Raw genomic sequence first — 144,179 nt, 5'->3', positions numbered from 1 at the left:
CAGGTAGGATAATGTTGATCTCAATTGGAAAGATGGAGAATTCAAAAATTGTGGAGCAAGGACGGAGAACGTCGTGCCTCCCGTTCTGCTCTTCTTGAACCTGGGCACCACCAGGAGGGATTGAGAGGAAGACCTCAGTTGTCTGCTGGGAGTATAGGGTCTGATTTTGGAGGTGATGAAAGATGGGGCTGTTCCCGCAAGGGCCTGGAATGTAATGCAACCCATATTAATGAGGGCCCTTTCTCTGATGGGGAGCCAATGGAGGGATCTAAGAAGGGGAGAGCAGTGGTGAGATTTGGGTAGACCATAGACCAGGCGGGCAACTAGGTTCTGCACCAATTGGAGCCGCCGAATTGTGTATGCTGGGGCCCCAGTGTACAGGACATTCCCGTAATCTAGCCTGGAGAGGACCATGGCCATCAGGATCAGTTTAAGGGGTGAGAAAGAAAAAAAACGTGAAATTTTTTGAATGGTGCGTAAGGTGAAGAAACAAGAGGAAACCACCGTGCTGATTTGGGAGTGTAGGGTGAGTTGTTGATTAAGGGTGATCCCCAATATCTTAACAGAGGAAAAGGGAGAGGGAGGGGAGCCAAATGAGGGGGGCCAGAAACTGGGGGACCAAGGGTTAAGTTTACTGCCAGTGAGGAGGAGCTCCGTCTTGTCAGGGTTGAGTTTAAGATGGTTGAAGCTAATCCAATCCCTGACAAAGACCATCACCGACTGGAAGTTGTTAATAGAGTCAGGGGAGTCGGAGAGGTTGAAAATGAGCTGGAGGTCATCGGCGTAGTTAAACACCGTGACCTCCATCCTTTGTAGGGCAAAGATAAGAGGAAAAATATATAAATTAAAAAGAAGGAGGGAATGAGAAGATCCCTGAGGGACGCCGCATCGCACTTTGTGGGCCTCGGAGAAGTTCGCCAGAATGACTGCCTGTGACCGATCGCTCAAAAATGAGCTGATCCAGGCAAGGCAGGACCTCCAATGCCAGCCGCCTCGACACGGGAAAGAAGGATGGTGTGGTCCACCGTGTCGAAGGCGGCCGATAGGTCAAGAAGAACCAGTGCCTGTGGGCGGTTGAGATCTTGTCCCTCTCTGAGTGTGTCTAAGACAGAGACCACCACTTTCTCGGTGGAGTGGAGGGGTGAAACCCTGCTTGGCGTGGAGAGAGGTAGCTGCTGTCCTCGATGAAAGAACTTAGGATTTTGGTAACATGTCATTCGAGGAGTTTGGCGAGGTAGGGGAGGAGAGAAATCGGCCGATAATTTACCAGCGCTGTTGGATCTGTGCCTGGTTTTTTCAAGATTGGAATGATAGTGGCTCATTTGTGGCTGAGAGGAACAGTACCTGACTTGAGGGTCTCGTTAAGAAAAGTGAGGGGGGATAGGGGGCAGGTGAGGAAGATGTCTCGTAAGATGTAGGCCGGACAGATGTCGGAAGGGGATACAGATTTGACGCATGGGAGTAAGGAAAGGAAGATGTCTTTAGACAGCGCGGTTATAAGGTCAAGGTGGGAGGTGTTTGAAGGAGGATCAGGGTTTTGGAAGGCTGGGGAGGGAGGAGGAATGTTGGCCTTGATGTCTATGATTTTGTTAATGAAAAAGTTATTCAGAGAGTCGCACAGAGGTTGGGAGGGTACTGGCTTGGGTGTGGTTTGGTCTGAGGAGGACAGATCAAAAACTGTGGCAAAGATTTCTCTGGGTTAGTTCTCTGCCCGGAGGATTTTGTTTGAGAAATAACAGGTTTTGGCATCAAGAATGGCTTTCTTGTACTCAGCCTGGATAGAAGAGTACAGTGATTTGGTAGCAGTGCAGTACGTGCGTCTCAGTGCCCGTTCTGCGTGTCGGGTGGCCAGTTTTTTCTCCTTGAGTTCTGGGGTGAACCATTTGTTGACGTCGTGAGCGCGTCTTACTCTAATTAGGGGTGCCACCTGATCACAGGCGTTAGATAGACATTTATAAAGGGTTTCTGCCTGAAGCAGTATGGCCTGGTTCTCTATGGATGGGCTAGAGGCTAATAGGGAGGAGCAGAGTAGTGGGATATCGACTTTGCCCCAGTTGCGGGCCCAGGTGTTCTTGGGCAGGGGGGGTTTGATGGTCAGACTAGAGTTTAAAAAAAAGGTGATTAAGTGATGGTCAGACCACAGGCAAGGGGTAACAGTGGGGGTATGAATGGGGGTGTTGAGGGACCAAATTGGTCTAATATATGGTCCTGGGTGTGGGTAGGGGTGTGGATATGGGATATAAAATTCAAACTTAGAAGTGATTCTGTGAAGTCTTTGGAAGGGGCGTCTTCTGCCGGATCAGATGGCCAGAAATTAAAATCGCCAAGTACCAGGACTGCCGAGTTATTGACGGCTAATGTGGCTAGTAGGTCCAGGAAGGCTGAGAGGAAGTGCGGCATGTTTTTGGGAGGTCATCAGGACACATGTGATAGGTGTCTGGAAGGAGTTAGAGCAAGCGACTAAATAGTCCACTTCTGGGATAGGGGAATGGGGTAGTAATTGGAACTGTAGGTCTGAGCGAATGATCAACGCAACTCCCCCTCCTGCTTTACAGTGGGGTCGATCGGCCCGGAGGGCATAGAAAGAAGAGGGCAGGGCAGCGAGCAGGTTGGGCAGGGAGTCCTGGCAGAACCAGGTTTCCGTGAGGAACAGTAGGTCAGGTTTCTGCGTGTCCAGGAGAGTGAACAGGTTGAGGTAGTGTTTTACTGCCGACCGGGTGTTAATTGGTTGCATCAATGTAGTAATTAAATTACTGAAACTATTAGAAACTGATACAGGTCTTAGTCTGTTTACTAGTTGAAAGAGCAGGTTATTAAGAACAGGTCAGGTTCTTTTTGTTACATAATGATATATATAGTACAGCAGCAAGTTATACCCAGCAACTAGGGGGGTATTAGCTTGGTTAGACAGATTAAACAAAACTGGGGTCAATAAAAATAAAACAAAGGTAGACCCTTTTCAAGGTATGCCTACTAGCCTAGTTCTCATTGAAGCAATAATTTCATAGTAGTCAAGTCAAGTCAAGTCAAAGAATTTGTATAGCGCACTACATACCCGGAGGGTCTCAAGGCGCTTAGACAGGGGAGGAGGGTTACTTGTCAAATATCCACGTTTTAAGTTGCTTTCTGAATGCTAGGTGGTTCTGGGTAAGGCGAAGGTAAGCGGGGAGTGAGTTCCATGTTTTAGCAGCCAGGTATGAGAAGGATCTGCCTCCCATGGTGGTCTTGTTGATGCGAGGTACAGTGGCGAGGGCTTGGCTGGAAGAACGTAGTTGGCGGGAGGGGGTGTAGAAGGACAGGCGTGAGTTGAGGCATTCTGGTCCGATGTCGTAGAGTGATTTGTGTGCGTGGGTTAGTAGTCGGAAAGTGATCCTCTTATTGACGGGTAGCCAGTGGAGGTCTTTAAGGTGACCAGAGATGTGTTCGTTGCGTGGGATGTCTAATATGATCCTGGCTGAGGCGTTTTGGATTCGTTGTAGTTTCTTCTGGAGTTTGGCGGTAGTGCCTGCGTAGAGGGTGTTTCCGTAGTCCAGTCGGCTCGTGACCAGAGCATGGGTGACTGTTTTCCTTGTTTCGGTGGGGATCCAGTGAAATGTTTTTCTGAGCATGCGAAGAATGTTGAAACAGGAAGAGGATACAGCGCTGACTTGTCTGTTCATTGAGAGTGAGGAATCCAGGATGAAGCCTAGGTTCCGTGCGTGGTCTGTCGGGATGGGTGCTTTTCCTAGGGCTTCCGGCCACCAGGAGTCGTCCCATGCAGAGGGGGATGTCCCTAAGATGAGGACTTCTGTTTTGTCTGAGTTCAGTTTCAGACGGCTTTGTTTCATCCATTCGGCAACTTCTTTCATTCCTTCGTGTAGGTTAGCCTTGGCGGTGCTGGGGTCATTGGTGAGAGAAAGGATCAGCTGAGTGTCATCCGCGTAAGAGATGATGTTGAGGTTGTGTTGGCGGGCGATGGCCGCGAGGGGGCTCATGTATACGTTGAAGAGGGTGGGGCTGAGTGAGGATCCTTGTGGTACGCCACAGATGACTTCAGTGGCCTCGGACTTGAATGGTGGTAGGCGGACTCGCTGGGTTCTTCCGGTGAGGAACGAGGTGATCCATTCAAGTGCTTTTCCTTGGATTCCGATGTTATTGAGGTGTTGTAAAAGGGTGCTGTGGCAGACTGTGTCGAATGCTGCAGAGAGGTCGAGGAGGATGAGGGCGACTGTGTCTCCATTGTCCAGTAGAGTTCGAATGTTGTCTGTTGCTGCGATGAGGGCGGTCTCAGTGCTGTGTTTTGCTCGGAAGCCAGATTGTGAGGAGTCGAGGGATTTGTTGGCTTCGAGGAAGACAGCGAGCTGGTTGTTGACAGCTTTCTCGATGACTTTGGCCGGGAATGGAAGGAGCGAGATGGGGCGGTAATTTTTGAGTTCGGTGGGGTCCGCTGTGGGTTTTTTCAGAAGGGCGGTGAGTTCAGCGTGTTTCCAGTCTTCCGGGAAGGTGGCGGAGTTGAAGGAGCAGTTGATGACGTCTCGGAGGTGCGGTGCTATGATGGAGTCTGCTTTGTTGAAGATGTGGTGAGGACATGGGTCTGTGGGGGATCCTGAGTGGATGGAATTCATCAGGCGGAGTGTGTCCTCAGTGGAGATTGGGTTCCAGTTGTCAAGGGTGTTCACGGGGGGAGAATGTTCAGCAAATGGTCGGGTGGGTTGGACTCCGGGTTGGTTATCGAAGCTGTTGTGGATGTCTGCAATCTTGTTGTGGAAGAATGAGGCTAGAGAGTCGCAGAGGGCTTGAGAGGGGGTGATGTCGTTGGAGTTGGCTGAGGGATTGGTAAATTCCTTGACGATGTTGAAGAGTTCCTTGCTGTTGTGGGCGTTGTTGTCAAGTCGATCCTTGAATGCTGTTTTCTTGGCCTTTCGGATTAGTTGGTGGCGAGTGCGGGTGGCGTTTTTGAAGGCGTCCTTGGTGCTAGTGGTTGGGTCTTTTTTCCAGGCTTTTTCAAGGGAGCGGCAGAGTTTCTTGGACTTCTTAAGATCATCGTTGAACCATGAGGCCTTTTTGCTGCCAGGTTTGCTTTGACGTTTTTTCAGTGGTGCTAAAGTGTCGGCGGTGTTGGATAGCCATAGGGTGAGGTTGGCGGCGGCTTCGTTTGCGTTAGCAGAGTGGGCTGGGGTGTTTAGAAGGAGCGATGCGGAGATCTGGTCCGTGGTGATTTTGTTCCAGTTTCTTTGCAGAGTTGGTTGGAGGTGGCTGATGGGTTTCGGCTTGTTGTAGGTGAAGTGAACGCAGCTGTGGTCAGTCCAGAGGAGATCCGTAGTGTGGCTGAAGGAGACATGATTGCTGGAGGTGAAGATGGGGTCGAGATTTATAGTATAAAACAGCTTTCTGAAAGATATGGCTTTATGAGAGGCTACAAGCCATGCAACTCTTTTAACAAACACAATTTGATCAAAATGCATGACATTAAAATTACACTGCCTCAACAACCAGTGCACCACTTTATTTTGAAGATGATTAGTATCTTGATGCAACTGGGGGTTTAAAACCGGGACTTTGACAAGAACCCCTACTTAGAGACAGGCTGCATCTGGCAGGCTAAAAGCCACATGCAAACCAAGCGCAGTCTCAAGGGGTGCCCAAGAATTAATTAACAGAGTGGAATGGAGTCTGTGTGGAACTTTGGTTCAATTCGCAGATGGCGGACCACCTGAGTGGGTGTTATCAGAGTTCATCCTGGGGCCAGTCAGGTAAAAAAAAATCCCATCAGAAGGTAAATTCAATGTTGGTTTTGTTCTGTGATCTGGAAAGCAATGTATTAACCTAAGTAGGTGAGGAAGACAGCTGTTGAGGCTAATATTCTTGGGCAATGCAGACTGGGGCAAAGTAAAATTCAGTGCTTTCTCCAAGCATAATTCTGTTAGCTCGACCAGCTCAAAAAGGGGCTGCAACAATTGTTCTATAACAGCACCAAATTCGACACACAACTCATTGGGAATATTCTGTAGTGAGATGATTTCAGGAGTCATTTCCATGGAAGTATTAACCCATTTGTTTTTTTCATAGTATATGCAACTTTCCTTTTGTGTTCAGCCGCTGGTTCACTTTGGGCAACTGGGCTGATATTCATAGAAATATTTAGCAGAGCAGAGACTTGGTCTTAACTAGCATCTCGCAGAATGGCCGGGGCAGCCAATCAATACTGTCTGTATAGGCGCCTGCATTGATAGAGAGACAGCATTAAACAAGCTTGATCTCCTTTGACAGAGCATCCACAAAACACACTACATAACAATCAATGGTAGAGCTCTTAGACTTAAAATAAAACACGTGTTGCAATGTTACCAGTTTTTTTGCATTTACCCAACCTGATAGAAAGCTTTATAGAGGAGTGTCTCAGTATAGCCTTATCCGGCCTTTGACTAGCACAGACTGTCCCTGGCCTCTGACTGGCACAGAATGTGCCGGTCTTGTCCCAGGCACTGCCTGGGCATTACCCTCCAGTCCCTCCAGTCTTTGTTCCATTCCTTACTCATTGGAGATGACTATCTCCACGGCAGAAAAAAAGAACAGGGGAAAGCTGGGACACTTAACCCCACCCATTCCCGCTTGGAGTACATAAGCAGTGTTGTGTGTCGATTTAGATTCTGTATGCATTTCCTGATTTATGCCCATATATAGGTACAATTCACATTGCCCTTATTTAGGCATAGAAATTCAGCCCTTATTTAGGCATTGCTCATGCTAACCAAATACAGGCATGGCCACCTACATCCGTTCATCTACGTCACAACCAGTTCTTGGAAAACCAGACTCTTAAGCCTTTAGGATTTCCCTTGCTTGGATATTGATTTCTCCAAGAACGAATTTCTTATGCATGAACATCTATTCCTTAGGGGTTCATTCATGTCCTTCTTATGCCCGACTTTTACGTCAATACTGGCATTCCTAAACACCTCCAAGGTCTAAATATGCCTTCACTTGCCATGGCAACACGGTTTGGTCCACGGTTCGACTGTCTACTTGCATGACGCGGCTCGCCATGGCAAAGTTCGGAAGGAAGTCAAGTCCTCAACTGACACACTGACAAGACGCTGCCATCCTCCTTGCTGAGTATCCAGCTCCAGTGTTTCTGACTCCCCTTGCAGGGTGTTAGAGATCAAGACCCAGGAAAGAGATTCCAACCTCTCTCATTCTAAGGTACGGAGCAGACTAGAACCTAGAGGGACTCTTGGCAACTATAGTTAAACTAAACTATAGCTAAACTAAACTGTAGCTAAACTAAACAATAGCTGAACAGCACCTACTTCTTCCCTTGTGCTACACTTAGGTTAGGTACACTGGGGTAGGATTATTTTAGAAACACCAAATGAGTATTTTAGCCTGTGTTATTTATGTATGTATTTTTATGAATATATGTCATAGCTATAGATCATGCTATTGCAGTATTATTTAATCCTACTGCTAACACTGTACGTATTATACTTCGCATTCTGTCTTATGATTGTAGCAGTTCATATCTCTTGCTTGAGAAACAAGACTGTTTAATAAACCCTTTTTATTGAAACACCCGTCTATCTATTTTTGTGCAACTCTGTAGAAATGAAGCATGGTTGATTGAGTGAAACGGTTATCTATTGTTGCCTTGATTCTGAGATTGTTCCGACTCTAAGGGAAACAAAGTTGTCATGTTTATGCGGTTGTCAGACACGAATCCCTTCTTGTTCATTCGAGACGTTTCTAGTGACCTCTGAGTTAGCTGGCACTCACAAGTAATTAAGTTTAATGTACTCGATAGAGATATACTGACCTCAGGCCTACGTCAAAACTATAGTGTATATTATTCCAGTGCGCAGAGCCTATCGGGGATATAGGAACTACACTACATGGTGCCCAACAGTTTGGTAAGGCACTAATTTAACGTGAGATACTGAAGTAACTCAGTCATGATTTTCTCAGAGACCCTACTCATAAAACTCCATAAGACGTATGGAGTGGGTAGGGATAATATCCGCCATAGCAGAGTAGGACAAAAATCCCATGTATCAGCCTTTTGGTTTGTTCAACATTGAAGGATACAGTGTTCCAAAGTATTGTGCACCTTATCTTTGTTCCCTTGAGACTTGCTCTGCAACTTTCATTAACAATGGCCGGCGAAGCCGTTAACAACGAAGCTGTACCCGACGATGTTGGGGTAGCTTTTGAATATACAGGTTTTAATGAAACAGATGAGAATGATATAATCATTCCTCCAAATGTAAGGAGAGCATTCACTTTAAAACTTATAAAAGTTGGCCTAACACCAAGAGGTGGTAGAGCAGTTTTTATGATAGAGGCACATGAACTCACCAAACCAAATATACTCATGGATAGTATTCCCTGAATCAAATCCAGTAACTAAAATGTTTCACTTCTACAAAGAAGATGAAGCACCAGAGGAAAATATTCCTTTCAAGGATATTGAAATTCCACTCACATACCAGGAGCATCAGCTCTGGTTTAAAGTCGCCCTTAAACATTTAAATCACAATACCAGGTTCGGTCCACTAGGTAGACCAGGAGCAACATGGGCGGTTTTAGTCTGCTATACACCTAACCCTGACATTAAAGCAATGTCAGACGATGAATTGCTTAGTAATATCCAAAGATTAATAGAATGATACAGTTAAACCGCAACTGTCAGAAAGTCCTGAAAAGGCCTTTACTAAAAACGCTCCTACCTCTTCTAGAAAGAAGTAGGAAAATAACAAACATACAAAAGAGAAAGACTCTCAACCCCGAGGTAGGTCTCCTCAAAAGGAGCCCTCTGAAACCTCAAAAATAGGGATAATTTGAGAAAGCCTGACAGGTATCAAGATACTGATACACGTTCCTCTCATACCTTTCAGATATTATCACAAACATCCGAAAGAAGAGGACTGTCGGATCAAAAAGAAAAACGAGTGAAGTCCAAAGACAATCAACATGTTCAGAAAAACAAAACAAAATCTCAATTCTCCAAGAAGAAAGTAGCAGGTCTAAAGATCAGACATGCCGAGGATTCTGAGAACACAGCTCAAGAACAGAGAATGGGCTCAGACAATAATGGACAGCGCAGAAGTATCAATAGCTTGCCAGAACCTGAAGGAGACAGTGGACCTAAATGAAGACATTCAAGTTGAGACTACAGACACCAGGGTTAGTTTTACACAAAGGTTCTATGAAATAACACTCCGGATGGAGTGAGACATACCAAGAAAAGTGAAACCACTCTTTTGGGAGCGACTTTCAAAGGGTTTTGATATACTTCTAACAAGCAGAACGGTACTGGCCACCAGAATTTGTCAGGGAGTGCCCACATGGCGGAGACATCATTATGCCAGTCTTCTACAACCATGTTCCAGTACATTTAAAATACACTTATGTCAGGAAATGGGCAGTTGCCCCAGCATTATACAAGCATCGTGTAGATGGGATGAGGACTCTCCTCGCCACACAATCCACTTAAACAATCAACCAACTGCATAAAGGCAGTATACAATTAAGCAAGAAGCTAAATAACAGGTCAGGGAGATCTTAGATCAATTTGAAAACCAAGGGGTGATTGAAACATGCGCCTCATCAATGAGCAATCCTTTGTTTCCTGTTTCCAAACCAGACAATACATATGACCTAGTTTTGGATTACAGACACCTAAACTCTTGTTGTGAAACATTTGCAGTGCAAAATGCACACAGTACAGCATTAATTAATAACATTGTGCGTAAAAAATATAAAACCACATTAGAATATTTCAAATAGTTTCTTTTGTCAAACTATTGCTCCTGAAAGTAGGTATTTGACCGCTTTCTCAATAACGGGGACCCAGAGTCAAATGAGTTGTCTCCCTCATGGATTCAAGAATAGTCCTGGGTTATTCTCGGCGAGAGTAAAAGAGACACTGCAAACATATGATGACGAGGCATTATCATATGTCGATGATATCTATCTCACAGACGATGACCTGAACAGGCACTTGAACAGGGTGAACACCATTATACTGGGCTTGACCTCTGAGGGTTTTAAATTCACTTTAAAATAGTGAAGAATTGCCCATCTCAACGTCCTTTTTCTAGGATATGAACTATCAAGTGAAGGCAAAAGCCTGGCAGCCACTTTTTAGAAAAGTGTGTGCTGCTCCAACCTCCAAAAATGTGAAAAAACTTACAGTCGATTCTAGGTTTCCTAAATTTTGGGAGAACTTACATCCTAAATTACGCAGAAAGGGTTAAACCTCTCTATGAATTAATCAAACCTGATTTTAAAATCCCACATTAGACAAAAGAACACACAGAAATTTTGCGTTCGCTACAAACAGACATGTTAGCAACAAAACATTTACAAACACGCGTAAACATAAGCAACTTAGTGATCCGAATCATTCCGGGTCAGTGCGGATTTACTTACTTAACTTTTAATGAAGGTGAGAAAGTACCAATTGCATACAAATCACATTTGTATACACAAGTAGAAATTAAATTTACATCGACAGAAAAAATTCTGACAGCAGTTCAAACCGCTGTAGCAAAAGAAAGAGCTCTAGCACAGGGGAAACGCATTATGGTCATAACTTGTACCAGCCTTAGAGGTAGTTACAAAAGCTAGCATTCAGAATGCAAAAACTTTACATCCAAGATGGATACAATAGGTTAATTCTCTTGCTGCAAAGATGTTGAATATGTTTTTGATCGTTATTTGAAAACACAAGCATTCCCGGAATATGTACACGAATGTCCTCTGCCTACTGAATTTCTACCTTTAGACCAGTATGAATGTATAATTTATACTGACGCATCAGCACAACCCGCTACGGGGGGTAAACAAGCTTATAGTGCTGTATGCGCGATCGGTAAAGGTTGTATGTGCGATGGCAAATTTAGACCTATGGTACCAAAAACGCAATCTCTAGGAAATTGTACATCTCAGCGAGCTGAACTAAAAGCATTCAAAATGGCACTTGAAAATATGGATCGCGAATTACCCACACTCATAGTGTGCGATTCTTTTTACTGTGTTCAATCTTACAATGAATATTTGCAGAATTGGCTTCAAAATGGTTTCAAAGATACAAAAGGTGTCTCAATCAAGCACAAAACGCTTTGGGAACAAGTAGTTCAGTTGCCAAACAGATTACAAAACCCTCATGTGATACACACGCTGAGTCATCAACGTGATGGCGTTCACATTGTAGGGAATTCATTGCCTGATGAAGCTGCGAAGGGGGCTGTGCAAAGGGCTTCCGTAGCTGCAATCACTTGTTTAAAAAAGACAGTGAAATAATACTGGCTGTCAATGCTTCAAGCAAAGGCAGCGCTGCAGCATTACCTAAAAAAGTTTACACTCAAATACTCATAAATAATTGATGCGAACAGCGTGCCGTTTGCTTGAATCCCTGGAGTGGAGGATAAGGTAATTCCAAACATGGAATGTAGGACAGCTTTGGTTTATGAAGCGCACCTGGGAGAGGGTCTGATACATCAGGGATCTCTAAAATATTATTAGCATTAAAAGAAATGTACTGGTGCCCAGGGAACGATGCACATATTCACATCTTCATCATTAACTGCAATAGAGATCGCAGTACGGAACGCCACCAGATACCTGACTACAGCCTAGCCAGTCTACTACAGACATCATTATTAGACAGCATCAGACTATCTACATGTAGGCGTCCTTATGGACGAATGCAGTCCCACAAACACTAAATCAAGGTTCATTTTGATGTGGCCTCAGCGCTCTGCTTACGCTCAAACTGTTAAAAAAGATTTGCAAGTATTTATCGGCACATACGCAATAGGCACACTACATTCTGACCAGGGCCCTGCGTTTAGCTCTCTATCTTACAAAGAAGCCATGGCCAGTTTGGGTGTTGAATTGCGGTACTCTTTCTCCATTCCACCCTGAAGAAAATTCTGTTGTGGAAAGAAAAAAACGGGACATAAAGTAGTCTATAACAGCTAGGGTATTAGGTTCGGGGGATGGGTGGGTCAAACGTAGTCTAAACAATTTGCAGAGAGTTTCACTAGGGGGTGTCACTCCATATGAGGTCCTATTTTGGACAAGAATGTTGGTTCTGGATTTTGATTGTCATGGAACAATGGTGGAAAATAAGAAATTTGATACCAAAGATCGTTTGGCTGTTTTACAGGACTTAAATAAACAAAGCAACGTGTTTCTGAAGCCAACCACCACTGGGGAAAAACCAACCGTCCCAGCAATGCCTGTCTGGATCCCAAAGCTTGGTGATATAGTCAGAGAAAAGATTGCGGACAAGAAGGAATTTGGCCTTCTTACAGACAACCAGTACCTGTCCTAGCAATCCACGGATCAAGAACAGTTTTACTGCCGCCCCTTGCTGGTAAAAAGGAGAGAAGATTTGGTCCATCGACCTGATCAAACCATACTGTGTGACCCATACTAAGCACTAGGCCAAGTGAGCTGCTACACTGTAGCAGAAGCACTCCGCTAGCTACAATCCAAGGGGTTCAAACTGAGAGACTCATCACCTTTGAAGATTCTACAGTGAGAAAAGAAGGACTATGCAATAAAGCTATGGAACTCATTCCTATTGAAACCCAAATAACAGTTTGCCGTGATACACCTGCCTACAACATAGTAGCAAGTGATCAAGTGGTTCCAGCGATTTCAACGAATCCTGATGCAATTCCAACCATTGACAGAACTGCCTCTGGCTATTTCATTAACTTTGATACATTTTCTAAGGATCCCAGCGAATCTGAAATTACCCCAGTACATACAACTTTCAAAGTACAAGCAACAGACTTTTTTCATCACCTGAAAAAGATTTATCTGGTTTCACCATGGATTGAACTATGGATTGTTTGGGGAATATTCTTCTTTCTACTTTGGTTAGTTCTGGTAATAACTCTGGGTATGCTGATAAATGGAAGATATATTCAAATGGACACAGCAAGTATAAAAGTGAACTTACTTTTCCAGCTGCACAGATCATCCTATTGTGAACAAAGAGACTTGTCTGCAGTGAACATCACAGCTGTTCCTATACTGGATGATATAGTTTGTGACAGAACTGAATATGAAATTTTTGGCCTATTAGAGCTTTTGAAGATTCTACACTTATTAACCCCTTAGCTGCGGCGGCTATTCCGCCGCAGTGCTAAGGGGGAGGGGGGCCGTGCGGCGCTCCCGTGCTCGTGACAACGCTCCATCATGAGCCTCGGGTGGGCTGTGCTTGTGACAGAACGGTTCCGTCACAGCCCCGCCCGCCTAATAGAACGCTCAGCACAGGCGCGGAATTCACGCCGCGCAGGCGTGGCGAGCGGGCCGTGACGGAACCGTTCCGTCACCAGCACAGCCCACCCGAGGCTCGTGACGGAACGGTTCCATCACGAGCACGCAAGGGGTTAAAGATTTAATTAAGTGATGTTATTACCTCTAGTACCTTTTCTGATGATTGTGACTTCAAGACTGTTAATAGCATGATTTCTGATCTATAAATGTCTGCAGTTTTCACAAATCATGAATATTTAGAGGGTTCATCAGACTATGAACAAATGTATTGTTATAACCGTTATGGTCATCATTTCTTGCACAAATCTGCAATGCCTAGAAATGTATATATATATATATATATGTATATATATATATATATATAACCAATGGGTAAATTGTCCTACACCTCCAAAGGGTAGCTCAAAAACTTTTGCAATGAAATGTCCATGTTTTTCAGGGTTCAATTTATCCAATGCTGAATCATTTTATTTTCAAAATGTGAACAAGACTGGAACAAAAAATATGTTCACAAATACAAAACAGTTTTATTCTGCAGCCTTTATTGCCCAACTGTCTACACAGTGTTTCGACTTTTGGAAAGACAACATTGAGACAAAAACTGTCTGGGGTACAAAATATTGGTAAGTGCAGGGGGTAGAAGCTCTGTTTAGAGCTTGTAACAACCCTGAGCAAATTATGTTTTTGAATGACACTGTCCAACAAACGTCTTGACTTGGGTTAGCCAAGATCAAAGACATGAACACACCGACCATACCTATACCTATAAATAATAGCACTACACGGGGGGGAGGTCGACGTACATAATATTTTGCATCACAACAGATCAGATCCAGAATGTAAAAAATGGTTGCTCTGGCCCACAGACACAAACAATTGTCAAGATCGATTTCTGAGTAAAGCACAGGGTTTCACTATCAATAGGCCAGACCCAAGATATGTTTAAAGACAGTATCCTGGGGTAGTAACAACATACAGTGTATGGAAACTATGCCTTGATTGGCTACAGAAATCTACACTTGAGGATTTAAAACAACACTTATCTTTACTTAAAGATGGCGCAGACCGTAGGGAATTTTTGCTAGGACAAAGAAAACTGCGTCAAAAACATTTCATATATGCTGGTATCTATACTGCTTATTATGAAATATGGGAGATTACCCAAGCAGGGACTGCAGAATGAATACAAGAAATGTATCTATTAATTCTGAGAAAACTCTCACCAGTAGGCAGTGGGTTAACGACTCTGTCATCTAGAATATATATATATTGGACAGCATTGTATCTTCAGCCATAGACATCATGGAGCAAGACTTGGTCATGCTGCAACACGGTCAGTCTTAATTATGTTTTATCATGCTATTAGGCTGGACGCTACAAAACTTGTGTGCAGGTTATGTGCCTTGGCGTTTAATCAACAATATGTCACTGTTTTCAGAATTCAATCTCACTGATAAACAGATCAAACTGGCACAAAGTGGAGCTGACTACATGGTGCCGAGCATTGAAAAACTGGAAAAATTACCATTCACAGTGGCAGAAAAACCAGCTACTGAGCGGATGATACATGATAAAATGACTCTGCCTGTTACATCAAGACATCCTGGGCTTTACCATACACACACAGATGTTGGAATGGGGGGCGTGAAGTGTTTCTTAGTGGCTCTACCTGTGAAAACACACTAAGCAGTTCTCTCCTTTGTCAGGGTATTAATTTACATGGGCCTGCCATGGTTACACTATAAACGTATCCTGACACTTGCCAGGCTCCCGAGCTGCAGTGATAAATCCAATTTTTTGACTACTTTCTAATGAAAGTTACCTCATGTTGAATGATCACAGCTGCTGTGGCATGTTGCCCGGTATCCCATATCTAGTGACTGTTTCATCCAGGGTCACTTGCTGTATGCAAGTATTGTTTCTACAAACCAAGACAGACAGGGAGTCGCCTTTACGGCCTTCACTGAACATCTCTTCTATATGAATTGATACTCTAGACAGAAGGAAAGGCATTATTTTAAAGCAAACTGAGCTACTGACCTCGGCCAAAGAAACATATGATCTACAAGTCGCAAGGACGTCTGCCGAGATACATGCCCTATTGAATACAAATTGCCCTTTACATTTCACAGAAATGTTGGAACGTATCTTAAACATGGCTCATACGAGCGGTGTTGTACATGTATTTAGCATCGTGTGTTCAGGACTGTTAGCACCTTTTCAAGCACTCCTCTGAACATTTCCCAACTTCGTGCACTCTGTGTTTGGCGGACTGCCACTACTTTTTGGACTCGTTTCAGGGATCCTATTTTTGCTCCTACTGCTACGCGTTGGCAAGCCAAATCACCAGCGCCACTCCAAGCACCATAGAGAGAGCTCTATTGGAGATGAAGTGTTTTGAGCGCTTCGTCCGAATTTTAGGTTTACCTCGTCTACGAGAATTAAATACCACATGGTTTCTGTCATTCAGACCAATCTGGCAAGATTGCATCCTACTTGTTCTATGCTGCCTGCTTTGCTGTGAAGAATGCGTGCATCAGTCATGCCTACGGATATCGATACTCAGCTGGACCCAGTAACGGCCCATGCTCTGTGTAGTCCCCAGCGGCTACCAATTCTTATGACAGCATTCATTGAGATCTCTCAGACGCAAATTGCTACTGCTGAGGTACGAGAGGAAACAACAGACACGCAGGTAACATCGGATACGAACATTGCTGATGCGACCAATGCTGAAGGCGATGCTTTTCATCTATGTGTGGTTAGTCTTCTAAACGAGTTAATCCAACTTTCACCTACAATGGTAGACTACTTTTTGTCTACAGTCATAGAAGATTTGATGTTTTCTCCAAGCTCTAACACTGACTTTTGATTTTGGCACACAGTGTTCTGAGAGACTTTGAATTTGACCTTAATTTTTTATAAACAAGGGACTAACTTTGGAACTTTTCCTATGAATAATTTTTTTTCTCCAAATATGTATTTTGTCATATTTTTGCACAAGTAATCCGCTTATAGAAGAACTATTCAGAGAGAACAAGAATTCTTTGAATACTTCCAGAGACAATATATGATCTTGTCCACAACTAAATGATTATGTAATCTGAAATAAAATGGTATCGGCCCTTTTTCTTCTGTATTTACGAGCCATTTTATAAATGTATATATATGTATATTCATTCACTTAGCATTCATTGCCAACTTATGCTTAGAATGAAACATTGCTTTAATATGAACAGCACCATTGCATTTTATGCATCACAACAGTTTTAAGTGCCTGGTTGCCCGGTATGGCTGTCTCATGTTGCCCAGCATTTGACTTGTGGAGGGCGTCTGGGCTGGCTGGTGGGGTAAGGTGGTGTGTGATGGTGTCTGCCTGCCCCGAGGGTGAGTATTTCATAGCCATTATGGTTCTCTAGCTGGCCTTTTAAGACCCTGGCCTCCCTGCTGCTTGGTGTGTGTTTGGGTCTCAGTTGTCTCTCTCTTTTAGACGGTGTTTCTGAATGTCTACTGCCTGGCGCGGAGTTGGTTTTCGGTTCCTGGGCTGGCTGATGGGCGCCGACAGTGTGTTATGGTGTCTGCCTGCCCCGGTGGTGAGCACAGTATAGCAGTTTTTCTCCTTTTCTGGTTCTCTGGCTTTAGTCTTTAGAATTCCCAGCCTCCCTGATCCTTAGTATATGTTTACTGTCTCCCTGCTCATGGTGGCTCACTCTTTTGGGGGGTTTCCTGATCATGTCTGTTGCCTGGCGCTGCATTGGTGGACTGTGCCTGGACTGGCTGGTAGGGATTGATGGTGTTGTGTAGGGGTGAGTCACAGGGGTCGTTTTTGTTAATCTTTTCCTTGCTCTGCTATGTGTCTGTCATATTTCTTGTGACCTGCATCAGGCCCTTAGGGTCCCCGGCCTCCCTGCTTCTTGGGTTCCCTTCTCGCCTGGGGCGGCTACATGCTGTGCCCTCTCTCTGGCCTGGCATGGCCCTTGGTTCTGGGGTTCGCTTGTTCACTGGTGCGCTGTGCCTCTGCTGTCCCTCACTGGTCTCCCGCGGCTGTCCTTAGGTGGCTGATGGCTCATGGGCTGTGCTGGTGGTGCCCCTGGTAGGCCTGGTTGCAGAGTTGGTGTTTGCCTTTTGCCCGGCGCTGGGTTGTGGGGTGTGCTTGGGATGGCTGGTTGGGTGTGTGTGCTATTTTGCAGTTTCTTCTCTCTTCTTTCGTTCTTTTCCTGGTGCCTTGGCTGTTTTTTGGAGGGTCCTGTGCCTCCTTGATGCTGGGTAATTTGCCGTTGGTGGGGGCTGGCTTTTGTGGGTCGTCTTTTGCATCTGCCGGTGTGCCAGCCATTGTCTTCTGGTGTCTGCCTGCCCTAGGGGTCTGTGCAGCTTTTCTGAGTCTCGCTCCTGCTTGACAGCCCTGTTGTTCCCCTTCTCCAGGCTGTGCTTTTCTCTAGCCTGGCTTTGCCATGGCCCTGGAATGGTGTCATCATGAGGGCTGTGCTCGGGATATCCCTGGTGTGCCTGGTTGCTGTTATCCCAATTTGTGTGCTACCTGCAGAGTTGGCTAAGCCCAGTCGCTTTCCACTTGGGGCTTGCCATTTGGGCTTGGTCCTTTAGTGTTGACTCGCACCTTCCTGCTATTTCTTTCTGGCTGGTACGCTCTAGTTGGGTGGCTGGTTTTGTGCCTGTGGGGTCTTTGGTCCCTGGTCTGTCTGGGTCTTTTGGTGAGTCTTCTGTTGCTGGATCTGCTGGGGTCTGGGTTCGGCCCTGTCCCTCTTCCCGTCCCTGCCCACTCGATGAGTTTTGCGCCTTTGGGTTCTCTGGGCTCGTTCCTCCTTGGATTGTGGTGTTGCCATGTGTCTTCCTTTCAGGTGGTGAGGCCTTGGCTTTGCCTCTGTCTGGCTTGGCCTCACTGTCCCTTTGTTTAGCCCCTTGTTTGCCTGTGCAGGAGGATCACCTTTCTGCCCTTGTCTCCTGGTTGTGTCTTACTTTGATATTGGGGCATTGGTGCCCGGGGTTCGCTTTGGGTGTCTGCCTGTGCCTCCTGTCTGGCTTCCCATTCTCTGGCCACTTTGCACCTTGTTTGGGTGTGACCCTTGGTGGTCAGCGGTCCTGTGCCTTGTGTAGCTGTGGCACAGCTGTTGGCCCTGTTCCACTCCTTCTGGGCCAGTGGTGATGTCCTGTTGGTGACCTTGTGTCTTGCTGGTGTGTCTGTTCAGTCTGCTGGCTTCTCAGGTGTCTGTGGGGATATCTGTGGGGTTGGGCTGTGGGCCGCCCTGTTGGTCTTTCCTGTTTTGCACTTTTGCGACTGGTCTTGAGACTCGCTTGGGGTGGTTCCTTGGTCTTGTCCTTTGTCTTCCAGGCTGGTAGGGTGGCTGTTGGTTTGGATGAGGGTTTACTCCCTTCTGGGTTCTTCTTCAGTGGCCAGTGGCTTGGTCTTCCCCTGTCCTGTGTTTCTTGCCTGTGGTCAGCCCCCGAGTTTGTGGTTGTGGGTGTCACCCTTGGCATGGGTAGTTTGGGGCAGCATCTTCCCTGTTGGCTCTGTTTGGTCTTTGGGTTCCCCTGGTCCCAGTGGCCTTGGGGATTTTGCCTCTCCCTGCTCTTGGTGCTGTGCCCTGGTGTGGTTTGGGGTCTGCTTTGGTCCACCCCTTGCTTTTCCTTGGGCAGGGTTCTGTTGCTGACCCCCTTTAGTGTAGGGTGGTTGTGCCTCTGGCCTCTCCCTTGCTTTTGTTGGGCTGAGTGACAGGTTTGTGTCCCGGTTTGTGTCCCGGTGTCCTCTGAGTACGGGGTGGTTGCCTCGGTCTGGTACTGTTGGCCTGTCCCTGTGCTCCGAATCCTTCTCTGGGTTTAGGTGGTTTGGGCTGTTGTACAGTATCTATGCTGGTGGTTGGTGCTGGACGTTCCTGCCCTGGTGCCTGGTTCTCCTCTGGGGGTTTCCGTGTTGGTATTCTCTGGGCTCTCTGGTAGACAGGTCTGTCTGGTTGGGGGGCTCGCTCTTGGTTGCTGCTACCTCCCTACCTGGTTTGCTCAGTGTGGGCCTGCCCTTGGTTGGTCCTCTGGGTCGGTGCCTTGGCTCTTTCGGCGGACCCTATCCTCTTTTGTCTGGGGTGGTCTGCTGTGGGCCTTCCCTGGTGTGTTGGTGTTAGTTCTGTGCTTTGTCTCCTGCTTTGGGTGGGGCCTGTGTCATGGTCTGGGTCTGTGAGCTCACTTGGGGGCCCGACAGGCTAAGTGGATGCGAGGAGTGCTTGATCTGCTTCCTTGAAGTCGTTACGGAGCTCCAGGTCATCGCACTACCGGAGGTTGGCAGTCCACTTTTCTCCTGCCAGAAGTAATCCAGGAAGCCAGCGTGGGTTGACCTTCTGGGTGAAATCACAATAAAACCTGTGGTGTCCAGCCCAGCATTGCTTTGGATTAAGGAATTCACACCACAATTTTCCTCACCCGTTCCCAGCAGAGCGTTCACTCTGAACCTTGTGAATTTCCGCGGACCAGCGCTAAGCTGCAACGTCCCAGAAACTTGCGCCTAACCAAGTGGTGTGTCCTCAAACCAAAAGTGTTAGCGGAGGTGCCCTTACACCATTTAAGAGCAACAATGCACGCAGGAGCATGTTGTTGTGCTAAACATACTTCGGGTGTGTGCGCAGGAGCGCTTACACCATTTAAGAGCAGTAACACGCGGAGGAGCGCAATGTTGTGCTACACATATTTCGGGTGTGGGCGCAGGAGCGCTTACACCATTCTAGGCAGCAACACGTGCAGGAGCGCATTGTTGCCCCAAGCACCTCTTTGGTGTTGGCGCAGGAACGCTTACACCATTTCAGAGTAACAACACGTGGAGGAGTGTGTTGTTGTGCTAAACATAGCTCGGGTGTGGGCGCAGGAGTGCTTACACCATTACGGACAGCAGCACGTTGTTGCACCAAACACGCTTTCGGTGTTGGCGCAGGAGCGCTTACACCATTTCAGAGCAGCAACATGAGCAGGAGCATGCTGTTGTGCTAAACATACCTCTGTCGTGGGTGCAGGAGCCCTTACACTATTCCAGGCAGCAACACGCACTGGAGTGCGTTGTTGCACCAAGCACACCTTTGTGTTGGCGCAGGAGCGATCAACACATTACTGGTGTCATTCCACACGCAGGAGCGTATATTTCTTTTGCAGCTAATAACCAACACCCTAACACTACTTGCGCAGGTGCGCTTACCTTTTCTTTGGTAGCAACATGAATAGCAGGGTGTGACGGCTCACCTTTATACACGCAGGAGCGTTTTCAGCTTTATTTTCTCTTTCCCATCTGAGAACGAATATCCTGAGTACCGGCTTGAACCACGGATACGAATACGGATATTCATCCGGTGTTTATTTTCACTCTGTATTTAAGGTGTGAGTAGGACCTAGGAGTAAAAAGACAGACCAATGCTATGGTTTGTCCCTAACAGGTGACTGTTTCTGGGAGGGTTCCCTCACCGGTAAAGATCATTCACCAACGGGTCTACACAAAAAGGAACACACCCTACAGAATTTACGATTCCTTCTCCCGGCCCCCAACTTCACCCTGGTCAGTATAATTTCTATCACTAGGGAGTGGTGGGAGATGGTGGAGTTTGTTCATGTCATCCCTGCGGGACAACTCCACAAGCAGAAAGTAAGGATTGTGGCGTTAGGGTCTTTCCTTGCTTCCCCTTGGCTTTCTGGTGGGGTTGTTGTGGGTTTTGGGCATTTTTCTCTTGTCTGCTGGGGGTCACTCTCTGTCATTTCTGCTGCTGGGTCTGCGGCTCTGCGTGGTGTTACTGGACTAGGTGGCTTTCTCGCTGCCTGGGTGCCCTTCTGGGTTTTTTGTGCCTTGTGCATGCTTCTGCTTCTTCTGGACCACTTTGTGCTGGTTGTTCCAAGGGGGTTTGTTTGCTTCGGTCTCTTTGGGGGTTTACTTTGGGCTTGTTTTCGGCCTTTGCTGGCTTCCTGGTGTGTCTGGTTGCCTTCGGTCTTCTTCTTTGTGTGGCTTTGCATCTGTTCTTCTGGTGGGGACGGTCTCTGGTACGTTCTTGTCTGGTTCTCTTCCTCTGTGGTTTGTTCTGGTGTGTTGCCGGTTTGGGTTGCCTGCTCTTTGGGTGGCAGCTCCGTGGTTTGTCTTCTTGTTTTGTCCTTCTTGGTCATCTCCTGCATGTTTTTGGGGGTTCAGCTCTGTTGTTTGGTTGGGGGGTTGGAGGTTGTGTGCTCTTGCTTGTGTTGTTTTTTTCCTGTGGTTCTCCTGTTTGCTTTGCTTGGGATGCTGCTTGTTGGCGTGGTGTCCTTGGTGTCCTTAGGGTTTGGAAGGTCTATTTTCTGGCTTTAGTATCTTTCAATCCTCCAATTAGTAAGGAATGGGTTGAGGACTGGAGGAACTGGGGGATAATGCCCTATTACATACTGGCAATCTTCATTACTCCTGATCCTTCAGTCCTCGTCCCAAGCCTTACGCCTCTACCTCCCAGACGGCCGACCTTCCTGTTGGTTGCTTGGTAGTTCAGGTGGAATGCTGGGTGGGTACTGCTTATGTAATTCTAGTTGGAGGGGGTGGGGTTAGGTGCCCAGCATTCCCTTTTTCTTTTTTTCTGTCGTGAAGATGGTCATCATCAATTAGTAAGGAATGGGAGGAGGACAACGGGACCAGGAGTAATGAAGATTGCCCATTAGTAAATGGGCATATTTCACTCTGTGGATCTGCTTTGCATACTATAGGCGCTTAAGAACCTCCTCCTCAAGCTAAGGGGCAAAGTGAATTACGGACTCTGTAGCTCTGGCCCCAGCAACAGTCTCTCTCATGTACTATTTATTCAATCGGCTCTATTCCAAAGTACACAGTCCACAAAAACTTGATTAAAAAAACAATCTTTTATTTTCACTTTCTCATTAAAGTCACAGTAAATATCCAGTAAGCACATTTTGTTTTCAACATAGAGAGATCATTCAGGACTATAATTAGTCATACATAAAACAACACCTTATGTGGCTTCTTCCTGGGGAGTCTTTCGGAAGACACCAACATAGCAAGCTGTGCTGCAGCACCTAAAAAAAAACAACTAAAGCTGTCCACTTTGTGAATGCATTATACAACAAACAAGCATTTGCAATGCAATCGTTCTCGCCTTTGGGACCTTATTTGTATTTAGCTATGCAGCACATTAGCCTGGGTGCTGAAACATCTTATATTCTTTAACATGGAGGGAAAGTAAGCACCAAACTGCGTGACACGCCAGGTATGGGAACACATTGAGAGAAATATTGCCTTTCAGTGCGAAATGGTATAGTCCAAAGCTCTGTTTTTAATATAAAATCAGGGCCTTTTGTGTTCATATCACTGAAAATCCAAGATTTGAAAAAAATATTATTGTCTACGGGTGCTCGTGGAAGACAATTTCTATGGACTGGAATCTAGAGAATGCTAAAGTGATTCTGGTATTTTACTGACCTCTGCCTGTCATTTTCTATCAAGAAAGTTAAATAGAGGCAGTTGCCAGAAAAATAAAAAAAGGAAAGTTTCTCAGCAGAAAGCAATTCTGGTATTTTACTGACCTCTGCTAGTCGTTTTCTATGAAGACAGTTAAATAGAGGCAGTTGAACAGAAAAAAGTCCCTAACAGGAAGCAGACAAGTCCTAGGGCTGATCTCCAGAGCCCACAAAGTACATACCCATATAAGTATATAATAAGTACATAATAAAGTATATACAAGAGGTCTTGAATGCTCGACCGAAAAAGGTATGGCAATGCCTCAAATGCAATGGGTATTTTCTAAACACTACCCCATATCATATTTTTGATAAGCTCCTAAAATCACATTTTAGTGTACAACAGGATATTTAATAAATATACATGAGTGCTAAATTTATGTATATCATAAATCCTTGCCTCTTTCAAAGTGGGCATAGTAATTCCTGCAACTCTATCAACCTTAAAGGTACCCCATAATGCATCCTATTATCTCTAGATTCAACAGAAATCAATTCATAATTCATGCTGGAATGCAGGTAGGTGGAGTCTAATTCTAATCATTATATAAACACAATAGAGTTTTTGAGTTGAACATAATCTTCATTAGTTTGTCATTGTATTTAATAAACAGCATAACACATTTTTAAATACCTATATAGTCTTGCTTACATCAGTAACAAAATCACCAAATACACTCAAAAAGGGAGCCTCTGCTCCAGATTGGCTAATTGTCTCAAAATCCCATCATACAAGAAAAAGGTGGCACATCCTTTTCTGTTCAAGCAGCCAAATTATGGAATTAATTTCCCCCAATTATAAGATCCACAGATAACCTTCCTACCTCCAGCAGACTACTCAAGAGTTGGCTCTTACCTACATAACCAATATACTTAAACACAAATGTACAGCATATTCCTTTGTTTATAAGCTTTTAATTTGATTATGTGCATGTAACTAAATGTGTGTTTTTCTTTGTATAAATTTGTTTAATAGCTAAGTTTAAAAATATAGATTTTCTTTAGGTCTGCTTAATATTTGTACACATTACTTATGGTTATATTATTCTATGCTGAACATGTATATTGTACTAATTTCTGCAGAACAAGGAAACAACAACTCACCAGCAAGGACCTCTATTTCAGTCTGATTTTAATTTTCAACGCTTTTTATTAGTTTCTTTTTATATTCAATTAATTTTTGTATTTTTGCATTTATTTTTTGACAGAAAATCACTGTTTGACAATTACTCTAAGACAGACAGCACCCTAAAACTTTTTCAAGGGTGGGGGAGGAAGACTATTAATTCTGGAACTATATAGTGATATGTACGGAGGTGTGATGAAAGGAGTAAATATAACAAAAATTTAAAGAAAAACCAAGCGTACTTCTGGTATCAATCTCAGTGATCAGTGTAATACTGTGATACATTCAAATCATCCAGAGTTCATACATAATGAGGGAAAGAAGAGGGAGTGATTGAATTCATAAAAGACTGTGTATAAGTGTACTTACACTTTTTTTGTACTAATTTGGCGGAGGCACTTATTACAATAAAACCTTTCGAATATTCAAATTATTAGGCTATCTAACCGTTTTTGAAATTATGACAATTTACAAAGTGATTAGCCTAAGAAAGAAAAAGGGTTGACGCGTTTCAAATCCCGAGTTCTGGCGGGATTTTCATCAGGACCACACGTGGACTAAATCTGCAAAAGACAAAAATGAGCGAGCCTTACTATCAGTGTCTATACTCAGCAAACCTCAACTTAACATTCAGACAAAGCCGCACTCATTCAATACCTGTCTAACTTGAGTTGTCTTGTATCCAAGAGAAATCTGTGGGGGCAAATGGGGAAGACTATAAGTCCTGTTCAGGGAAAACACAATATATAACATCCGAATTGGATAGTACAAGCCCAGTACTCAAGTTTTTGATCCATGGTTTGAAGTTTTGTTTCGGAGTACGATGACTCTTTATAAGATACAATTGGTAGTTACGTATTCCATGGCAGATCAATATGGTAGTTTGCTACCACGTTGTTTTAAATTCTTCTTTTGAATCTGTAAATGTCACAAAACGAAGGTTTCAGCCTTCGAAGAAACGTTTATGCGTAAAATAGGGGTGCAGGCGGTAATCAAATGATTATAGGTCATTGACCTACTCTTCTATATTCTAAACTTGTTATGTATTCCATGAAGTCAACTTTGCATTGCTTGAAACAAATGATATAGGATGTTTAGTTCGATGTCTCGATCGTATCAATGTGCGGTTTAATGCCACTCAATGGAATTTCTCTCTGTTTTACTAAGCCTGTATGTGTAGCAGAGAGGGTGATTTTAGCAGCGGGTCTAATATGGGTGTTTCAAAAGTACTCCTGTCGTCTAATGGCGGGCGGCCATTTGCGTGTTCTTTGAGGCCGGTTATGAGCATGGTACAAATAAAGTTAGTTGAAATCATCTAACAGCGAAATTGGGCTCTTTGATAGAACGTACCTTTCAGTTAGATTCACGGAGTCTCCTCGGGGCCGGGTATCGATCAACTGGCCGTTTGGTTGCTTCCGGGTCAAAGCGGCTACTTGAGCCATTCTCTGCTTCCGGTTTCTATGGATCTCTGGGTGATGTAGTTTCATAGGCGAGCGCGTTTGTATGGAACAGAAGCTTTGTTTGTATATGAAATGCTTTCAGTGTGTATGCATATGATTCTTGGATCGTTGTCCTAATTAAATTTGTGACAAAAATCTGTATGGACATCGAAGAATTGGACAAATAGATTTCTTTTGAATATAAATGTATCTCTTCCGAGTCCAGGTAACTGATTAAACGATTGCCTACTTCCGGTTTTTGATAGATCTCCGGCTGATGTAGTTTTTAAACAAAAGCATAGATTTGAATCAAAATTCATGTTAATATCTGTGAGATTAAAGTTGTTATTTGTAGTATTGATCTTACTGGATTTGTAACAATATCTTTATGCACATCGGTGAATGGAATATATGGTTATCCTTGTGATGTTGGTTGAATATGAAAGTATCTCTCATCTAGATTTTACAGGTTGTATAGCTCCGACATTTCATTCAATCCATTTGTTGCAGAATTACATTTTAAAATCAACAGTGCCTCTCTATTTCGAAGTTTTGCTTCTAGGTCGCCACCTCGTGGGTCAGGTTCGACTTTGGAAATCACTGTCCATTTTAAATCATTTTCTTTGTGGTCTTTTTCAATCCAATGTTGGACTAGAGGTGCTGTGAGGATTTTTCTATTGATCCTTGACTTATGCTGGGAAATCCTTTGTCTGGCTTCTTGATTAGTCTTGCCGATGTACAATTTGTTGCAAGGGCAAAGAAAGCCATAAATCAGATTCCGTGTTTTGCAATTTGTGAAGGAATTGTGTTTCCAGGATATTCCTTCATGTTAGGATAAAGAGCCTTCAATTGTAGATGCACAACATAGACATGTACCCCATTTATGATGGCCTGTGATTGGAGGTAGATTGACACAATCTCTCAATGTAGGATTTTTGTTTTTTGGTAGTGTGGCACGCACAATATGGTTTGCAATGCTTTTGTCTTTCTTAAAAGCAAACAATGGTACTTCTGTGAGCTGTGTGTCAAGCCCTTTAAGTAAATGCCAGTTTTGATGAATTATTTTCTTCAACCAATTAGATGATGGACAGTATGTTGATACACATACTATGCGGGTTTCGGTTTTGTGTTCTTTTCTTATCAGAAGTTCTTCTCGCGGTGTCCACCATGCTCTTTTTATGGCTTGTTTGAGAAGTTTTGAAGGGTAACCCCTGATTAGTAACTTGTCTCTTAACAGATTGGCATGTTCCATATACTCATCTTTGAAAGAGCAGTTCCTTCTGATGCGAAGAAACTGTCCTATCGGTAGGTTTTGTTTGAGGCTCCTGGGATGATAACTGGAATAATGTAGTGCTTTATTCCTATCTGATTTTTTGGTAAAAAGTGTTGTTACCAGTTCCCCGTTTGAACAATAAACGTCTACATCCAAAAATGCCATTCTGACTTTGGAAAATTGTATGCTAAATTTGATGTCTTGTGTCCGGTTGTTTAGCCATCCATGAAAGGCATTTAGTTCTTCCTCATTACCTGTCCAGGTTAGGAAGACGTCGTCAATAAAACGGATCCAACCGCCTATCCATTGCTTAAATGGATTGTTTTTATAAATGAATGTCTCTTCATATTGGCTCATGTATAGGACTGCTAATTCTGGGGCAAAAAGACAGCCAATAGCGACTCTTTTGATCTGAAAAAAGTAGTTGTCTTTGAATTTAAATTAGTTCTTTTTGAGGGCCATTTTCGCTAGCTTTAGAATAAAATCCGTTGGTACTTTCATTGATCGATCTCTCATATTGAGGAAGATTTCTAAAACTTCTAAGGCTTCATCCTGTGGTATTTGTGTATATAAGGATACTACGTTCATACTGATGAGGAAATCCTGATTTTCTGTGAATGGTAATGTTTGAAGTTTATTGATGAAGTCCGTCGTGTCCTGAAGTTAAGATTTAGTTTTCGTCATGAAAGGTTTGAGGAAAAAGTCCACAAATCTTGATATGGGTTCAAAAAATGACTCGCACCCTGAAATTATAGGTGTTCCAGGAGGTGTTTTTTCATCTTTATGTACTTTAGGAAGTACATAAAACAATGGGGTTCTTGGGTGTTTGTTTTGTAGATATTCAAATTCTTTTTTCCCCAGAAAACCCTGTTCAAATCCTTTATTTAAAATGGCAAACAGTTAATTCTGAAGTTCCAGGGTAGGATCTTTTACAATTTTCTGGGAACATTCTCTATACATTAGCTGTCTATTGGCTTCTGTGATATATTCTGTTGTTCCCCAGACGACAATGGATCCACCTTTGTCGGCTTGTTTTATAATGACGTTCTCGTCATTTTTGAGGGAGCATAGAGCCTCTTTTTGTATTTTGGTTAAATTTGATTTGGCAAAGCCTGATTTTTTCTTTTCTTGAGGAGAAATAGCACACAGTATAGTTTTTTCAAAAGTGGTAACTTCTTTTGGGACTTTATTTGCAGGCGAGCAGAAATTTGATTTTTTATTTAGCCCCGTTGTTTCCGTATGGACTGTCATTTGTTTGTCTGCGAAAAAAGGTTGTTAAACGGATTTTTCTGCAGAATTCAATAAATTCTGATTGTAATCGAACGAAATCTGTCGGTTTTGTAGGCACAAACGTAAGGCCCTTTTCTAACACGCTTATTTGTGTTTCCATTAGTACTTTGTTTGAAAGATTGTAAATTGGAGATTTTTCTAGCTTTTGTAATTCTGTCTCCTTGTTGACATTTCCCATGGCTGTTGGTACCGCGTTTTTGCTTGGGTTTTTGCTTGGCCTCGTGCTAAAAAAGGATGTTGTTGTTGTTGAGGATTGCTTTGTTGGTAATTTTGTTGAAAGATTTGTGGGTAATTTGTTTGATATCCTCCTCTTCTGCCTAGATTAGGTCGATAATTGCTGTTATCTGTATCACTTCTACCAGACGATGAGGTGTCAGAGAATGTTATAAAGTTGTTCCGTGATCTTCCCTGGTTGTCTGGCAGAAACCTCCTTGCTTCTGGTCTTGAATAAAAGTCCTGTTGGAGGTATGGGTAAGCTTTTTCTAATGATAAATTACGTTTATCTCTCTCAAAATTATTTTCTTTTTGATTGACAGTGTAATCTTTGAATTCTGTAATTTCTTTTTCTACTTTGTCAAGTAAAGCTTTAGAATCTATAATGTGCTGATTTGATCTTATCTCTGCTTCTAGAGCCTCTATTTCTTCCAATTGTGCTTTGGACAGCCTTTGAGCTGTTTCTATAGTCAGGACCATAAGGTCTCGGCTACATTTAGTTTCTATGAAACTGTAGCCTTTTTTGTAGATAGCGTCTTCTGTGAAGATTACCGGTACATTTTTGACAATCAAACCTGTCGGCATAGTGCCTGCTCTCAGATGTTGAATGAGGTAGTGACCATGCAGATCGGTACGAATTTGCTTTTTCTTTAACCTGATTAGTTTGTCGGATTCATTACTAGTACGTGCAGTATGGCTAAGTGTTTCTGAGCCGAACAAAGGAGGATCGCTCAATAATTTCTTAATATGATCTTCGCTCTATGCAAAAGTTTGATCCTCTGACATACTCGCTCAATATTATTTGTTTCAATTTATTGGTACAATTGTCACCTGCATCCAACCCCAATGCAAATAGATCACAAACTAAGATTTGAAAAGTGACAGAGAATCAATTTAGATGAAAGAAGGTTAAACCGTGAAAGTGAATATCAAATGAAAAACAGAGTAGTCAATCCTGAATACAGGGACGCAACAGCGTCAGAGAAAACCTAGCGAGCTGGTGCCCGCTATCATTAACTAACAAACAAGAAGGGTTTGGCTAGAGCGCAGTAAGGCTGCGCCAATATAATGATAAACAAAACAATGTGCCAGTACTGCTCAATATTTTTACTAATTTCTGCAGAACAAGGAAACAACAACTCACCTGCAAGGACCACTATTTCAGTCCGATTTTAATTTTCAACTCTTTTTATTAGTTTCTTTTTATATTCAATTATTTTTGTATTTTCGCATTTATTTTTTGACAGAATATCACTGTTTGACAATTACTTTAAGACAGACAGCACCCTAAAACTTTTTCAAGGGTGGGGAAGTAAGACTATTAATTCTGGAACTACATAGTGATATGTACAAAGGTGTGATGAAAGGAGTAAAAATAACAAAAATTGAAAGAAAAACCAAGCGTACTTCTGGTATCAATCTCAGTGATCAGTTTCATACTGTGATACATTCAAACCATCCAGAGTTCATACATAAAGAGGGAAAGAAGAGGGAGTGATTGAATTCATAAAAGACTGTGTATAAGTGTACCTACATTTTTTTTGTACTAATTTGGCGGTGGCACTTATCACAATAAAACCTTTTCGAATATTCAAATTATTAGGCTATCTAACCGTTTTTGAAATTATGACAATTTACAAAGTAATTAGCCTAAGAAAGAAAAAGAGTCGACGCGTTTCAAATCCCGAGTTCTAGCGGGATTTTCATCAGGACCACACGTGGACTAAATCTGCAAAAGACAAAAATGAGCGAGCCTTACTATCAGTGTCTATACTCAGAAAACCTCAACTTAACATTCAGACAAAGCAGCACTCATTCAATACCTGTCGTACTTGAGTTGTCTTGTATCCAAGAGAATTCTGTGGGGGCAAATGGGGAAGACTATAAGTCCTGTTCAGGGAAGACACAATATATAACAGCCGAATTGGATAGTACAAGCCCAGTACTCACTTTTTGATCCATGGTTTGAAGTTTTATTTCGGAGTACGATTACTCTTTATAAGATACAATTGGTATTTAGGTATCCCATGGCAGATCAATATGGTAGTTTGCTACCACGTTGTTTTAAATTCTTCTTTTGAATCTGTAAATGTCACAAAACGAAGGTTTCAGCCTTCGAAGAAACGTTTATGCGTAAAATAGGGGTGCAGGCGGTAATCAAATGATTATAGGTCGTTGACCTACTCTTCTTTATTCTAAACTTGTTATGTATTCCATGAAGTCAACTTTGCATTGCTTGAAACAAATGATATAGGATGTTTAGTTCGATGTCTCGATCGTATCAATGTGCGGTTTAATGCCACTCAATGGAATTTCTCTCTGTTTTACTAAGCCTGTATGTGTAGCAGAGAGGGTGATTTTAGCAGCGGGTCTAATATGGGTGTTTCAAAAGTACTCCTGTCGTCTAATGGCGGGCGGCCATTTGCGTGTTCTTTGAGGCCGGTTATGAGCATGGTACAAATAAAGTTAGTTGAAATCATCTAACAGCGAAATTGGGCTCTTTGATAGAACGTACCTTTCAGTTAGATTCACGGAGTCTCCTCGGGGCCGGGTATCGATCAACTGGCCGTTTGGTTGCTTCCGGGTCAAAGCGGCTACTTGAGCCATTCTCTGCTTCCGGTTTCTATGGATCTCTGGGTGATGTAGTTTCGTAGGCGAGCGCGTTTGTATGGAACAGAAGCATTGTTTGTATATGAAATGCTTTCAGTGTGTATGCATATGATTCTTGGATCGTTGTCCTAATTAAATTTGTGACAAAAATCTGTATGGACATCGAAGAATTGGACAAATAGATTTCTTTTGAATATAAATGTATCTCTTCCGTGATAAATTCAAACCATCCAGAGTTCATACATAAAGAGGGAAAGAAGAGGGAGTGATTGAATTCATAAAAGACTGTGTATAAGTGTACCTACATTTTTTTTGTACTAATTTGGCGGTGGCACTTATCACAATAAAACCTTTTCGAATATTCAAATTATTAGGCTATCTAACCGTTTTTGAAATTATGACAATTTACAAAGTAATTAGCCTAAGAAAGAAAAAGGGTCGACGCGCTTCAAATCCCGAGTTCTAGCGGGATTTTCATCAGGACCACACGTGGACTAAATCTGCAAAAGACAAAAATGAGCGAGCCTTACTATCAGTGTCTATACTCAGAAAACCTCAACTTAACATTCAGACAAAGCAGCACTCATTCAATACCTGTCGTACTTGAGTTGTCTTGTATCCAAGAGAATTATGTGGGGGCAAATGGGGAAGACTATAAGTCCTGTTCAGGGAAGACACAATATATAACATCCGAATTGGATAGTACAAGCCCAGTACTCACTTTTTGATCCATGGTTTGAAGTTTTATTTCGGAGTACGATGACTCTTTATAAGATACAATTGGTATTTAGGTATTCCATGGCAGATCAATATGGTATTTGCTACCACGTTGTTTTAAATTCTTCTTATGAATCTGTAAATGTCACAAAAAGAAGGTTTCAGCCTTCGAACAAACGTTTATGCGTAAAATAGCGGTGCAGGCGGTAATCAAATGATTATAGGTCGTTGACCTACTCTTCTTTATTCTAACAGGTATTGAATGAGTGTGGCTTTGTCTGAATGTTAAGTTGAGGTTTACTGAGTATAGACACTGGCTCACTAATTTTTGTCTTTTGCAGATTTAGTCCACGTGTGGCCCTGATGAAAATCCCGCCAGAATTCGGGATTTGAAATGCGTCGACCCTTTTTCTTTCTTAGGCTAATCACTTTGTGAATTGTCATTATTTCAAAAACGGTTAGATAGTCTAATAATTTGAATATTCGAAAAGGTTTTATTGTGATAAGTGCCCCGCCAAATTAGTACAAAAAAAGTGTAGGTACACTTATACACAGTCTTTTATGAATTCAATCACTCCCTCTACTTCCCTCTTTATGTATGAACTCTGGATGGTTTGAATGTATCACAGTATGAAACTGATCACTGAGATTGATACCAGAAGTGCGCTTGGTTTTTCTTTCAATTTTTGTTATTTTTACTACTTTCATCACACCTCTGCACATATCACTATATAGTTCCAGAATTAATAGTCTTCCTCCCCCACCCTTGAAATCGTTTTAGGGTGCTGTCTGTCTTTGAGTAATTGTCAAACTGTGATTTTCTGTCAAAAAATAAATGTGAAAATACAAAAATAATTGAATATAAAAAGAAACTAATAAAAAGCTTTGAAAATTAAAATCGGACTTAAATAGTGGTCCTTGCAGGAGAGTTGTTGTTTCCTTGTTCTGCAGAAATTAGTAAAAATATTGAGCAGTACTGGCATATTGCTTTGTTTATCATTATATGGGCGCAGCCCTAATGCGCTCTAGCCAAACCTTTCTTGTTTGTTAGTAGGACATGTATATAGGTCACTGAATAGTTTTCATACATTTGGTGGGTTTGGGTGCATCGTCTTTGCGGGGGAAGTGCCCGTATGGTGATCTGGAGAGTATGCTCTTAGCAATTCCCCCCATTCTTGAGTGCCTAAAAAGGTTAAGGCTGCCCTTCCCTCTTCCCGCTTGGGATCATTAGTGTTAACTGTTGGTCACAACGTGGTTAGACTGGTGTGGCTAGATTCCCGAGAGGCAGCATTATTGGCAGTGTTGGCAATGGTAGTATCTAGATTCTTGCTGCCAGGGCGATTTTCATAAGGTGACGGCAGGAAGTACTGCCTGCTTATATCTTATGTTAAAAAAGCTTAAAGAGCTTAAAGAAGATTGATTGATCTGGCTGCCCTTTTCCATGTGCATTCGCCTGGCTTGTTCCTATTGGAGTGTTTTTTGTCTGTATTTACATGCACATGTTCGACGTCCACTACTGCTGGAGGCGGAGTTATTGCAATAGCTCGGTTAGCTGGGATAGTTGAACCCTGGTCTGCCATTTGCATTAACCCTAGGCAATCCATTTTGTGCTCTGCTGCTTGTGCGGGGTCGCCGGGGGTCTCATTAGTTGGTCATGATAACTCGTGGGCGTAGCCACTAGGCCGAAAATGGGGGGAGATGCCCCTGAAAAGTTCATAGATAGATTAGTGTTTTCTACTGCTTTGGCGGTGTACCTCGTGCCCCTCATGCATGGTATGATCGACTCATTGGCATTGGCTTCTGTATGGACTATTACTGTAGTATGTTTTTATTAGGAGGATCAAAATGTGTTCAAATTTTCAAGATCATCTGAGCTCTTGAAACTCTCCTAGTGCATTCAGTATTTTATAAACATGTTTTTATTTTTAGGCAGAACAGGCCTTGGTACCCTATATGGTTGTTAAAAAATAAACAGCCTGATTCATCATTGGGCCGTTTTGCGAGTCTGAAATAGCGATTCATAAGGAAGCGCTATTCCAGACTCGCAAAACGGCATTCATGTAGGAATCGCAAAAAAATATGTGATTCCTACACATTCCTTATTTGCGATTAGCAAATTGCTAATCGCAAATAAGGAAAAACTCCCCATTCATTCCTATTGGCCTTTCGGCCCATAGGAATGAATGGGGAGTATTCCTAATTTGCGATCAGCAATTTGCTAATCGCAAATAAGATAGCGATTTGAAGGGTGCCAGGGGTGTCCAAAGGACACCCTGTAGCACCCCTTAAATGCACATTTGAACAGGTGTTGCGCACACACATGTCCAAAGGACATGTGTGTGTGTAACATGCAAAAGAAAAAAATGCACTACAGTGCTTTTTACTCTTTTTTCGCAATTTACCACCAAGTCAGACTTGGTGGTAAATTGCAACCAAATATTGCAATTTCGCAATTTCTAATTGGTTGATGAATTGCATTTAAGGAATCTCTATTAGAGATTCCTTAAATCCAATTCCTCGCAAATATGCGATTTCGGTAATAGCGATTTTTGCATTTGGGATGATGAATCCCAAATGCAAAAATCGCACTCGCAAAGGTCCAGATTCTCAAAATCTGGCCCTTTGCGAGCGCAATTACCTTTGATGAATCAGGCTATATGTGTTTGTAGTCCACCTTGTTAGGAGTATATTGGGGAATTAATTTTGTAGTTTTATGTTTTAATATATTTGCTCTTCTGTACTTCAAGCTTTTTAATCATGAGGACCAATATGTGTTACCATAATATACGAGCTTACCTGACTCCACTTTGCACTTTATATAAAGTATGCACTGTATGTTTAGCAAAGTTTTTATGCACTTTAATACTTTAATACTGCTTGCATATTTGCACTTTGAATCCAGTCCACAAAGGTTTTCTTTTTGTTTGGATTCTTATGAGCTGCTCAACCAGTTTTTACTTTGACAGGCTTCTTTTTATAAATGAAATGTAGTTTTGAATATAATATTTTTTTTATGACAGTAAGTTGCCAAATAAAGCATTCTTGACTGACTGACTATTGCTGTGCTTAGCTGTAGGGGCTGAAACTGTTGTTCTGGTTGAAGGGGGGACGGAAGGCCTTTAATTGCAGCGTTGCTTGAATAAAGGGCCGCTCTGATGTCTTTCAAGAAGTTGAACTTTGTATAGATTTTTGGCTGGTTTGGAGAGACCTTGAAGTTGAAGGGGACTCCCATTCTTCTTGGTGACGCGCTGACCTTTGGGTCATCCTCTGTCTCGATTAGGGGAATTTGGGCAATGGATTGAGCTGTAGGTAGAGCTGTGAAGATGCCGGACTTGCACTTCTTCCTCTTTCTCTCTACTGGCCCTGGCTGGGTAGTCACCTGTACTCGCCCTGATCTCATACTGCCTAGAGGTGGTGACTGGGCTCCCACCGGGTCTCACTGGATTCCCCTGTTCTTGTGCGAAGACTGTTGACTGGTGGCTGCTGGCTAGTGACCTTGAGAGTTGTCGAAACTGTCATCAACCTTATGCCTAGTGTTGCTTCCCCTAATGGTCTCTGTGATTCCTGCGATAACTGGAGTTAATGGGAGTTTTCGGGAGCTGTTACCTCTTGGGCCCTGTCAATGGTGCGAACACTTTTCCAGTCCGATCTAAGTCTTAATCGAAGAGACCGGAGGAAGAGTGGAAGCAGCTGTTTATTAAGCTCACTGATAAGCTCACTGGTGCCCCAAATGGCTGAGGTAACCTAGGTGTCAGAGGTGTAAGAACAGCAGCTAGTTAGATGTTGATTGTATTTGTCACATAATCTTGGCTTGGTTTGGCTTAATGGCTTGGTTGCTGGTTACTTTTGTGTCTTATGCTTTGTACAGTGCATGGACTACCAGTGCGATTCAGTGATGCTGCACTTTCATCCTTCACAGGGGTTCACATGGGTTCGCTCATCCAGTCACTATCCCCTGCTTGAGTGCCGTGTAACCCCAGGAGTCTGGGGGCTCGCAGGTGAGCTCAGAGTGTTGCCTCGTAGCACCTCCTAGTGCTGGATGCTCAACTGGTCTCCCTGTTACCCGGTTTGTTAGTTAGGCTGCCTCTGCCTGCTTGTTCACTCCGCCTCATGCAGCGCTCCGCGCCCTCCTTCCCCACACCTCTCACCTCACTGCGCAGTCCGGTGGTCCTGTGGCGTCCGTAGATCACCCTGGGCTGATTGTCTATAGCACTAGGCGTGGCAGGGTAAGAGACAAAGGCAGGGGCGGCGTCTGTGGGTGGTAACCAGTGGGCCAGGCTTGGGGCATCAGCTTCAGGCTACAGGATTCAGGCTTCAGTCCCTCCGCATGACTCTTTAGTGCTTCTTTGCCAACAGCGCTACCGGGGTACATTTGGGCTCGCTGAGTCTTACCTGGTGCACCTGGCTTGCTGATTAGTTGGTATGCTAGTGTAGATGGCTGTCACGGTGACTCCCACGCCTGCCCCTTCCCCCCCCCCCCCCCCCCCCCCACTGCAGGGGCTCACGAGGGCAGCTGCTCACGACTACTGCTGCTGCTACTCAGCAGGCAGCCAACTCGTGAATTCAGGCGGGGCGAGCAAGAGGATGAGGTGGACAAGGTGGGGGGTGGAGAGAGCTTCAGTGTGGGCCCCCTTCATGCCACCAATACTGTGACGGCTCAGCCCACTGTACCCCGTTCTCTCCTCGTAGTGACTGCACCAAGACTGTGCTGCAAGCTCGCCGTGGGCCGCCGGTTGGTAATTGGCAGTAATTGGTGGTGCCTGGTAAGGGGTAAGCGGAGTCAGTAAGCAGTGGTGTAGCGAGTAGGTCAGTGGCTCAAAGGGTCAAGCGGGTGGGTCAGAGGCTCAAAACCCCTGTGACTCCGTGACCCCGCGGATACGCTCATCTCAGCCGGTGCTCGTCAGTTCCGCTCAGAACTGCTGCCACTGCTGCTGCTCTCTACTGCTCTCACTGCTCTAGTCTCAAAAGAGACATCTGTGAGAAATCTGCCCTCATATTTAAGGGACAGAAAAGATGTATTAAGTAATTTGGAGAGTTTCGAATGGGAAATCGAGGCTGTCATGTTCATTGCAATGGATGTGGAAAGCTTGTACAGATGGAACGCAGCTTAGTGGAACTTAAGTTTCATTTGTAAAGGCGTAATACCAGTCATTTGAAGTATACCCTCATTCTACTTGAAATGTCCAAATTAATCGCATCCTATGCAAAGCTTTTCATGAGTTTGTTCAAGGTGAAGCACACCTGTGGCCCAGACTCACAAGATTGCACGAATGATATCATCTAGTATGGGTGTTTTATAGATGATATTTTGAATATCTGGAATGGGACTGAAGGTGACCTGTTGGTTTATCACGCGTTCTTGAATGAGAATAGGTTCAATGTAAAATTAACTATCAGATTGCACAAATGCTAAATGGATTTTCTTGACTTACAGCTGTATGTATGCCATAATACAATTCATAGTGCCATTTAAAAAAAACCAAATGGCATGTAGAAGCATATTTCATGCCACCAGTTCCCACGCTAAATCCACCATAGAGGCCATACCTTCTGGCGAAATGGTAAGGGCAAGACACAATCGCCTGCCCCCACCGGTTATTCGGGCCCATTTCTTGATGCGGGAGAAGCAGCAGGCACCCTCAGCAGCTTCTGCGGTCCCCACAGCTGGACACTTCAAACAGCAGCTGCCACAGTACATGGAGCAACTCAGCCTGACAATAGGAAATCTTGTGGTGACTGGGGTAAACATGCAGTACTACACAAACTGGAGGTACAGTGGTTTCTGTTACCATCTCTGGAACATACAGGCACATGCATCATTGTAGGCTTTTGCGATTCCTTAATTGCAATTATTAAGGATTCGCAATTAAGGAATTGCAAAAGCCTATGCATGTAGGAATAGCTATAAAATTAGTGATTCCCAAACATTCCTTAATTGCGACTCGCAAACTGTGAGTTGCAATTAGGGAATGCATTCCTATTTATTCCTATGGGCCTACAGTTCCATAGGAATGAATGGGAGATTGCATGCGCAATCTGCGAGTACCAATAGATACTCGCAAATTGTGCATGCAATTTCAAGGGTGCAAGGGTATTAAAAGGACACCCTGTTGCACCCCTGAAATTGATCGGTGCACGCATGTTGCGCACACACATGCCCCAAGGGAATGTGTGTGTGTAACCTACAACTTTGAAAAATAAATGCACTTTATTGCATTTGGTGCATCGCAGAAGCCCTTTTTTCGGGCACAAATGGCCGACTTTTGCAAATCGCACCATTTGCGCTCGCAAAAATGGTTGATGCATGTGCCCGATAGATTATAAGTGATATAATGAAATTCTCGTGCTCAGTTCATGTTGCAGCCTTACTACATTAGGTCAGGGAGCCGCATTATGGCTGACTCAAGCAGCCACCATCTTGCCTATATCCCTTATTAATTCAGAGTCCAAGCTATATTAAAAAATCCTTGCAACTTGCTTAGGTAGGATTATAGCTAACCTAGTTTCTCCTTGGCAGCATGGCTTTATACCTGGTACTGATCTTATCAGACATGCCATAGCTGCCATAGCTTTTTTTGCTATAGCAGAGGAAACCGGAGAAAAGATGGCTATGATCCATCTGGATGCAGAAAAGGCCTTTTACAGGGTGTTATGGCAGTATTTGTAGGAAATTTTGTCTCAAAAGGGGTTTGGTCCAAGCTTCATAACAGCTATACATGCAATATATTTTAAACCTTATGCCAGGCTACAAATAATCAGCTAGGAGTTAGGTAATATTAAGACTGCCAGAGGAACAAGGGAGCTGTGTCCTTGTTCCCCAATTTTATTTGCCATAATTATCTATCAATTATTCCGCAAATTCTCCAGAATCAGATTATAAAGCCCGTGCATGTTAATGGATTTAACACCAAAATAATGGCATATGCTGACGAAATCGCTATTTTGACTTTGGATCTGAAAGGAGCGATAGTAGGAATAGAAAGATTGGCTGTGGAGTATGGCTGAAAATCTGGCTATCTACTGAATAAAGGGAAAACACAGATTGTTTGTAATTCCAACATCTCCTTCAAGGATCCCTGTAGGCAGGATGTAGCAATCTATGTAGGGGTCAGAATAAGTAGTAGGGTTAGCTCTATATGGACAAATAATTTGAGCCCCTTGTTAAATAAGAGCAGCACAGTTCTAAGAGGCATGGATAGGCTTCATCTTTCAATAATAGGAAGATTTTTTATTTGTTTTGATCCATCCCCCTTGAGATTAAAGGGTCTGTCTTAAAGAAATTAGATTCCATCTTTATCAATTTTATTTGAAAATATAAGAAAACCAGACGGTCTTTAAAACTATTATTCCTACCGCAAGAACTTTGAGGGTGGGCAGCTCCCATTCTGGGGTACTATTATTATGCAGTGTTTTTGCAACATATGGCAGTTTTGCTTACACCAGGAAATACTGGTACAAGTATTGGGACCAGGAGCCTGGGCCAGCTATTCCTAATATATATGAGCTGGCAATGGGAAGACTGGCATGTGTTATGTTTCTCCGGCAGGTCGAGGCCAGCTATTACAAAAACACATGCTTTTAGTTTGTAAAAGCAAACTGGAAGGTGTGTGGTAAAATGGTCAAACTTTTGAAGATACCTAGGAATAGTCACTATACACCTCTGTGGTGATCTCCCCTCTTCCCTTCAATGATCTACGATGTATTGGGTAGGCAATGGGAACAACATGGCATAATTAATTTAGGGGATCTATATCCGGCTAATCAAATGTGTTTATTTATGGATTTGCAGCATGGGTATGGAGTAGTTAAGGGATTTTTTTTAAATGCATGCAGGTAAGAACGTTCTTAAACAAACTAAAACTAATTAATCTCCGTAGAAATAATTTCTCTCTTGGAACTAATTATTAATCCCCTGTCTAGGATAAAGCACATTTACAAAATCCTTGTAAGTACAATTGCTGATGACCTGGAGAAAGTAGAAGCCAATTGGGTGAGGAGGTTGGAGGATGGTGACATGGATTTATATAGGCCAATTGCACTAGTAATTGAGACTCCATTCTCAGCTAACCTGAAAGCCCAGCATTATCAAACTATTTTTAACCGCTACTTTACTCCGGCAAAACTCTTTAGATGGGGTAAAAGGGAGGAAGATAAATTCCCCAGGTGTGCCCTCGGGACAGCTGATTTGATTTATATGTTTTTCAGTCATGGTAAATTACTATCCTTAAAAGAAGGGATGGAGGATTTCTTTTATGGCGTGCTGAGGAGAATGGTCTGTAAAACTCCTGCCCTAATATTTCTGGGCTTCAACAATAAAGAAATATCCAACTTAACTCATATTAGGTTCACCTTTATTGTGGTTGCTGTAGCCCAGCTGCTTATAGCCACAGGGTGGAAGGATGCTGAGCCCCCCCACCTATCAAGCTTGGCTGGGCCGCCTACTTGGTGTATATAACCTCAAAAGAGCTCTTTATAACTGTAAGGGTAGGAGCCCAAGAATTAGATCTGGTCCCAAATAATAAAAGCGGCTTACTAGGTATAGAGGAGGTGGGGACTGGCTTGCTAGGGATGGTTAAGGGTGGCCTTGGCTGGATTGCAGCCTTTTTAAGATCAGAGTGAATAATGCTGCAAGAGAATTTTATTATCACTCATTCATGAAAGCCCTCTTTCTTCATTTTTTTAAGGTAGGTATTCAATCCAGCTTTACTTGTTTCTATTCTCTAGCTCAATATATTTTAGCCCAATAGTCAGCTTGCTTGCCTGTGTGTATATATGAAATTATTATATGAAATGTATGAAATCGAATTGTAATGCTTATTGCTATTTGTTGACGCTGCTCTCTCCAAATAATAATGTATCTAAAAAAAGACATCCCATTTTGGATGTTTAAAGATGGCGGCCGCATCTTGCTCTATAGCTCATGACTTATCACATATCAACAGATGGAACATGTCATGTGATACTCTTTGGATATACCATAGCTTTGGTTTCTCCGTCAGACATGTTTTTGTGTGAAGCCTCCAAAAAGAGGTGAATATTAGAAAACATTCAATACATACATCATAATATTGTGGATAGTGCTAATAACATGTTTTTATTTTGAGATCTTTTAGACGTATTATTTTGGTTTAGATATGCTAGTTCATTCTCATTACATGTTTAAAGGTGGAAGCTGTACTTTTTGTTGCAGCATATGACAGGTTTCCTCATATCAGTAGGAGGTTAATATCTTGATTTACCCAAGTTGATTTGATAATGCTTCGATTGATGTGATGGGCATGTCTCCGTAAATCAGAAATTCCAGACTAGTCGTTTTGATGTAAAAAGGTGAATTCACTTCAAGATATTTATTGTGTTTTGTTTTACTTACGAGGAGAATTGCCTTATCACACTTTAAGATGATGACCACACATGATTTTTGATTTTGCTTTCTCTCATATATATATATTTTGAATTTTTCTGCTGCCCGTGAACACGCTAGTGCTTGCCTCTTGATTGTGCTGTAATTTGTTCTGCTGTACATAGTATTCTAGAAGCAAACACTTTAGTCCATTCTTGCCCAAATGGGCTCAAAACAGCCCTAAAAATTTTAAGCTTACATCCACAGTAATGATACTTCTTGCTCTATGAGTTAAAGGTCTGATAGTGGAGGCATTACCAATCAACTTTTTAATGCTATCAAGAGCTTGATGTGAATCCTCAGAGCATATATACTTTACATTCCTTTTAACAAATCTCTCAGACGTTGCACAATCGAGGCATACCCCCGCACTAAGCTGGCATAGTACTCACTGACATCAACAAATGCCCTGAGAGAATCCTTGTCAGTAGGTACAGGGGGATCATTGATTGCCTTCAAAAGAGACAAGTTAAGTTTATTACCTTCGTGTGAGATGTTGTTCCTAAAACAGTTCACTTCATTAGTCACAAATTAACATTTGTCTAAGTTTACAGTCTTGCCATGCTGTTCAAGTTTATCCAAAACCTTTTCTAACAGTTAGTAATAGCACTCAATGTTTTCTTTATGAATAAGTATATCATCCTGAAAGCTTGTATGCCAATTTCCCCACCAAACATTTGATCCATTAGCCTCTGAATAACACTGGCTGCAGTTGCCAGCCCAAAAGGCATCCACTTATACAAATATGCTCTGAATGGTGTTACAAAAGTTGTGAATGGCTGAGAGTAAGTGGAATCTAGTGATACTCTGAACCAGATCTATGGTGTTGATGTGTTTACTACCCCCAAGACTGGCCAGCATATCATGAATGCTTGGAAGAGGGTGATAACGAACTAGTATATTGCGATTGAACACTATCAAGTCCATACATAAATGTATCTTGACAGATTTCTTTCAGGCCATAACGGCAGCTGAGAGCTGCTCAGATGACTCCACCGGTGTGATAATGCCCTCTGTGCACATTTCATCCAATAATTTTTCTAAATATTCCCCTGCGAAAATAGGAACAGGTCTGATCTTTTGAGCAACAGGTGTGGCAACACTTTTCACTTTTCAACAATAGTATACTCAAACCCTTTAACCATCCAACCTTATCACTAAACATGCATGCCTATTTCATGATTAATCCATCTAAGATTTTATCATTATCACTTCTGTGCACATGCACATGTTCTACAGATATAACAGGTAAGTCTCCCAATACCACTGGTTCGGGTGGCCTGGTCTAAGAATGATGCCCAACTTAGCTTTATCTTGCCAACCTAAAATATCACGTCTGTTTAGCACCACATATATCTTCGTTAATAGTTCTCTACCTTTGATTCTAACAATATTATTATGATGATATCATAGTCTCCAAAGGCTTTTGGATTTAATCTGTAGCTTTCAAAAATGTCTTAGACCACAACATTTCAAATGTAAGATCCGAAAGAATGTTGATTGGTGAGCCAGAGTCATCCATTACTCCTAAATTGATTGAATCAAATCGTACCTCACAAATTGGACCTTTGCTTCTCTTATGAGAATCATTAGGTGTATTAAACACATTCACATAGGGTGTCTTGGCACTGAATAATAGATGTTCATTGTTACCTAACAATACTCATTTTATCAACAATACAAAGATGAAAGGCTGAGTGGACCCACCTGGATTTGAAACTGTGACCATGAGATCAAACACAGGACCCAAGAGTGGGTGCATTTGTCCACTAAGCCACCAGGCCCAACATTGTTCAAAGTTTCACACAAAGTTTCATCCTTCATTTTAACCTGGTTAACTTTAGGTGTTCTTTTTGCAGATTTGCATAAAGTATAAACATGCAGATTTGTTTTGCAATTATTGCTCTTCTTGGCTTGTGCAGGACACGTGATATTTTAACCCACACCTTTAACATGCTCCTGTCATTTTATTTTTCTGAACTTTTCTTAACTTTCTATTTGAAGACTGCACTAACTTGAGCATCATATATTTCACCTGCATGCTATTTTTAGCATCTATAGTTTTACTCCTGACATCTTCTGTTAATATTTTAGTATTAAATATTTTTATTGAAAATTTTGCATATACAAGAAACATACATTCATGTTTGGACCACGTATCTTTAAACCTTGCGAAATCCAAGATCCGAAAAGGACAAGCTAAGTCCATCAGTGCTCAGAAGAGTTTGTGCCAATGTAAGAAGCCTTGTATATACTACAAATGACAAGAAAAAAACAGAACAGCATAAAAACCCCTAAACCCTTCCCTTAACCCTTCCCGCCCACCACCCGTGTTCAAAGTCCTCCACCTAAGCTACCTAGGGTATTCATGACCTCCAGCCCTATGTCATCTATTTGGTATCAGAGAGGCGCAGTAAGCGGAGGTATCGAGGGCAAGTAATTTCCTGGAATTCAGAGGCCAACAGGGACAAAAAGGGTTGCCACAGTTCGATATATTTGGATCCCTCCCCTGCCATGGTCAGTGTTAGCTTCTCCATACCAACGATCTTCCATAACAAGTGTAGCCAGCCTGTGAAGGTTGGGATGTGGGCAGTACGCCAATGGGTGAGTACATTTTGTATTGCTGTGCCCAACGCAATTGCTATTTGTCGGCCTCTACAGGAGTGCAATGGATAGGTCAGGGGCTTTGGAAGGCCAAGAAGGACATATGAAGGAAATCACGGAATTTCTGTGTCAAAATGCGTATCTACTTCATCCAGTATTTGTTTCCAATAGGATCGGAGGGGAGTGCAGTCCCACAGTAGGTGTACTAGTGTGCCTATTTGTCCACAGCCCCGCCAGCATGTCGCCTCTCTAGTGTAGTCCATGGCATGGATACGTTCAGGTGTATAGTACCAGTAGGTTGCTATCTTTGTGAGGGTGTCAGTGAGTCCCATGTGATAGGCAGAATGTTGTGCTATATAGTATATGCCCTACCACTCTTTATGGCTGAGCGACCTGCCTAGTTCCCTCTCCCATTGTGCCTTAACGGAGCAATAAGTGTGAGAAAATTTGGCCTGTAGCATCTTGAATAAATCGGACATTAGCTTTTTTGTCTGTCTTGCGTGCCACGGAACAGACTTGGTCATTGAGCGCCCAATGTGCGCCTGCACATATCGCAGTCTCTCCATTTCAGGCAACCCATATTCCTGTTTAAATTGGAAGAAGGGGATCACTCCCTCGGCGGAATACAAGTGGTAGAGGTAGCGGCACCCCGAGGGCCGCCACTCCGCAAAAGCTATTGTGTCCATACCGGGGATGAAGTCTGGGTTGTCCATCAATGGACTGAGTGGGGACGGAAAGGTTGTAAGTTTGTGCTTAAGATTGGTTTGGTCCCATACTCCATGGGGACTCTCGTGATATAGGAAGCGTATAGATCAGGGGGGTCTGTGTTGTTTGCAAAGAAATGGGATTTCCTGCAGGGGTTTGCCAGCTACCGCTTGGTCCTGGAATAACCAATGTTTCTCTGATTCCCATCTACTCCACTCGAACAGCAAACGCAATTGTGCAGCCTGAAAATAGAGCTGTAAATCGAGAAGTCCGAGACCCTCTCCCTCCAGGGGCAGCGTTGCCAACCTCTGTTTCAGGCGCGGCTTCCAACTATTCCATATGAACTGGGCAAGTTCTGATTGCGTTTGCTGTATCCAGCCACAAGGTGGCCTGAGAGGAATGGTACGAAACAGGTATAGGATCTGTAAAAGAATGGTCATCTTAACTGTGGCTACTTTTCCTGTAAGCGATGAAGTGTGAAGGATGATGACATTAATCTTACGGAGAATATAAGCGCCACAATGATTGGTTGAGAAACCTCGAATAAATCCAAGGAACATGGTGTTGCCAAAACATACTGAAGCAAATGATCATAGGACGAACTGATAACGTATTTATAAGGTGGCCATCCCTGTATACTCTTGCATCTTTGAACTTTCACATCCATGGCTGTATCCATTGAACGTCAAAATCAACAGTTGACATCTTTTTCACTACTTTTGCCCTGAAGAAGTCCTCTGGACGATACGCGTTGGCTACGCTTTGCATGAAGAAATAAGAATAAAAGCCCTACTGAGCCGATTCTTCAAAAGTTATTGGCTTATTATTACTTATTGTGGAGTGCTGAACCATTGTGTTTTGTTTTGGAATTTGGGGTGAATACCCTGTGGAGCCTAGGGGTATGTGGCTTCAGGTTCTTGGCACCCATATTCAGTGCACACAAGAGACCAAATTGTAGATAGGTGTGGTCATATTGCCTTGTACCCTTGGAGCTTTTTTGTTGTTTAACTGTGGCTACTTTGCCTAACCACGACAAAGGGTAATGTTTCCGTTGCCCCAGTTTCCGCCTGATTTTCTGTCGCAGTAGCGTGTAGTTGGTAATAGCCGTTTTCAAAAGCGAGGAGGCTAACTGGATCCCCAAATACGGGACCGTATCTGCCGCCCATTGAATAGGGAGTAAGCTTTGCAACTATTCCAGAGTGGGCCCCTCCAGCGACAGGTCTTGGGCAACCGACTTGTCCATATTCACCTTGAACCCGGCAGCTCGTCCCAAAAAATCAAAGTCCTCCAGGAATGCTGGCAGTGCGTCTAGCGGGTTAGATAGTGAAATCAGAACGTCATCAACGTAAAGGCTAATCGTGTGGACGTAGCCACCAAATTTGTTCGCTTTAGCAACGGGTTGAGCCGCATCCTTTGGGCCAATGGCTCCATGTATAGAGCGAAAAGGAGGGGCGGCAAAGGGCACCCTTTCCTTGTACCTCTCTCAATGGTGAACTGGGGAGATGTATGTCCGTTGACATGAACTGTGGCCATCGGAAATTTATAGCAGTTCAAGACATATGTACGAAACTTCACTTCCAGCCCCATTCTTTCTAGAACTCGCTCCAGATAGGGCCAGAGGACCCTATTGATCGCCTTCTCGGCATCGATAGCCAGCATCATGTATTTGCCCTGTGTATGTGTGGCTTTTTCGATAAGATTTAAGGCCCGTTTCATGTTGTCAGAAGTTTGGGGTTCCGGGATGAAGCCCGCTTGATCTGGATCATCCAGACCAGCCATGTAAAATGCGAGGCGAGAGGCTAGAATCCCGGTATATAGTTTGAGATCCACGTTAAGAAGAGAGATAGGCCCCACATTGTGTCTTGTCCTTCCCCGGTTTGAGGATTACTGCTATGGAGGCCTCCAGAAGGTCTCCTGGGATCGTGCCGGGCTCCGAAAAGGAATTAAAAAGGTGAGTGAGGAGAGGGGCAACTTGGGGACAGAATGTCTTGTGAAATACAGCAGAGAAGCCATCCAGCCCAGGCGTTTTCGCTAACTTGAGGCGCAAAATGGTGGCAATAACTTCTTCTGGCCAAATGTCTCTGTCGAGGTGATCCGCTTGATCTTTAGTTAAAGCTGGCCAGGGGATGGAGTAAAGGAAGGCCGCCCCAGTCGAGCTCTCTAGTGAACAACTAGCATAGACGTCGGCATAAAAATCACGAAACGCTTCCTCTATGTCACTGTCCTCGGAACACGTCTACCGTCTCTCTGGAAAATCTCCTGCACCCTTAGTCTCACACAATTTATGGGCAAGCAGGCGCCCGCATCTATGTCTCCCAGTATAATAGGCGTGTCTCAGCCACAAGGCTGTGAATTCCATCCTATCTTGGTCGAGAGCTGCAAGTTGTTAACGCACAGCTTTAAGTTGCCTCCACACCCGAGGGACGCCTGTTCTCTGGTGCATCTGTTCCAGTTCTCTAGTCTGTTGGGTGAGTTCCTCCCGCTTGCATCTGAGCTCAACATTGTCTGAAGTGGAAATGGCTATTAGCTCCCCCCTAATCACTGCCTTCAGTGCCGCTCACTGCGTTGCAAGAGTGGTGTCAGTGTAACTATTGTGAGAGAGGTAGCCAGTGATGACGCGCTGTATCCATGCAACCACATCTTTGCGGTGTAATAGTGTCTCTCTTAGGCGCCATGTCCTACTGGGTCGGTGGATCGGTGGAAGGGAGAAAACAGCTATCACATGGGCATGGTCCGAAAAGGAGGCAACCCCTATCTCTACTTCTGTTGCAAGTGCGTGTACGGGCACAGATGCCAACAGGTAAACCAACCGGGAGTATGTTTTGTGTGCTTTGGAGTAATATGAATACTCGCGTTCCTGGGGATGAAAGCTACGCCATAGGTCGCTGAACCCTAAGTCATGCAGACGGGTCAGACCCTCTGTGGAAAGTGCACCTGTCTGGTGTATACATTGACATGATCTATCTAAGGTGTTGTCAAGAACCAGATTTAGATCTCCCCCCAGAAGAATGTGGTGATCGGGTGTGGCTGTAAGAGCGGAATGAAAGAATCGTTCTTGGCCTTCATTAAGAGGTTACACTGAGCCAATAGTAAACGTGGAACCACCGATGGCAAAACTGTAAGTCAGTAGTCTACCTTTTATCTCTGCCTCTTTGGGCCACCAGAATAGCAACTCCGGCCATTTTAGTGGAGCATAAAGAAAAGAACTGAGTTGGAAACTTCCGGGATCGGAGGCGATAGCAATCCTTCGACAAAAGGTGTGTCTCCTGCAGCAGACAGATATCTGCTTGGGAGTGCTCTAGACACAAAAGAACACCTTTGCGGTCACCGGATTATTAAGACCTCTCACATTTAAGGTGAGAATTTTAAGCTTGGTAGCAGGCAGTCACACTGATGGTGTAATAGCATGCAATGGTGGGCCGTTGAATCTGACACTATCAAGACACAGGATGTATTCCCACCCTAGGGAGCTCGTGTGATGTGGGCCTATGCTAGCCCTAAGAGGAAGGTCGACAAGGAACCCCGGAACCCACCCCGAACTGTACTTCTGTAGTGCGAAAGTGCAGCTACCAGCCTGGCTCTTTCGGGTGTATTTTTGCAAAGGAAAGGAATGAACAATGACCGCCATTACGCAGATTTTTAATCCACAAAATGTTTGCTCATCATTCCGCTTAAACTGAGAAAATGTCAGCAAATTAGCGATAATCTTTATGCTGTGCTAGTTTAATGTGCCACAAAAATATAATTTAGTTTTAGCTCTAGCTCTGAATTAGCACTCCATAAGGCATTCCATACAAAATGGCGCTAAAGAATGCTAAATTATGACCACAGTTAGGACCAATTGACATTTGGTGTTTAATATGCTGAAAAATACGTTAACAGGGGACTTCTGTGGAATGCCTCAAGTGTTGTAATTGGAAACATGTAAGTCATGAGGTAACAGACTTTTTCTTTTCAGTTTTATATAGCGCAAACTAGACCCGAAGGTTTCAGAGCGCGTTACATGAGCATCAGTTGCATTACAGAGGGCACATTCATTTCGAGACACGGGGAGATTAAGTGATTTGCCCAGAATCATAGGATGTTTGAGCCTCCCACCAGACTTGAACTTGGTTACCCAGCTTCAAAGTCTACCGCTCTAGCCTTTAAGAACGTGCGCTTTACAAATACACATTATGTTATGTTACTTAAAAGCCTGTAGGCTGCACAACTTGACACTGATGTCACAGGATGAATCTGTTTTATGTATGATCCGAGGCCTGTGGTTCTTTATGATTAACAGTCTAAGTGTTTGGTTGACACAACTACATATTGTTATACTTGCTTTTCAGCATCTGGTAAAGCCTCAAGGCAAAGAAGAACAGCACCAATCTTCTTTGCGATTGCACCACAGTCAACAGCCTCAGTGTTTAAGGTAAGAAAACTGCTGCTATATTTTACATTCTAGTAGTTAAGGGCTATTTGAGTTGTATATGGTGGGTGGCGTCTACATGCACCAAACCTCATACTTAGCACTTTTGCGTCCTGTTTATTTATTTGTTATTAAAATACATCTGTGAGGTACTCAGCAATGCATTGTGTTTCAAAGTCTGTTATGAAGCTCTGTGGTTATGCTGAATAAGCAGCTACCTATGTTACATGACACCAATTTCTTAATGTAATAACTGCACTTTCACAATTGCTTTATTAACCGTCCTGCTTTCTCAAATTTGCTTGAAAATGCACCATTTGTCCACTCTTTTTTCAAAATGTTCCCGGGTGAAATCCCCCGAACCCGCCTTAGGGGGTTCGGGCTCGCTCTCTACGCTCGCTCGCTACGGTGCAGTATGAATATCCTTTTATGCCTCACCACTTTCAAATGTCACCAGCCGCCACTGCTAGCGCACCTAGAGGATCTGCATCCACCAGGTAATTCTAGCTTTTCGCTAAATACCTAGGAATGTTGTAATGAAGTACTTTATTGGTCTTTCAAGCAATTTGTAACAGAATCATTGCTTCATAAGGGAGCAATTTAAGGGCTTTTAGATCAGGGGTGATGTGTTTGTTTCTTTTTGTTCCTGTGATTAGTCTGGCTGCTGCAAGATTTCCTTAGAGGCACAAGCTTGACTGTGGGAAGGCCAGAGAGGGTTGCACTTCCATAGTCCAACCTGGGGATGACTAGAGCTTGGACCATTAAATTGAATTCGTCCTGAGGGAGGAAGGGTTTTAATTTCCTTAAGATGTTCATTTGGTAGTTTGCTCCTTTGGTGGCGGTTTTAATATGATCCTGCATGATCAGATTCTTGTCAAGTGTTATTCCCATAGATCTTCTGGAGTCAATAATGTGTGGTGCACAGTTAAGAGGGGTTAGATGATTTATCCTTAGAGCAATATTGCACAGGTGATTGGGTGGGATGATTAGGAGGAATTCTGTTTTGATGGGATTACATTTGAGGTGGTTCAGGTTGTATGTTAGCCAATTTTGGGTGTCTAGTAAAGTGGTATTGAGTTCCCTAATATCTTCTGGGGAAGAGATTTTCAAATACGGTTGGGTGTCATCAGCATACATGTGGTAATGGATGTTAAAGGAGTTCAAGGTTGCAGCTAACGGCTCCATTAAAAGGTTGAAGAGGGTAGGTGAGAAAGAAGACTCTTGAGGCACCCCTAACGTGACAGGTGTGACATTAGACAGGAACTAGTTAACCTTTATTCTTTGAGTTCTGTTGTGGAGAAATGAGGTGAACCAGTTTAGTACTGGCCCTGAGAGCCCCATCCTCAATTCAAGTAAGTCTAGGAGACTGTCATGTTTAACCGTATCGAAGGTGGATGATAAGTCTAGGAGGATTAGTAGGCAGGGTCAGTTCAGATCCAACATTTTTATCAAGTCATCCACTGTGTGCATGAGAGCCAATTCAGTGCTGTGGCCTTGATGGAAGCTGGATTGGAATTGGTCAAGAAGTTGGAAATCTTCTATATGGTTGAAAAGTTGGAGCTGGATTGGAATTGGTCAAGAAGTTGGAAATCTTCTATATGGTTGAAAAGTTGGACCTGAATGCATGTTTCAATGAGTTTGTCTAAAGTGTAATATTGGAAATGGAGCAAAAGTTGTGAGGGACAAGTGATCTGCAGTATGTTTCTTCAGAACGGGTGTTACTTGTCCTACTTTTAGGCAGTCAGGGATTGTGCCTTGCTGAAGTGAGGCATTTTCAATCTTGGTCCAGAGTGGGAGTAAAGAGGATTTGATCTCCCTGGAGATATACAATGGTAACAGGTCCTTGAAGTGATTTAATAGTTTAAGCGATATGAGGATGTTGTGAATCTCATTTTCAGTGAGGGTTTTGAATGTATTCCAGGATGCATTGTTTTTAGGGGTGTGCTCCAAGAGAGCAGGCAGTTCAGCTATTTGTGAGGGAGGGAGGCACACTGGCGATATAGCTGGAAAGAGATCCCTTTCTGAATGCAGGTCCTTTTCGAATGTTTCCATCTTTCCCAGGAAGAAGGAGGCAAATTCCTTACAGCTTGGTATCAAATTTGACCTAATTAATGCTGGGTTAGGTTGATTATTTGATTGTTGTTCGACTAGTTTGGCTAGGTCAAACTGGTTTCTGGAGAAATTTGCTTTCGAACTTCAGATGTGTTTATTGTATGCGTTCCTCACCGATCTTAGACATTTTAGTTGTTCAGTTGTTCAGTGGATGGTGAAATTCTCCATGATAATTTAGCTAGTCATAGTTTGCGTCTTTCTGCATTTAGGGTGTAATTAAACAATGGTTTTGACTATTTGGTGGAAATTCTTGTTATTTGCAAGGGTGCAATTGTGTCTAAGATGTTCAGTATAGAAGTATTGTAGTGACCTGTAAGTGCTTGGACGTCTGTCATCTCAACCTGGTGAGGCAGGGTGTTAGATCATTCAGGTTTTATTCTGCAAGCTTCTTTTCCATAGTTCGTGCTTTTTTTGTTGTGTCATTTTTGTACTAATAGCATTTGTGATAAAAAGGGTGATACGATGATGTATGGCACCACATCATAACTATACATACACGCAACAAAAAGAATGAAGATAAATCTGCTCCGTTGGTAAGTGCCTCAATTAAAATATTGTTTGCATTCTGGAACAGCACATTAAAGGTGCAGTCATGCTTGCACTCTGAATGACAAGAGCATCACTTGAATTCAATGCCCTTCAACTTCTATTCAAATAAAGCCACAGTCCGCAAACATATACAGAAAGTTTCATGTGTCAAGCATACATTATACAGGAATTGAAGAGTCACAAACACAGATGTGGAAAAGCTTCAGATTTACTACTGTGAATCACTGTCTGCTGTGTTTGCATGCACCTGCCTACTATGTAGCTCATAGCCTGTCGTGGATAACCATACATCAACAATCACTCATCGCGATATAGATGCACCATCCAATGTAGAAATAAGAGGTCTGGGTGCAAATGGATATCTTCATAAAAAAATATTTATTCTGGTAAAGGACCCAAGAATGCTTCCCTACACAGCAGCTCATCAAGTCTCTGCTTACATGTTCACTCTCTGGAATCTCCATACATGACACAAGTATATTCCACACAACGATGATGCATGCAAAAAAGCATACACTGTAACAGAAGAGAATACAACTATAACATAATACCCATACCACACAGGTGTTGTGAATTATCAGGGCTATTTAAATGCCATGACATAAGGGATCATGTTGTTAGACCTGATACTTCATACCAGGTTCGTCACGTGGGAGCTAGATAATGACCAGTATTTCTTTGATAATCACTATTTTTGTTTATTCATCAGACGTTACTTTGACGGCCCATCATACTTTGTAGTGCTGTAAAAAGGAGGATATGAAACGGTTATGCTCCCGTTCTGGGTGCATCTTAAAGTTATTTGGATCTCCTATGGGCACTTAATTCACAGAATAGTTTTTTATGTAAGTATTTTTAAATGAACTTTTGATAATGTGCTAACATGGCACCTGGTCGTTTACGGAACGTATAGCCTCAGGTTGCCAGCGTGCGGCCCACAGATCTGGATCATTAGTCTCAGCCAACCTATAAATGATTTTGTAAAAAACTGTTTGCGACATGAATTGTGTGACTGTATTCCTCACTTTATGTTTTTAATGCCATAACACAAGGTGGGTTTCTCCCTCTCCTTTGCTCGTAATTGAAGCCTTTAGATGGGGAAGTTAATCTTTGGTCACACAGTTAAAGATGACGGGGATATTTCTCCCACAATCTGTTTTAATCTGTGGTGATTCGAGATGACACATATATACGATAAAAGGTACCTAATGTTTTTAAACACATTTCTATATTTGTTAGGGTAATGCCTGTAGGGTTGATATAATTCAGTTGAAATTCTTTTGAATGTTCTCCATAGCAATGTGACTTAGAGGATTTGATCACACTTTCTCAATTCTCTATAATCATGTGCAGCCCAGCAACAGTCTTCGGAGTGCTTAGTAACAAATTGTAGCGCAGGGTTATCTATTTTTTGGTAACCGGCATCAGGATGCGTTGTTACGCCATGAAGCAAAGGGGCCTTTTCCCTTTGGTCAAATTTTGGAGCACTTGGTTTAAAACTGAAATTATAGGAGTAGGAATGGTGTTTGTCATGCACAGGCCTTTCTTAGCACTTCAACATTTTGGTATGTTCTTTTTTGTTTATTTCAGGAGTGTAAATGGTCTACAACTACATGGGATGGATATTGTGAATCTGGCTAATATTACAACAGGTCACAGAGGGTCCGGAATGCTGCATTATTACAATCTTCATGCGAACCACCCACTTGTTGTTTCACCATGCTATAGCAAGAACTATTAAGGTATATCTTGTTTATATCAGGATGAATGTTTTTTTCCAGTACTTAAACTACTGATCCCTTTGTAGTGACCAGGACCACACTGGTGTAATGTAATCCAAGTGAGTTTATTCAGTAAGTCTTCATAAACAGGAAATGTGAGTCCTGTAGGGCAGCCCCACCAGGAGCAGCCTGCTAGCTGCTCAGCCCTATTCACCAACTGTCATTCCTCATCCAGTCACCCAAGCATTCCAAGCATACCCCACACACCAAACATTCCACTTGGAACACTCACACAGGCTGAGCAGCTAAGACAGAGTAACATAGGGTATAAAACAACATGCAAGAATACTACATATCTCTTCCCTATTGAATAAAAGAATAACAGAAGTAAACATAAAACTATAAGCATGAGAGAAAACCATGAACACTAAATCAATGCAAGAAATGATATACAAAAAGATACAGCAACTATAAATAGTTCAAAACCCAGGGATGAGAGAAAAAACAACTCACATAAGGGATAGAACTAAACAAAATGAGTCAAAATCCCAGACCCAGGGATGGCGGAAACAGCGCACCATGAGAGGCTAAAGACAAGAGGAAAAATGGATATAGAATACCGAATCCATCCCCTTCCGCCAATAATAAAGACAAATGTAGGTTCTCCATGTAAGGAGATTAGTCATGAGAACAAAAGGGACTAAAAACCAGAAGTCCTGCCCCAAACTAAAATAAGGGACACCAATTTAAAGTCATATGTGCTCCTGATGTAGAAAGACAAGTAATATGGACAAAAGGGACTTAACCCCAACGTCCTGCCCCAAACTAAAATAGGGACAACAATGTAAAATAATATGTATTGTGGACAAAAGGGACTGACACCCTATGTCCTGCACCTAATTATACTAGGGACAACAACGTTAAATAGATGCTCCTCATGTAAGGAAACAAGCAAAATATATGTGGACTAAAGGGACTAACACCCAATGTCCTGCCCCCACTATTAATTAAAGGATAACATAACCTAAATGCTCTCCATGTGGGGAGGCACACAGGGAACATAACCCTGCTACATCATTTTTTGTGCCGCACAAGGTGTTTTATTCATGCAGGGAAGCACAGCCCTGCAACAAACAAATAACATCCGGCGCTATGACTGAAACCACACTCCAGATAAAATTGTGAAAGGCACCCTCAAAACTTAAGAGACACTCATATGTAGGCAAACGTTAACAGTGGCATCACTACATATATGAAAACGTCTTCAATAAGCATTTCAAACATTTCCAAAAGTAGTGCATTAATTAACTATGAGTTACGCCGGTGAGCAAATTCTTACCTGAGTTGCACAATCGTTTCCTGTGCTCACAACAAAACTAACAACAAACATGTAAAAATGACCTCTTGAAACTGAATTAAATAACATTGAAAAACAATGCTGTGACTCCTGTGAGCAAAATCTCACATGAAATGGCAGCAGATAATCATCTGGGGTTGCACTACAGTGTCAAACAGCTGCTTTCCTCCAGGAGCAAGAGTGTTTAAAGCTCCTCCGACTGCTCAGAGAAAAGAACCTCATTTAAAAACTCCTCCGTCACCTCACCATCGTTGAAGAGAGCAGCAAAGCAGAAGCTGAAATACAAATGATGACGACAGCTAAAAAATACAGCGGAGAACACAAAAAGATAGAAATGTCTTGTAATCCTTCCCACGTCGCAGCTATACCGAAGGTCTCCCAATCTAACCTTGGTAACAAAGAGAGTCAATTTGGCCTTACCAGACCAATCACGTTGAGATGCAGAGCATCTGACACAAACAACACTTCAGGCAGGTAGGAGGCAAGTTCCAAAGCCATTAAAGATGCTGCTTCGCCTCACTGAATCCAACAACTTTGAAATTAACTTCGTGGTTGGCAAACTGAAACCTATAAACAGCATAAACAGCCAACTTCAAGATGGCGGCACGCCGTGTACGTTGCGCCGTGTGGCTCCCGGTATCATCCTTCACCAAAACGTCCAATAGCACCGCCGGAGCTGAAGAAATGATGATTGTCACAGAGGAAATTCAAACATTGACTATGACCTCACACAACCCAATAACTGCACTCAGGTAAGCATGCGCAGTGCTAGTCTTGAGCAGCATATTATTAAATATGAAGATGACAGTTGGGTAATGCTGCAGACAGAGAGGTCTCAGCATTCCCCTACAATCAAAGACCATACAATGTCTCACCTGACAATGACCATAGGCACTCCCAGGCATCGTTGCAGTCTGTCCTCAAATATGTCCTCACACCTGATTCCATTCAGTAGGTCACGGCCAGCCAAAAAAAAATCCTCAACTATTTTTGTGGTGTCATGGGCGTCAATGCACAAGTCTCGGAGTGCAGGAACCTGCGCTTCCATGGCAATTTCAATCAGGTTGTAGGCTAAAAGACTCATCAGGTGCAGCATGCATAAACACTGTGCAGTTGGGCACAAGCGAAGAGCCTGTCAAGCTTGCGGGTGAGAAGTTTGTCAGACCATCTACTATGTAGCACACGGATGTACACTTCTCCAGACGTGTTGGGGATAACTTGAGAATGCAAAACACATCCTGCTCAGCGTCCATGAAATGAGAGTGGTGACATACTTTACATTAAAGTTTAGATCTTGTTGTTGTGTCATCATGAGATGGGGTACAGCACACTTGTGGGGGGGCTGTCCGGTGTGATAGACACTGGTGGGGCTGCTCAGCGTGCTGTTGTTGAAACTGTTTCACCTGTCCCCTTTGTAACACAATGTCTTTGAAGAGATTCTCTTGTGTGGCCTTGTGATTCCTTTTTATAGCATTGTGTTCCTCTTGCCTGAGCCTGGAGACTCTTCCTTGTTGTAGAAGGCATATTCAGAGTTTCCGGGACACTTGCACCACCTGTTGAAAGTGGGTTGCTTTCCAACTCGTCGCCAAAATGTATGTAGTGACCTGGACCACGCTTGTATAATGTAATCCAAGCGAGTTTATACAGTAAGCCAGTAAGTCTTCATAAACAGGAAATGTGGGTCCTATAGGGCAGCGATCACTAGTGTACCAAACGCACTACCTGTTTAAAGTATTACCATTGGAAACAATTACTCCATTGTAGCTAGTCCTAGTAATCACTCTTGAGAATCTTTTCAAAAAATAATCTTGTATTTCTTCAAGCTATACATTTCAAATTCAGAAAAATTGTGAATTTATACATAATAATGCAAAAATCAAATACATCAACATTAATTTGTAGTGATTATAAAGACAAATGAGCTCAATCAATCTTATGCATTAGATCAAAAAGTGCAGAAACAAACGAATAGTCAATGAACACAATTTAAGAAAAAGCCCAATGCATTTCGGGGGGTTCCCTTCTTCAGGGGCACTGTAAGAAACAAAACATTTTATCAACTCATTATAGCAATATATATCAACATTGTATGCTAAATAGCTTACAAAACTCACTGTAATAAATCTGAGCGGGCAGTTCTATTTGCAAAAACTGTAGATGGACAGAACCAGTACAACATAATAGCCATGTATGAGCTTATTGTAAAGGTCAAAAGTGACATTAAAAATCGAAAATCAACTTGAGTAGTTGCAACACCAGCAGAAGAACAACATGAGTGTGTGGACTATACAAACCAGTACCACCACTTAAAGTAAAGCATCCTCTCTATAGATAAGTAGTCACGTACTGAATGACAACATCTAAAAACCACCACTTAGTGAGAAAACTAAAACCAGATCCCTATCCACAACAGAACTCACTTGAAATAAAGAACTTGAAGAGCAGTGAGCGTAATATGAAGAAAAGGCCTGTCGTGATAGCCCTGGGGGACAAAACAGAAGAGCCAATCCACTATTAAAATGAAACCAACTACTCGTGGAGTAAACGTGAATAAGTGAAAACTTCGCCAAAACACTTAGGGGGTCATTATGATTGCGGTTTTTCCGCATCCTCGGGGCCGGCGGAAGCCACCGCCGGCCCCGAGGATGCGGAAAAACCGCAGCGGACTGACCAAAGACCCACCGCCACATTAGGATGGCTGGTGGGTCCTGGTTTCCGTCCGCAGCTTTTCCGCCGCGGTCGGCTTACAACCGCGGCGGAAAAGCTCTAATATGGTAACGGTGTCTTCCAGACACCGTCCACCATATTAGGATGGCCTTTAAATTATGCTTTTCCGCGGCGGGTTTTCCGCCATGGAAAAGCATACGGAACTTCACTGCGGGGGCCCGTTGCGGGCCCCCTAGGTGAAGGGGGGGTGGGGGGTGCACATGGGGGGTACCTATGGTACCCCCCTGCATTTGCATGAAGAAAGCGGAAGGCACCGCGCGGTGCCTGCCTCTTACTGCATGCAAATGCAATGCGTGCATTTTTAACATTGCGGCGGGTGCAGCTTGAAGCTCCACCCGCTGCAATGTTAAAAATAGAGGATGTGACCGCAACCCTTGCGGTCACGATCCTAATCGACCCCTTACTGTGATTAATGACAACTGTATGATTAATCTGTGATCTCACTAATGAATGCAGTTAGTTCTGGAACTGCACACTTGCAGACCCAAATTAGTAGGTCTTCTGAATTCTGATGCTTGCAATACGCTGATATGTAGGCACGCTCTGTGAAAATAAACGCAACCCGTGTAGGTGTGTATCTCACTGAAATGTGCTTGTAATCCAAGAAACTATAGCGTTCCCCATATGGCCACTTTTAACTTGAAACGTTAAACCTTGCTCGAAAACTCCCAGTGACATATTAATGTGTAAACCCGATTGTAACCAGCTCTCATGTACCAAAGCTGCCGATAATTGCAGAAGACTAATGCAGAGTGCCAATAATAGAGCGAGGTTATATAAACACCCGTTCTTCCAACATGAAGTGCTTAACTCCATAAGCAACTCACCTTCCTTTAACGGCCTGTATCACACGTGGGGTTGTATCTTAAATGCGTCGACTCGAATTCAACAGCAAGTTAGACTTGTGTCAGCCGTACTTCCCTGTCCTCACCGGCTGAACCTTAACAACAAAAATAACTGGTATAAGACAACAGAATCCTATTTACGTTACACTGGCAAGCACTACCTGAACAAAAGTTTCTTACTTGCCACTTGAAGTCCAGCCTGCACAAACTCGCGTTCCCGGAACTGATTACCGAACACGCTACTGGCTCCCAGTTAGTGGTCACCATTTCTAGCTTACAACTCTCAGAAAAATAGGACTATAAACCGCCGCCGCGGTAGAGTCGCCATAATAGAAGGGTACTGGATGTGCGTTAAAGTGTAAAGTGACACGAATTTTTATTGAATGCCACGTGTAATTATAAGGGGGTTTACAACAATCGCCTGTGCATACAATGCCATAATTAATCTCTGTACTGATGCTGAACTCTTGAATAAAAAGCCACCAAATATAGAGATCTAAATAAAGTCGCCATGATAGAACGGTGCTGTACTTAGCTTTGGATCAAAACAGCTAGGCACTGAGTGTGCGTTAAAGTGTAAAGTGACACGAATTTTGAGTGAATGCCAGGAGTAATTATAAGGGGGTTTACAGCAACCGCCTGTGCATTCAATGCCATAATTAATCACTGTGCTGATGCTGAACTCTCGAATAAAAGGCCACCAAATGTGGAGATGTAAAGGAGTCGCCTTGATAGAACGGTGCTGTACTTAACGCTTGGATCAAAATAGCTGAAGATGAAGACTGGAGAATGAGCCAGTGTTGATCTACCGGCCTGAGAATAAAAATGCTGTTAAATGCTGAAGACAAAGTCGCCCATTTCTGTATCTACGTCATGAATGCGAAGTTGAATGGGAAAATAGATGCATAATTACTCTATCGATAGATTAATTTTTGATGCTGACATGTATTGTTGGTTGAGCTCAAAATAGAGGTTTGATATTCTGAATTGTCTTGAACTACTGTGTAATCAGTACTCAAATCCTTCTATAGAAAAAATCATAGAAAGTACGTAGACAGATAGTGGGAGAAAACAAGTTACAAGATGTGGAAGAAAGGAGAAAGAACTCAGATGGCACCCATCTTATGTGCATTAGCCAAACCTTGTATATAATTTGGCCTGACTATAAGCTCCTTTTCAAACGATGCTGACTACAACTCATTCAGATTAATTTGAATAGTAGTAGGTTTAGTCTTAGTATTTCCTGATTTGTCATGGCGAAATGTTATTGACAACCAAACTGTTACAAGAAACATTGCAATTCGATTCTATCATTAAGCCCATTGGGTACCAGCGTCTGCACATATTTTATCCACCAAGCTTCTCATTGTGCCAGTAATGTTATGTGGTTCTGATCTGGTTTGACTGTTATGATTTCTAGAATAGTGAACCTGAGCTGAGTATTAGTATGTTGATGCTCTAGCCAATGTGTTGCAAAATAAGATTTCGTGGACTTAGTTCTAAATGTGCTCTTGTGCTCTGTTATACGAACTTTGAACTTTCTGGAAGTTTTGCCCACGTATAATGTTCCACATGGACACTTAATAGTGTAGATTACATTAGAACTGTTGCAGTCTCCATTGTATTTGAGTGAGATTTCTTTTCCCGAATGTGGGTGATGAATGACATTTCCAGTCATAACATTATTGCAGACGACGCAATTGTAACATTTGCGCATTCCATGGTATTATTGTTGAGTATCAACTATTTGAGAGGTTATGATCTCCTTGATGTTTTTACTACGTGTATACGCAAAGAGAGGTTCCTCATCATATAGTCCCTTGAAATCCGGTTCTTGCCTCAATAATTCCCATCTGAATTTGATGATGCGTTTGATGGCTTGCGATCTTGATGAGTATTTGGAAAGGAATACGTGTCTGTTTGTTTTCTCTTTTGGTTTAGTGAGTAACAACATTTCTCGTTGTTTCGATTCGGTCTTACTCAAAGCTGCTGATAAGATTTCTTCAGGGTAACCTCTTTCATTGAATTTCTCTTGCTGGTGTTGTAATGCAGATTGTAGATTAGATGTGTTGGATGTGATTCGTTTCACCCTTAACAATTGTGAGTACGGTAGATTGTTGATTAGGGACGGTGGATGAAAGCTTGTATACAAAAGCAGATTGTTTCTATCTGTTGGTTTTGTATATACTTGTGTCTCAAGTTTGTTGTCCCTCTGAGTTATCATTACATCTAAATAATGAATGGTGTGTTGATTGATCTCATGAGTGAATTTAATTCTCTCATGTTTATTGTTCAATTCACCAATCAATTGCTCCAGCAAAGTTTGAGAACTTTTCCATACCAGGAAGATGTTGTCGATGATTCTGACGTAAAACGCTAGATTGGTAGACCAGACTTCTTGGCTTAAAATGTGTGTGTCCTCGAATTGCGCCATGAATGTATTGGCGTACGCCGGCGCTCCCGAAAAACCCATGGAGGTTCCACTTACTTGTAGGTAAAACTTATCTTGCCATACCAAATAGCTGTGTTGTAAACAAAATATCAACAATTCAAGAATAAAGATTTTGTTGACCGGTAGTTCAGGTAATTTCAGGAGAGCCCACTCACAGGCTTCAACACCTTCTTTTAATGGGATAGAAGTGTAGAGAGCAGTTATATCGATAATGCACATCAACCAATTAGAACTGTATTCCATTTGTACTTGCTGCAGCAAATTCAGAAAGTGAGTAGTGTCTTTGACATAACTACACCAGGACTGTACACATTTTTGTAAAAAATGATCAATCAGTTGGCCCGCTGGAGAGAAAATGGAATCACAACCTGACACTATTGGTCGGAAAGGTGGATTGTTCAAATTCTTGTGCACTTTAGGAAGCATGTACAGCCTCGGTCTTTTTGGATATTGTACTGTAAGAAAGTTGAGTAGCGTAGATGTAATCCAAGCCATATTTTCTGCTTTGTCTAAAATCTGGTTGAAGATTTCAATGAAACTAGAGGTCGGGTCTTCTTCCAATAGGATGTATGTTGTTGGATCATCAAGGTGTTCATTAACCTTCTGTACATAGAAACTGGTATCCATTACTACTAAAGCACCTCCCTTATCCGCCATTTGGAAAGTTATTTGTTCATCTGATCTTAATCTGCGTAAGATGTCCATCTCATCTTTTCTCTAATTTGACCGCATACATGGATGTAGATTTAGTTTGGTTAAGTCATGACGCACCAATGACTCAAAGGTGTCAAGAATTTTATGTGACACTGGCGACATGAAGATACTTTTCGGTTTGAATAATCTTAATTCCGAGTCTTCTTCTTCTTGAATGGTTGTTGGTGTGTCAGAAGAAGGTACTACATTTGTAAAAAAATGTTTTAACCTTAGGTTTCTTAGAAACCGAAAGACAGACACTTCCACTTCTAATTTGTTAGTGTAGTAAACAGGTACAAAAGAGGTTCCTTTATTCAGTACCATTTCCTGAGACTTGGTCAATTGCTTTGAAGAAATGTTGATTACGAGGGTTTGCCCGTGCTCCTCAGACTCCAGGCTTCCGCTTCTTTTTCCTTGGCTTCCCTTTACTTTGTTTCTTTGTCCTTGTCTTTGACTCCTCCTTGTCTTTTTTAGGACGTCTGGAGGTCTCCCTCCCCTTGGACCTTGTCTAAAAAAGGCGGTGCTGTGGATGTACTAGCTCCGTTTTTAGTTACAGATGTTGATAATTCTTGTCCAGTAGACAATGGCTGTCGTGATGCGTCCAAATCAGTATCAGATACTATTGATTCCTGAGATGAAGTTGCAGGTTTTTGATAAGGGCGCCGTTTGGCGTACACCTCTGCCCAGGTGTACACCTCGCTCAATTTATAATCAATTGTATCTCTGCAGAATTTTCGTAGTTTTCTCTCTTGTATGTCTTTGCCGTAGTAATCTAATTTACCATTAAGGTCTTCCAAAGTGAGCTTCCAAAAATCTGCCTCACAACGCGTTGACAAGTCTGCCTTGATGATATGGATTTCTTCCTCTAGCTCTTTAATAGTTTTTGATAGCTCCTCAATCAGAAGCAAAATTAAATCAAGTGAACATTTATTTAAAACTGCTTGCCACTTTTCCATGAATCTTTTGTTATATTGGAATTTATATAACAGAGGCTTGATGGGCAAACGTAATCCGCGAGGGATTCTTTGCACCTTATGATACTGGATCAACGTCGAAGCATGTAACCGTTGACTCAATGCTCTTTTAGCTATGAACTCGAGTTGTTTCAGTTGTTGTGGAATAGAACTGCCTTGTACATTGAACGAAGGGGATTGTTCGATAAGTGAATAGATACCTTCAAATTGTGTATCTGTGTAGGTTCTAATGTCTGCTCTGTTTTCAGTTAAATTGGAAATGCTATCAAATGACATATTCGTGACACAAAGAATCGGGGTGCTGCTGGTCAGTATGAGTGGCAATGAAAATTCAACGGGTAGTGAACAACCTGCGCACTCCCTTATGTGTAATCTAGTTCTCTATTGCTGTACACAGTTAGAACATTGTTTGTGTGCTGTTTGGTTGGAAGGCAACCAGCCCTAATAAATGATCAACCTCTTGTGGAAACTCCACTAGTGTACCAAACGCACTACCTGTTTAAAGTATTACCATTGGAAACAATTACTCCATTGTAGCTTGTCCTAGTAATCACTCTTGAGAATCTTTTCAAAAAATAATCCTGTATTTCTTCAAGCTATACATTTCAAATTCAGAAAAATTGTGAATTTATACATAATAATGCAAAAATCAAATGCATCAACATTAATTTGTAGTGATTATAAAGACAAATGAACTCAATCAATCTTATGCATTAGATCAAAAACTGCAGAAACAAACGAATAGTCAATGAACACAATCCAAGAAAAAGCCCAATGCATTTCGGGGGGTTCCCTTCTTCAGGAGCACTGTAAGAAACAAAACATTTTATCAACTCATTATAGCAATATATATCAACATTGTATGCTAAATAGCTTACAAAACTCACTGTAATAAATCTGAGCGGGCAGTTCTATTTGCAAAAACTGTAGATGGACAGAACCAGTACAACATAATAGCCATGTATGAGCTTATTGTAAAGGTCAAAAGTGACATTAAAAATAGAAAATCAACTTGAGTAGTTGCAACGCCACCAGAAGAACACCACGAGTGTGTGGACTACACAAACCAGTACCACCACTTAAAGTAAAGCATCCTCTCTATAGATAAGTGGTCACGTACCGAATTACAACATCTAAAAACCACCACTTAGTGAGAAAACTAAAACCAGATCCCTGTCTACAACAGAACTCACTTGAAATAAAGAACTTGAAGAGCAGTGAACGTAATATGAAGAAAAGGCCTGTCGTGATAGCCCTGGGGGACAAAACAGAAGAGCCAATCCACTATTAAAATGAAACCTACTACTCATGGAGTAAACGTGAATAAGTGAAAACTTCGCCAAAGCACTTACTGTGATTAATGACAACTGTATGATTAATCCATGATTTCACTAATGAATGCAGTTAGTTCTGGAACTGCACACTTGCAGACGCAAATTAAGAGGTCTTCTGAATTCTGATGCTTGCAATACGCTGATATGTAGGCACGCTCTGTGAAAATAAACGCAACCCCTGTAGGTGTGTATCTTACTGAAATGTGCTTGTAATCCAAGAAACTATAGCGTTCCCCATATGGCCACTTTTAACTTGAAACGTAAAACCTTGCTCGAAAACTCCCAGTGACATAATAATTTGTGAACCCGATTGTAACCAGCTCTCATGTACCAAAGCTGACGATAATTGCAGAAGACTAATGCAGAGTGCCAATAATAGAGCGAGGTTATATAAACACCCGTTCTTCCAACATGAAGTGCTTAACTCCATAAGCAACTCACCTTCCTTTAACGGCCTGTATCACACGTGGGGTTGTATCTTAAATGCGTCGACTCGAATTCAACAACAAGTTAGACTTGTGTCAGCCGTACTTCCCTGTCCTCACCGGCTGAAACTTAACAACAAAAATAACTGGTATAAGACAACAGAATCCTATTTACGCTACACTGGCAAGCACTACCTGCACAAAAGTTTCTTACTTGCCACTTGAAGTCCAGCCTGCACAAACTCGCGTTCCCGGAACTGATTACCGAACATGCTACTGGCTCCCAGTTAGTGGTCACCATTTCTAGCTTACAACTCTCAGAGAAATAGGACTATGAACCGCCGCCGCGGTAGAGTCGCCATAATAGAAGGGTACTGGATGTGCGTTAAAGTGTAAAGTGACACAAATTTTAATTGAATGCCACGTGTAATTATAAGGGGGTTTACAACAATCGCTTGTGCATACAATGCCATAATTAATCTCTGTACTGATGCTGAACTCTTGAATAAAAAGCCACCAAATATAGAGATCTAAATAAAGTCGCCATGATAGAACGGTGCTGTACTTAGCTTTGGATCAAAACAGCTAGGCACTGAGTGTGCGTTAAAGTGTAAAGTGACACGAATTTTGAGTGAATGCCACGTGTAATTATAAGGGGGTTTACAGCAACCGCCTGTGCATACAATGCCATAATTAGTCTCTGTACTGATGCTGAACTCTTGAATAAAAATCCACCAAATATAGAGGTCTAAATAAAGTCGCCATGATAGAACGGTGCTGTACTTAGCTTTGGATCAAAACAGCTAGGCACTGAGTGTGCGTTAAAGTTTAAAGTGACACGAATTTTGAGTGAATACCACGTGTAATTATAAGGGGGTTTACAGCAACCGCCTGTGCATTCAATGCCATAATTAATCACTGTGCTGATGCTATACTCTTGAATAAAAGGCCACCAAATGTGGAGATGTAAATGGAGTCGCCTTGATAGAACGGTGCTGTACTTAACGCTTGGATCAAAATAGCTGAAGATGAAGACTGGAGAATGAGCCAGTGTTGACCTACCGGCCTGAGAATAAAAACGCTGTTAAATGCTGAAGACAAAGTCGCCCATTTCTGTATCTACGTCATGAAAGCGAAGTTGAACGGGAAAATAGGTGCATAATAACTCTATCGATAGATTAATTTTTGATGCTGACATGTATTGTTGGTTGAGCTCAAAATAGAGGTTTGATATTCTGAATTGTCTTGAACTACTGTGTAATCAGTACTCAAATCCTTCTATAGAAAAAATCATAGAAAGTACGTAGACAGATAGTGGGAGAAAACAAGTTACAAGATGTGGAAGAAAGGGGAAAGAACTCAGATGGCACCCATCTTATGTGCATTAACCAAACCTTGTATATAATTTGGCCTGAATATAAGCTCATTTACAAACGATTCTGACTACAACTCATTCAGATTAATTTGAATAGTAGTAGGTTTAGTCTTACTATTTCCTGATTTGTCATGGCGAAATGTTATTGACAACCAAACTGTTACAAGAAACATTGCAATTCGATACTATCATTAAGCCCATTGGGTACCAACGTCTGCAGATATTTTATCCACCAAGCTTCTCTTTGTGCCAGTAATGTTATGTGGTTCTGATCTGGTTTGACTGTTATGATTTCTAGAATAGTGAACCTGAGCTGAGCATTAGTATGTTGATGCTCTAGCCAATGTGTTGCAAAATAAGATTTCGTGGACTTAGTTCTAAATGTGCTCTTGTTCTCTGTTATACGAACTTTGATCTTTCTGAAAGTTTTGCCCACGTATAATGTTCCACACGGACACTTAATAGTGTAGATTACATTAGAACTGTTGCAGTCTCCATTGTATTTGAGTGAGATTTCTTTTCCCGAATGTGGGTGATGAATGACATTTCCAGTCATAACATTATTGCAGTGGACGCAATTGTAACATTTGCGCATTCCATGGCATTGTTGTTGAGTATCAACTATTTGAGAGGTTATGATCTCTTTGATGTTTTTACTACGTGTATACACAAAGAGAGGTTCCTCATCATATAGTCCCTTGAAATCCGGTTCTTGCCTCAATAATTCCCATCTCGATTTGATGATGCGTTTGATGGCTTGCGATCTTGATGAGTATTTGGAAACGAATACGTGTCTGTTTGTTTTCTCTTTTGGTTTAGTGAGTAACAACATTTCTCGTTGTTTCGATTCGGTCTTACTCAAAGCTGCTGATAAGATTTCTTCAGGGTAACCTCTTTCATTGAATTCCTCTTGCTGGTGTTGTAATGCAGATTGTAGATTGGATGTGTTGGATGTGATTCGTTTCACCCTTAACAATTGTGAGTACGGTAGATTGTTGATTAGGGACGGTGGATGAAAGCTTGTATACAAAAGCAGATTGTTTCTATCTGTTGGTTTTGTATATACTTGTGTCTCAAGTTTGTTGTCCCTCTGAGTTATCATTACATCTAAATAATGAATGGTGTGTTGATTGATCTCATGAGTGAATTTAATTCTCTCATGTTTATTGTTCAATTCACCAATCAATTGCTCCAGCAAAGTTTGAGAACTTTTCCATACCAGGAAGATGTCGTCGATAAATCTGACGTAAAACGCTAGATTGGTAGACCAGACTTCTTGGCTTAAAATGTGTGTGTCCTCAAATTGCGCCATGAATGTATTGGCGTACGCCGGTGCTCCCGAAAAACCCATGGAGGTTCCACTTACTTGTAGGTAAAACTTATCTTGCCATACCAAATAGCTGTGTTGTAAACAAAATATCAACAATTCAAGAATAAAGATTTTGTTGACCGGTAGTTCAGGTAATTTCAGGAGAGCCCACTCACAGGCTTCAACACCTTCTTTTAATGGGATAGAAGTGTAGAGAGCAGTTACATCGATAGTGCACATCAACCAATTAGAACTGTATTCCATTTGTACTTACTGCAGCAAATTCAGAAAGTGAGTAGTGTCTTTGACATAACTACACCAGGACTGTACAAATTTTTGTAAAAAATGATCAATCAGTTGGCCCGCTGGAGAGAAAATGGAATCACAACCTGACACTATTGGTCGCAAAGGTGGATTGTTCAAATTCTTGTGCACTTTAGGAAGCATGTACAGCCTCGGTCTTCTTGGATATTGTACTGTAAGAAAGTTGCGTAGCGTAGATGTAATCCAAGCCATATTTTCTGCTTTGTCTAAAATCTGGTTGAAGATTTCAATGAAACTAGAGGTCGGGTCTTCTTCCAATAGAATGTATGTTGTTGGATCATCAAGGTGTTCATTAACCTTCTGTACATAGAAACTGGTATCCATTACTACTAAAGCACCTCCCGTATCCGCCATTTGGAAAGTTATTTGTTCATCTGATCTTAATCTGCGTAAGATGTCCATCTCATCTTTTCTCAAATTTGACCGCATACGTGGATGTAGATTTACTTTGGTTAAGTCATGACGCACCAATGACTCAAAGGTGTCAAGAATTTTATGTGACACTGGCGACATGAAGATACTTTTCGGTTTGAATAATCTTAATTCCGAGTCTTCTTCTTCTTGAATGGTTGTTGGTGTGTCAGAAGAAGGTACTACATTTGTAAAAAAATGTTTTAACCTTAGGTTTCTTAGATACCGAAAGACAGACACTTCCACTTCTGATTTGTTAGTGTGGTAAACAGGTACAAAAGAGGTTCCTTTATTCAGTACCATTTCCTGAGACTTGGTCAATTGCTTTGAAGAAATGTTGATTACGAGGGTTTGCCCTTGCAGCTCAGACTCCGGGCTTCCGCTTCTTTTTCTTTGGCTTCCCTTTCCTTTGTTTCTTTGTCCTTGTCTTTGACTCCTCCTTGTTTTCTTAGGACGTCTGGAGGTCTCCCTCCCCCTTGGACCTTGTCTAAATAAGGCAGTGCTGTGGATGTACTAGCTCCGTTTTTAGTTCCAGATGTTGATAATTCTTGTCCAGTAGACAATGGCTGTCGTGATGGGTCCAAATCAGTATCAGATACTATTGATTCCTGAGATGAAGTTGCAGGTTTTTGATAAGGGCGCCGTTTGGCGTACATCTCTGCCCAGGTGTACACCTCGTTCAATTTATAATCAATTGTATCTCTGCGGAATTTTCATAGTTTTCTCTCTTGTATGTCTTTGCCGTAGGAATCTAATTAACTATTAAGGTCTTCCAAAGTGAGCTTCCAAAAATTTGCCTCACAACGCGTTGACAAGTCTGCCTTGATGATATGGATTTCTTCCTCTAGCTCTTTAATAGTTTTTGATAGCTCCTCAATCAGAAGCAACATTAAATCAAGTGAACATTTATTTAAAACTGCTTGCCACTTTTCCATGAATCCTAAAGTGCACAAGAATTTGAACAATCCACCTTTCCGACCAATAGTGTCAGGCTGTGATTCCATTTTCTCTCCAGCGGGCCAACTGATTGATCATTTTTTACAAAAATTTGTACAGTCATGGTGTAGTTATGTCAAAGACACTACTCACTTTCTGAATTTGCTGCAGCAAGTACAAATGGAATACAGTTCTAATTGGTTGATGTGCACTATCGATGTAACTGCTCTCTACACTTCTATCCCATTAAAAGAAGGTGTTGAAGCCTGTGAGTGGGCTCTCCTGAAATTACCTGAACTACCGGTCAACAAAATCTTTATTCTTGAATTGTTGATATTTTGTTTACAACACAGCTATTTGGTATGGCAAGATAAGTTTTACCTACAAGTAAGTGGAACCTCCATGGGTTTTTCGGGAGCGCCGGCGTACGCCAATACATTCATGGCGCAATTCGAGGACACACACATTTTAAGCCAAGAAGTCTGGTCTACCAATCTAGCGTTTTACGTCAGATTCATCGACGACATCTTCCTGGTATGGAAAAGTTCTCAAACTTTGCTGGAGCAATTGATTGGTGAATTGAACAATAAACATGAGAGAATTAAATTCACTCATGAGATCAATCAACACACCATTCATTATTGAGATGTAATGATAACTCAGAGGGACAACAAACTTGAGACACAAGTAAATACAAAACCAACAGATAGAAACAATCTGCTTTCGTATACAAGCTTTCATCCACCGTCCCTAATCAACAATCTACCGTACTCACAATTGTTAAGGGTGACACGAATCACATCCAACACATCTAATCTACAATCTGCATTACAACACCAGCAAGAGAAATTCAATGAAAGACGTTACCCTGAAGAAATCTTATCAACAGCTTTGAGTAAGACCGAATCGAAACAACGAGAAATGTTGTTACTCACTAAACCAAAAGAGAAAACAAACAGACACGTATTCGTTTCCAAATACTCATCAAGATTGCAAGCCATCAAACGCATCATCAAATCGAGATGGGAATTATTGAGGCAAGAACCGGATTTCAAGGGACTATATGATGAGGAACCTCTCTTTGCGTATACACGTAGTAAAAACATCAAGGAGATCATAACCTCTCAAATAGTTGATACTCAACAACAATACCATGGAATGCGCAAATGTTACAATTGCGTCCACTGCAATAATGTTATGACTGGAAATGTCATTCATCACCCACATTCGGGAAAAGAAATCTCACTCAAATGCAATGGAGACTGCAACAGTTCTAATGTAATCTACACTATTAAGTGTCCATGTGGAACATTATACGTGGGCAAAACTTCCAGAAAGATCAAAGTTCGTATAACAGAGCACAAGAGCACATTTAGAACTAAGTCCACAAAATCTTATTTTGCAACACATTGGCTAGAGCATCAACATACTAATGCTCAGCTCAGGTTCACTATTCTAGAAATCATAACAGTCAAACCAGATCAGTACCACATAACATTACTGGCACAAAGAGAAGCTTGGTGGATAAAATATCTGCAGACGCTGGTACCCAATGGGCTTAATGATAGAATCGAATTGCAATGTTTCTTGTAACAGTTTGGTTGTCAATAACATTTCGCCATGACAAATCAGGAAATACTAAGACTAAACCTACTACTATTCAAATTAATCTGAATGAGTTGTAGTCAGCATCGTTTGTAAATGAGCTTATATTCAGGCCAAATTATATACAAGGTTTGGTTAATGCACATAAGATGGGTGCCATCTGAGTTCTTTCTCCTTTCTTCCACATCTTGTAACTTGTTTTCTCCCACTATCTGTCTACGTACTTTCTATGATTTTTTCTATAGATTGATTTGAGTACTGATTACACAGTAGTTCAAGACAATTCAGAATATCAAACCTCTATTTTGAGCTCAACCAACAATACAAGTCAGCATCAAAAATTAATCTATCGATAGAGTAATTATGCATCTATTTTCCCGTTCAACTTCGCATTCATGACGTAGATACAGAAATGGGCGACTTTGTCTTCAGCATTTAACAGCGTTTTTATTCTCAGGCCGGTAGATCAACACTGGCTCATTCTCCAGTCTTCATCTTCAGCTATTTTGATCCAAGCGTTAAGTACAGCACCGTTCTATCAAGGCGACTCCATTTACATCTCCACATTTGGTGGCCTTTTATTCGAGAGTTCAGCATCAGCACAGTGATTAATTATGGCATTGAATGCACAGGCGGTTGCTGTAAACCCCCTTATAATTACACATGGTATTCACTCAAAATTCTTGTCACTTTACACTTTAACGCACACTCAGTGCCTAGCTGTTTTGATCCAAAGCTAAGTACAGCACCGTTCTATCATGGCGACTTTATTTAGATCTCTACATTTGGTGGATTTTTATTCAAGAGTTCAGCATCAGTACAGAGATTAACTATGGCATTGCATGCCAGACGATTGTTGTAAACCCCCTTATAATTACACGTGGCATTCAATTAAAATTCGTGTCACTTTACACTTTAACGCACATCCAGTACCCTTCTATTATGGCGACTCTACCGCGGCGGCGGTTCATAGTCCTATTTCTCTGAGAGTTGTAAGCTAGAAATGGTGACCACTAACTGGGAGCCAGTAGCGTGTTCGGTAATCAGTTCCGGGAACGCGAGTTTGTACAGGCTGGACTTCAAGTGGCAAGTAAGAAACTTTTGTTCAGGTAGTGCTTGCCAGTGTAGCGTAAATAGGATTCTGTTGTCTTATACCAGTTATTTTTGTTGTTAAGGTTCAGCCGGTGAGGACAGGGAAGTACGGCTGACACAAGTATAACTTGTTGTTGAATTCGAGTCGATGCATTTAAGATACAACCCCACGTGTGATACAGGCCGTTAAAGGAAGGTGAGTTGCTTATGGAGTTAAGCACTTCATATTGGAAGAAGGGGTGTTTATATAACCTCGCTCTATTATTGGCACTCTGCATTAGTCTTCTGCAATTATTGGCAGCTTTGGTACATGAGAGCTGGGTACAATCGGGTTCACACATTAATATGTCACTGGGAGTTTTCGAGCAAGGTTTTATGTTTCAAGTTAAAAGTGGCCATATGGGGAACGCTATAGTTTCTTGGATTACAAGCACATTTCAGTGAGATACACACCTACAGGGGTTGCGTTTATTTTCACAGAGCGTGCCTACATATCAGCGTATTGCAAGCATCAGAATTCAGAAGACCTACTAATTTGCGTCTGCAAGTGTGCAGTTCCAGAACTAACTGCATTCATTAGTGAAATCACGGACTAATCATACAGTTGTCATTAATCACAGTAAGTGCTTTGGCGAAGTTTTCACTTATTCACGTTTACTCCATGAGTAGTAGGTTTCATTTTAATAGTGGATTGGCTCTTCTGTTTTGTCCCCCAGGGCTATCACGACAGGCCTTTTCTTCATATTACGTTCACTGCTCTTCAAGTTCTTTATTTCAAGTGAGTTCTGTTGTAGACAGGGATCTGGTTTTAGTTTTCTCACTGATTGGTGGTTTTTAGATGTTGTAATTCAGTACGTGACTACTTATCTATAGAGAGGATGCTTTACTTTAAATGGTGGTACTGGTTTGTATAGTCCACACACTCATCGTGTTCTTCTGGTGGCGTTGCAACTACTCAAGTTGATTTTCTATTTTTAATGTCACTTTTGACCTTTACAATAAGCTCATACATGGCTATTATGTTGTACTGGTTCTGTCCATTTACAGTTTTTGCAAATAGAACTGCCCGCTCAGATTTATTACAGTGAGTTTTGTAAGCTATTTAGCATACAATGTTGATATATATTGCTAGAATGAGTTGATAAAATGTTTTGCTTCTTACAGTGCCCCTGAAGAAGGGAACCCCCCGAAATGCATTGGGCTTTTTCTTGAATTGTGTTCATTGACTATTCGTTTGTTTCTGCAGTTTTTGATCTAATGCATAAGATTGATTGAGTTCATTTGTCTTTATAATCACTACAAATTAATGTTGATGCATTTGATTTTTGCATTATTACGTATAAATTCACAATTTTTCTGAATTTGAAATGTATAGCTTGAAGAAATACAAGATTATTTTTTGAAAATATTCTCAAGAGTGATTACTAGGACAAGCTACAATGGAGTAATTGTTTCCAATGGTAATACTTTAAACAGGTAGTGCGTTTGGTACACTAGTGGAGTTTCCACAAGAGGTTGATCATTTATTAGGGCTGGCTGCCTTCCAACCAAACAGCACACAAACAATGTTCTAACTGTGTACAGCAATAGAGTACTAGATTACACATAAGGGAGTGCGCAGGTTGTTCACTACTCGTTGAATTTTCATTGCCACTCATACTGACCAGCAGCACCCCGATTCTTCGTGTCACAAATATGTCATTTGATAGCATTTCCAATTTAACTGAAAACAGAGCAGACATTAGAACCTACACAGATACACAATTTGAAGGTATCTATTCACTTATAGAACAATCCCCTTCGTTCAATGTACAAGGCAGTTCTATTCCACAACAACTGAAACAACTCGAGTTCATAGCTAAAAGAGCATTGAGTCAACGGTTACATGCTTCGACGTTGATCCAGTATCATAAGGTGCAAAGAATCCCTCGCAGATTACGTTTGCCCATCAAGCCTCTGTTATATAAATTCCAATATAACAAAAGATTCATGGAAAAGTGGCAAGCAGTTTTAAATAAATGTTCACTTGATTTAATTTTGCTTCTGATTGAGGAGCTATCAAAAACTATTAAAGAGCTAGAGGAAGAAATCCATATCATCAAGGCAGACTTGTCAAATCGTTGTGAGGCAGATTTTTGGAAGCTCACTTTGGAAGACCTTAATGGTAAATTAGATTCCTACGGCAAAGACATACAAGAGAGAAAACTACGAAAATTCCGCAGAGATACAATTGATTATAAATTGAGCGAGGTGTACACCAGGGCAGAGGTGTACGCCAAACGGCGCCCTTATCAAAAACCTGCAACTTCATCTCAGGAATCAATAGTATCTGATACTGATTTGGACCCATCACGACAGCCATTGTCTACTGGACAAGAATTATCAACATCTGGAACTAAAAACGGAGCTAGTACATCCACAGCACTGCCTTATTTAGACAAGGTCCAAGGGGGAGGGAGACCTCCAGACGTCCTAAGAAAACAAGGAGGAGTCAAAGACAAGGACAAAGAAACAAAGGAAAGGGAAGCCAAAGAAAAAGAAGCGGAAGCCCGGAGTCTGAGCTGCAAGGGCAAACCCTCGTAATCAACATTTCTTCAAAGCAATTGACCAAGTCTCAGGAAATGGTACTGAATAAAGGAACCTCTTTTGTACCTGTTTACCACACTAACAAATTAGAAGTGGAAATGTCTGTCTTTCGGTTTCTAAGAAACCTAATGTTAAAACATTTTTTTACAAATGTAGTACCTTCTTCTGACACACCAACAACCATTCAAGAAGAAGAAGACTCGGAATTAAGATTATTCAAACCGAAAAGTATCTTCATGTCGCCAGTGTCACATAAAATTCTTGACACCTTTGAGTCATTGGTGCGTCATGACTTAACCAAACTAAATCTACATCCACGTATGCGGTCAAATTCGAGAAAAGAAGAGATGGACATCTTACGCAGATTAAGATCAGATGAACAAATAACTTTCCAAATGGCAGATAAGGGAGGTGCTTTAGTAGTAATGAATACCAGTTTCTATGTACAGAAGGTTAATGAACACCTTGATGATCCAACAACATACATTCTATTGGAAGAAGACCCGACCTCTAGTTTCATTGAAATCTTCAACCAGATTTTAGCCAAAGCAGAAAATATGGCTTGGATTACATCTACGCTACGCAACTTTCTTACAGTACAATATCCAAGAAGACCGAGGCTGTACATGCTTCCTAAAGTGCACAAGAATTTGAACAATCCACCTTTCCGACCAATAGTGTCAGGTTGTGATTCCATTTTCTCTCCAGCGGGCCAACTGATTGATCATTTTTTACAAAAATTTGTACAGTCCTGGTGTAGTTATGTCAAAGACACTACTCACTTTCTGAATTTGCTGCAGCAAGTACAAATGGAATACAGTTCTAATTGGTTGATGTGCACTATCGATGTAACTGCTCTCTACACTTCTATCCCATTAAAAGAAGGTGTTGAAGCCTGTGAGTGGGCTCTCCTGAAATTACCTGAACTACCGGTCAACAAAATCTTTATTCTTGAATTGTTGATATTTTGTTTACAACACAGCTATTTGGTATGGCAAGATAAGTTTTACCTACAAGTAAGTGGAACCTCCATGGGTTTTTCGGGAGCGCCGGCGTACGCCAATACATTCTTGGCGCAATTCGAGGACACACACATTTTAAGCCAAGAAGTCTGGTCTACCAATCTAGCGTTTTACGTCAGATTCATCGACGACATCTTCCTGGTATGGAAAAGTTCTCAAACTTTGCTGGAGCAATTGATTGGTGAATTGAACAATAAACATGAGAGAATTAAATTCACTCATGAGATCAATCAACACACCATTCATTATTTAGATGTAATGATAACTCAGAGGGACAACAAACTTGAGACACAAGTATATACAAAACCAACAGATAGAAACAATCTGCTTTTGTATACAAGCTTTCATCCACCGTCCCTAATCAACAATCTACCGTACTCACAATTGTTAAGGGTGACACAAATCACATCCAACACATCTAATCTACAATCTGCATTACAACACCAGCAAGAGAAATTCAATGAAAGACGTTACCCTGAAGAAATCTTATCAACAGCTTTGAGTAAGACCGAATCGAAACAACGAGAAATGTTGTTACTCTCTAAACCAAAAGAGAAAACAAACAGACACGTATTCGTTTCCAAATACTCATCAAGATCGCAAGCCATCAAACGCATCATCAAATCGAGATGGGAATTATTGAGGCAAGAACCGGATTTCAAGGGACTATATGATGAGGAACCTCTCTTTGCGTATACACGTAGTAAAAACATCAAGGAGATCATAACCTCTCAAATAGTTGATGCTCAACAACAATACCATGGAATGCGCAAATGTTACAATTGCATCCACTGCAATAATGTTATGACTGGAAATGTCATTCATCACCCACATTCGGGAAAAGAAATCTCACTCAAATACAATGGAGACTGCAACAGTTCTAATGTAATCTACACTATTAAGTGTCCATGTGGAACATTATACGTGGGCAAAACTTCCAGAAAGATCAAAGTTCGTATAACAGAGCACAAGAGCACATTTAGAACTAAGTCCATGAAATCTTATTTTGCAACACATTGGCTAGAGCATCAACATACTAATGCTCAGCTCAGGTTCACTATTCTAGAAATCATAACAGTCAAACCAGATCAGAACCACATAACATTAATGGCACAAAGAGAAGCTTGGTGGATAAAATATCTGCAGACGCTGGTACCCAATGGGCTTAATGATAGAATCGAATTGCAATGTTTCTTGTAACAGTTTGGTTGTCAATAAAATTTCGCCATGACAAATCAGGAAATACTAAGACTAAACCTACTACTATTCAAATTAATCTGAATGAGTTGTAGTCAGCATCGTTTGTAAATGAGCTTATATTCAGGCCAAATTATATACAAGGTTTGGTTAATGCACATAAGATGGGTGCCATCTGAGTTCTTTCTCCTTTCTTCCACATCTTGTAACTTGTTTTCTCCCACTATCTGTCTACGTACTTTCTATGATTTTTTCTATAGAATGATTTGAGTACTGATTACACAGTAGTTCAAGACAATTCAGAATATCAAACCTCTATTTTGAGCTCAACCAACAATACATGTCAGCATCAAAAATTAATCTATCTATGGAGTAATTATGCATCTATATTCCCGTTCAACTTCGCATTCATGACGTAGATACAGAAATGGGCGACTTTGTCTTCAGCATGTAACAGCGTTTTTATTTTCAGGCCGGTAGATCAACACTGGCTCATTCTCCAGTCTTCATCTTCAGCTTTTTTGATCCAAGCGTTAAGTACAGCACCGTTCTATCAAGGCAACTCCATTTACATCTCCACATTTGGTGGCCTTTGATTCAAGAGTTCAGCATCAGCACAGTGATTAATTATGGCATTGAATGCACAGGCGGTTGCTGTAAACCCCCTTATAATTACACGTGGTATTCACTCAAAATTCGTGTCACTTTACACTTTAACGCACACTCAGTGCCTAGCTGTTTTGATCCAAAGCTAAGTACAGCACCGTTCTATCATGGCGACTTTATTTAGATCTCTATATTTGGTGGCTTTTTATTCAAGAGTTCAGCATCAGTACAAAGATTAATTATGGCATTGTATGCACAGGCGATTGTTGTAAACCCCCTTATAATTACACGTGGCATTCAATTAAAATTCGTGTCACTTTACACTTTAACGCACATCCAGTACCCTTCTATTATGGCGACTCTACCGCGGCGGCGGTTCATAGTCCTATTTCTCTGAGAGTTGTAAGCTAGAAATGGTGACCACTAACTGGGAGCCAGTAGCGTGTTCGGTAATCAGTTCCGGGAACGCGAGTTTGTGCAGGCTGGACTTCAAGTGGCAAGTAAGAAACTTTTGTTCAGGTAGTGCTTGCCAGTGTAGCGTAAATAGGATTCTGTTGTCTTATACCAGTTATTTTTGTTGTTAAGATTCAGCCGGTGAGGACAGGGAAGTACGGCTGACACAAGTCTAACTTGTTGTTGAATTCGAGTCGACGCTTTTAAGATACAACCCCACGTGTGATACAGGCCGTTAAAGGAAGGTGAGTTGCTTATGGAGTTAAGCACTTCATGTTGGAAGAACGGGTGTTTATATAACCTCGCTCTATTATTGGCACTCTGCATTAGTCTTCTGCAATTATCGGCAGCTTTGGTACATGAGAGCTGGTTACAATCGGGTTTACACATTAATATGTCACTGGGAGTTTTCGAGCAAGGTTTTACGTTTCAAGTTAAAAGTAGCAATATGGGGAATGCTATAGTTTCTTGGATTACAAGCACATTTCAGTGAGATACACACCTACAGGGGTTGCGTTTATTTTCACAGAGCGTGCCTACATATCAGCGTATTGCAAGCATCAGAATTCAGAAGACCTACTAATTTGCGTCTGCAAGTGTGCAGTTCCAGAACTAACTGCATTCATTAGTGAAATCACGGATTAATCATACAGTTGTCATTAATCACAGTAAGTGCTTTGGCGAAATTTTCACTTATTCACGTTTACTCCATGAGTAGTTGGTTTCATTTTAATAGTGGATTGGCTCTTCTGTTTTGTCCCCCAGGGCTATCACGACAGGCCTTTTCTTCATATTACGTTCACTGCTCTTCAAGTTCTTTATTTCAAGTGAGTTCTGTTGTAGACAGGGATCTGGTTTTAGTTTTCTCACTAAGTGGTGGTTTTTAGATGTTGTAATTCAGTACGTGACTACTTATCTATAGAGAGGATGCTTTACTTTAAGTGGTGGTACTGGTTTGTATAGTCCACACACTCATGATGTTCTTCTGGTGGCGTTGCAACTACTCAAGTTGATTTTCTAATTTTTAATGTCACTTTTGACCTTTATGATAAGCTCATACATGGCTATTATGTTGTACTGGTTCTGTCCATCTACAGTTTTTGCAAATAGAACTGCCCGCTCTCATTTATTACAGTGAGTTTTGTAAGCTATTTAGCATACAATGTTGATATATATTGCTATAATGAGTTGATAAAATGTTTTGTTTCTTACAGTCCCCTGAAGAAGGGAACCCCCCGAAATGCATTGGGCTTTTTCTTGAATTGTGTTCATTGACTATTCGTTTGTTTCTGCAGTTTTTGATCTAATGCATAAGATTGATTGAGTTCATTTGTCTTCATAATCACTACAAATTAATGTTGATGCCTTTGATTTTTGCATTATTATGTATAAATTCACCATTTTTCTGAATTTGAAATGTATAGCTTGAAGAAATACAAGATTATTTTTTGAAAAGATTCTCAAGAGTGATTACTAGGACAAGCTACAATGGAGTAATTGTTTCCAATGGTAATACTTTAAACAGGTAGTGCGTTTGGTACACTAGTGGAGTTTCCACAAGAGGTTGATCATTTATTAGGGCTGGCTGCCTTCCAGCCAAACAGCACACAAACAATGTTCTAACTGTGTACAGCAATAGAGTACTAGATTACACATAAGGGAGTGCGCAGGTTGTTCACTACTCGTTCTATAGGGCAGCCCCACTAGGAGAAGCCTGCTTGCTGATCAGCCCCATTCACCAACTGTCACTCCTCATCCAGTCACCCAAGCATTCCACGCATAGCCCATACACCAAACATTCTACTCGGAACACTCACACAGGCTGAGCAGCTAAAACAGACTAACATAGGGAATAAAACAACATGCAAGAATACTACACCCTTATTGATACTGATTTTTGAAATTTTGTTTTTTAACATATCACAGGGCTATGTAATGATTCATTATTCCAGTTACTTGTATCATATACTGTGATTTCTTGAAGGAAGAAGCCAGAGAATTGCATAGTTAAGGCATTTCTTCCTTCAGACAAGAGAAAGCTTACTTTATCATTATATCACACAGAGGATACATTAAATAAAGGTATAATTTAGTTGAATTATGTGGATTATACATATTTAAATTTACCTTGGGTCCCCAGAGTTCTTAATTAGGTATTGGGAACTTAGGAGAATAGGTATGACATTTTCCTTTGGCCTCCATTCTCATGGTAAAATGGTAAAAACAATGTGTTAATAATTCAATGACAATGGAAGTGATGCACAATAAATAAGCAAAAAATATGTTGTCACAATCTGCTTCACCTTGTTGAAACTTTCTTTGTTGACCAATATGATGAACTAATAATATGATATGGTGATTTAACACAGGTATGTTTTGTGGCATTTTATGTAAAGCCGCCAGTGCAATGTTAAGGCTTGTTGTGTATAATGATTTTAAACATGTGCATATATCATCTGTGTTTGTGTTGAAGAAGTCCTGTTGGAATTAAATGTGTAGGCAACTTCAAAAATAAAAAGATGACGTTTTTAAAATGGGAAGATCCTAAATAAAGAAATCAAATTTTACAGAAACAATAATTTTTGAGTCTATGCATCATATGTATACTGTAATACTCAAATTGCATGTATGTGAAAACAGGTGTGCCGAATTATGTTTCTTTGTTGTGACAGATTTTCTCCGAATGGTCTGGTCTACCAGATTCATGCATCGCTGTAGTCTTAGCTTAACCATTACCAACTTTAGGGAAAGTGTGATAGTCTCTCTTTGTAAATCACTCCACATATAGAACTATTGTTACTCCGTAACTATTTTCAAGATTCTCCGGCTGATACTTTAAGTTTCTTTGTTGGTGCTCATGGCCATCGATACTAGCTTACAGCTCATTCCAGTCATAAGCTTCCTTTAAAAGATTATTCTCCATATGGTCTCTTGTGCTTCCTACAAAAACTGATCTGTGTCAGTTAAGACTTTGCCAAACCCCTGCAATGGGGTCATCATGTCCTTGATAAATGCCTGCAAAAGTAATTCAGTGTCCCTCTTGGTCACCATGGCCTAGGACTTCTGAATGTCAGATTGATTGTCTTTAATGGGCTTGAAGGCAGTCGATTTGGATATTTATCTATGTTATGTGAAGTTATTTCTTTTATGGATGGTGCTATACTTCAGGCTGACATTATGTAGATAATGCATGCTCAGCAGACCTCAACTCACTCTGATGTCATGGGGAGAAGGTCTCAGTAGGTCAGAAAGCGGCACAACAAATATTATTGCAACCTTGTTGTACCATGCCTATCATGTAGCTGGAGTTCATGGCATTCCATTGCCAGTGTAGCCTCTTAAGAGAGTAGTCCCTATTTCAGTATGGCACCATCACCATATCTCCCTGGCCTCTCTTCCTAGCTTTTGGGCTTTTCAGCTTCCAGCTTGTTTACATCGCACTGGTCATGCTGTGCCAAGCACTCCACCATAAAGAGTAGTCAGTTAACTGTGGTGGGATTGTTTACTCCAGACTAGCCCTAGCCACTATGACTATCATGTGCTAGTTCAGGTCTCTGTTTCACTTATGTCTCGTACATCATCACAGGTGGTGCTGCAGGGAAAGGATGGTTAATGTTAAGCTTACTAGATCTTTACCATGCTGAAGTGCTGACATGGCTTTCTTGTATTCGGGTTCCTTATCGTTCATTCAACATCCTCAAATACCTCAAGTGGTCATGGATCAGTCAACATCACTATCAGGGAGATGCACTGGCTGCCATCTTGAAGTCTCTGGCAAGGATGGCTCCATGTGTGAGTCCCATAATTGTATTGCAACTATACTGCAACAGACAAAACCAGTGCTCGTTACTTGATGAAATGGGTCATTCGCAATGCATTCACAATGCTAGTGGCAGGCCAGAGAATCCCAGTGCCCCAAACTCAGCAGAGATATCATCAATGATGTTATCAGTGGTTGTCATTGGCCATGTCATGAGTGATGTAATATATGAGGTCATAAGAAATGCATTGAGGGGGTGTTGGTTATAGTTAGCTCAGGTATTTATAACTGCTGAATTTCACTGGTTTTGTATGAGTGAAATCTGAGTCTAACTATAACGTCTGTGTAACCTTTGGATTTTAGGTGAATTTCTTTTTTTGTTTTATGTTGTTTACTAACTATAATGCCCTTGTCACCTTTTTTTGTGAGTTTCTCCATTTTGTTATTGTTATTTCCTAACTACAACATCCCAGCAACCTTTGTTGTTTTCAGTGAATTTGTAAGGTTTTTTAAAATGTTATTTCCTAATTGTAACCTGTAACACTTGAGAGTGAGTATGTGAGTGACTGCATGAGTGTCTGAGTGGGTGTGTGCGTGAGTGAGTGAGTGAGGGAATAGGTGTGTGAGTGTCTCAGTGGGTTTCAGAGTGGCTGCACAAGTGTCTCACTGGGTGTGTGAGTGTCTTAGTGGTTGTCTTAGTAGGTGCATGAGTGCCTGTGTGGGTTTGTGAGTGGGTGTGAATATGTCTAAGTCAGTTTAAAAATGCCTCCATGAGTGTGGGAGTGAGTGCATGAGTCTCTGAATAGATCTGTGAGTGGATGTGTGAGTCTGTGACTGGGTCTGTGAGTCAGTACATGAGTCTCTGAGTAGGTCTGTGAGTGGGGGCGAGAGAGTATGAGTAGGTCTGTAAGTAGGAGTATCTGAGTGGGTCTGTGAGTAGGCGCACATGTCTGACTGGGTCTGTGAGTAGGTGCATGAGTGCCTGAGTGGGTTTGTGGGTGGGTCTGAGAGTTCCTGAATGCATATTTGACTGGGTGCATGAGTGCCTGCCTGAGTAGGTTTGTGAGTGGATCGAAGAGTTTCTGAGAACATCTGTGAGTGGGTGAATGAATGAGTCTGTGAGGGTTTTTGTGAGTACTTGAGTGTGTGTCTAAGTGTCTGTGTGGGTATGTCAGTGGTTGCGTTAGTGACTGGGCCACACCAGAGCAGCACCTGCCTCTTTATCCAAAAAGTCCAGAGTTTTACACAAAATATCTGCCCAAGTGGAGTACAGTGTACTTGTTAAATACGAAGTGCTATTTCCTTGGGTAAATTAAGAACACATCACGAAAATCTGTGGGAAAACAGTGGGGGGCCCTTTTGGTAAGCTGCCCATCATCCTAGCGAAAGGCAGAAAGACCACTGCATACTACCAAGGTTGATGTGACTTGACTAAACGGGCAGAGCTTCACATGATTTTGCACATTTGTATACTCATTGTCATTTAAAGGTAGAACCATGGACTCAGCTCTCACCAGGCAAGGACATGAAGCATGCCACTCATCACATTCACTGCATATCGCGCTCCAATAGATCAACAATGCATTCACCTCCACAAAACAATACAGATCGCCTTTCAATGTGAAATTACAGAGAAACACACTTGCTTTGTCTTTGTCAAGCCCAGAATGTCAAGAACATTTTTTCTTTATAGAAGTGGAGCTTCAATTGGGGCAACTGCTATGTTTATATATGTAAGTGTTTTCAGTCGAGGTCTAATGTCTGTAAAACATAAACAGGTCCTCATGCTAGCTTTCCCTATGACAACTCTCCTGTCCAGCTTGCGAATAGTTCACTGCCTTCTGCTGCCTGTCTGCTGATGCCCTTTGTTTGTGCTTCCTCTGATCATTTAATGTTCTGTTTTGCCTTTTCTGCTAGTTTTCTGCCCTCTGTACTGCCTTTTTCTGCCCCCTGCTTTGCCTTTCCTGCTCGTTTTTCACCCCTCTGTGTTGGCTCTAGTGCTTGTTTTTCTGCCCTCCATTTTGCCTTCACTGCTCATTTTCAGCTCTCTGTTATGCCCTCTTCTCCTCTGTTTTGCCTTTTCTGCTAATTTTTCTGCTTATGTTTGCCTTTTTCAGCTCGTTTTTCTGCCCTCTGTTTTGCCCTTTTCAGGTCGTTTTTCTGCCCTCTGTTTTTCTTTTTTTTACTTGTTTTTCTACCCCGTGTTTTGACTTTTCTGCTCCTCTTTTAGCCATCTATTTTCTATTTTCCCTTTTGTGCTCCTTTTTCTGTCTTCTGTTTTTCCTTTCTTGCTCATTTTTCTGACCTCCATTTTACCTTTTCATGTTTGTTTTCGGCCCATTTTTCTGCCCTCTGTTTTGCCATTTCTGCTTGTTTTTCTGCCCTCTATTTTGCCTTTTTCTGCCTTCTCTTTTGCCCTCTGCTGCTTTTTTTCTGTTGCATTTTCTACTAATTTTTCTGCCCTCTGTTTTGCCTTTTCTGCTCCTTTTTCTGCCCTCTGTTTTGCCTTTCCTGCTCGTTTTTCATTCCTCTGTTTTGACTCTCATACTTCTTTTTCTGCCGTCCATTTTGCCGTTCCTGCCCTCTGTTTTGCCTACACTGCTCATTTTCTGCTCTCTGTTATACCCTCTTCTCCTCTGTTTTGCCTTCTCTGATTTTTTTCTGCCCTCTGTTTTGCCATTATTGCTTATTTTTCTGCGCTCTGTTTTGCATTTTCTGCTCCTTTTTCTGTCCTCTGTTTTGCTTTTCTGCTTGTTTTTCTGCTCTCTGTTATGCCCTTTCTGCTAATTTTTCTGCATTCTGTTTTGCACTCTTCTGCTCTTTTATGCCTTTCTACTCATTTTTCTGCCCTCTGTTTTGCTTTTACTGCTCAGTTTTCTTTCCTCTGTTTTGCCTTTCCTGCTCGTTTTTCTGGCCCCAGGGAACCCATCACCCGCAGCACGGCTAAAATTCTCTGCAGTCCGAGCCAGCTCCATGTCTTCTGTGGGAGACAGCATTGCTCCTCTATGCAGGGAGCCAAATTTGCACGTGGAAGCAATCTTTAATCTGTTTCCCAGCCCTCATGACAGTAGGCAGGAAAACAGATGAAAAAGCTGCTCTCAGCAAGTGGGACTAGTTTGATAGCTCCCTCTTCCTGGGAGCAGAGTTGTTGTTTGCTCTCGCTTGTAGCAAAAACCAAATAGCTATCTCACAAGGGTGGGCACCTCGGAAGATAGCAGGAGCTGGCCCTGGGGGTGGCAGTCCCCAGGGCTCCTAATGGCTACAGAACAGGGCTGCACAGCCCCTCTTCTTCAGTATACACAGGCAGGCCCCAGGAGGTGGTGGTCCCTGGGGCCGTATAGTGCCCTGGAGTGGGCCCCCTTCCAGTTTTTATTATATACAGGCCCAGGAGAGATTGTAGTCCGGGGTCAACTTTACTACTACTAAACTGATAAAAATCCTAATTTTAAGACTTTCGGTATTCACAGAAGGCATTTAGGAGTCCTAAAGTTAGGAGTCCTAACTTTACCACTACTAAATTGAGAAAAATCCTAATTTTAAGACTTTCGGTATTCACAGAAGGCATTTAGGAGTCCTAAAGTTAGGAGTCCTAACTTTGCCACTACTAAATTGAGAAAAATCCTAATTTTAAGACTTTAGGTATTCACAGAAGGCATTTAGGAGTCCTAAAGTTAGGACTCCTAACTTCTGTGAATACCGAAATGAGTAAGTGTCTTCTGTGAATACCAAAATGAGTAAGGGCCTTCTGTGAATACGAAAATAGTAGTAAGTTTAGGATTTTGTCTTAAGTTAGTTCTGTGAATCGGGCCCTACATGTCTCTAATGGTTCAAATTCAGGTGTCAAATCAGTTATGTCCTTTGCAAATTGTTATACTTTCTTACTTTTGTCTGGCATGAAGGTACATCAATGCTGTGCTTTATGCATCTTGCAAACACAGCCTTTTTCTGCTAGCAAAATGTCTGATGTAAATCAATTTTGAGAAACCATGGATCTCAAAGCCACTAATTCTGTGTTCACAACTAATACAACTCCAAAAGTGCTGGTAGCCAGCTTTTCAATAACTGTTGAAAGTTTTCTAATCTCTTCATCATTCTGTATGACTCCTACAGCCGGTACAAATGTGCCAAAAATGTCTCCCACTAATTGTTTTCCATCTTCTGCACCACGTGTGTGTCTGTGTGATGGTGTCATTGTTAAAGCATCTACACTATATACAAGATACATCTTAGGAAATAATATAGCTAAATAGCAAGAACCCTCCCAATCAGTAGGTGACTGGAAATAAGCATCCAGACCACAAACAAAATAAACTCCTGGAATGGCTGTTTCTTCACCCTGGTAAAATTTATCATGTACCTCCCATAATTTCAACTGTGTGATTGCATCTACTTCCCACATGTCTGGTCATACTTTGTGTTCTTCTTTTGTAAACTCAAATTATTCCCTTTTGTCTTCTATTTAATTTCAGTGTTGGGTAAACCAGTTTCTTTTTTAAATTATTTTCTTCTCTCTTCAAAACTTTTTTTCAAAACATCTTCTTCCCTCCTCCTACTACTACATGTAATGTTAGTGTTTCTCCCTTCTGAAGAGAATACTTTCTCTAATGGTCTCATTAAGTAATTACATTGTTTTAATAAGCCTTAACAATATCTACAGGCATTAATGGTCTAAAATATTACCAAGCTGTATCCATTTCTTTTGCTTGTGGGTGTAACATAATATGTTGTTGCAACGGTACTCTAGAAAGTATCAAGTCATAATCTGAATAACAATACTCAGTGTTATCACTTATATACTAATGTAAAGAAAACACTATATGATTGCATGTAACATTGGTGTGTGATGATAAGTAACTTGCTCTGCAGCTGATGAAGGTGAATGGGCACAAACATAACAGTACTCTGTGTCCTTAGCTCTACCTGGGGATAAACAAGACTGAGATTCTGATATAGCAGAGGGTCCAAAACGTAGCTGCTAGAACTTTCCTCGGCCTCACTAGAACACGCTCCACTACCAGTGTTATTCGTTGGCTACACTGGTTGCCGGTGGCCAGACGTTTAGAGTTTTAGTCCCTCTGGATTGCTTTCAAAATTCAGAATTTCTCCTCTCCTGGCATCTTGGCCAACCTGCTTTCATAATATACGCCCACCCGCTAACTCCGCTTGATGGGTCATCATCTGGCGGTTGTTCCCCGGGTAAGGAGGGCGCTTGCTGGTGGGTGCTCCTTCCGCACAATGGCAGCCAAACTCAAGAATTCTCTTCTTATACAGATCCAGGGCATTAACAACTATCTGGCATTTCGTAAGGCTATTAACACCCACCTCTTCTCTTCTCTATAGTCCCTGCTTGTGTCAGTAGCCTCCGTATTTCTGCTATTAGCTCTGGGACGCCACTTTGCCGGGGCAGCTGTGTGCTTTATAAAACAGTATAACATAACATACCATAGCCTGTGTGCATTCTTGCACTGATCTAGAATAAACAATAATTGTGCAATCATCTTCTCTGTAGTTTGCAAAGCATGCTTTAAACTGCTCAGTATCTGTTGTGTGTAAATGCTGCATTTACATTTGTAGATCTAATCCCCTTATCAGGTGTTAAAATGAACCCTAGTAATACTATTGGAATTACTAATACTACTACTAGAATACCCATAATAAAATTGCATCTATTTCTAAGGCAACACATGTATGTCTGTAGCCAGATCGTTTAAGCAAAAGTGTGCAGCAACAAGTCAATTATTCAGTACAGATTTTCTCAAGAAGTTTACTTAAGCAGTTTTCTTTAAGCAGACTTGTTCACACAGTCTTTTATTTTCATAATATATTTATACAGTCAACCTTATTCCTACTCCATGTTCTTTCAAAATGTTATCTGTACTCTTCTACTGCAGCCTCAGGCCTAGGTAAATCTTCTAAAACATAATAAAGAAATATATTACACAATAGTTTGTACTTTTCAATCAATATTTGACTCAAATGTCTTTTGAACTTTTTTTTCTTTTCAGAAATCTTTTGAAACAGCTTTATACAATTATTTTGTTTTATAGTGATGCCATGGGGATTCAAACAGTTCAGATTTCACATCACATAGTTCATCCACTGACATATACAGCACTTTATTTACATATTAATTCAACTCGGGTGCAGAATACCTTTGCGAAGGCTCTTTTGCTCTTTTCAATCTCAGTCTTTGTGGATCTTCCTCTTTGTTGCTTGTACCACTTGGCTCTGTCTACCCAGTGATAGTCAGTGGTGTTCAATCAACTGACTCACTTTTCCTCAGACTCTTTGACCATAGTTCTGTGGCCACTCATCATTTTAGGTTACTCTTCTTTTTTCAATGATTTTTCCTTTACACATTTCCTATGTTCATTCCGAAGCTGTCTCAACTGCTTTCTCAAGTTGAGGTTTGGTTTCTTTTCTTCACCGGAGACTTTAATGCCACTTTGTGAAATCATAGGAACTTGTGTGTGTGCGATTGTCTGGGACACTTTCCCCCTTGTTTCTCCTTGTTGTGGTGATTCTTGTGATACCGTTGCTTGCAGTCATGCAGTTTGTTGTGATGCAGGCACCTGTACACTTTGTTCAGGCTCAGAGAACACTACTTCTTCATATGGATCTTTAACTCTACGAGTGTGTGAGGCATGCACACAGGCTGGTACTCCAGCACACTTAACTGCAGTGTTCATTATTAAAATCACCTGGAAGGGACCTTTTTATCTCGTGTCCAGACAAGACTTCAGAACATACTGCTTGATCATAGTCAAGTCTCCTGGATTGAGGTCATGCCACTGTTCATGATGCAGGTCTTGTCTGACCGCTTCAACCTGGTGAGAAACAGAACGCACCACATCAGCCAATCATTTTCATTAATTGAGTATCAAGCACCTGTGATGCTCACAAGTGTATTTGCAGGTACAGCAGGCAGTCTCAACTCAAGCCACATCAAATTTCCATGAGGGGATAACCCGATCTTTCTGTCTAGGATACTTTGAATACTCATTAACACCAAAGGTAAAGCATCAGGCAACTTCAGTGATGTTGAAGCACACACGTTTGCCAATCGGGACATTATGGTGCCATTGCGCTATTCGTCAATACCAGAAGCTTCAGGTCAATAGTTGCATTGCAATTTCTGCTCAATTTGTAATGCTGCACAAAGCAAATTCACAACCTCATTATTGAAAATAGTCCCACAATCTGACTCCAGAGAAACCAGCATTCCATATGATGGTATTAACTCTTTAAATAACAATTTTGCTACAGTGAAGCTATTGTTTCTCCTTGTTGGGTAGGCTTCCACCCATCATGAATCTTCTGGACATCCAAGGAAGGAGCTATCAATCTAAACTGGTATATTTCTTTCTGTACACCATATCGTCGTTTACCTGTTTTTCATGCTCTAGAGTCTAGGCATATGAATATATAATCAAATACATGTATTTATGATTTTGTATCTGGATACACCCCTTTGTTTGCCCTTTTACTGATTGTTATTGACATCCTGAAGAAGGTGTGACCAAAAGTGTGGGTCTTTACCGAGACGTGTGTCGGCACATCTTCAGACAACAAGACTAGATAATCAGAATGTATGAAATGTCAATCAACCATTCCCTAAATAAATTACTTTTTATTTATATGTGTGTGAAATAATTGGATTTTGAAACTCTGCTTCCTTCATTTTCTTTTGTTTGTCCATCAGTGCACTTTGTTGAATATTGGTTTTCTGTCTCACTGTTGTCTTGTCTATTTGTAGGCTGCTGATATGTGTGAGAATGTTGTTGATGGAATATGTATGGGTGTTTGAATCAGGGTATTAGTGTGGTAAGCTCCATGATGCTTAAGTGTGTGGTACATTTATTCATATGTATATTTATTTATTTATATGTGTCAATTTGTAATATTGTGTGTTTGATATGTATAGATATATGGATTTGGCTATTAATGACTCTTTATATATTTGACTAATATGGTTGTGACAGATATATACATACACACCAAGACTCCTTGATGGCTTAATAAGCATCGTTGAAGTTGGGCAAGATATTATGCCAATAAAAACGTTTTTCAGGCACTGTGTTCTCTTTTTTCGTATTGCTTTTGCTTCCCTCACTTTTCTGCTTGTTTATCCAATACCCAGGGGTCCTCTTTTTTGTGTTATTTATTTGGTGTTCTTGGATTCACCACATTTTGTTTCAGTGTGACTCAGACAGTTTCTACACCTTTACTCAGCCTGATATCTTTCTCTTTGAAATCCCACACTTTTGGGTTCACTGTCCCTTTCACATCAGGAGACAATTATTCAATAGTTCTTACTGGGAACAATCCCACAGCTATGTCTTGTTGAGTTATTTTAAATCCAACCTCATCATCATGTGTTGGAACTCTAATCTATCTGGTGCACAGTAAATTGTGCAATTTAACATACACAACAAATATCTTCCTAACAGATTCACATTACTTGAATCACAAATAACAAATTGGTGTTGTTCCTCAAATAACCCTATGTTTTACATGAACTTCTAAAACTAGGTTTGTGATCTGTTTGTTTGAAACTCCTACAACTTTGATCTTCTTTCCCAAGATAGGTAGGTCTGGGACTTCCACTGTTCTCACAGTGGATCTGGTAGTACCGGACTCTATATGGAATGATTAGGTGGACATTGGAATCCCCCTCCACAAATGGTCCACTCTGGTCAACCCATAAGACTGCGCCAAGCTTGCAATCTTCCTCTCCCCTCAGGCACTGTCTTGGGGAATTATCAGAGCTGAAACCATCATTATTAAACACAGAAAACTGTTGAAATGGGTTCTGATTTTAGTTCTGGAATAGGTTTGTTTGCTGTGGGCAACTGGTTCAAATTATATCTGGAGTTGCCCATATTCTGTAAAACCATTGTGGCTTGTGGAACATCCTTCATTGGACCTGTTTCTTTTGTGGCACTTGTATTTGCTGAACTGGCATATTCTGCATCTGCATTTTATATCCTACCTCCACTTGTACATTTTTGTTTACTCTGCTGAGGGATTAAGTCTACCCTCCCTCTTCTAATGCCGAACCTTGTTATGAACCGCTCATAGTAATCATAAAAAAAGTAAATGTAGGATACTTGTAAAGCGCACAGCTGCCCATCACAGGGGCGTCCCAGCGCTGTATAACGCTGTGGAACCCTTCCTGGCTCTCCCTGTGAGATGCCCCTTCTGGGCACCCCCAAGGTGAAGCCAGGCATCCCAGTGTTGTAGGGGCCATTGTAGAGATTAAGCAAGCTATTGCCCAGAGTTGCAGCGTGGGACCCCATGATTAGAGTAGGAGCTGAGGCGAGAATTTTCGAGTCCGCAGACAATGAGCCCAAGACCCTGCCGCATCGGGAATTGAACCATGGTCCCGGGACAGACCTCTGCATCAGGGTCTGCCGCTCTAACCATTGAGCCACACTCCTTCATGCACTGATTCGTTTGGCTCTTGTGAAGTCCTTATAACCCAGTCAATCAATGTATTTTGAAGGCACCTTGCCTTGCTGGAAAGTAATCACTGCTTCATATTTCTCCCTGACTACAAGAGAGGGTGCATTAGTGCAAGCAAATTTCGTTTGCACTTAACGTGGCCATTGTACAACAACCTTGCATTTAGCCCACAAATCATTTGGCGCTACAATGTTAAGGAATGTTTACAAAACAATCCACAATATTTTTAAAAGATTGACAAATCTGTCAACCTGTGTGTACCACTGTACAGGCCTGTCTCAAAATTTCTGGGAAACTTGTTTGTAAATGCTGCAAGATCATCCCTGCTACATGGTACATGAACATGTAGCCTTCTTTCTATTTCTCTCAATGGGTAAGCCAAAGCTCCCTGCTCATCCTGAGAACCTGTTGATGACTTTATTTTTCCCATCTACCTCTGATTGTTTCTTTGATCATTTACTTTCAAATTTTTCAAAGTCACTCCATTTACAGATGCATCTCAACAATTAATTCATGTGTAACCACATTCCTGAAGAACACATTTTTTCAATAACTTCATCATATAATTGAATGCTGACACTTTTCTGTAAAGGAAAACTTTTTAAAAGAGAAACATCATATTTTTGAGCAAAGTATTTCATTTACCATGTGTGATTGCAGGATGTCGTGTAATTTCTTTACTCTGATAAATCAATTATATTTCCTGATACTGGTTCAAATTTTCAAGTTCTAAGGATCCTCTAATAATTTCCACCAATCCTATTTTTAGTTCGGAAATATCAAATTGTCTCTCTCTTTCAGGTTCTGAGGTAACTTCTTCAATACTGCAGCTTCCTCAAACCCTGGTGGAAAAATCCTATCTGCAAATAAATTGATCTCCCCCAGGGCTGTTGGTGATGTAAGTCAATCTTGCCCCCTTTTCTAATTGTTTGGATCATTTGCAGTGGATTCCAGGCAACAATCTTTGTATTCTGTGATGTTGGAACATACCCAGCTACACGTACTCCTCCAGTAGCTCCTTGAACTACTGCATTTGAAATGACATGGGCCGGACCAATCATTGTGCAAGTCTCTAATTGCTGTTCTGTCACAGCCCTAGTAATGGGTGTTGGTACAGTTACAATTTCTGCAGTAACCCCAGGAGGCATCACAGTAGGATAGTTTTCAAATAATGCAGGCACTATACCTCTTTCAGTCTGAATCATATTCGGATCTACAGGGGTAGTGACCACTGTTACATCAGATGTCCCAGTACTCTCAGCATTTGTTACATGGTTTACATGAGGTGGTGGACACGCAGCTATCATTGGATCCAATATATCATCCCCTGAATTGCTATTGGTATGTTTGCTGTGTCTCATCTTTTCCATTTATTTTCCCTGTGTTTTAATATTTTTTGATTTATTGGGTCTCGTGGTAGTACCAGCTGGGTAATAGTTTAATTTCCTTGAATATGGCTTTCCTCTTGTTTTGTTCCCGGGTTACTCCCATGTAGTGAAGCTGCTCATTTCTTGCATTGTCCTCTTTTTCACAATAAAATTTCTGCAGTGAACTTTTTGCACATATCTGCATGCACAACAATGTTGGATTATTTTCTCTGAAACTACTTTGCTTACACATCTAGCTTTGAAAAACATCACGATGCCTCGAACACCATTTGGAAAGGCATCCTATGCATTATGTGCAAATGTGGTTCTATCCTCATCCACGAGGCAACAGAGCTGTCTCCATATCCATACCATCGTACATCGCAAGGCTGCTTTATACTTTAAATAATGAGCATCCCAATAGATTAGCAGAGGAGGCACTTCAGCTGACACTGAGGGTCCATGCATGATGAGACTTCACCACGCAGCAGTCTGACATCTCTGTGAGGGGGTGTCCAGTTCGTGATTAAGAAGGGCTCTTACATTCTCTCCTGCCAGGGTGGGTTGGATTGTCCCTGGGGGGATTCTTGGTTTTATACCCACACACTCTAAGTACATTTAGAGTAGGGTTTCCCATAGTAGGAGTACGCTAGATTACTGCCCTGTTTATATGCCTGCATATATACACTTTTTTAGAACCATGGTAGAACTTTATCTACTACTTATGCTCTGGGGCTCGTAATCACTTTTATTTGTTTTCATCCATTGATTATCGCAGCCCACGTATTCTATACAGGAATAACGTTGGTTCAATAAATATATAAAAAATGTCCCACTGTGTATTCTGTACATTTGTTCTGAGCACAGTAAGCAAAAGGTTCTGCACTGTTTCCACGATCCCTGATGGGGTTAGTGTTGTCATGTTCAGTGGTTTCCAGACACCATTCGCTCCCTAGTAAGTTTATTTTGTCCAACAAATGCACAGATCCTGTGGATTAGAAGGTACTACACAATACCATATCTCTGTTGTTCCTCATTACATTGAGCATCTGTATAATTATTCACTGCTCTTCCAGTTTTATTCTGGTTCTTTTTTCTTTCCCTATTTTGTGCTGTCTTTTCTCGTGTATTTAATGCTTCGTACTTGAGGGGCCTAGGTTGTGGCTTCATTTCTCACAGCTTCTCTTTCAATTTGTCAATAATTCCCAACTCAAATGTACCATATCTTGGAATACTCAATTGATTCTCTTTTTCAGTGATGTTGCACGATTGTCCAAGCAACAAACATGTATTCAATCCTAATTTAGTTGTCATATAATGTGCAGGCGCACCCCCAGAGGCACCTTTTCATCTTCCTGTATCAGTATTGTAACATCACGTCTCACAAAATTCTTAAATTATTAACCAATCTCTAAGCGGCATTGTTAGAAACTGGAATTCTGGTTAGCAGAGGTATGCACCCTGTGCAAGCAGGAACCACAATCCTAGTCAGGATACACACCATACACAACATAAATTAACCTGTGCTTGCCCTTTTTGCAACACTTCATACAGTAACACATTGAAAACACCAATTTAGAACAACAGATTAGGATTTTATGAATCAAAAAAGACCAGAAACAGGAAAAATCCAATAAGTAGAAGTAGCAATATGAATTTTTACAGATTAAAAGTCAAATAAGTGCCTATGGGTGTTATTTGGTCGCGCTGGACCGAGGCAAAGTCAAGAGTTCAGGTCGACTGCGATGGAGCGCATGCCAGAAACAAGAGCAAGGGAAGGTCCGCTGAACAATAGTACCTTGACCATGGTCACAACAGTGAGATGTGGGGTGCAGCTCAGTGAAATATCCGTGTCAATCCTGCAGTTGAGGTGATGCTTCAACTTTCTCCAGGCAGCAATGCGCGTTTTCCAAAGACAAAGCTCGGGTCTGAGATGCATTGGTTCCAAAGCCAAAGCACCGTGTTTCTCCATGAAGTCAAGGGGATGCGTCGATAGCCTCTCACTGCATTGATGGTTATATAGTAGTTCTGATGCATTGGTTTCGATGGCAATGTGCTGGTCCCAAATGCGATGCACAACAGCAACGATGCTTCAGTTTTGATACACCAGTTTGTGTCTTTCCACCTAGTTGACAAAGGCAATAGCGATCACCACCAGCAATGTATTTATTTTTATTTATTTTAAAAATTTATAAAGCGCAGCATATACCCGTGGGTGTCTTGGCGCTATGACTTAGCTAACAATCTCTGATTAAGCAGGTGTCTACTTCGGATAATGTTGAGCTGAACGGTTTATTGGTCAAATAACCAAGTTTTTACCAGTTTCCTGAATTGGAGTAACGAGGGTGCCAATTTTATTTCCATTGGAAGCATGTTCCAAAGTTTGGCTGCGGAATTGATGAAGCATCTGTCGCCCCATTTAACCGTCCTGGTTCGTGGCACTACCAGTAGAAGTCTTTGTTCAGATCGAAGAGATCTTTTCGGAAGGTAGTGGCAAAGTTTCTGTTTGAGAAACACAGGGCCATGACCCTTGAGAGCTTTAAAGGTGAGACACAAGGTCTTGAATCTAATGCGGTTCCTCACCGTTAACCAGTGGTAGTTTCTTATTGCTTGCTTGGTGGAAAGAAATCTGGGAATGCCAGATAGTAGCCTTGCGGCAGCGTTTTGAATAAGCTGCAGTTTGGCCACCACCCGTGCCTGAGCATTTACAAATAGTCCATTGCAGTAATCAAGTGATGAGAGTACTAAGGAACTCACCACAGTTTTCCTTGTACTCTCGGGCAGATAGGGCAGGATTTTTCTAATGATCTTGAGCTTGTAGAAGGCGGATGATGCTACCTGATTGGCATGACTGGCAAAATTGAGATTGTCGTCAAAAATGATTCCCAGATTCCTGACCTTATGCACAGGTTCTGGGGGAACTCCAAGCGGAGTCGGCCACCATGTGTTGGACCATTGTGGCGATAATTTTCCGAAGATCATTACCTCCGTTTTATCTGAATTGAGACGCAAGCAGTTCTCAGCCATCCATTCCTTGATGGCCACCATGCCTTCCTGGAAGCTAGTAGCTACTTCCTCACCATCGTTCTTAATTGCGATCACCAATTGGGTGTCGTCGGCGTATGAGGTAAGGCTCATCCGGTAGTTCTTGATTACCCTGGCTAAGTCCGACACATAGATGTTAAAAAGTGTCGGACTTAGGGATGAGCCTTGCGGGACGCCACATGGAAGGGCGAGCTCGGTAGATTGAAATTCGCCCAAGGTCACTGCTTGCGTTCTGTTCGACAGAAAAGAAGTCAGAAGCTCTTTGGCCATGGAGCGAATGCCCATTTCTTCGACACGGTCAATCAAAATAGCATGATTGACCGTGTCGAAGGCCGCCGAAAGATCCAGCAGGACCAGTATCGCTGTTCCTCCTTGGTCCCTGATGGTTCTGATGTCATCGGCGGCCTTTATAAGAGCGGTCTCGGTTCCATGTAGTTTGCGAAATCCGAACTGGGACTCGTCCAGGAGGTTGTTGAGTTCGATATACTCGGCTAGTTGGCTATTCATAACTTTCTCCACTATTTTGGCTAGGAAAGGCAAGCTGGCGATAGGTCTATAATTTTTGAGGATTGTTTTATCTAGACCACTCTTTTTGAGGAGGGGTTTCAGTAGTGTGTTTTTTAACTTGTCCGGGAAAATCCCGGATTGGAACATGGCGTTACAAATTGGAGTGATGACTTCACTGACCAAGTCAATTACAGGAATAAGAATTTTAGGGGGGCAAGGATCTAGAGATGAACCAGTTTTTACCTGTTTTATAAGATCTTTTATCTCTTCATTCGTCACATCCCTGAATTTAGCAAATGAGCAGTCCGGGATATTTTTTGATTGTTCAGGTTGTATGTTGGTATTAGATGAACTAACCGAAAATTCGGAGTAAATGTCGTTGACTTTTGAGAAGAAGAAACCTGCTAGGTTATTGCAGAATCCTGTGATTGGGGAGGGCTCAGGTCTACCACTTTCCCTGACAAAATCTTAACTACTTCAAACAGTTGTCGACTTGAATTTTTTGATTTTTCAATTTGTTGCTCAAAATAATTCTTTTTTTCCTCCTGAATCATTTTTTTGTAAGTGGTTAGTTCATTTTTGTACTTGGCCTTATTTATGCTATCGAGACAGCCTTATTAACAACTGTGCCGATATTCAACAGGGCAAATGAATCTCCTAACACCATCTTCACACTGGACTACCCGTGGATTAAGTTTGCTCATGGAACCATAGATCATGTATCTCAGTCTACAATGGCATTACTACATGAACACAGGGGCACAGGAGACAGTAAAATAGGAAGGAATTCTTTACCACCAAGCTGGGGAAGCCTTTGCTTTAGAGCTAAAAGCAAAAGCCTCTCAAGCAACCAATGAGATGGGGGGGCATTCTAAAAGCCCAAAGGACTCAGCTCAGGCAACTAAAAAGATCTATATACAGCACTTGATCACCCCTTTAGTGCAATCCTGAGGATTTCACTCTGAAAAGTGTGTTAACACAGCAAAAAATAACACTGAGAATGCTGAAGTCAACCATCAACAAAACCTGAGAGGATAATGTTTGGGTAAAGTTATTCACAGACATTAAGCACAATGACAGTTCACGATTCTGGGGAACGACCCTTCACATGGGGGAGTCACCTCTTGTACCTCTCATATAACCAAAGACACATGGGCAACATATCTGGGGGAACACTTTAATCAGCACTACCGCACAGAGACTACAGGCTTAGAAACCAGTCTGACACCAACAGCCAACCAGTCAAACATCTCTTCAAAAACTGTCAGCCATCTGGCACTCTCTGCTCAGCAAAGGGATGCCCCCCTCCCTGAGGTCACTTAGAATAAATTCAGTCAGACATCAAATCAGCAAAGTGAGGAAAGAAGGGGCCCGGGGACCCAAAGGTATTCCCTTCGTGATCTTTAACCGCAACATGGATTTCTAGACAGAAACATATGATCCACTCTTCCTTGAAATCAGACACAGTGGCACAATTTCAACCTCCTGGAGATTGTCGCTAATTTCTCCAATTCATAAAAATGGGGACTTGTCCATGCCAAGAAACTATCGCCTAGTTTACCTCATCGACAATGAGGCAAAATATTTTTCAGGGACCTTATTGGAGGAACTCCCGATGTGAGCTACTGGAAAAGAAATAATACCACTAAACCAAACTAGAGTTTCAAAAACCTCTCGCACGACAGCTAACATCATGGCCATGTCACTTCTTATAGACAAGGCAAGAGCCTCAAAACATATAATTCATCTATGCTTCTTTGATTTCAGGTCAGCATTCAACTATGTGGATAGATACCAAGCTTTAGAGCAAACTGGCAGGCTGAAGTATACCCCAGACTCTCCTGCACTTGTTAATTGCTCTTCACACAGACACATGGGTGTAGATAAAGCTGGGAGAAGGAATGCATCTCTCAAGCTGAATTCCAACAACCAAGGGTTAAAGCTTGGATGTGTCCTGTTTCTCGCTTTGTTTAACCTGTTTTGAGCTGACCTTGCACTCAACACCTGCCACACTCCTGAGCCGAGTCTGTCACTGTTGAGCTTCATGTATGCAGACATCATAGTCCTAGACAGTTATACTAAGGTTGGCTAACAGTGCCTTGTTAATACAACACAGGAATATATTCTGATAAAAATGGACTGAACATCAACTTCGACAAAACACGTACTATGAAGTTTAGCAGCAACAGAACAAATCCACTGGCATGGTCCTGGGGCAAGACACAAATTCAGTTAGCCTCAGACTAGAAATATTATGGGGTGATCATCAAAAAAGCAGGCAACTTTGTGCAACAAGGGGGCACTATAAAAAAGAAAGGCCTGGCACTGTCCCTAAAGAGTGTAAAATCCAAACTAAACGGGCCATTTTTTTTCTCTCTCCATCAGGTAGTGGACGCCAAGTTACTGGCAACAATTACATATGGCTGTGAGCTACAAGCATACAGGATCAACTTCAGCCCACCTAACCACACCTCACCAGCACAAATCAAGCTGGAGTTTGGGCTGCAAAAGAATTCCTGGGCGAGATAAGGTGCTTTCAGCAACTTCTGAGGGAAATTTTCAGGAAAGCAGCTCTCAGGGGTCTTTAATCACTACTTGTGGCAGGAGCTCCAGTAGAGGGACTCATCACCTTCCAGATTATACCTCAAGGAATCCCTGTACACAAACAAGTTGACCCAGTTATGGGAAATCACAACCACTCACTCCAAATTCAAAAAATCAGTGTGGGAATCAATGAAACTCCTTTCCTTAGTGCGCCTGAATGTCACTAAACTCCTATACTTCACCAGCACCCCTAAAATACTTCAGCTTTGGCTTTCCTAGATCCATTAAAGAGCACTTTTTGCATTATTCCCATTTTCCTCACTGGCTTAGAGAATGCACAACAAAGATCTGCCACTTGTGTGGCTCTGACACTGAGGACTTACTGCACCTGCTATGCACCTGTGAAGAGCAAAAAGAACAGATGATGGAAGGAATGTTGAACAATGCAAACATTCACTCCCAGTCAACAGATCTGGGCTCAATCCATCAATTTTTGCACATAACGTTACCCCAGTTTGGACCCAGCCGTATGCAAATCAGTTTGGACTCTGCTCCTCGTGGAAACAGTCCAGTCCAAATCGCCAAGCCAGGTCCTCCCTGGAGGGGAAACAAGTATCCTGAAAACAGTTTTGGGGTATCACTCCTCTTCAGCCAGTCTAGCTTGAATCCAATGGCTCAGTGAGCATGGGACCCATATCTGGACATACCCTTCTCACTTACGGTAAAAATAACAGATGATTGATTGAATGCAGAGCAATGCAAACATTCACCCCAATCAACAGATCTGGGGTTTATACTTTGTTTTTGGGCCCACCATGCCACTACAGTTTGGACCCCGCAATATGCAGATCAGTCTTGACCCTGCTCCTCATGGGAACATTCCAGCTCAAACTGCCATGCCAGGTCCTCCCAGAATGGTAAACAAGCATCCTAGGGACGGTTTCAGGGTATCACCTTTAATCAGCCAGGCTAGCTTTAATGCAGTGTGCAGTGAGCACTGGACCTACATCTGGGCAAACCCTTCCCATTAGGGTATATAAAGCCAAAAGAACAGATGATGGATGGAAAGCTGAACAATGCAAACATTCACCACCAGTCAACAGATCTGGGTTTAATGCATCGTTGTTTTGCCCACCACGCCACCCCAGTTTGGACCCAGCCATACATAAATTAGTCTTGACCCTACTCCTCATGGAAACCCGAACTGCCAAGCCAGGTCCACTCTGGATGGGAAACAAGCATCCTAGGACCGGTTTTGGGGTACAAGCCCTCATCAGCCAGATTAGCTTGAAGCCAGTGGTGCAGTGAGTACGGGACCCATGCCGCGGCATACCCTTCCCACTTAGGGTGAAAAAGCGAAAAAAACAGATCAAGAAGGGTTGGTAAAGCGTGGCTACTTACCAGTAAGGGTCTCAAAGCTCCTACTTGCAGTGCATGCAAAATATGTTTTTATACTGATATTTATGGTTTTAGCTTTAGCGCTGCTACCATGACGGGTTTCTTTTTTTCTTATTTTTAAGAGAAATTATTTTACCCTAGCATATGTGCAAAACGGCATTATGTATGTATGTATGTATGTATTTATAATCTTTTATAGTGCGTATCTGTCACCCCACGGGTATCCTGGCATTACTTATGTATTACAGCTTTTATTGTTGGTGTCCTTGCAATGGTTTTAAATAACTATGCAAATAAAATAAACTTGAAAGTTGAAACTCCTCAGCAGGGTATGCATCAGTTCCACTAGAGCAAGCCCCTGTATCGACTTCCATTGGAGTGTGCACATGAGCAAAGAGTACATTTTTAATATCCCTGAGCCTTAAAACAGGAGGCAAGACAGCATGCCCTTGGAGATCACACTGGGTTCATGTACGTTAGTCCAGTTCTTCCTCAGCAGGGCAGAGGCTGGCAGGCAGCATGGCAAAAAGACAGTTCTTCCAGAGCAGCAGTCCAGCAGAGTGGCAGTCCTTGTAGCAGCACAATAGTCCTTCATCCTGGCAGAGTTTCTTCAAAGGCCTATTAGTGTTGTATTTTGTGGGGGTCAGAGACCCAGTACTTATGCCCAGTTTTGCCTTTGAAGCGGAGGAGACTTCAAAGTGAGGTTTTGAAATGCACGAAGGACCTCCCACCCAGCTCTGGCTCCAAATTCACTACAGAGCATTGGGCTTTGGGGCTCAGGCATTACTCTACCTTGAGCAAGTATTTTTAGCTCCTCTTATCAGAATGTAAACCGTCCATCTGCTACCAAATTTTGCTGTGGCAGTAATCAGTTTAAGTACAAAAATCTGGTTTACCATAACAAGGACACAAGGCTGATCCCTGCTTCTGTGCTGCAGCTCAACAGGTCCATGAACATTGCCATTTGTAGTTCAGATGATCAATTTCTATCTAAGTTCAGTCTATAATGAGAATATTTCAAGATTTCTAGGGGTTTTATTATTTTAAAGTTTAGGGGTTCGCCTTTATATAGAATCATAAGTTTTTTTCGTATTAGTATCAAAATAATCAATCATTAACAGAATTGATAAAGAAATAATGGGTAATTAAAATAAAATACAATGCATTAAGTGTGTTCGATTAAGGAAGAAAATTCCTATTCTAAGAACGGGACGAAAGGTATTAGTAGGAACCCATAAAGAGTTCAAGCTTGAAAAGATTGAGATCAAACATAAAACTCAAAACTATATCCATAGGTCATCAATCGATCAAAGCTAAATTTCCCATGAAGAGACATTCAAGAAACTCAGTACAGTCTCAAAGCAAAGAAGATAAGACAAAGGTAATGCACAGTAGCAGTAGCAACCACAATCAGTAGGGTGGCAGGTGAATCGGTGAATAGTGTAGCATAGAGAGTCTGGCGTGGAAGGCATGGAAAAAGCATGTTACCCTACTCTATGAACACATTCTATGATACACAGTCAAACTTTTCATTTTGCAGTTAATGTTACATCTTCTACTCCTCTCATCCAATCATCTTCCGGGCCTCCACCTAGGAAGAGGTTCACTCCTCATCCTCTCACGCGAACCCAATAGTGTATAGACAGTAATCTCCGAGTTTGCAACTTTGTTATTCTTGTTCAAACTACCCATGAGGCTTCATCATTATAAATAGGGCTCCTGGTTTTATAGTATTTATTTTTTTAACCTTTCTGTCTGTATTTATCCATATATTTTTTGGTGCCGACATATTGGTATTTATCCATATTTATTTTGTATTTTGAAAATAAATTGAGTCATCAAATGGTACATTCCATGTTTATTTACCTATTGGGCGGCACTTGTATGTGGATGATTGTCGCGTTTCAGCAAATTAGTCAGCCACATATAACAAAACACTACACCCACAGGTACATATTAGAGTTGCGCTGCTAATATACATTAACTTATGCGTGTATTTCAGGAAACTTCATCCTGTTCTGTAACTTCTCAGTAGTCCATCTGCTCAGCTTTTGCCTTACGTTCATGAAAGACAGCATGGAGAGTCTCTCAAAAGAAGCGCAATTTTCAGTATTTTTCCGTTTTTAAAAACAAATACAGTCAGGAAACACATTGTTTTCTGTCTGCATTTATCTGTAAAAAAACAGAAAAAAGGAAAACTGGGAGCCTTAATTACGAACATCCCTTCCAAGGAATGGTACTACTTTAATAACCTTCTAATGAACCAAATTATATGTTAACTAACTATGGGCTATGTAAAAATCAAAACATCTACAATAATGAATGCACATTATTTTCATGATTAGATCCTTTGGGAATAAAACAAGTACATTAAAGAGGCTAGGTTCATTTTATGTGCTGCATTCTATGTGATTATTGTTCATAATTCTACTAAATAATACATTCTTCACAAGCATTTTGAATTATTCTTGGTATAAGAAGAAACATTTTGCAGAACTATGTGAAACATGTATTTAATAAAAACATGATCATGGAAAGGTCAGGAATTAAACATTTAGGGTCTCATTACGATGTAGTTCGGAAAGAATTCTGACCGACTCCTTGTCGGAACCGGTTCTGACCAACTCGGGTTCGGAGAGTTCGGCCAACCAATTACGATGTTTCCAAACACCGTTCGGTCAGACTCCTATTGACTTCAATGGGAACCTGTGTTCTTATCGACAACACAGGCTCCCACTGAAAAAAGGAGTGGTTGCAGAAAACCTTGCACCCTGTCGCAGGCACCCCATGGTGCCTGCCACACTGTGCATGGTTGTAAAGACAGGACCCATGGGTGATCCCATGGGCCCCAACCGGAGGCCTCTGGGCTAAAGGGGACCTGTTACGAGCCCCCTAAGTCAGTTTCCATTGCCGTTTCATGTCAGACAAACCAATTCGGAAAGGCTGTCTGTAGCCGACATCGTAATACGTAGATCAGAAAAGTGGTTCATAGATTTGTGGGATTCAGCCCTGACCGACTCAGAGTTTCCAAATGCCAGTTGGAACCGAGTCGGAAAGACAGAATGGTTACCTTCTATTCTAATTGGTCTGTTGGAAATGTTTCCGAGTCGGTCGGAAACATGGGTTCCGCCACGGGTTAAGAAAATTCGAATGCCATTCTGAGCCTTTCTGATCGACATCGTGTTCTTATCTAGGACCCTAATTCGATATTCCCGATTTATGCCCTTGTGAGGTTATAATCAATAATGTCCTGACAACCGCATAAGAATCAGATTCATATTCAGTAATAGCCCATGCAATCCAAAGCACAGCACGGCTACTCCCATCGACTCCTAGAAAGCACAACACGTTCTTTAAACAAACCAAGCCTTCAGCAGCCCGTGAAACCCCCCCCCCTGCTTTTGTTTTGATTTGAACAAGAACTCCTGAAGTCCTGCAAGAACTGTTAGTTCTTGGTGACGTCTTATGTCCAACCTTACGTCAGACCCGGCACCTTTCAGGTATAAAATACCAACAGCTGCCTTAAGCAAACACACGGTGGTTTGGAGCAGAGCGGCCATCTACTTGCCCGAGAGCCCAGCTGATGCGAGTGCCCACGGAAGCCTCCCCTCCTGTTTTACGCACTGAGAGAGACGCTGTCTTTTTCTCCAGCCGAGAAAATCCAGCCCCGGTGTTTCCAGCCTACCCTTGCGGGTTGCTGGAATATCAAGTCCTGAGGAAAGAGATACCAGACCTCCCATATTCTATTACCAAGGTACGGAGCTGACTAAACCCTTAGGAGAATTCTTGATGCAGATTCTTGGCAAAATTATCTTAACCAACTTAACTTAAACATCGCTACTTACTTGTCCCTTCCCGAGTATTAGGCTTAGGTCAGGTACACCGGGGTAGGCTTAGTTAGAAGCACCAGTTGAGTATTTTAGTCAATGTATTTGTGTATCTATATATTTTATCCATTTTAAAGTGTCATATAGCTAAGAAACAGTATCAATGCTTTTACAGTATTATTTCCACCCACCTCGCCGGACACACACTCAACGCCGTCTTCTCATCCAGCAAAGACATCGCCTTCAGCCACGCCACTACACTCCACTGGACGGACCACAGCTGCGTCCACTTCACCTTCAGAAGAACGACGATCCACCACCACCAGCAACAGGTTGCTCGAAGAAGCTGGAACAAGATCACAGCTGACCAGCTCGCCGCTTCCCTGAGCCAGCACCCTCCCGCCAGCTCAGCGAACCCCAGCCAGGCCGCCGACAACCTCACGAAGTGGATCAGCAACTGCGCGGATGAACTCGCCCCACTGAGGGCCCCGCCCAGCAGACCCGGCAGCAAGAAGGCCCCTTGGTTCACCGACGAACTCAAGAGCTCCAAGAAGAACTGCCGAGCCCTCGAGAAAGCCTGGAGAAGAGATCCAACACCGGACAACATTACCACCCTCAAGCTTGCCACCCGGAAGCACCACCAACTGATCCGCGCCACCAAGAAAACTGCGTTCAAGGACCGGCTGGACAACAACGCACACAACTGCAAGGAACTCTTCAACATCGTGAAAGAGCTCTCCAACCCCAACGCCGGAAACAACGACATCACCCCATCGCAACACCTATGCAACTCCCTCACCTCCTACTTCCACAACAAGATCGCGGACATACACAACAGCTTCAGCACTCAACCGACGCACGCCACGACCGAACCACCGCTCCCCACCACCACCCTCCGCGCCTGGACTCCGATCAGCACCGAAGACACCGTCCGCATGATGAACTCCATCCACTCCGGATCTCCGACCGACCCCTGCCCTCACCACGTCTTCAACAAGGCCGACGCTGTCATCGCACCCCACCTGCGGGACATCATCAACACCTCCTTCGACACCGCCACCTTCCCGGAGAGCTGGAAGCACGCCGAACTCTGCGCTCTCCTAAAGAAACCAACAGCGGACCCCACCGAACTCAAGAATTACCGCCCCATCATGCTCCTCCCATTTCCAGCCAAAGTCATCGAGAAGACCGTCAACAAACAGCTGGCCGCCTTCCTCGAGACGAATGGATCCCTCGACCCCTCACAGTCTGGCTTCCGTGCCAACCACAGCACCGAGACCGCCCTCATCGCTGCCACCGATGACATCCGAGCCCTGATGGACAACGGAGAAACAGCGGCCCTCATCCTCCTAGACCTCTCCGCGGCATTCGACACTGTCTGCCACCGCACCCTAGTGCAGCGCCTCAGCAACGTCGGAATCCAGGAGAAGGCACTGGAATGGATCATCTCCGTCCTCGACGGAAGAACACAGAGAGTCCGTCTACCACCGTACAAGTCAGAGGCCACTGAAGTCATCTGCGGCGTCCCTCAAGGATCCGCGCTGAGCCTCACTCTCTTCAATGTCTACATGAGCCCCCTCGCGGCCATCGCACGCCAACACAACCTCAACATCATCTCCTACGCTGACGACACCCAGCTGATCCTCTCCCTGACCAACGACCCTGCCGCCGCCAGAGCCAACCTTCACGAAGGGATGAAAGACGTAGCCGAGTGGATGACGACCAGCCGCCTGAAACTGAACTCAGACAAGACGGAAGTCCTCATCCTGGGCTCCTCGCCCTCCGCCTGGGACAACTCCTGGTGGCCCCCCTCCCTGGGCACCGCACCCAAACCGACAGACCACACACGCAACCTGGGCTTCATCCTGGACTCCTCCCTCTCCATGACCAGACAAGTCAACGCCGTCTCCTCGTCGTGCTTCAACATCCTGCGCATGCTACGGAAGATCTTCCGGTGGATCCCCACCGAGACCAGGAAGACGGTCACCCAGGCCCTCGTCACCAGCCGACTGGACTACGGCAACGCCCTCTACGCCGGAACCACCGCCAAGCTCCAGAAGAGACTCCAGCGGATCCAGAACACCTCAGCCAGACTCATCCTCGACATCCCACGACACAGCCACACCTCCGGATATCTGAGAGACCTGCATTGGCTCCCCGTCAACAAAAGAATCACCTTCCGGCTCCTCACCCACGCACACAAAGCCCTACACGATCAAGGCCCGAGCTACCTCAACAACCGCATCAACTTCTACGCTCCCAAACGCCATCTCCTATCAGCCAGTCACGCCCTCGCCGCCGTCCCCCGCATCTGAAGAACGACAACAGGAGGAAGTTCCTTCTCCTACCTGGCCGCCAAGACCTGGAACTCCCTCCCGACCGACCTGTGCCTGACCCAAGACCACCTCTCCTTCAGGAAGAAGCTCAAGACCTGGCTGTTCGAGCAGTAGCAGCACACCCCCTCCCCCAAGCGCTTGAGACCCTCCGGGTAAGTAGTGCGCTCTATAAATGTCCTTGATTGATTGATTGATAGAGCGTGGGCGAGATAAAGCCAATTTGGCTGCCATATTTTGAATCCTCTGCAGCTTAAGAATCAGAGTCTTAGGAGCTCCCAGACGCAGTGCGTTGCAGTAGTCTAACCTACTGAGAATGGAACTACGCACCACTTCTGCTCTGACTCCCAAGGGAAGTAACGGCAAGATTTTTTGAAGGGCTCGAAGCAAGCCCATACAAGTCACCGCGGTCCTGTTAACAGAGGCGTTGAGCTGCAGACTAGGCTCAAACAGAACCCCTAAGTTGTGAGCCAATTCTGCAGCAGTCACTGTGCCCAAGGTGGAAGTTGGCCAGAAGTCATCCGGCAAAGGGCGGGGGAGTCGATCTAGGGAACAGTGGAGGACCTCAGTTTTTGACCCGTTAAATTGAAGCGAGTTAACTCGCAGCCATTCTGCCGTTGCCGACATGCAACGGTGGAAGGTGTCCCTTGACACTGTCTCTTTACCCTCAAATGAAAAAATCAGTTGAGTGTCATCGGCGTAATAGATGACTGATATGCCGAATGACTTTATCAGACTCACTAGGGGTCGGAGATATAAATTAAAAAGTATCGGACTGATCGCTGACTCCTGAGGGACACCCTGGTTCACCTGACGTGTGGCTGATCGAAATGGTGGTAATGCCACAGCTTGCTGTCTATTGCAGAGGTAGAATGTTAACTAGCTTAATGCCAGGCCAGTTACTCCCGCACTCCGAAGGCGGCCCAATAGGACCGTATGGTCCACCGTGTCGAACGCGGCCGACATGTCGAGCAGCACTAAAAATGCTGACTTACCCCTGTCGACACGCATTCGTAGATCATCCAACATGGTGACCAAGGCGGTCTCAGTGCCATGGGCCGGCCTAAAGCCAAATTGGGCTACATCCAGACAAGAGTTGGTTTCCAGGAAGTTGGATAATACTCTTGTAACCAGCTTCTCTATGATTTTTATCGTGAATGGTAAAAGCGAAATGGGCCTATAATTGGCCGGGCATAGGGGGTCCAGAGAAGCCTTTTTTAGCAAAGGTGTTACTATTGCCAACTTCCAACTGTCTGGGACTGAAGCTGTAGCCAACGACTGACAGCAGATGGTGTGGAGCGGGGGAAACAGCTCAGCTTGGAATGACTTCCAGATCTTATGTGGCATTGGATCAAGTGGTGAACCTGAGGACCATTGGCCAGGGCGCAGAATTCCTCCAAGGAGGGGATAGGAAAACAGGACAACTGAGGAGGCTCTTCCCTGTCGTCGTCCCGCTCAGAACCCAGATGATGGGGAGTTCTGAGGGGCGAGGCAATGTCAATGCGGACTGACCGGGAACCAGGAGTCCATTCAAAATTGTCTTGATTTTCTCCTCAAACGCGGAGGCCAGGGATTCACACAATTCCCGAGAGGCTGGGATAGCTGGCAATGCACAGGTCGAGTTAGCTAGATTGTTAACTAGCTTAAAAAGGGTCTGCAACTTAATGGAAGCCTTAGCCAAGGTGTCTTCCAGAAACTGTGCTTTAGCCCTCCTTAACTGGGCTGGCGCAAACCTAAATTAAGTTTAGCATAGTCAGTAGAGACCTAGATGACCTCAGTCCTATCTCTACACTGCTGTATATGTTATTCCAATGCGCAGAGCCTATTGGGAGAATAGGAACTACACTACATGGCGCCCAACGTTTGATAAGGCGATAATCTAACGCAAGACAATAGAGTAACTCAGTCGTGCTTTTTCACACAGAACCCTTTCCCCGTAAAAACTCCAATAGACGTCTGGAGTGGGTGAACGGCTAATATCTGCCGGAACTTAGTAGGATGAGAATCCTATGTATTAGTTTCTGGTTTTGATCAACGTTGAAGGATACAGTGTTCCACAATATTGTGCACCTAATCCTTGTTTCCTTGAAACTCGATCTGCAACAGAAAACTTTCAGTCAGTTAAAATGCCAGAAAGTGACGAAGAAAGGGAGCGAGCAAGACTAGCAGCTCGACTCTTAGAGGAAGACACAAGTCTCCATGAAACCGACCCGGATGCTATACTCATTCCGATCAATATAAGAAGAACTATAACTCTAAAACTTATAGAAAATGGACTGACACCGTGTGGTGGTACAGTCATATTCGTGATAGAGGCACACGGATATCGGCAGACAGACGTATTCTATTCATGGATACATTTTCCAGCAGCACACGCTACGACAAAAGACTTCCACTATTACAAAATAGAGGAACCTACGGATGAATACACTCCTTTCGAGGAGATTGAAATTCCACTAAAATACCAAGAGCACCTGCTCTGGTTTAAAGGTGCCCTAAAACATAATGATCACATCACCAGGCTCGGTCCACTAGGTAGACCAGGAGCAACGTGGCCGGTTATTGCCAGCTACACACCACATCCAGACATTGATAAAATGTCAGTTCCTGAACTTTTAGCTCAGCTAAAACTCTTAATTAAAATACATAGACAATTAGTCCAATATGTCATGCGGACCTCAATAGTCCAACCGACATTTAACATTCCACAGCAGACCCCCCACCAGGGGACCATAAACAAAATCACACCACAGAACATACAATCATGTCTTGGTAAAGTACCCATAAAACGGGAACAAATTCCATTCTGGTTAGCACAGAAAATTACTCAAATAGAGGCAGTATTTCCTGATACTATGCCTACTGATAAACACAGAATTCGGACTATCTGTCTCCCAATGGAGATCGCACCACATGTGGAGGAGTGTGACACTTGAGGCACAGTCTTTGCTTCCATCTACACAAAAACACACGGTGTCCCGTCTATGGCGGTCATACCAGATGTATTAAGACAGATTCAAAACGAATACGGTCCAGAACCAGCTTTAACTCTGGGTATGAAATTACTAAAAGACTTCAAGCTGGTCTCGACTATATTACTAGCCAACATAAAAGGTGAAGCAGCATCTGTGGTGATCATCCAGAAACTGAAGGAAACAGATATAGCAGCCCAACCATTGGAACTTGCCAGAATCATAGAAAAATCCTATGAAAAGCTAGGAAGAGATAGTTTGGGTGAAAAACCGCTAAAACCCCAACTAACTGAAAATCCTGAAAAAACATTTATTAAAAATAATTTAAAGACTCCAAAAAAGAGCTGGGATGGTAATAAACAATCCAATCTAAGGGAAAAACGTTTCCAGTCCAGAGGAAGGTCTCCTCAGCGTAGATAGAGATCTCCAGGCCGAGAAGACAAGTCTCCCCAAAGGGAACCCTCTGAAAAAAGATACAACCTTGGAGATAGGGATAAAATAAGAAAACCAGACAGATATCAAGATGTTGATACACGTCCCTCTAGATCATTCTCACTGAATCCTTCTCGATCTTCCTCACAGAAATCGGAAAGAAGAGGACGGTCAGAACTCAGAGAAGAGCACGCCAAGTCCAAAGACAAGGAACCTGCTCATCAAAGTAAAAAATTACAATTTCCCAGAAAGAAGGTAGCAAGTATTAAAATTAAAAATGCCGAGAATTCTGAGGACACAGCTGAAAAACGGAGAGTGGGCACAGACAATCTTAGACAGCGGAGCAGAAGTGACCACAGCTCACAAGACCCTGATGAATCTTCTGGAGACAGTGGACACAAATGAATATATTCAAGTGGAAACTGCAGACACATGAGTTAGTGTGCCCCATAAGCTATATGGAATAATATTACGTATAGAGGGAGATAAAACCAGGAAAATAAAAAGTCTCTTTTGGGAAAACTTTCAAAAGGCTATGACATTCTGTTAGCTGAGAAAGACTAGCCACCAGAGTTTGTCAGGGAGTGCCCTCATGGCGAACAAATGATTATGCCCGCCTTCTCAAATCATATCCCGGTTCATAAAAAATGTACTTATGCAAGAAAATGGGCAGTAGCCCAAGCTCCTGCTTTATACAAAAATCATGTAGGATGGGATGAGGACTCACCTCACCACAAGATCCAGTTAAAAAATCAGCCCTCTGCACAAAGGCAGTACCCAGTTTAGCAAGAAGTTAAAAAACAAGTCAGGGAGATCTTAGATCAACTTGAATACCAAGGGGTGATCGAAACATGCACCTCTCAAATAAACAATCCTTTGTTTCCTGTCTCCAAGCCAGACGATTCGTATCGTCTAGTTTTGGACTACAGACACCTAAACTCCTGTTGTAAAACATTTGCAGTGCAAAACTCACATAGCGCAGCACTAATGAATAACATTGTGCGCAAAAATTTTAAAACGACATTAGACATCTCTAATGGATTCTTCTGTCAAAACATTGCACCAGAAAGCAGGTATTTGACCCCTTTCTCAATATTTGGGTCGCAAAAAACAATTTTGCCGACTCCCACAGGGATTCAAGAATAGCCCAGGATTATTCTCAACAAGAGTAACAGAGTTACTACAAATATATGATGATGAAGCATTATCATATGTCGATGACATCTATCTCACAGATGATGACTTGGAGACTCACTTAAAAAGGGTGAACACCATAATGCTTGGACTCGCCTCAGAGGGTTACAAATTCAACTTTAAAAAGTCACGAATTGCCCATCTAACTGGCCTATTTTTAGGTTATGAATTATCAAGTGAAGGCAAAAGCCTGGCAGACAATTTCTTAGAGAAATGTGCTATACTCCAAGCTCCAAAAACGCTGAAGAATTTACAATCACTACTAGGTTTCCTGAATTTCGGAAGAACATAAATTCTAAATTATGCTGAGAGGGTTAAACCTCTCTATGAATTAATAAAACCAGATTTTAAACAATCCTATTGGACTCAGAAACACACAGAAAGTTTGAGATCTCTACAAACAGATATGTTAACTAAAACAAAATTGCAAACACATGAAAACACACGCAATCTTGTAATCTGAGTCATCCCAGGAAGATGTGGATTCGCATACCTGACCTCTAATGAGGGTGAAACGGTACCCATAGCTTACAAATCACACTTGTACACTGAAGCTGAAATGAAATTCAGCTCCACAGAAAAAATACTAGCTGCGGTTAAAACTGCTGTAGCTAAAGAAAGAGCCCTAGCCCAAGGCAGAAGAATATCTGTTTTTTCAGCAGAATCAGCCCTTGAGGCGTTAACAAGTCCTCGTAACTTGGTTAAAGGAGTGTTAGATCCAGAATGGATAGAATGGGAAACTTCTTTTGCTAGAGAAGACGTTAAATACTATTTTGACCCAAAACTGAAAAAACTAGCTGATCTAGTATATGAACGCGAATATCCTCTGGCAGCTAAAATTCTGCCTCTAGAAAAATATACCTGCGTAATCTATATGGACAGATTCGCACAACATTATGATGTAGAAAATAAATCCTATGATGCAGCGTGCGCGATTGTTAAAAGTCGCTGGCGCTCTGGTAAATTCAAAGCAATGATTACCAAAACAGAATCACTCAGGAAATTTTTAGCTCCGCGAGCTGAAATAAGAACATTAAAGATGGCGCTTGAAAATGCTGATCGCGAATTCCCCACACTAATAGTGTGCGATTCGTATTTCTGCGTAAAATCCTATAACAGTGACATGCAGACATGGATCAAAAACGGTTACAAAGATGACACATGTGCCACAATAAAGCATAAAAGGCTTTGGGAACAGGTAGTTCTTTTACAGCCATAGCAGAAGTGGCTCGCCCGGCTTCCGTAGCCACTGAAGAGCGTTCAGAAAAACACATAGATGGGGAAACCATGCTAGCGGTAAAAGCCTCATTAAAAGGCGATTATGCAGCATTACCTCTCAACTATCCACTCAGTAATACATACATAATTGATGCAAACTCCGTTCCGTTTGCTCGAATCCCTGGAGTGGGGGATAGGGTAATTCCAAACACGAACCGGAGAATCTTCTTACTACAAGAAGCACATAATGGGTTGGGTCTGAGGCACCAAGAGATAGCAATATCGCTAAAAGTATTACAATCAGAATACTAGTGGCCGGGGATGAGCCTGCAATGATTCAAATTTGCAAAGGATTGTCCGGACTGCATCAGAGATCGCAGTCATGAACCGACCGGAGTAATGCCAGGACCCTTTTATTATAAAGCTTCAGGCTTCTATATCGCAGAAATCCAGTCAGAAAAATGCGTCCCCATAATAATTAAGACTGAATTCACTTAAAATGTAGACATCAGCACTCGGCTGATGCCAGAACTATTATAAAAGATTTGCGAGTCTTTATCGGCACATACGCAATTGGCATGCTACATTCTGATCAGGGTCCTGCGTTTAGCTCTCGAGCTTACAAAGAGGCCATGAACAGTATGAGCATCGCATTGCAGTACTCTTCTCCCTTCCATCCTGAGGGAAATGCGGTTGTGGAAAGAAAAAACCGGGACATAAAGCAATCTATAACGGCGAGGGTATTAGGTTCGGGTGATGGGTGGTTCAAAAATTTACAAGTATGCAACGTAGTCTTAATAATCTGCCAAGAAACTCTCTAAAAGGTCTCACTCCATACGAACTATTGTTCGGAACTAGAATGCTTATTCAGGACTTAGATAGTCATACTTCAGTGGTAGAAGAAAAAAGCTTTGATATCAAAGATCATTTGGCTGTTTTACAGGATTTAAATGAAACAAGAAAAAACCTGAGTAACATAAAGTTGAAACAACAGTCGAAATCCACTGAAGAAAAACCACCTGTTCCAGCAAGACCTGTCTGGATTCCAAAGATTGGGAATCTGGTCAGAGAAAAGATCACGGTAAAGAAGGAATTTGGGCCTTCATACAGAAAAGCAGTACCTGTCTTAGCTATCAACGGAACAAGATCAGTAGTACTACCGCCCCTTGCTAGTAAAAAGGAGAACCGAGTTGTATCCATCGACCTGGTAAAACCACAATCATGTGGCCAATAATAAGTAGTAGGCCAAGTGGACTCCCAAGAAATAGCAGAATACCAAAGTTTTCTACAATCCAAGAGGCTCATGCTGAGAGACTAATAAAAATTGAAAAATCTGCAATGAATAAAAAAGGACTATGCAATAATGCCATGGAACTTGTGCCTCTTGAAACCCAAATAATAACAGTTCGTCAAGAAACACCAATTTACAATGATGTAGCTTTAGACTATTCTAATGAAACAAAGAAAAATGCAAAAGCAAATGAAAATCCGGAAGCAATTCCAACAATTGACAGAACTGCATCAGGCTACTTCATCAACTTCGACAATTTCTCTGAAGATCCAAGCGAACATGAAGAAACGCCTCCAACACAAGGTTTTAAAAATGAAATAATTGAACTTCTTCAACAACTAAAAAAGACTTACCTAATTTCACCAAGGATTGAATTTTGGATTGTGTTAGGTGTACTTTTCCTCCTGCTTTGGCTCATCATTTATATATGTTTGGGAAGATTCATTGAAGGAAAATATAGTATAATGGACACAGTAAGTCAGAACATCAACTTGGTCCTAAAGCCACACACATCTTCTCACATCGAGAAAGAGAACTGTCATCAGTGAACATCACAGCCATTCCAATACCCGGTGGGGTAGCATGGGACAGAACTGATTATGACATGTTGGGCCCGGTCGAGCTTTTAAAGTATCCCCACCAGCTCAAGATTCTATTAAGTGATTTTGTAACACCTAGTACCTTCTCTGATGACTGGGACTTTGAAAACATTAATATTATGATGTCAGATTTAGTAATGTCAGCAAAATTTACAGAACAAGATTACTTGCAGGGTTCGTCCAATTATGAGGAGCTTTACTGCTACAACCATTATGGTGATCACTATTTGCATAAAAGTGCTCAGCCTAGAAATGTTTTTTCTTTTAACCAGTGGGAACACTGTCCGACACCACCAAAAGGCAGTTCAAAAAAGTTTTCTGATAAATTCCAATACTTCTCAGGACTTAATAACAGTGACCCAAGAACGTTTTATTTTAAACTGTCAAATAGAACAGGAATGAAAACAATGTTGACAAATACTAAATTGATTTATTCAGAAAAAATTTATGACAAAATGTCTACATTAGGTTTCGAAATTTGGAAAAACACCATTGAGACAAAAGCAATCTGGGGTTCCAAAGATTGGCAAGTACAAGGCCTAGAATCACTGGCCCTTATTTATGAGGCCTTGCGTCAGTTTTGCGCCGCCGGTGCGCCACTTTTTGTGACGCACCAGCGGCGTAAAATATGCGCCTTGTTGCGCCATATTTAACAAGTGACGCATCTAGGTAGATGCGTCACTTTTTAAATCCCTGCGCCACATTATACCTGCGTCAGGTATAATGTATGCAGAAGGGGCGTTCCCCCGCAAAAAGCCTCATAATAGTGACGCAGTGAAATCTATGAGATTTCACTGCGTCACTTTTAGGATGCTGTTGCGTCAAAATCTTGCGCCTGCCTCACAGCAGGCGTAAGACTGATGCAAGCCCTTTCACATGGGGCTTTCCCCATGTGAAAAGACGCATTGCTGGAGTTGCGTCACTTTTGTGACACACTCCAGCAATGCGTCACTTTTCGCGCTTACAGAAATACTGACGTATCTGTAAGTCCTTGCGACATAATGCGTCATACATTAAATATGACGCATCATTGGTGTCGCAAGGAGTGCGCAGTGAAAAGTGACGCATCGCTGTTTTCACGCAGTGATGCGTCACTTTTCATAAATGAGGCCCACTGTTTAGGGCCTGCATAATCCCAGAACAAATTATTTTCTTGAATGACACAATTCAACAAACTACTTGTCTTGGCATTGCTAAGATAAAAGACATGAACACACCGTCTATTCCAAAACGATGCCTGATAGTGACAGCACTACTGATGTGGAGATAGACATTTCTAATATTTTATACCAAAACAGAACAGATACTGATTGGAAAAAGTGGTTGATCTGGCTAACAGACACAAATAACTGTCAAGATAGATTCCTGAACAAAAAAACAGGGGTTCAAAATGACCAGAACAGACCCTAGCTATTCCCAGAGACAACATCCAGGGATAGTTACAACATACAGTGTAGGGAAACTATGCCTTGAGTGGCTACAGAAATCCACACTGGCTGAAATTAAGCAACACTTGACTTTACTTACAGATGGTGCTGACTTGCATGATTTCATAATGGGACCCCGCAAACAGCGTCAAAAATCTTTCATAGCGGCCGGTATATATGCTGCATACAACGAAGCATGGAAAGTAATGCAAATTGAGATAGTGGAAAAAATACAAGAAATTGATCGTATTCATTTGGAAAAATCACTTTCTGTTGTGGACAATGGGTTAACGACTCTGTCTTCCAGAATATATTCACTGGACAGTATTGTATCATCTGCCTTTGATATAATAGAGCAAGACTTACTAATGCTACAGCATGGTCAGTCTCAATTACGTTCTATTGTACAGCTTGGATGGACGTTGCAAAATCTGCGTTCAGGCTACGTACCATGGCGTTTAATCAACACAACGTCATTATTCGATATCTTTAACCTTACTGATAAACAAATCAGTTTGGCACAAAAAGGAGCAGATTATACAATCCTGAGCATTGAAAAACTCGAGAGATTACCATTGACAATGTCAGAAAGACCTGTCATTGAATGGATAATACATGGAACGATTACAATTCCGATAACAACTTTCCAGTTTATTTACTGTCAAGGGTATAAACCAGCAGGCCAGTATGAAAGGTTGGGTAAAGAATACATCAGATCAACATGGGATTTACCTTATACACACAGATGTTACAGTGATGGAAACAGAGAGGTATTTCTTAGTGGTAAAAATTGTAAAAAATCACTAAGCGGTACACTTCTGTGTCAAGGAGTTAATTTGCATGGAGCCTGCGAAGGATCTTCAAATAACCTTTCATGTCACCTACATGGCACGCCTGCAAAACAGATAGAGCCATTCTTTAGACCACTTTCAAACGGTAGTTACATTTTAATAAGTGACCACAGCTGTTGTGGCATGCTGCCAGGAAAAGCCTATCTGACAACTGTAACTTCCAGGGCCATTTGCTGTATGCAAGTATTGTATCCACACAGCAATCCAGATATGGGGGCTGCGTTATGGCCTCGGTTGAATATCTCTTCTATTCGAATTGATACTTTAAGCAGAATGAAGTCTATTCTTTTACAAACAACTGTGCCTCTAACGTTATCAAAAGAAACATATGAACTGCAAGTTGGAAGGACAACAGCAGAGATACATACCCTTTTATCAACAAATTGCCCCGTACATTTCGTAGAAGTGTTAAGCCAAATCTTAAGCATGTCTGATACCAGTGGCATCGCACATGTATTTTAGACAATTTTTAACACCATTTGAAACAGTTCTGGGCATCTTCCCGAATTTTGTCCACTCTGTCTTTGGCGGCCTACCCTTAATCTTGGGACTTGTACAGGAATTTTATTTTTGCTTCTTCTGCACCGATATAGCAAGCCAATCCACAGGCAAGACTTTAGCAACGATGGAAGAAACGATCCTAGCAATACGATACCGAGACCGTATCACTAAGGTCCTTGGATTGGCCCGGCTAAGAGATCTAAGTACAACCTGGTTTCTTTCATTCAGACCAATCTGGCAGGATTGCATCATACCTGTGCTTCGATGTCTGCTATGCAGAGAAGAATCCGTGTTGGACATCTGTCTTACACTATAATCAGCAGTACCAATGGATATCGATACTTTGCTAGGTCCGGTAACGACTCATGCATCGTGTTGTCCCCAGCGGCTTCCGATTCTGATGACGGCATTCGTTGAGACTTCACCACTACGAGTATGTGGCGGTGAAGTAAGAGAGGAAAGCAGCTCCGAACAGGTACAGCCTTCTGTGAGCTTTGCTGATCCTACCATCGATGATAGCACTCACGCAGAAAACTGCACAGTTGCAGTATTTTCAAACTTAGTCGAACTTTCACCTGATGTGGTAGACCTATTTAGTATGTCTGAAAGAATGTCTCTCCAACCAATGAGAATAACTCTTAATAAAAACAATGAGCACACAACGTTCCCTGAACTCTGAATTCGACCTTCAGTTTTTGATAAACAAAGCTACAGAAAATATTTGGAACTTTTCCCCTGAAAGCGAAATTATTTTTGCCCATATTTTCAAAAGATTTACTTTTTTTGGCACATGGTACTCTGCTTAAAGTAGAACTATTCTTAGAGAACAGAGCTTCTATTTTAGGATACAAAGAGACAATATTTTACCTCAGCCTCTGGCACATATAACAGAAAATTATATAAATATGTGATGAAATGGTCTCGACCTTCTTTTCTGTATTTAGAGCCATTTCATATGTAATTTTTGCAATTCGTTCAGTTGATATATATATGCATTTCTCTGAATGATAACTCTGCTTGAAAAGCGTACAGTACAAATACTCATTTTCCGTGTATTTACCGTATACCATTTCAAATGCGAAATATGTATTTTGGGGTGGGTCGGAAAAAAACACATGCACCTTTAAATGTTTAATATTGCTTAGTTTTAGTAATGATGGACATCAATTCGTGGAGTGGGTGTCCTGTTCTTATCTAGGACCCTAATTCGATATTCCCGATTTATGCCCTTGTGAGGTTATAATCAATAATGTCCTGACAACGGCATAAGAATCAGATTCATATTCAGTAATAGCCCATGCAATCCAAAGCACAGCACGGCTACTCCCATCAACTCCTAGAAAGCACAACGCGTTCTTTAAACAAACCAAGCCTTCAGCAGCCCGGGAAAACCCCCCCTGCTTTTGTTTTGATTTGAACAAGAACTCCTGAAGTCCTGCAAGAACTGCTAGTTCTTGGTGATGTCTTATGTCCAACCTTACGTCAGACCCGGCACCTTTCAGGTATAAAATACCAACAGTTGCCTTAAGCAAACACACAGTGGTTTGGAGCAGAGCGGCCATCTACTTGCCCGAGAGCCCAGCTGGTGCGAGTGCCCACGGAAGCCGCCCCTCCTGTTTGACGCACTGAGAGAGACGCTGTCTTTTTATCCAGCCGAGAAAATCCAGCCCCGGTGTTTCCAGCCTACCCTTACGGGTTGCTGGAATATCGAGTCCTGAGGAAAGAGATACCAGACCTCCCACATTCTATTACCAAGGTACGGAGCTGACTAAACCCATAGGAGAATTCTTGATGCAGATTCTTGGCAAAATTATCTTAACCAACTTAACTTAAACATCGCTACTTACTTGTCCCTTCCCGAGTATTAGGCTTAGGTCAGGTACACCAGGGTAGGCTTAGTTAGAAGCACCAGTTGAGTATTTTAGTCAATGTATTTGTGTATGTATATATTTTATCGATTTTAAAGTATCATATGGCTAAGAAACTGTATCAATGCTTTTACAGTATTATTTCATAATACTCCTTTTACTGTACGCACTTTACTTTACTCTATGTATTGCAATTGTGGCAATTCACTTCTCTTGTATGAGAAAGAAGACTGCTCAATAAATAACACCTTTTGATTGAAAACGCCTGTCTCTTTATTTCTCTGCACTCTGGTGAAACTAAGTATGCACTGCTCACTGAGTGAAATATCTGTCTATTGTTTTCACACGACTCTAGAGATATACTCTTATTCTGAGGGAGCAAAGTTGTCATGTTTATGCGGTTGTCGGAAACTGAATCCCTTCTTGTCTGAGCCAGGGAAGTTTATCCATCCCTCTTCATTCCAGAAAGTTTCCAGTGACCTCTGAGCCAGCTGGCGCAAACCTAAATTAAGATTAGCATAGTCAGTAGAGACCTAGATGACCTCAGTCCTACGTCTACACTGCTATTTATGTTATTCCAATGCGCAGAGCCTATTGGGAAAATAGGAACTACACTACAGTCTGCCCGCATTTATCACACACATATTTTAATAATATTATTTTGCGTTTTGATGAAAATATGTCTTCACCCATAACTTTAGCCCCAGTGATGAATCTGCAACACAATTTGCTCTAAGCTAATGTTGGGCATGCCAGTTTTCATACAGTAAAGTGGGGTATGTCGCCCTAGTATTTTCTAATAGAAAATGCTGCTCACTGATTCAAGAAAAACACTGCATGGCTTTTCACCGAACTATGCATGAATGTAGAACTTTAATCAGAAAGCACACTTTGGTTACATCCATCCATTTTTTTTAGATAATAGCACATGAAACAGGTTCTAGGTGAACTTACTAGGTTTAACACTTTTGAATATCTTGAAAGTTTAACATTTTTATTTTAAAGAGTTTTATATAGCGCAAACTTGACCCAAATCTGGTATCAGAGCTCTTTACATAGCACCAGTTGCGATACACATTCATTTTTTGTGTTGTTAGACAAGAGGAGATTAAGTGATTTGCCCAGAATCACAGGATGTTCAGCATCATTGCCGAGACTCAAACCCAGTTTCCCAGATTCGAGGTCGACCGCCCTAGAGGACTAGTGGAAGCACTTTAGTCATTGTAAATTTGTCATATATATTCATATTTTTGCCCATACATTCTGTGCTTGCTGTGTTTGAGATTGTGTTCCTTTTTCCTGCGTCGTTTGATTCAATGGCCTGCTACTTTTGTTTTGTTGCATTCCTGTAACAGTTCTCTCATGTAACTTAACTGGTTCTATTGTACAGTGCTCTGACACCCTCGGGTAAAGTCTGCGCTTTATAAAAATGCATTAAATAAATTAATTAATAAATAAATAGCCGTTAGGCCAACTCCTCTCCCAACATCTTGAGCTTACTTTTGGTATTTTCACATTATTGCAGATCCATTACAGGTGTCCAGGTAAAAAGGGTGTAGAATATTATTAATTTGCTATTATCTTTGGCTTTGTGTAACACAAATGTACAGAGTTTTGTATATGTTTAGAGTATCCCTGTTCTATAACTATCTAAAGTTTTGTGCCAATCCATCAACAGGTGCATAGTAAAGAAAGGGGGCAATAAAATGGTAATTAGGTAATAACTTTGTTCAATTTGTCAAGTCATCATGAAATGTATCAGGAAGTTAGCAAGTTCAAATAGGGCAATCATTTCAGGTTTTGTATTGATCCAATGGGGTAAAGGTAAAGAATGGGTAACACCTTTTTTGATTTACTAATAACCATGGCACCATTTGACGGACTTGCATTAAGTATGGAAGACGTGGTAAGCTTAGCCTACACTTTTTATACTCCATTTCCTGTAAGTTCATCAAGAGGCAATACATAACAGGTGGAAGTCAAAGAAGTGTACCTTTGGTAATAATGTTGGCACCATTTGGTGAGCCCCATGAATGTAGGCATATTTAGCAGCATTAGCTTTCTGTTAGTATTTCAAGAAACATTTTCAACAGATCCATCAGAGCACAGCTAAATGGACACAGCAATAAAGGTATCATTTACTAGTAACTTTCATGCGGTTTGATGAATTTGCAAAACATTTTGCAGATAATTAACATATTATGCCAAAGACCTCCTATAGGACCCCCATATAAGAGCCACAGGATGCCCTGTCCCCATTTGTCTCTTCTCGGTTTTTTTTACAGAACATCGGGACCGATTCCTACTCCCTATAATGGCAGTTGCAGGATATTTTTTTCTGTTTCACAGTGGTGGCGGCAATATACATAAAGAGGAAGGGGTGGGGGCACGGGGGTAGAGGGTGCATGGGTGAGTGCAGGAGGGGGCACAGGGGAGTGTTTAAAATAATATAAAAAATAAAAAAGTTATGCTTACCTACAGCCAGCCACCTCCTGATTTCGCCTCTGTGCTGGAACTTCCTGTCCCAGCAGGCACACTGCGACTACGTTAAAGACTCCCAGTCCAATCCCTGCACTGCAGAGCAACATAGGGATTGGACTGAGCAGGCTAAGAAGACACCCTGCTCAGACCAGGGAGTCTGTGGGGTTTTCCAGCCCGGCTGCTCAATGGAGCCAGGCTGGAGAAACCGAAGAGCTCATGTGAGTTTTGGTTGGCCCGAGACCCCCGGCCAAACACATATGAGCACTTAGGGAATGCACCAAGCACTCCTTCCAATCCTCGGCCCGTCCCTCCCTGTATACTCTGGTAGAGCCCGCTGCTTGAAAATGAATCAATATTGAAATATTTTCTAGTTTTTTGCTGTTTGCACTGAGCCAGTGAGGCAATGCTCCGCCCTGTATCTCTTTGCCACCTTTTCCAGTAGGCACCACTCAGAAGTCTTCAATAATCATAATAGGCAAGATCTGAAAGTCCTACACAGCAGTAACATAACCAAACTGGAACTCAAGTAACTTGCACAATAGGCAACACCATGCTGCAGATGGCAGGTGTGGAATAAGCATATCAGAAAAGTATAATAATAGCGGAGCGAGCAGAACGCAAGCCAGGCAGTGATCAAGGGTGAGTGCCACCCTCAGTATCCCTTCACCGCTCATACCTGGCCATCACACTAAAGAGTCACCGGGAGAAGACGATTAATGGCGAGTTAAATCGCACAGCAAAAACGAAACCGAAGGCCCAAGCGCTGGGGGTGGCGATGTTACGCAGACGAGAGCGCAGCCGCGAGTGCAAACATAACACCGAGCGGGAGGCGGTCACAGGGCAGCAGACCAGCAATCGAGCGGTAAACCGGAGGCCATCAACATCCCCGACGGGACCGCATCAATCGCCCAGCACTCACCCGCCTCCCGCCGGAGCCGATCTCTGGCACCAGGGGAAGATGACGAAGAGGGCAAGAGTAGCCGGGCATAAGGGAAGAAACTAAACCAAAGGCTCAAAACAGGGGGTGGCCATTTTGACGGGGAACACCCTAATACTGCGGTTGGCCCGGAATCGCAAAGAGGAGCACCGGAGAGCTACAGCAGCCCTCTCCAACAGCCGCAGCCAGCGCTTGCACAGTGGGACAGTAGGTCTAGGGAACGGAGGTGAGCAGCCTCAGCGTAAGATAAGAGCCTCAAGGCACGAATCTTAACGAGGGAACTGTATCGAGGTACCTCTTCGCCGGGGCCCCTCGGTACCCAGCTACACCCAGCGTAGCCTGCCTAGAACTTACTTCACAGGCCAGCAGCCAAATAGGTAAGAGGCGTAAAAGAAGGTGCACACAGGGGGCAACCAACACAAAGGGGGACCGCATAGCAACAGCAGAGATCCCCCCTGATACAACCACAAAAAAGCAGACCTGCTCTAAAGGTACAACGGCAACAAAAGTGCAACGGGCAACAAGAATGCCCCTGGGCCCACAAGTCGCCGCGCCACCAACAGGGAAGGGCTCCCGGCACCCAAGCCATCTAAGCTCACATTAGGAACTCTGTAAAGTGTAGGATTCCAACTTAATCAGCATACCCCCGCGGCTCAAAGGGGCCAGGGGACGAGCAGAAAAGTGCCTCTGATCAGCAAAAGCACGAGGGTCACACCATAAGGAGAAGGAGCTGGCATGTGCAAAGACAAGGACAAGGGCGATCCGAGAGCCCAGCAGATTCCGGCTAGAAAGCTCGTGCACAAACAAGGGGCCCCGGGCACAAGAGAGGACACAACAAAACAACAAAAGGACGGTAGACTCCATACCCACCTGGCAAGAAGATGATTCGAAACGAGGGCAGGCCACGATGGCAACTCACTAATGACATCAAAAAAGTCAAAAAAGACCCGCCGGACTCCCCGTCAAAGCTAAAAAATGACCATAAGAACGAAACCACACTGGAAATGATCCTAAAAAACATAAATGAAGGGAACGAGCTGGCTAAAGCAATGAAAAAAACGATAGACAACATGCAACTAGAACTGGCGGCCAAAAGAGCGGACCAGAGCAAGACGAAAATCAGGCTGGATGCAGCAGAGAAAAGGATCAGCGACTTAGAGGACGCCAATGGCCAAACAAGCAAAGATCTGGACTCTGTGGTCAAGACCTCCAACAGCCTCCCGAAGCTGCTGGCAGAACAGGACGACCGTAACAGAAGGGGGAACATAAGACTTCTGGCCGTCCCAGAAGGGGAAGAAGACATACCAGGGTCTTGCTCATCCCTAATAGAGGAACTATTGCCACAACTGACAGGTCTTAAGTTTGACAGACAATTCGAGGTGGACAAGGCATACAGAGTGCCGGCGCTCAAACCACAACATGGTCGCGGGCCGCGCCCGATCATATGCAAACCGCTACGAGCAAACCAAACAGAAGCAATCTTCGCTGTCGCTAGGAAAAGCCAGAACCTGAGATGGAACGGCAACAAAATAATAATCACGCAGGACTTTTCAAGGCAAACGGTGGAAACCAGAAAGGGGTTCCTGGCCTTAAGAGATAGACTCCGGAGAGACAACATAGCCTTCAGCTTTGCGGGACCAGCAATAATGAGAATCACCGATAAAAGGGGGACACTGATATTTGAGGACCCCAACGAGCTAAGAAGGTACCTACAAGGGCCAGACTCAGAAGACATGGAGGCCCAAAGCCCGGGCACCAGGAAAAGAAGAGCCCCGCCAGACAACGCAGAAGCCAGCGCTGCTACATGAACACGGTTTCAGAAACCCTATAAGCCTTCTCCCACCAGAACACTACACTGCTCAAGCAACCGATCTACCTGTACCTTCTCAGCACCAGGACAGAACGAGTGTTGCAAGGCCAGAAACAGATCTACCTCAGGGACTCTCCAGGCGGGCCAGGGGCTCACGAACAAGCTAAGAACCAAAAGGGGAAACTCTCATATCCTATAAGTATGTGCATATATATATTGCTTGTGAAGGAGGGAGCAACCCTCCCACGTGACAGTATGGGACTAAGTTCAGGACAATACTCGGGGGGAGGGGAGGAGGGGGTCCTTGCTGTCGCACGCCTGCTGCACAAAGCACAGCCTTTTTTCTACCCCGGGGACAGGGTTAACCTACCTTCATGTCAGTTAGAGTTTCCAGGCTAGATTAAAAGAGCGTTAACACCATTTGAGGCGCTACGGGTGGGTGCAGGGCGATGGCAATCGATTGAACCCACCACACTGTCGGGCGAAGTGTCTGAAATGAGATGCCACCCCCAGTACACAGTCAGCTACTATCTGATATCAAGGTGGTATCCTTCAATGTCAAAGGGCTCAACCACCCGGTCAAACGCAGGAAGATTCTGGATTACCTACCAAAACTTAAGAGCGATGTGTACGTTCTCCAAGAGACAAAACTCTCTGTGGAGGACGTGTAGCGTCTGAATGCAAATTGGATAGTCGACTCCTCCTGCTCACCAGCCATACACAAAAAAAGAGGGGTCATCACATTGACAAATAAAAAAAGCCAAACTCACCATACACGAGAACTACCCTGACGAGGACGGGAGGATACTAGTAACTAGCTTCAAGAGAGGCCACGAGTCGATACACATAGCCAATATATAAGGGCCCAACTCAGAGGACAAGGCGTTTTGGGAAGGGGTGGAATCCAGACTTGGCAATCTCCCCCAGGATGATTTACTGCTGGTGGCCGGGGATCTGAATCAGGTTTTAGACCAGGCCATAGACAGACATCCAACCAGGCCGAGCCATGGGTCCCAGGAGCAGAACACTCTGAGGAACCTCTGCATCAAGCTCCACCTTAGAGACCCCTTGAGACTGCAACACCCAGACGCAAGAGAATACTCATTCTACTCACACCCTCATAACTCATACAGCAGAATCGATTACATCCTAATGTCGACCTCGCACACACATCTCATAGACCAAATGGAAATTGCCCCAATAACAATATCAGACCACGCACACATCAGCCTCTCACTTAGCGGGCGACACAACGAGTGCCCTAGCCGCAGATGGAGACTAAACAGCGACATCCTGAAACACCCCACCAATATAGCTGAAATTGAGGAGGCCATCAAAGAATATCTCGCCTTCAATGATAGCGCCGAGATAGACAAGGGAATCCTATGGGATGCCTTGAATGCCACGATAAGAGGTAAACTCCTAAGCATAAAGGAGAGGATGAACAGAGAAAGGAACAAAAAGATAACAGAACTAGAGAACCAGATCAGGGACCTTGAAAGGGGCTACTGTGCCAACCTAGCAGACGGTGACACACTGACTGATCTGACAATGAGAAAATACGAACTTAACAAGATACTGAGCGAGAGAGCAGGTACATGGATAAATAAATACAAAGCTATCAATCTATGTACAGCTAACAAAGCAGGGAGAGCACTAGCGTCATATCTAAAAGGGAAACAGAGACAACACTCAATAGCAGCAATACCCGACAGCAAGAAAAGGACGCAAATGGCAAAAAAAGAAATCCTGAAGGTCTTCAAGGACTTCTACGAGAAGCTATATACGGCAGATAAGGACCTCAAAGCGGATGGGGGGGCAAGCCTACTGGATAAACTTGCACTACCCATGCTGTCAGAGGACCAGAGAGCGTCACTCGAACACGACATAACAGGGGCAGAAATCGAGAAAGTGATAGTAACACTAAAGGAGAACAAAGCGCCAGGGACGGATGGCTACACAGCGGTTTTCTACAAGCACTTCCTCCATCTGCTAAAACCCACTATGGTCGAGGTTTTCACACACTGTGTCCGTAAGGGACGTATGACAGACTCAATGGCTGAGGCCAACATTATAGTTATACCAAATGAAGGCAAGGATCCGCAGTACACTCAAAACTATCGCCCAATCTCCCTAATTAACGTGGATTGCAGGATCTATGCCAAAGTCCTGGCGGCTGGACTCAACACACAGCTTCCCTACCTAATACACAACTCACAAGTAGGATTCCTTAAAAACAGGATGGCCCAGGACAATACTAGACTCCTATGCCACCTTATCAACCACACATCCAACAGCACAAACCTGGCTGTCATGATCGCACTTGACGCCCAAAAGGCCTTCAACAGGGTCTCCTGGCCTTTTTTGGACCTATGTATGCAGAAATTCGGGCTGGGGGAGAACTATAGAAGTATGGTAATGGCACTCTATAAAGAACCGAGAGCTTGGGCGGTGGTGAACGGGGGTACATCAGAACCACTAACCCTAGGGAGAGGAACAAGACAAGGATGACCTCTGTCCCCAGCCCTATTCCTACTGGCACTAGAGCCGCTGCTCACCATGATCAGGAACAACTCGTAGATAAAAGGTGTCCGTATTAAAGACAACACAGTGAAACTAGCAGCGTACGCTGACGATACACTGATTATAACCAAGAACCCGACCACCTCGATAGCGGCACTAATGAGCACCATAGAGAAGTATGCGCTAGTCTCGGGGTACAAGTTAAACAGGGACAAGTTGGAATACAAAAAATGTACACACATCCAGCACAGTCCTGGGTAACTCCGGGCTGGCTTGGCAAAAGGAATTCTTGAAATACCTCGGTCTCTACTTTGGCAGGGACCTCAAGTCGACGCTAGACCATAATGAAGGAGTTATACTAAAGAAACTGAAGGAGAAACTGAACTTTTGGTCTCCGAAGTACATCAGCTGGTGGGGTAGGGTGGAAACAATCAAAATGATGGTAACGCCCATGGTTAACTACATGCTAGGTATGCTACCACTAACACTAAAAGAAGACTTCCACAAACAGCTAGATAACATGATGAACAAATTAATCTGGAGGGATAAGAGGCCCAGGTTAAGCCTACAGAAGCTAAGGCTACACAAAAACTTAGGGGGCTGAACATCACAAACTTTAAAACATTCCAAACGGCATGCCTTGCCAAACAGGGGATATACTGGCTCACTCCGGACCAGGACTACACGCCAGTATGGCTGTCACTAGAGAGGGCCACCTTAGATGGACTAGACCCCATACCAATGCTCACGGCAAACAAACACCCAGCGGCCAGCAACGCTGTTCTCAAAAACACTAAGACCGCCCTCCTAGAGGTCGACAAAAAGATGGCACAAAGCATCAAAAACCCGAGATGGGAATCCATTTGGTTCAACTCTAAATTAAAATACAAAGAGAGGACAGTAGACAACAAGACCTGGTATGAGAGGGGGATCTCTACCCCCATACAATTAGAAAAGAGCGACACACCACTAACATTCGACACCTTAAAAGACGTACACAACCTACCAGACATTGAGTTTTATGGGTTCCTCAAAATCAGGGCGGCCCTCACGAGAGCAAACCTAGGCAAAGGGGTCCCTTCCATTATGCAATATATGGGGAACCTGAACAAGATCGGCCACCAGACTGCCCACCTATACAAACTTCTGAGCCCAGTAACATCGAAACTAAACACCAAAACTCTAGGGTTCTGGGAAACACTACATAATAGAAGCGTCAGCGAGAAAGAAAAGCTCCGCCTGTGGGTCTCAGCCTCCAAGAACAAAGTCTCCCCCCAACTGGCACAAACAAAATACTGGCTACTCCACAAAGTGTACTGGACTCCGGCCCGCCTAGTGGAGGTCGGAATCAGAGAGAATGACATATGCTGGAACTGCCACAAAGAAAAAGGTGACCTCGCACACCTAATTCTTTACTGCACCAAGGTCACGACATTCTGGAACAAAGTGAGAGACCACATCAATATGATAGTGGGACACAACATACAGCCAGGCTTCGTGGGGTTAGCCACCGCATTCATGGCCCCGGCACTCGACTCCAAAGGGGACAGTGACCTGATTGACCTCCTACTCACAGCAGCAGTCAAAACAATACTAGCGAACTGGAAGGACACAGGGAAAGCGTCCTTCAAAAGCTGGGTCAATTGGGTCACCTTCCTCAGGGTGGCGGATAACATCACAGCAAAGAGCTCACCCATACATACAGCAAGAGGCGAGATGTGGGCTTACCTGGACGAGCACCTGGGGCCACACAAGTCCCCATAGACAGCCCACCATAACCTACCACGGGCACTGGAGGCTCGGCGGATAACTGCCACCATACCTGCTCTGTCCCCCCCCCCCCCCCCCCGGTCTCTTCCTCCTGCTTCAGGCTTTCTCTTCCCTTTTCTCGAGGGTAATACAGCGGCTAGCTGAAACAGGACACGCCAACCGGCCGACTGAAGAATTACTCCCGACCAGGCATGTTTGCCGACACGCCCTCTGTCACCACAACGGCGTTTGTAACTTACCTGCCCTCATGTATCGGTACTGTACTGTTTATAAAATAACCTTCTAATAAAATACTTTGAAATAAAAAAAAGAAAATTAAAATGTGACGGAAGGAAACAAAAGGAAACACATATGCATAAATATTTATGAAAAAAATGTACCCCGACACTCCACATTTGCATATGATATCTATTTACGACATCAATTAGTCCTCATTAAAGATTGTTTTAATTCTTTTCACATGTTACAGAACAAAAAAAGAGTTGTTTTGTGTTAATCATTTTCTTAACAGTCTTTCAATTCAATTATGAATATGATACATTTCTTTCAATGAAGGCCGATTAAGGCAGCAGTGTTCGATGATAGACAATAGCTGTCCTGGTTTTTTGTTTCCAAAATCTGGTCACCCTACTCACATACTAATTGTCCTCTTCAACACTGTTTTCAATCTCTCCTTTTTTTTCATCTTCTTCAATTCTCCATCTCCTCTGCACACACAACACAATCACAATGAAGTAGTGTGGCTCACCGGTTAGAGGCGGCAGACCCGAGAGCAGAGGACGGCCCGGGACCAGGGTTCGATTCCCGGCGCGGCAGGTTTCTGGACCAGGGTCAGCGGACTCGATAATTCTCTCGCCTCGGTGCCCACTCTGATCAGCGATCACACTCGGCAACTCTGGGCATTAGCTTGCCTCATCTTCACTAACGGCCCCACCAGACCGCCGGGGATGCCTGGTCTCACCCTGGAGATACCCATTAAGGGACCATCTCTCAGGGAAGCCAGGAAGGGTTTCGCAGCGGTCGAAGCGCAATGGGACCCTCCGGGTAAGTAGTGCGCTATATAAATGCCTATACACATACACACACACACACCCCACTCACATTTTAGCACTACTTTTTCTTTTCCTTTGCTGCTGTACATATTTTGCCAGCTATGAAAAGGCTTTTATGTAATTTCCCTCACATGGCACAATTTGCCATTGTCATGGTGCTGTGCAGGAGGCCAACGATTGAATGTGCCTGTTGTGTGAACACCTTTATGACCCACTGATAGGCACTCAGCTACAGAGTTCTCAATACTGCGCTGTCATAAACACTCCCAACAATCTGAACTCACTCTCACATACATGTTGAGGTAGGACTTATCTACTACATACTAGATCCTTTCAGATAAAAATGACTTTAGTGCATTGCAGTCACTTGTTTCCAACAGGTGCAGTGGCACCAGGGCCCAGGGTTTTTAGTGGGTTCTTGCACTACTATTATAGTTAATGATAGTTATATTTTCATACCTGAATGGAGAAGGATAGCTATTTGCTTTGACTGCATTAGCACCCCGGCACTCTTGCTCCACCACTGAAGTGACAGATTTAGAGTATTTCCATGTTAAAATTTAGAATAATTCAGAAAGTTAAGCCCTCCCTGCTGCGATCTGTGTGTAATCTGAAAGTCATAAGAGTTCCACCAAGTCTGTCTCAGCCTTTCATCTTTCCAAAAATGTAGCCAACAAACAGTGTTGACTCTGGAAATAATATGTGAAGCAAGAGTATGTAATGTGAAAACTGCAATACTGCAAATGTGCACCAACCACTTAAGAAATGGCATTGAGCTATTCTAAGGGTACAAGTACAACATTTCCACCTATTGAGTTGTTCATAATTTGTGTTGTTTGCACTTATTGGTGTTAATTTTGCATTTGCATCAGTGGTCATTATTAATACAAATGGAAAATTGCACTGTGCTACACTTTCACAATGTAATCTGCCCCCTGATATTTACAATACTATTATTAAACAAACAGCAAGCCCTGTATGAGAATACATATTATTGCATTTTAAGGGCAATTTTGGAAGCTCACTGCTGCAAACCATGCCCATATGAGTCAGTTTATCTGTTCTAGGTAGAGATAGAAGCCACCAGAACATATTATAATCTGGCTTCACACATCTCATTGTGTCTTGGTACCCATAACCTGCAGACCAGACATTAATACTAATTTAGAAGTTAGAGGTGGGTAAGCGAATGAATCGTCTCATCCAAAATCAGAGCCTCTTTTAACATGCACAATCATTTTACCTTGTGCATTAGATTACACTTCTGCATTGGGAGATTTGTTAAAAGTGATGTTTTTAAACATCACTGAAGAAACATGAAGAACCATTCAGCCAGTAGAAACACTCATCCACCCTCCCTATGTTAGTTGTGATATGCACCTTATAAGTGGCCTAGATTCTTATTATACTTGGAGCAAAACTATAGTCTAACAATATCTAATAAGTGATTTCAGAATGTACGCTGTATCATGTATCAAACCTATCATGTTTGATTTATGATTGGTTCAGTGCTACAGATTTACTATTTAAAATCATTCTGAACTCTTGTATTTCAAGGTGCTGTCATGTTCACTAACAAATATGTATATGTACCCCAAAATGGTTTTTGAGAAATGGCACATCAGAATAAATCTGAAATGTACTGTGAGTAGTTAAACTTTATTGAGTTCCCACAGGAGCATTGGGCAAGGAGGCCAACACAGCATCCCAAATGGGGAAAGTCTGTCAACATCCAACTGTCAACTGTAACGCCTCTCGCACGCACGCAGGCGGCACGAGGCCAGCACATAACTATGTCCTTGCGCAAGGCGCGCGATGGGCGAGGCCATTACATATATCTCCTTTTCATCAGAGAAGAGAGAGAGACAAAAGGAAGAGAGAAAGGAAGGGAAAAGAAGAAAAGAAGAAGAAGGGAGACAGAAAGGGGGAAGAAAGGACAGAAGGAGCATAGGGACACTAACGCCTGTATCTGGCCAGAATGCGGACCACTCTTGACCTCCTCCTTTGAACAATGGTAGGATTACATGAATCATGAACCGGTATACAACGTTTAGCACGCATTTTTTACCACGCACTACCATTACAACGCAGGCATTACCACGCATACCATTACAACGCATTGCGCTGGGGGGTAGGATAGGGAATAAGTTTAATTTTATATCCAACACCCTCCCTAGTGTCCACGGGGACTGGAGTTGGAATATAAATTTATACTTACCACTATCCAGCACCTCAAAGCGCTATGCGTTGTACCGGTATTCGTTGTAAATACCGCGTTGTAAAGGTATGCGTGGTAATAGTATGCGTGCTAACGTCATACATCCTCATGAACCATATAGTCACCAGGAACAGAGTTCGATGAAACATCTGAATCACCACTTATATTTCGCAAATCACAGTCCGTATCTTTAGTTTTTACGATCTTGTTCATGTTCCACCAGTTGCGTCCATTGACACGAACAGCACTGCCACACACTTTGTTTACAACCACAAGTTTGCTGAAGTTTGACTCACCCTTTTTCACAAAGTCCTGTTTCTTTTTTTTAACAAAGTCACCCACAGCAAATTCCCTGCTAGAGACCCTCTTCATCTCATCAATGTATTCCTTTTGCTTGGATTGGACTTCACCAACCTTGCGTCTGACCCTTTCATCCAGATCTTGGGGAGTAGTATTGGATTTTAACCATTTGGACATCCATGCAGGTCTAAATTCCGTGCACGGTTTTCTGCCTCTAAGTAGTTCAAAGGGAGAAATACCTGTGGATGAGTGAGGGGTTGACCTGTAAAACCATAACATAGTTCTTACCGTGGGGGGTACCACCCTGTTGTGTTCAATGGCCCATTTTACACAATCTCTAATGACTCTATTCAGTCTTTCAACTAGCCCGTTAGTTTAGGGATGGTAAAGAGAGCTTCTAAGATGAGTGATAGAAGATTCTTTGCGAAATTCTTCCACTTCAGATGAGACAAATTGCACCCCATTATCTGAAACAATAGATTTGAGGAAGCCCTCTCTCATGAAGATCTCTTTCAAAAAGTCAAGATTCTCCTTAGAGTCAGCTCTGGGTACAAACCTAACTTCAGGCCATTTTGTGAAATAATCCATCATTAGAATGGCAAATTTGCACTGATGCGGCAAGGTATGGAAAGGTCCTAAAACATCAATGCCAAGTTCTCCCAAGGAGCTTCGGGGAGTGGTATAGGAGTGAGTGGAGGAATAGACGAGCTGAGACACTTATCGCTGCTAGCACAAATGGTGCACTCCAGCACAAGGGTATCAATGTCCCTATCCATTTGTGGCCATCAAAATTATTCTCGCACCTTGCGTTTGGTGAGAGTGGCTCCCAGGTGTCCATCGTGTGCTTTATTAAGGACGGTGTTTCTAATACTTACAAGGGGTATTAACTTATCTAATCTGAAAACTAGTCCATCCTCTAATGAAAGTTCATCACTGATCTTCACAAACGGTTGTAAAACCACATCAACATTCCTTTCTTTTGGCCACCCCTGGATTATGTATTTCTTTACATCCTTCAAGATTACATCATTGTCCATATCTATATTCCAACTCTCTTCTACCACTGAACACACATTCTTTAACTCAACACTAGCTATTATACAATCCTCTCTTTCATCATACTCAATTTCCTCATCACAATGAACACATTCACCTGGTGCTGGAGGTAAGCGTGACAGAGCATCAGCCCTGACATTTTTTCCTCCTGCAATGTGTGTGATTTCAAAGTTGAATTGTAACAGTTTTGATGCAAGACGAGCTATACGTGGTGTAGCATTACGATTGTTGGTGTTTTCCTAGATAGCAACCAACGGTTTATGGTCAGTTTTTAAAGTGAATTTCTTGCTCCATAGGTAGTTCTTGAACTTTTCAATGCCCCACCAACATGCCAAAAGTTCTTTTTCGATGACTGAGTAATGTGTTTCTGCATCCCTCAGTACCCTTGATGCAAAGCCAATCGTATGGTCCTGATTCCCTACATCCTGTGTCAAGACTGCACCCAGCACGTAGCTGCTAGCATCCACTCTCAACGTGCATGGAACAGAGGGTTCAAACGGTTTCAATGCTCTGACTGTGCTCAGTTGTTCTTTGAGCCGTGTAAATGCTTGTTCACAGTCACAGTCCCACACAAATTCATTTCTTTCTTTCAACAATTTAGAGATGGGACGTATTTTAGTGGCATAATCCTGAATAAAGCGAGCACAAAACTCCGTCAGACCAAGCAGGGATTTTACCCCAGCTTTGTCTTTTGGAGCAGAAGCATCCAGGATGGCTTGTACAAGACTAGGCTTAGGTGTGACCCCAGCGCTGGAGATGGTGTGACCCAAATACTTCACCTTGTCTTTAGAGAACACGCACTTTTCACGTTTGAGAACAACTCCGTGCTCTTGAAAAATGGAGAGTATTTTACTCAAGGTCACATCATGTTCAGTTTGATCTTTAGCAAATATTAGGACACCATCCTGAAATATCGCTACATTCTTTATGTCTTTGAGTAAGTTGACAATGACTCTTTGGAAAACTGAGGCTGCCGCAGCCAGGCCAAACGGCATACGACAGAATTGGAACATACCTGATGGGGAGTTGAAGGCTGTGAAATGACGTGAGTCCTTATCCAGCTCTATTTGGTGGAACGCAGAGGCTAAGTCTAACTTGGTCCCTGCTACAACTCCTAGCATTTCAGTTATGTTGGGTAAGGGGGGGGGGCGAATCCACCCAAATCAACTTATTGAGACTGTGTAAGTCAATACAGATTCTCAATTCATTCTTTTTTTTTTCTTGCTACCACTAAGGACGATGACCAATCTGAAGACTCAATGGTTTCGATCACACCTCTTTTGTGCGTGGACATAAGCTCCTTTTCCAAGTCTTCCCTTACGCTGAAGGGTACACTTCTGATTTTATGTTTCACCAGTACAGCATCATCTCTTACCTTTATTTTATATCTGAACCCTTTGATTCTTCCCAACTCACCAGAGAATACTTTGGGATATTTGTTGAGTAGGTCTTCCACATGGTCGTGATCAGGAATCGCTAAAACCTGTTCACTGGCACCTGGGCATAACATCATGCTAAACAGACCTTGATGGAACCAACCTAATATGTTCAGGCCATACACTGCCACATATATCTTCCCATGTATGTGCCTATTTATAAAATACCTTAACATCCTCAAAGTATCCTAGGAGGTCAATTTTGCGCCCTTCGTAGGATACTGGTTCACGATCCGGTGGTTGAAGAGGTCCTTTCCCCCATTTCTCTCTGAAGAGAGATTCCGTTATCATGGTGATACGCGCACCTGAGTCTACTAGGAGTCTCAAACTTTTGTCACCAACCTCAATCACAACAAATGGATCAACACAATAATTTGGATCTCCTCGTTAACCCCACCGTCCTTCACCACAAGCATGAACATTTCCTTTTTTCTACATCTGACACACTTTGTCAAAATGCCCCATCTTGCCACAAGAGCGACATACTGATTTTTTTGCAGGGCATGCTCTGCCTTTTTTTGTGTGAAACGGATTTCCGCACCTAAAACATATATCAGTTCTTTTGAAAAAATGATTTCGTTAAAAGTCTTTCTTTTTCTTGAAATTCGAGAGACGTACAGGAGTGACCATTTCTGTATTTTAGTTTTCCAGTTCTTTGATGGATGCCAGCAAAGTTTCTATGCTCTTCGCGATGCGAATGTATTCATCAAGAGAAGGGTTTTCTAAAGAAAGTAGTTTTTGTCTAATCCATTTGTCAATACATTTGCTTATGAATTGGTCACGAACCTGCTGTTCGCTGAAGTTCTCAAATTTGCATTCTGCCACCATTTTCCTGAGAGCAGTTATGTAGGTGTAAACATCCTCCTCCATCTTTTGAGCCCTTTTTAAAAATGTGTGTCTCAACACTACTACACTAGGTTGTTTATCATATCTATTCGCTAATCTTTTTACTGTATTTTGGTATTCATCTAGTTCCTCCTCTGCTTCATTTTCAGCTTCTGGTAAGTGTTTGAGAGTGTCCCTTCCTTCAAACCCTAATGAGTGTAGCAATAAAAATGTTTTCCGTTCTGGTCTGAATCTATGCGCACCAATTGCCCCTAGATAATTCTCAAAAGCATCAAACCATTTTCTCCACACAATTGGTGTTTCTCCAGGTGCATCCAGAAACAGGGGTGGAGGGTGGACAGATTGCATGTTGTGAAGACTTATAAAAATAGTCAAGTGAGAACACAACAAATTTCTCTTTTTTGTAACACTCAAGGTTACAAGTGTTACAGATAAGAATTCCTTTAATTTCGAATGTATTTTCCACACTTTTTCAATAATTTCAGTTTAATGTTCACTTCTCCTTTCATTTTAATAATATTTAATATTCAACTCCTCAAAACGTTTTTCATTTTCTTATTGTAAGGTGTGCGTATCACCGTGTTTTTCTTTGCACGCCGAAAATTGAGCTGAATGATAATATATATAAAAAAAAAATGCGAGGTACTTTTTTCTCTTGTGCTCTTCACATTAGTTCAGTTCCCCACGAACATGAAGCATTACCTCAGTGTTTTCGTCCGTGCTCCTTAACTTTCTACACCTCACTTAATAACGTCGCAGGGGTAAAGCCGGTCGACAGGAAGACTGACAGAGGTGGTTCAGTCAAGCGCGTTCACCAACCCCTGTTGAATGCGTCAACAGCGGGCGGGGAGATCTCTTCACAACGCTTACATACGCCTACTTCAGCACCGCTCCTCCCCTTGACAACATCGCGCAGTCTCCCAGCCTGAGTTCACTTCTTCCGTCCTCTGCACCACGCTTCGCCGATCTGTCACAGTTTCTTCATAAGTATCCGTTATTTGCCTTACTTTTTCGCAGCGTTTCTTTTTTCTTGATGGGTTCGTTGTGGGAACTTGTTCAATCCATCGCCATAAACGAGTGTAATAACTCGTGGACAGGAGTTTATTTGAGTAATTAAACTTTATTGAGTTCCCATAGGAGCATCGGGCAAGGACGCCAACACAGCATCCAAAATGGGCAAAGTCTGTCAACAACCAACTGTCAACTGTAACGCCTTTTGCACGCATGCAGGCGGCGCGAGGCCAGCACATAACTATGTCCTCGCGCAAGGCGCGCAATGGGCGAGATCATTACACAATGATAATTTGAGATATGTTATCAATATTAATAACTGTCATGTGTTGCAAAGGGACATTGTTGGAGGTACATTGCTAATATACACAAGATATGCATCTCAGCAGAAATGTGACTTTCCACCAAACCTTAAGCACAATATTTTAATTATTGACAGGTACCTTTAAAAATGACTAAGAGACCATAAATAATGTGGGGGAGCTAATTGCAAAGCCAATCCTTGAACTGACTTGTGAAAACAAACTAATTTTAAAATGACTAGGACCTGATCGTCCAGACCTAGATCTACAACAAACCTTAAAAGGCAGGGGGAAGATGTACTAACGTAAATTCTCACATTACTGGTACCCAAATACTGATTGGCTTACAAAGACAATTTCCCAAAAATCACTGTTATACTTTCCCTGCTTGCTATATGATGGTTGCAAAAGAAACAATTGATGGACGGAATGCTAGACAATGCAAACATTCACCCCCAGTTACAAAGATCTGGGTTTAATCCATCATTCTTTTGCTCACCAACCCACCCCAGTTTGGACCCAGCCATATGCAAATCAGTCTTGACGTTGTTCCTTGTGGGAACAGTCCGGCCCAAACTGCCAAGCCAGGTCCTCCCTGAACCGGAAACAAGCATCCTGGGACCGGTTTCAGGGCATCATCCTTCAACAGCCAGGCTCGCTGGAATCCAGTGGTGTAGTGAGCACGGGTCCCATGTCTTGGAATACCCTTCACTCTTAGTGTGACATAGGCAAAAGAAACAATTGATGGACGGAATGCTGGACAATGTAAACATTCACCCCAGTCGCAAATATCTGGGTTTTAATGTATGACATTGTTCTGCATTCTGTCCATTCATTGTTCTTTTTGCATTTGTCACCCTGAGTGGGATGGGTATGCCTAGGCGTGGGTCCCGTGCTCTCCATGACACTGCAGTCAAGCTATCCTGGCTGATGAGGGCTGAAAGCCCAAAACTGGTCCTAGGATGTTTGTTTCCAGTCCAGGGAGGACCTGGCAGTTTGGGCTGGACTGTTCCCATTGGGTGTAGGGTCAAGACTGATTTGCATATGGCTGGGTCCAAACTAGAAAGGCATGGTGAGCAATAAAACAATGGATTTAGGCCCAGATCTCTGTACTGGGGTGAATGTATGACATTGATCTGCATTCTGTCCATCAATTGTTCTTTTTTGCATTTGCTATATTGTGGTGATGTTCCTTGGACAAAAAAAGGACTTACAGACTCGAAGCAAATAAAATAATGAAGGATGCACACTCGAGAATCTATATGGAAAACGTTAGAAGGCTAGGAATTTTGAGAGACAGATCTTTAAATCCCACAAAAGTGACGACTACAAATAGCAATAAAGAAATATAATAAAGAAGTCATTGGAAATAGAAACATACGGTCAGAAATAATTGGTAATATCTTTTTCTGTGGTGCTTTTGATCTAGCATTACAAGGGCAGGATGAATCTGAAAGTTCTTGGTGTATTCAGAGGCATTGTAAAGTTAATTGCTTTTATAGACAGTGAAATAGAAGCCCATTCAGCAAATACTATGATCTTCAAGGGCACCTCCAGAACCATACAAAATCAACTTCTTTAGTGTATAGTAGAGAAAGTAAGAAGCATTAGTGTCCAACAGTTGCAAATGACAGACTTTGTGGCAATTCAGGCTGATAGCATCACTAATTTGCCTACTAAACCACAGTCTTTATTAATCTTATGGAAAATTGACAAAGACAGTAAAGTGGTAGATAGATTCTATGGTTTTACACATCTATAACACCCTACCTAGTGCAAACGCCATTGCTACAGCTATACTCAATGAACTAAGCTAGATTTTTCCAGAGCACCCTTTAAAAGCAGAAACTAATTGCATAAAGCTATAATGGTGCTTCATTTATAAGGAGAAATTTTGGCGGAATATGAACAAAATGTACAGATGTGTACCCTAATGCCCACTACGTTCACTGATATGCCCACCAACATAATCTTATTATGCAATGAGCAATAGCAAATATATCAGAGGAGCTGGCTTTGCAGCATTCTTCTCACATTCCCCAAAAAGAACCACAATACTTTAGGATATTGTGGCCAGAAGGCTTCCAAGGGAATCTGCAACTTATTGGATCTTTTACATACACACAATCAACCTAACATACAAATATAGGGTTGAATGTGAGAAATACCTTGACACAATAGAAGGCAGTAGTGACTTCGAATTCTGAACTAGAAATGAGCCCCATGGTTTTGCTAGAACACAACAAGAGTCTTAATTCTTTCTTTTTGTCTCATTAAATAATGTCTCATGTTGACATTTTATAAAACCAGCTACAAAAATTAGAACTATACACTGTCTTTGCACCAAGAGCTACTATTCAGTTTGTCACCAATATAAACAGTCAGAGAATGAGTAGATAACTTAAACAGCAGACTACCAAAAGATTCTAGGTTTTTATACCACAGAAAAAAACATAATGAGCCTCTTTGAAGTAGCAAAGGAAACTTGTGACACTTTAGTTGTGTGTTCAGATGGACATTTTCCTTTTATGAAGCATTTGGAGGATGTCACATTACTTTGACCAATTTGCAAAATAAAATATTTTCTTTCCAAACTAAGCACAGAATAAAGCTGTGGAAGCTTATCCCATGCTCAATAAAGAGGATATTAAAACTAAGTTGTCTGTATTATAATAAGGAATGCATATATATAATGTCAAGCTGCTGGTGCCATTTCTTTGCTTGCTATAATTAAAAAACGTAGGGCCCAATTCACAAGGGACCTCTGCACTTGTGGCAGAGGCCCCAAGCTTGTGGCTCGACCTCCACACTGCAGTTACTCATTGCAGAGGTCTCGCCACGATTGGGACCCACCCGCTATAACTGCGGGGCATCTGCCACAAGTGTGGAGGCCCTATGTATTTCGGGTCCTCAAAATACAGTGGCTTTACTAAAAATTTTCATAACCACTTCCATGACATAAGCAGAGTTTGAACAATATTTTTCAACTTTCAAAAGAATTAAGACATTCTTGAGGAATACCATGATTCAGGAAAGACTAAATGCATTAGCATTGCTCTCAATAGAGAGAGACTTTGCATTGATTTTCAAGTCGAAGAAATCACTGGTGTGTGCCCGACTTCCATGTTTATAGGTTTTTCCTCATTTATGCTCCTATCCTCAATACTGACCATCTGAGATATTGCAGAGTCCTTAATGTTAGCTTTTAAGTAGCAATTATCACATTAAGATTTGTAGGTTGATGCAGCCTTCTTTAAAATTGCTACCCGATCCAAAACACCTATTTAATTTTTGATTACTTTGTTCTGCACGTTTATTGTTGGCTGTAGTTAAACTCATATTTATAATGTAATGTTTATAGCCTGCTCGCAACAGGTAAATGTAATGCAACATAGCATTTAGCAAGATGTATCACTACCAAGAGTAATATGTTGCTCATAGCATTAGTGTATGTATGTATATGTGCACTCCTTGCATAGCACAAGCCTGGCAAAAAAGACACTGGCATTCTATACAGGATTCAAGCAAGCATACAGGCAACTATTAATAGTACTAATAGTTGGTTACTGATTTTTTACTGTATTGTGACTTAGTGCTTTTAAAGAGGTCTGTCTTCAACTCTTTCCTACATTTGAGCAGTGTAGGGGGTGCATTGATGAATATGGGCGTGTTGTTCTACATCCTGGCTGGTTAGATGGAGAAGTCCCACAGTGGTGTTTTTTCCTTCTTTACTTTTCTTAATCTCCAGTCTGATGGTGGCATTGCATGGCCACTAGAGATGGTAAGCTTATCTATAAGATAAGAGGGGGTGCTCCGCATGATGGTTCTGTAAATGATGCAAGTGGTTTTGATGTAGTGGGCTAGCAGGAGGAGCTAATGGATGAAGGTGATATGATGATATTTCTTCAGGCCCTGGCTAAGACATGCTGCAACTTATAGGATGCCCTTTAGGTGAGCCAGTGTGGAGTCTGGGAGGCCATGGAGCAGGACGTTACCACAATTCAGATGCGAGAGCACAAAGGATTGAACGGCAGTTCTGCAGTCGCTCTATGACAGAAAATGTTTCTGATTCTTTCGGAAGGAGAGATAGCAACGCACTGTGTTAACTTTTTTTTCGCAATTTGTTCCTTGAGGGTAGTGCTGGTGTCCAACCTGAATCCAAGTGATTTAGGATTCTGTGAATGTTAAGGTGTGAGCTGTCAAGGTTCAAGTCCTTGAGCCAGATTAATACAATTTCTTGCTTTTTTTCTTTGCAAATAAGAAGAATTATGTCTTTGTTGGGTTTCGCTTCAGATTGGCAATGTACGGCCAGGTCTGGATGAGGTGCAGGCAGTGATTATGGAATTATGTTGTCATTTATAGGTAAAGACATTCAATAAAGAGAGGTGACAGAAGCTTAAAGAGAACTTAATGGTGCTTTCATGACAACACATATAGCTTAAACCACCCTGTTCTTCACTTGAAGGGGTTACCAACAATACAACATACAAAACCCAGAGCTCAAAACAGTAAATGCATTTTAATTAAGTATGAGCGGAAAATCCGTTCCGCTCGCGGATTTTGCGAATTTTCGGTAAATTCGCGATCAGCGAACTCCCGCGAATTTACCGAGAATTCGCAAATCCGCAAGCGGCGGATTTTTCCGGGGGCAAAAGTTGAAGCCTGGCCTGTTGTAACTATTTTACGATGGCGCCGGCAAGCTGCCAGCGCCATCCTAAAATAGTTACTCAGTTAGCTTCAACAGGAAGCTCTAATAGATAAAATAAAGCAGGTGCTCGATTTCATCTATTAGAGCTTCCTGTTGAAGCTAATTTAGTAAGTATTTTAGGATGGCGCTGGCAGCTTACCGGCGCCATCCTAAAATATTTACCATGCCCTTCCTGTGACTCATTCATCAGCCCAAAAACAATCATGAGCGTCGTCGAGGCAGGTGTGCCTTCTTCACAAACCTACCGTGGAAAATCAGCTGTGATGCTGGATAGAGGCTTTTGCATCCGTGACTTTCACGAGCGCAATACCCGTGCTGTTTCTGTGACCAGGAGCTTATTTCTCTTCATCTGCTGAACTGATCTTTCTCTGACCTTTTATACACACTAGAAGCATGTGTGAACTCGCATGATAGCCCTGCCCGTTTGGCCCCGCCCACACACTCGCGGTTTGCACCGTCTTTCCGCCATTCACCCACTATGATGGACAGCTCACTCAAGGGACCCCTGCGCCCTTCGGGGCGATTGCATAGTAACACACACATGGTCGCTCGAACTAGTTGATGCTCAAATTCAGTGACTCATTCATTAGCCCAAAAACAATCGTGAGCGTCGTCGAGGCTGGACAGGTGTGCCTTCTTCCCAAATCTACAGTGGAAAATCAGCTGTGATGCTGGATAGGCTTTGCATCCTTGACTTTCACGAGCGCAATACCCGTGCTGTTCCTGTGACCAGGAGCTTCTTTCTCTTCATCTGCTGAACTGATCTTTCTCTGACCTTTTATTCACACAAGAGGCACATACTGGGCACATTGTGTTCGCACGGGTTTCTTCAAATTTGCGAAATTGTACAAAACCCTCGCGAACTTGCAGAAACCCGTGCGGACATAAAAAAATTAAAAAATCCGCTAATTCGCGGGAATTCGCGGATTTTGCAGGTTTGCGAGTTCGCAAATCCGCAAAATTCGCGAACACGAGATTCGCAAAATTCGCCCATGCTTAATTTTAATGTCATAGAATATAACAATCTGCAGAGTTGCATGATGTAAGGTGCAAGTCATACTCTATTTTTATGCACATTCATATTAAACAAATGCTTTCAATAACAAAACCCACATTGGCCAGAGAATACAGCATTACATCTGTGTAACATGATAAACCAGCATGCAGTGGTTTCTGTTCGGATGTCCTCAATTATTTTTTTAAGAAAGTGATCTTAGGTGAAAACTGAGTCATTGTGTAGTAAAGCTCTTCTTTGGCAAGAACAGTGAGTTGAACAGTGAGTTTGACTTTCCTTGGTACTGTACTAATAACTGTGTGAATCTTTCCTTCTTTGTACAGTTTTTCAATATAAATTGCATTTGTAATGTCATAGTCATTGGCATGCTCTACATATTATGTAATGTTTGCGAATTTGCAGAGGTTAATACTCTATTTTGTTATTGAAGAATTTCTTTATTAACATTTCAAATGACCAACAGCGATGTACATGCTGCGTCAAAAGCTCTGCTCAGTATACAAGCTCAACATTCCTACTCATAACATCCCAGGATACATTCCTCAGGCCCTATGTGGCCTCCAGTGTGACACTCAGTTTCGTGTCATCAGGCCGGTTACAGCGATCATCAAAACAACTGGTAAGTGTTTCAGTTCTGTTCAGTGCACTCCTAATAGTATTGGAGGAAATAGGCATCATAACACTAGACAACTATATATCCAACATTGTTGACAATAACACATACAGTGAGCAACACGTCCATCATAAGGCCCCCCCCACCCATTCACTTTTTCTCCATCGTCCAATCACTCAGCATGTCAAAATATATAATCTACTGTAGAAGGAACTGTCTAGTGTTCTTTCTCATTGCTTATACCATGGGACTCATCTGTGTATTGTTTGTCCTCCTCCATCCCCTCTCTTGACCCCCCTGTTCTGTTATGCAATTATTGAAAAGTCTTGGCCTGGTCCCCTTTGTTGATTCCACTAATGCATGTCTGTGTCATAGTAATCGAGGATAACAAGTAATCCACCACCCTCTCATCCCTATGGGATCTCTACATATGTGCCTTCTCAGCGCCAACCCTTTCCAGCATGTCCCTTCTCCAGTCTGACTCCGCAGGGGGTTTAGCACTCTGTCAGCCTATCGAAATCCACTGTTTGTCCACTATAATGCCTAACATCACAAAGCGCTTACTCAGTTTCCTTTTCAGGTTATCTGGAAGGAGTCCCAAGAAACACTGTTTAATTGTGTATTGGACCTCCCAACCTGTTGTACGTTCAATGAGTTGCAATATAGCCTCCCAGTACACCTCTAAGTATGAGCAATGCCAAACTATATGTAATAAGTCTGCTACCAGCGCGATGCACCGGGAGCAGCTCTGGGATCTGTCCAGCTAGATGGTGAGGAGCCTTTTAGGGGAGAGATATGCCATGTGTACTATATAGCATTGGATCAACGTAAATATCACACAAAGCAACACTGTGTGCACACCTGCATGTATTTTAATTTAGCCAGCCCCCTAATGTCTGTGTGGGTTCAGGGACTTCCAGAAAGGAAGGCCACAACTGTCTGACCTTCGCCGCTATCTTGGCATATTGGAAAAACTGTCTGTTCCCCAGCCCATATGTCTCTATTGTGACCTGCAGGATTATCAAGGGGCCTGCCTGATATAGCTCTGAGAGCATGATGCAGCTGCCAGCCTGCTATTTGTCAATTGTCCTTGTTCAAGCTATTTGTTTGAAGAGTCTTACAATCCAAAGGTCTAAATATAGGGCATACAGCGCATGCCTAATCACCCTCTGTACCGTTCTCTCCCAGAGACGACCCATACAACGAATATGGTGTGGAAATGTATTGGATACTTCCCTCCCTTTCATCAGTAGGGCCCCACGTTGGTATCCATCATGCATACCATCCAGCAGTGCTCCCTCGCAGTTAGGCTCCTCATCTAGACAGTGAATGGGGTGTTGCAGGCGAGCCAATAAATAGTAAAGTTCTAGGTCCGGAGCCTCCATCCCATCTCTGTCCCATTCCCTCCTTAGGGTATCTAGACTAATTTGAAAGCATTTCACCGCCCAAAGGAGTTCTATCAACAAGTGATCGAACTTACGGAGCCCCCTGTGTGGGATCTCGTACATGGCTCCTTGCATGGATTATAGACATCGAAGCAAGATTACTATTTTGATAAGTGAAATCTTCCCTTTGAGTGACTTCAATGTGTTCCAGAAAGCAATAGGTGCAGATAAGAGATCACACGTCTCATATTCAGTTCATATGTTCATTGTTCCCTATGGGTAATATGTATCCTGAGGTATTTGATGATATTCATCTCCCACAGCAGTTCAGTGTCAGGCAAACAGTCTATCGGCAATCCCTTCAGTTGCCCTAGCAGGAAGATAGTTGACTTGGCACTGTTACCTCGTAGTCTGAGAATTCACAGTGGACATTGAGCAGGATGGGGGACTGAAATGTTAGACTGGAGCAGATAAGCCATAGCATAATCTGCATACAAGTAGACCACATGCACCGTACGGCCCACTAGCACCCCCAACCGTGTAATGCCTGCCAGAGCTAACAAGCCAGGAGATCAATCATCAGGGCGAAGATCAAGGGTTACAGTGGACACCCTTGGCAAATCCCCCTCTGTAACAGAATCTCCACCGACACCTAACGCCCAGTTCGCACCCTCACTGTTGGGCAGCTATAAAGCAGCTTACCCCAACTGATAACATTTTGACCCAGACCCACCTTGTCCAAGACCTGCCAGATATAAAAAGCTGTTCTATATATAAAAAGACAAGTGCATAGGGATCATTTCCCAGTTCAGGCACTTGCGACAACCGGCGCAGTTTTCGTATCGTATTCCGTGCGATGCTGTATGAATCCCGATTGGCGCATATGGATGTAGCGAGGGAGATAACCGTTACCGGGTTTTGATACTAAGAATATATGTGCTTCCCTCATCAAGTTCGGGAGGTATCCCATCTCTAACACTTTGTCGTAAACTGGTAACACTCTGTCCACGAGAGTCCCCGAGAAGGCCTTATACAATTCTTCTGGGAACCCATCTCCCCCGGGCGATTTGGCCATTTTCAAAACATCATCTACCCCAAGTAATCCCTGCTGAGATGGTCACAGCAACAGCAGCCCTAGCAGATACTCTAGAAGCAGGAGCGCTTCCGTGTCGACTTCCCGTTTGATATATATGCCACTTTAAATGGGCCAAACAAAATTTATCGCTTGTTGGGTAGGCACCATACGTCCAGCATATGTCTGAATGCTAAAATTGACTGTCATGGTTTCAGATTACAATAGCTGCACTAAGACGGGCCCGCCTTTTTATCCCTCATATACCACCTACTTCGTCCAGTATGTTGAGTATGTTTCTCCATGAGGTCCCACAGTACACAGACCCTATGTCATTGTCTGTCCGTGTGCTACAAGGCTACTGGAACACTGAACAGTGCCAAATTGCGAACCTCTAGCACAGTCTCCT

This window comes from Lissotriton vulgaris, chromosome 3_1 (genome assembly GCF_964263255.1).
Source record: "Lissotriton vulgaris chromosome 3_1, aLisVul1.2, whole genome shotgun sequence".
NCBI classification, from domain to species: Eukaryota; Metazoa; Chordata; class Amphibia; order Caudata; family Salamandridae; genus Lissotriton; species Lissotriton vulgaris.
The sequence above is the reverse complement of the archived record's forward strand: the minus strand, read 5'-3'. Positions refer to the sequence as shown.